The sequence below is a fragment of the Salmo salar genome, chromosome 12, assembly GCF_965601325.2.
Source record: "Salmo salar chromosome 12, fSalSal1, whole genome shotgun sequence".
Lineage (NCBI taxonomy): Eukaryota > Metazoa > Chordata > Actinopteri > Salmoniformes > Salmonidae > Salmo > Salmo salar.
Window position 1 is genome coordinate 94,438,718 of NC_138302.1, and position 135,054 is coordinate 94,573,771.

Sequence of the window (135,054 nt, forward strand, 5' to 3'; positions counted from 1 at the left end):
CCGTTCTTCTTTAACAAACCATCTCCCTTTTTTCTGCCATTTTTTTAACCGACTCAAGCTCACCTTCTTCCTCCCTCTCTCTCTTAGACCTCCTCTGCCTCTCTTTTTCCCTCCATTCCAAGTATACATCTCCTTATGATAATACTGTACTTCTCCTGACATACATCTTGTTATTGCCTTTTCAAGTGACGTCATTTAACCGGCTGTCACAATCTCCGTCCAATCAGCAGGAGCCCCTCGGGATGTCGGCCTTCTTTGCCTTCGGACAAAAAAACGGTTTTGATCCTCTCAAACACAGCCTTTGTATTCGTTCTCAGTCTTGCATATCCTCGCATCCTCTATCCTCGCCTCCTTCTCAAAACCCATTGGAGGAGAAGGTCAGAGTGGAGGGACCTCTGGCTTTCAAATCAAATCAAATTGTATTGGTCACATACACGTGTTTAGTAGATGTTATTGTGGGTGTAGCGAAATGCTTGTGTTTCTAGCTCCAACAGTGCAGTAGTATCTAACAAGTAATATCTAAGAATTTCACAACATATACCCAATACACACAAATCTAAGTAAAGGAATGTAATTAAGAATATATAAATATATGGACGAGCAATGTCAGAGCGGCATAGACTAAGATACAGTAGAATAGTATAGAATGCAGTATATATATATATATATATACGAGATGAGTAATGCGAGATATGTAAACATTATTAAAGTGACTAGTGTTCCGTTTATTAAAGTGGCCAGTGATTTCAAGTCTATGTATGTAGGCAGTCTGATGGCCTTGAGATAGAAGCTGTTTTTCAGTCTCTCTGTCCCAGCTTTGATGTACCTGTACTGACCTTGCCTTCTGGATGATAACGGGGTGAACAGGCAGCGGCTTGAGTGGTTGTTGTCCTTGATGATCTTGTTGGCCTTCCTGTGACATCGGGTGCTGTAGGTGTCCTGGGGGGTAGGTAGACCGCACCACCTTCTGGAGAGCCCTGCGGTTGAAGAGTCACAAGAAGGGTCTACCTGCATCCGCGTTTATTACAAGTTGTGCCCATTGGCTGCTAGCTATGAGGGGTGATCAATGCCAGTTATAAGGAGGAGCTAGCGATTCTTGTGGATAATTGAACTGACAGCCGTTTTGCACATTGTTTCGCTATGGTTTTAGTCATCAATCTAGGAAGAGGGCAATATTTTATTAATGTAGTAGTGTGTCCCCCCTTAGAAGGCTATGACCTTTGGCTTTCACCTGGAATTGTTTATTTATGTCTGAGAAGAAAAAAAACTTTTCAACCCATATGATCTATTTCATTTATTCAACCTTTATTTAACTGGGATAGTCAGTTAAGGCCAAATTCTTATTTACAATGATGGCCTATTACACAAAAGTATAATAAAAAATATACAAATATGATGATTTTGATGGGTTCTGACTCCTAAACTTGAAATATTGTTAATGATCAGGTATCCTATGGAAATTAGGAGTGCCATAGTCTGGTTACTACAACAGAAGTCAATGGTTATCTGTAGGAGGAATGTATATGGTGGAGGCAATTAAGCTTGGAATGTACTGAGTAAAGGAAAGGCAATCACATGGTTGCAGCCACTGATAAGATAAGGGTGGATAGATGTGGTTTAGTGAGGAATGGAGGTCAGGTCACATTAAGGGAGAAGGAACAGTTTATTGCCCGCATCACTTAACTTAGCTTAGCAATAAAGATGTAATGTTTTGAGGGAAGGAGAAAACTTCACCCAAATTGGGGTATATATATACTACCACTGGTGGAACCATGTCTTTGTATTATGCAGCTGGATGACCCAGTGGGTGGATGAACTTGGTTAAAGCTTTTATAATTGTCTATTTAGAACCTAACAATACAATCAAATAAATGTTAAGGTTCATAAAAATACAACTCCAAGCTAGAAGTATCAGGACACTTAGAAAGGTAGTTCTAACCTTAAATATGACTGGGAGAAGTGTCAAGAATAAGAAAGCAATATATTCCATAGTACACTAGAACACAGCAAACATGAATAACAGTCTAAACATAGCTGAGGGCAATTGAGCAAAATGTCCACTAGATGACAGCAAATGGACCTATCACGACCCTATAGGAAGGGTGAGAAATCCATATCTTCATTTAAACCCGGGTATTTAGTGGCCTGTAGTTTGTAAATCCAAAAACTTTCCCTTTGGTATAACTGTTTAAGACGGTCCCCTTTTCTAATAGAGGCCGGAACATGATCAATACCCATAGCTTGTAGGGAGGTAGGGTTGCCATGGTGTAAGGACTTGTAGTGCCTTGCCATGGGGTAGTCTTCATTGCCTACCCGTATGGCGTACTTGTGTTCCACTAAGCGGTCTTTAATATTTGGGCCATTTAAACAGCGTGCATCCCTCCTATAGACAAATGGAGAAAGGGCTATGTAAAGGGCTCCCTTTTATCGTTCTGAGCATATGCAATGTGTCTGCCTCCGACGTAAAACAAATGTTTGACTTCCACACAAAATTTCTTCTTTATTTATTTTAGGTTTAAGGAAGTGTATAGGTCGCATTGTTTATAATAGAGCTATGAAAGCTATTCAGCGATTGCTTTGCCATGTCTGTGCCATTAAGCAGTCGAGCTGGATAAAAAAAAAAATCTAAGTCCCGCCCCTTTGACCTAACGTTGCAGTGAAGTGATATAAGTGGATGTAATGATTCAGCCGACCACCAGAGGGAGACAAATACACATTTATTAGACAAAGGACGTTTCGATTGGTCCTAGGAAGGTCTGGATGGTTGTCTTCTGACTTATAATCAATAAAATAAGTCACGTAAACATATACAGTACCAGTCAAAAGTTTGGGCACACCTACTCATTCAAGGGTTTTTGTTTATTTTGACTATTTTCTATGTTGCAGAGTAGTGAAACATCAAAACTATGAAATAACACATGGAATCATGTAGTCACCAAAAAAGTGTTAAACAAATCAAAATATATTTTATATTTGAGATTCTTAAAAGTATACACACTTTGCCTTGATGACAGCTTTACACACTTGGCATTCTCTCAACCAGCTTCACCTGGACTGCTTTTCCAACAGTCTTGAAGGAGTTCCAACATATGCTGAGCACTTGTTGGCTGCTTTCCTTTCAATCAGAGGTCCAACTCATCCCAAACCATCTCAATTGGGTTGACTTCGGGTGATTGTGGAGGCCAAATAACCCTTACGCCGCCTGGAGGTGTGTTTTGGGTCATTGTTCTGTCAAAAAACAAATGATAGTCCCACTAAGCGCAAACCAGATTGGACGCCGTATCGTTGCAGAATACTGTGGAAGCCATGCTGGTTAAGTGTGTCTTGAATTCTAAATGAATCACTGACAGTGTCATCAGCATAGCACCCCCACACCATCACACCTCCCCCTCCATGCTTCACGGTGGGAACCACACATGCCGAGATCATCCGTTCACCTACTCTGCGTCTCACAAAGACACGGCGGTTGGAAACAAAAATCTCACATTTGGACTCATCAGACCAAAGGACAGATTTCCACCTGTCTAATGTCCATTGCTCGTGTTTCTTGGCCCAAGCAAGTCCCTTCTTATTATTGGTGTCCTTTAGTAGTGGTTTCTTTGCAGCAATTCAACCATGAAGGCCTGATTCATGCAGTCTCTTCTGAACAGTTCATGTTGAGATGTGTCTGTTACTTGAAGTCTGTGAAGCATTTATTTGTGCTGCAATTTCTGAGGCTGGTAACTCTAATGAACTTATTATCTGCAGCAGAGGTAATTCTGGGTCTTCCTTTCCTGTGTCGGTCCTCATGAGAGCCAGTTTCATCATAGTGCTTGTATCACGTTTTAAGGAGGACCCAGATGCAGACAGTGTTGAAGTAACAAAAGTTTATTACTAGAACAGGGGAAGGCAAAACGACAGGTCAAGGGCAGGCAGAGGTCAGTAATCCAGATCAGAGTCAAAAGGTACAGAACGGCAGGTAGTCTCAGGGTCAGGGCAGGCAGAGGTCAATAATCCAGGGCGGTGTTACTAGGTACAGAACGGCAAGCTAGAAAACAAGAACTATAGAAAAAGACAGGAGCAAGGGGGAAACCGCTGGTAGGCTTGACGGACAAAATGAACTGGCAACAGACAAACAGAGAACACAGGTATAAATACACTGGGGATAATGTGGAAGATGGGTGACACCTGGAGGGGGGTGGAGACAAGCACAAAGACAGGTGGAACAGATCAGGGTGTGACACCTTGATGGTTTTTGCGACTGCACTTGAAGAAACTTTCGAAGTTCTTGAAATATTCTGGATTGACTGACCTTCATGTCTTAAAGTAATGATAGACTGTCATTTCTCTTTGCTTATTTGAGCTGTTCTTGCCATAATAAGGACTTGGTCTTTTACCAAATAAGGCTATCTTCTGTATACCACCACTACTTTGTCACAACACAACTGATTGACTCAAACGTATTAAGTAGGAAAGAAATTTCACAAATTAACTTTTAACAAGGTACACCTGTTGATTGCATTCCAGGTGACTACCTCATGAAGTTGGTTGAGAGAATGCCAAGAGTGTGGAAAGCTGTCATCAACGCAAAGGGTGGCAACTTTGAAGAATCTCAAATATATTTTGATTTGTTTAACACTTTTTTGGTTACTGCATGATTCCATATGTTTTATTTCATAGTTTTGATGTCTTCACTATTATTCTACAATGTAGAAAATAGTCAAAATAAAGAAAAACCCTTGAATGAGTAGGTGTGTCCAAACTTTTGGCTGGTACTGTATATATATATATATATAAATAAATATATATATATATATATATATATATATATATATATATATATATATATATATATATATATATATATATATATATATATATATATATATATAAACTCAGCAAGAAAAGAAACATCCTCTCACTGTCAACTGCGTTTATTTTCAGAAAACTTAATATGTGTAAATATTTGTATGAACATAACAAGATTCAACAACTGAGACATGAACTGAACAAGTTCCACAGACATGTGACTAACAGAAATGGAATAATGTGTCCCTGAATAATGGGGGGGGGGGGGGTCAAAATCAAAAGTAACAGTCAGTATCTGGTGTGGCCACCAGCTGCATTAAGTACTGCAGTGCATCTCCTCCTCATGGACTGCACCAGATTTGCCAGTTCTTGCTGTGAGATGTTACCCCACTCTTCAGCCAAGGCACCTGCAAGTTCTGGGGGGAATGGCCCTAGCCCTCACCCTCAACAGGTCCCAGACGTGTTCAATGGGATTGAGATCCGGGCTCTTCACTGGCCATGGCAGAACACTGACATTCCTGTCTTGCAGGAAATCACGCACAGAACGAGCAGTATGGCTGGTGGCATTGTCATGCTGGAGGGTCATGTCAGGATGAGCCTGCAGGAAGGGTACTACATGAGGGAGGAGGATGTCTTCACTGTAACGCACAGCGTTGAGATTGCCTGCAATGACAACAAGCTCAGTCCGATGATGCTGTGACACACCGCCCCAGACCATGACGGACCATCCTCCTCCAAATCAAGCCCGCTCCAGAGTACAGGCCTCGGTGTAACGCTCATTCCTTCAAAGATAAACGCGAAACCGACCATCACCCCTGGTGAGACAAAACCGCCACTAGTCAGTGAAGAGCACTTTTTGCCAGTCCTGTCTGGTCCAGCAACGGTAGGTTTGTGCCCATCGGTGACGTTGTTGCCGGGGATGTCTGGTGAGGACCTGCATTACAACAGGCCTACAAGCCCTCAGTCCAGCCTTTCTCAGCCTATTGCGGACAGTCTAAGTACTGATGGAGGGATTGTGCATTCCTGGTGTAACTCGGGCAGTTGTTGTTGCCATCCTGTACCTGTCTCGCAGGTGTGATGTTCGGATGTACCGATCCTGTGCAGGTGTTGTTACACGTGGTCTGCCACTGCGAGGACAATCAGCTGTCCGTCCTCTCTCCCTGTAGCGCTGTCTTAGGCGTCTCACAGTACGGACATTGCAATTTATTGCCCTGGCCAGATCTGCAGTCCTCATGCCTCTTTGCAGCATGCCTAAGGCACATTCACGCAGATAAGCAGGGACCCTGGGCATCTTTCTTTTGGTGTTTTTCAGAGTCAGTAGAAAGGCCTCTTTAATGTCCTAAGTTTTCATAACTGTGACCTTAATTGCCTACCATCTGTAAGCTGTTAGTGTCTTAACGACCGTTCCACAGGTGCATGTTCAATAATTGTTTATGGTTCATTGAACGAGCATGGGAAACTGTGTTTAAACTCTTTACAATGAAGATCTGTGAAGTTATTTGGATTTTTACGAATTTTCTTTGAAAGACAGGGTCCTGAAAAAGGGACATTTATTTTTTTGCTGAGTTTATATATATATATATATATACTGCTCAAAAAAATAAAGGGAACACTTAAACAACACAATGTAACTCCAAGTCAATCACACTTCTGTGAAATCAAACTGTCCACTTAGGAAGCAACACTAATTGACAATACATTTCACATACTGTTGTGCAAATGGAATAGACAACAGGTGGAAATTATAGGCAATAAGCAAGACACCCCCAATAAAGGAGTGGTTCTGCAGGTGGAGACCACAGACCACTTCTCAGTTCCTATGCTTCCTGGCTGATGTTTTGGTCACTTTTGAATGCTGGCGGTGCTTTCACTCTAGTGGTAGCATGAGACGGAGTCTACAACCCACACAAGTGGCTCAGGTAGTGCAGCTCATCCAGGACAGCACATCAATGCGAGCTGTGGCAAGAAGGTTTGCTGTGTCTGTCAGCGTAGTGTCCAGAGCATGGAGGCGCTACCAGGAGACAGGCCAGTACATCAGGAGACGTGGAGGAGGCCATAGGAGGGCAACAACCCAGCAGCAGGACCGCTACCTCAGCCTTTGTGCAAGGAGGAGCAGGAGAAGCACTGCCAGAGCCCTGCAAAATGACCTCCAGCAGGCCACAAATGTGCATGTGTCTGCTCAAACGGTCAGAAACAGACTCCATGAGGGTGGTATGAGGGCCCGACGTCCACAGGTGGGGGTTGTGCTTACAGCCCAACACCGTGCAGGACGTTTGGCATTTGCCAGAGAACACCAAGATCGGTAAATTCGCCACTGGCGCCCTGTGCTCTTCACAGATGAAAGCAGGTTCACACTGAGCACATGTGACAGATGTGACAGTCTGGAGACACCGTGGAGAATGTTCTGCTGCCTGCAACATCCTCCAGCATGACCGGTTTGGCGGTGGGTCAGTCATGGTGTGGGGTGGCATTTCTTTGGGGGGCCGCACAGCCCTCCATGTGCTCGCCAGAGGTAGCCTGACTGCCATTAGGTACAGAGATGAGATCCTCAGACCCCTTGTGAGACCATATGCTGGTGCGGTTGGCCCTGGGTTCCTCCTAATGTAAGACAATGCTAGACCTCATGTGGCTGGAGTGTGTCAGCAGTTCCTGCAAGAGGAAGGCAGGAACTGGACTGGCCCGCCCGTTATGGACTGGCCAGTCCGGATGCTATGGACTGGCCCGCCCGTTCCCCAGACTTGAATCCAATTGAGCACATCTGGGACATCATGTCTCGCTCCATCCACCAACGCCACGTTGCACCACAGACTGTCCAGGAGTTGGCGGATGCTTTAGTCCAGGTCTGGGAGGAGATCCCTCAGGAGACCACCCGCCACCTCATCAGGAGCATGCCCAGGCGTTGTAGGGAGGTCATACAGGCACGTGGAGGCCACACCCACTACTGAGCCTCATTTTGACTTGTTTTAAGGACATTACATCAAAGTTGGATCAGCCTGTAGTGTGGTTTTCCACTTTAATTTTGAGTGTGACTCCAAATCCAGACCTCCATGGGTTGATAAATTGGATTTCCATTGATTATTTTTGTGTGATTTTGTTGTCAGCACATTCAACTATGTAAAGAAAAAAGTATTTAATAAGATTATTTATTTCATTCAGATTTACATTTACATTTAAGTCATTTAGGAGACGCTCTTATCCAGAGCGACTTACAAATTGGTGCATTCACCTTATGATATCCAGTGGAACAACCACTTTACAATAGTGCATCTAAATCTTTTAAGGGGGGGGGGGGTTAGAAGGATTACTTTATCCTATCCTCGGTATTCCTTGAAGAGGTGGGGTTTCAGGTGTCTCCGGAAGGTGGTGATTGACTCCGCTGTCCTGGCGTCGTGAGGGAGCTTGTTCCACCATTGGGGTGCCAGAGCAGCGAACAGTTTTGACTGGGCTGAGCGGGAACTGTGCTTCCTCAGAGGTAGGGAGGCGAGCAGGCCAGAGGTGGATGAACGCAGTGCCCTTGTTTGGGTGTAGGGCCTGATCAGAGCCTGAAGGTACGGAGGTGCCGTTCCCCTCACAGCTCCGTAGGCAAGCACCATGGTCTTGTAGCGGATGCGAGCTTCAACTGGAAGCCAGTGGAGAGAGCGGAGGAGCGGGGTGACGTGAGAGAACTTGGGAAGGTTGAACACCAGACGGGCTGCGGCGTTCTGGATGAGTTGTAGGGGTTTAATGGCACAGGCAGGGAGCCCAGCCAACAGCGAGTTGCATTAATCCAGACGGGAGATGACAAGTGCCTGGATTAGGACCTGCGCCGCTTCCTGTGTGAGGCAGGGTCGTACTCTGCGAATGTTGTAGAGCATGAACCTACAGGATCGGGTCACCGCCTTGATGTTAGTGGAGAACGACAGGGTGTTGTCCAGGGTCACGCCAAGGTTCTTAGCACTCTGGGAGGAGGACACAAGGGAGTTGTCAACCGTGATGGCGAGATCATGGAACGGGCAGTCCTTCCCCGGGAGGAAGAGCAGCTCCGTCTTGCCGAGGTTCAGCTTGAGGTGGTGATCCGTCATCCACACTGATATGTCTGCCAGACATGCAGAGATGCGATTCGCCACCTGGTTATCAGAAGGGGGAAAGGAGAAGATTAATTGTGTGTCGTCTGCATAGCAATGATAGGAGAGACCATGTGAGGATATAACAGAGCCAAGTGACTTGGTGTATAGCGAGAATAGGAGAGGGCCTAGAACAGAGCCCTGGGGGACACCAGTGGTGAGAGCACGTGGTGCGGAGACAGATTCTCGCCACGCCACCTGGTAGGAGCGACCTGTCAGGTAGGACGCAATCCAAGCGTGGGCCGCGCCGGAGATGCCCAACTCGGAGAGGGTGGAGAGGAGGATCTGATGGTTCACAGTATCAAAGGCAGCAGATAGGTCTAGGAGGATGAGAGCAGAGGAGAGAGAGTTAGCTTTAGCAGTGCGGAGAGCCTCCGTGACACAGAGAAGAGCAGTCTCAGTTGAATGACCAGTCTTGAAACCTGACTGATTTGGATCAAGAAGGTCATTCTGAGAGAGATAGCAGGAGAGCTGGCCAAGGACGGCACGTTCAAGAGTTTTGGAGAGAAAAGAAAGAAGGGATACTGGTCTGTAGTTGTTGACATCGGAGGGATCGAGTGTAGGTTTTTTCAGAAGGGGTGCAACTCTCGCTCTCTTGAAGACGGAAGGAACGTAGCCAGCGGTCAAGGATGAGTTGATGAGCGAGGTGAGGTAAGGGAGAAGGTCTCCGGAAATGGTCTGGAGAAGAGAGGAGGGGATAGGGTCAAGCGGGCAGGTTGTTGGGCGGCCGGCTGTCACAAGACGCGAGATTTCATCTGGAGAGAGAGGGGAGAAAGAGGTCAAAGCACAGGGTAGGGCAGTGTGAGCAGGACCAGCGGTATCGTTTGACTTAGCAAACGAGGATCGGATGTCGTCGACCTTCTTTTCAAAATGGTTGACGAAGTCATCCGCAGAGAGGGAGGAGGGGGGAGGGGGAGGAGGATTCAGGAGGGAGGAGAAGGTGGCAAAGAGCTTCCTAGGGTTAGAGGCAGATGCTTGGAATTTAGAGTGGTAGAAAGTGGCTTTAGCAGCAGAGACAGAAGAGGAAAATGTAGAGAGGAGGGAGTGAAAGGATGCCAGGTCCGCAGGGAGGCGAGTTTTCCTCCATTTCTGCTCGGCTGCCCGGAGCCCTGTTCTGTGAGCTCGCAATGAGTCGTCGAGCCACGGAGCAGGAGGGGAGGACCGAGCCGGCCTGGAGGACAGGGGACATAGAGAATCAAAGGATGCAGAAAGGGAGGAGAGGAGGGTTGAGGAGGCAGAATCAGGGGATAGGTTGGAGAAGGTTTGAGTAGAGGGAAGAGATGATAGGATGGAAGAGGAGAGAGTAGCGGGGAGAGAGAGAGCGAAGGTTGGGACGGCGCAATACCATCTGAGTAGGGGCAGAGTGAGAAGTGTTGGATGAGAGCGAGAGGGAAAAGGATACAAGGTAGTGGTCGGAGACTTGGAGGGGAGTTGCAATGAGATTAGTGGAAGAACAGCATCTTGTAAAGATGAGGTCAAGCGTATTGCCTGCCTTGTGAGTAGGGGGGGGGGGGGGGAAGGTGAGAGGGTGAGGTCAAAAGAGGAGAGGAGTGGAAAGAAGGAGGCAGAGAGGAATGAGTCAAAGGTAGACGTGGGGAGGTTAAAGTCACCCAGAACTGTGAGAGGTGAGCCATCCTCAGGAAAGGAACTTATCAAGACGTCAAGCTCATTGATGAACTCTCCAAGGGAACCTGGAGGGCGATAAATGATAAGGTTGTTAAAACCTCTTACATCTAGACGTTCCGCTAGCGGAACACCTGCTCCAATATCCAATGATAGGCGTGGCGCGAATTACAAATTCCTCAAAAATACTAAAACTTCAATTTTTCAAACATATGACTATTTCACAGCATTTCAAAGACAAGACTCTCCTTTATCTAACCACACTGTCCGATTTCAAAAAGGCTTTACAGCGAAAGCAAAACATTAGATTATGTCAGCAGAGTACCAAGCCAGAAATAATCAGACACCCATTTTTCAAGCTAGCATATAATGTCACAAAAACCCAGAAGACAGCCAAATGCAGCACTAACCTTTGATGATCTTCATCAGATGACACACCTAGGACATTATGTTATACAATACATGCATGTTTTGTTCAATCAAGTTCATATTTATATCAAAAAACAGCTTTTTACATTAGCATGTGACGTTCAGAACTAGCATACCCCCCGCAAACTTCCGGGGAATTTGCTAACAATTTACTAAATTACTCACGATAAACGTTCACAAAAAGCATAACAATTATTTTAAGAATTATAGATACAGAACACTTCTATGCACTCGATATGTCCGATTTTAAAATAGCTTTTTGGTGAAAGCACATTTTGCAATATTCTAAGTACATAGCCCAGCCATCATGGGCTCACTGGCAAGTTTAGCACTCACCAATATCAGATTTACTATTATAAAAGTTTGATTACCTTTGTTGTCTTCGTCAGAATGCACTCCCAGGACTGCTACTTCAATAACAAATGTTGGTTTGGTCCAAAATAATCCATCGTTATATTCGAATAGCGGCGTTTTGTTCGTGCGTCCCAGACACTATCCGAAATGGTAAATCAGGGTCGCGCGCATGGCGCAATTCGTGACAAAAAAAATCTAGATATTCCATTACCGTACTTCAAAGCATGTCAACCGCTGTTTAAAATCCATTTTTATGCCATTTTTCTCGTAAAAAAGCGATAATATTCCGACCGGGAATGTCCATTTAGCTAAACAGAGGAAAGAAAACAAAGCTTTCGGTCGACGCGGGCACGAGCCTGAGTCTCACAGTACTGTAACCAGCCACTACCCAAACGCGCTACTTTGTTTCAGCCAGAGCCTGCAAAGCCACGATTCAGTATTTTGCCGCCTTCTGAGAGCCTATAGGAAGTGTCACGGGACAGCTAAGATCCTCACTCTTCAATAAACAGAGACAAGAAGAACGACACCTTGTCAGACAGGCCACTTCCTGCATGAAATCTTCTCAGGTTTTTGCCTGCCAAATGAGTTCTGTTATACTCACAGACACCATTCAAACAGTTTTAGAAACTTTAGGGTGTTTTCTATCCAAAGCCAATAATTATATGCATATTGTAGTTACTGGGCAGGAGTAGTAACCAGATTAAATCGGGTATGTTTTTTATCCAGCCGTGAAAATACTGCCCCCTAGCCATAACAGGTTAAGCTTCAAAGGGCTGGTAACTCTGACAGCATGGAATTCAAATGAGGAGATAGACAGATGGGTCAGGGGAGAAAGAGAGAATGTCCACTTGGGAGAGATGAGGACTCCAGTGCCACCACCCCGCTGGCCAGATGCTCTCGGGGTATGCGAGAACACGTGGGCATACGAGGACAGAGCAGTAGGAGTAGCTGTGTTATCTGTGGTAATCCATGTTTCCGTCAGCGCCAAGAAGTCGAGGGACTGGAGGGCAGCATAGGCTGAGATGAACTCTGCCTTGTTGGCCGCAGACCGGCAGTTCCAGAGGCTGCCGGAGACCTGGAACTCCACATGGGTTGTGCGCGCTGGGACCACCAGGTTAGAGTGGCAGCGGCCACGCGGTGTGGAGCGTTTGTGTGGCCTGTGCAGAGGGGAGAGAACAGGGATAGACAGACACATAGTTGACAGGCTACAGAAGAGGCTACGCTAATGCAAAGGAAGTTGGAATGACAAGTGGACTACACGTCTCGAATGTTCAGAAAGTTAAGCTTACGTTGCAAAAATCTTATTGACTAAAATGACAAATGATACAGTACTGCTGGCTGGTGAAGTAGGCTAGCTAGCAGTGGCTGCGTTGTTGACTTTGTTTGAACGTGTAGCTGGCTAGGTAACCTCGATAGTTTCAGTACTACACCTTATCATGATACAAAAGCAACTATGTAGCTAGCTAACATAGCACTAATCAAGACGTTCCTTTGTAATGTATTTAGTTTCTACAATGCTGCTTGTCGGTAATAGTTGGCTAGGTTTGGAAAAATGGCGTCGCAGGGGACGAAAATAGCTGGCTAGCTAACCTCGATAATTACTCTAAACTACACAATTATCAAACTATGACAAAGACAACTATGTAGCTAGCTAACACTGTACTAGTCAAATCGTTCCGTTGTAATGTATTAGTTTCTACAGTGCTGCTAGTCAGTAAAGGTCGGCTAGCTAGCAGTGGGTTTGACGATGACTAGGTGTGTTGACTAAGTCTGGAGTCTGGACAACGGCGTCGCGTCGCGGCTGGCTAGCTAACCTCGATAATTACTCTAAACTACACAATTATCAAACTATGACAAAGACAACTATGTAGCTAGCTAACACTGCACTAGTCAAATCGTTCCGTGGTAATGTATTAGTTTCTACAGTGCTGCTAGTCAGTAAAGGTCGGCTAGCTAGCAGTGGGTTTGACGATGACTAGGTGTGTTGACTAAGCCTGGAGTCTGGACAACGGCGTCGCGTCGTGTCGCGGCTGGCTAGCTAACCTCGATAATTACTCTAAACTACACAATTATCTTAGATACAAAGACAGCAAAGACAACTATGTAGCTAGCTAACACTACACTAATCAAGTCGTTCCGTTGTAATGTAATAGTTTCTACAGTGCTGCTAGTCGGTAGAAGTTGGCTAGTTGGCTAGCTAGCAGTGTTGACTAAGTTAGGAGGACGAAAACAGCTGGCTAGCTAACCTCGATAATTACTCTAATTACTCTAAACTACACAATTATCTTTGATACAAAGACGGCTATGTAGCTAGCTAAGAAAAATTGCTCAGATCAAACAAATCAAACCGTTGTAATGTAAGGAAATGTAATATTACCTGCGGAGCGAAGCGAAGTGCGACTACTCGCTCCAAACCCATACAGATCTAGCATGTGTTGTTTAAGTGTTCCCTTTATTTCTTTGAGCAGTGTAGATAAATGGCTCTGATACGAATAATATTACTACACAGATCATACACGTAACGTTAGATAGCGAGGCAGCCAGCCAGCTAACGTTAGATAGTTAGCTAACAGTACGGTTTAACTTGCAATAAAAAATACTTTCTGACAAAATTAGAAACATATAATATCTGAAAATGTAGCTAAAATCTTACCCGTATACATGGATGAACGCTTTTCCCTCTCTGTCACGGATGCCATGGTTGCCCTTAGTTTGACGATGTAATCCGGAGACAGGTGTTTTATACAACTGATTCCATTTGCAATCAAACGCCTGAATTTTCTCCATCTCCTTAGCTATCATACTCTGCTTCCACCGGCCATTCCAATGATTTCAAAACTCAGTCCTCCAGAAAGGGTAGAGCCTTAACAACACTTTTGCAGTTCTTTGTGATATCTTTCAAAACAATCAGCTTTAGAAACGATGACCTACACATACTGAGCAGATCATGTTATAGACAATAGCGTACCACATGGCAGACCAATCCAAACTCATCTCTCGGCATGTCCAGCCCATCAATTATCTCAGCCAATCATGGCTAGCGGGAAGGTTCCTGTCTTTTTCCATCGCTAAACCAACTAGGTTCGTAATTTAACATTTGTATTCGTATTTACAGATGGCATACATGTTTGTTATTAAGCCACATGCAAGTTCACATGTTCCAAAAGTCATTTTACATTCAAATGTCTCTCCTGTGAAATAGTGACGCGGGACATACGCCTAGTTTCCTGACAGCCCATTTCAATGCCCCATTATTGACTCTGAGTGTAACAAAACACATACCAGTCTACTGGACCCTTTTGTGTTTACAGATGAACATAGTTTATTGTATGGTTACACAACAGATCCTCATGATCAGTCTTATTTTATTTCTCCAGGAGAATTGCAGTACAAACAAATCTTCTGCAAGAGGTTGTAGCAGTGGGTGCTGAAGAATGTATAGAGAAACTTGTCCACCTGGCTGTGGAGTGCAGAAACGACCAGACAGTTGTCTACAAGGAACCAGAGTCACAGCCCTCAAATCTAACATCCCTTCGAACATCGCCACAGCGCCAAAGCCTGCTAAACCAGCTGCCATCACCCAACAAAAGAAGAGGTTCACCATCTGAAGAGCATTCTGGAAACTGCCTCGAACGTTCAACCAACACAACATCCATATTCAGTTAGACTGATGTTGTAGTATAAAACAGAATGCCTAGTATGCTCACAACTGCATTGTGGTACTGATATTGCAAGCTGTTGTACATGTGTAAATAATGGTGTTTTATGTCGTATTTTTTACAAGTGTACTGTCAAGTAACTAAATGATTCCAGCTACATCAGAAACCAATTAAGTGTTGACTTCAACTTCTTGATCAATTCATTGTGATATTCATGAAATATATTTGGGTAAACTAGCTTCATTAAGACTTACTGCTAAAACAAATGATGCAGGGAGTTAGTGAATCATTTAAACTTTGCTGGCATGTTAACATGTTTCAATTTAAACAGTAGATTAGTCTGTCAATATAGCAAATAAGTAGACATGGCTTGTATTCAAAGACAATTTTTGAAGTCTGAGGTGATTTTACACAGCAGTAGACAGTGCATTCGCAAAGTTTCAGACCCCTTGTCTTTTTTCACATTTTGTTACGCTACAGCCTTATTCTAAAATGGATTAAATAAAACAATTTCCTCATCAATCTACACACAATACCCCATAATGACAAATCAAAAACAAGATTTTTCTGAAATGTTTGCAATAATGACAAAGCAAAAAAACATTTTTTAAATGTTTTCAAATTTAAAAAAAAATCTGAAACAATTCAGACCCTTTGCTATGAAAAGGGGGTGTCACGACTTCTACTGAAGTTGATGCCCCTCCTTGTTCGGGTGGTGTTCGGCGGTCGACGTCACCGGCCTTCTAGCCACCATTGATCAGTTTTTCATTTTCCATTGGTTTTGTCTGGTCTCTTTACACACCTGTTTCATATCCCAGTAATTATATGTTGTGTATTTAACCCTCTGCCTGGGTTTGAATACTTATGTAAATAAGGGTTTTCTGTTTTTTATTTTTAATACATTGGCAAACATTTCTTAAAACCTGTTTTTGCTTTGTCATTAAAGGGTATTGGGTGTTGATTGCTGAGATTTATTTATTTTTTAATCCATTTTAGAATAAGGCTGTAACGTAATAAAATGTAGAAATAGTCAAGGGGTCTGAATTCTTTCCGAAGCCACTGTAAGTATCAAAAGTCAAAGTTTAAATTCGAATTCCTTAAATTGAGCAAACCAGACGGCACATTTTTATGTTTTTTAAATTTTTATTTATGGATAACCAGGGGCACACTCCAACACTCAGACATCCATTTCAGCATGTTTTGGGAGTCGAGCAAGAGTCAACTCCTTTCCACTCCAACCACGTGAGTCGGAGTCGACTCCAAAAATCCTGGAGTCAAGCACCACTAATTTGAGTGTCCCAGATTTATGTTTAATATGTTATCTTGGTGCGGACAATGAGGCGATGGGTTGGTTGTTTAGCAACAACAACAAAAACATGCATGCAACTATGGGGCAAAACAGATTGTTGACAACATGCCAACTATATTTCATATCCAATGTTTATTGAAAACATAAGTAAAAGTGCATAATGAGCACTTGTCTCTCAAATAAATCGTTAGTTCTTGGTTAGCTAGTTAGCGACTTTTTGCCATATTAGCAGTGACATAAAATCAGTCAAAACACCTCAAAACAAGACATGGTATCAAGCAGGGGTGAAGTAGATTTAATTCCTTACCGGTACAGGACATCCAAGTGCGTGCACACATTTTTTTTATACTACAAAAATGACAGGGTAGCCTAGTCTGCTAACACTGACAAACAGATCAATAAAAACGATGTCTGATCCATATAATCGGCCTACGAAAAGGGGAGACACAAATACAATATGACGTCCATCTAACCTGGAGGAGGAAATTATTGTTCAAAAACAAACAAGATTTGCACTGACCCAATGACAAAGACAGTGAATATCATTGGTATTCTCCGCTGGTGCCAATAAGATAGGCCACTGTTCGCTCAATTAAGTTGAGAATTTTGATAACTAAAAGACAGATTGGAGTCTTTTCATTGTCATCTCTTTACAGCAATAGACATTTGCTTTCCAATCAGTTTTTCCGCAATTGTATTTTTAAATATTGCGATATGCCTGGCTAGGTCTCTGCTTTTCACTGACAGTCGCAACTCAACAATCATCTATACTGAACAAAAAAATTAAACCAACATGCACCAATTTCAAAGATTTTACTGAGTTACAGTTCATATAAGAAAATTAGTAAATTGAAATAAATGTATTAGGCCTTAATCTATGGATTTCATATAAATCAAAATTGTTTTACATCAGCCGATGTCAAAGTGCTGTACAGAAACCCAGCCTAAAACCCCAAACAGCAAGCAATGCAGATGTATAAGCACGGTGGCTAGGAAAAACTCCCAGAAAGGCAGGAACCGAGGAAGAAACCAGGCTCTGAGGGGTGGCCAGTCCTCTTCTGGCTGTGCCGGGTGGAGATTATAACAGTATAACAGCCAAGATGTTCAAATGTTCATAGATGACCAGCAGGGTCAAATAATAATAATCACAGTGGTTGTAGAGTGTTCAACAGGTCAGCACCTCAGGAGTAAATGTCAGTTGGCTTTTCATAGCCGAGCTTTCAGAGTTAGAGACAGCAGGTGCGGTAGAGAGAGAGAGTCGAAAACAGCAGGCCTGGAACCGGTGAACAGGTCAGGGTCAGGGTTCCATAGTCGCAGGCAGAACAGTTGAAACTGGAGCAGCAGCACCACCAGGTGGACTGGGGACAGCAAGGAGTCATCAGGCCAGGTAGTCCTGAGGCGTGGTCCCAGGGAGAGAGAGAGAATTAGAGGGAGCATACTTAAATTCACACAGGCCACCGGATAAGACATGAGAAATACTACTGCAGCATAGATACTAGAGGCTGAGACAGGAGGGGTCGGGAGACACTGTGGCCCTGTCCGACGATACCCCCGGAAAGGACCAGCCAGGCAGTATATAACCCCACCCACTTTTCCAAAGCACACACCACTAGAAGGATATCTTCAAAACACCAACTTACTACCTGGGAGCGCCAACCAGGACAGGAATATCACATCAGTGTCTCAACCCACTCAAGCCAGTTACTCAGCCCCCGTAATATGGTTAAAGGCAGAGAATCCCAGTGGAGAGAGGGAAACCAGCCAGGCAGAGACAGCAAGGGCTGTTCGTCGCTCCAGTGCCTTTCCGTTCACCTTCACACCCCTGGGCCAGACTACACTCAATCATAGGACCTACTGAAGAGACGAGTCTTCAATAAAGACTTAAAGGTCGAGCCGAGTCTGCGTCTCTCACATTAGTAGGCAGACCCCTCCATAAAAATGGAGCGCTGTAGGAGAAAACACTGCCTCCAGCTGTTTGCTTAGAAATTCTAGAGACAGTAAGGAGGCCTGCGTCTTGTGACCTTAGCGTACGTGTAGGTATGTATGGCAGGACCAAATCGGAAAGATAGGTAGGAGCAAGCCCATGTAATGCTTTGAAGGTTAGCAGTAAAACCTTGAAATCAACCATAGCCTTAACAGGAAGCCAATGTAGAGAGGTTAGCACTGGAGTAATATCATCAAAGTTTTTGGTTCAGGTCAAGATTCTAGCCGTGTTTAGCACTAACTGAAGTTTATTTAGTGCCTTATTCCGGTAAAGTAGAGCATTGCAGTAGTCTAATCTTGAAGTGACAAAAGCATGGATTAGCTTTTCTGCATCATTTTTGGACAAAAGGTTTCTGATTTTTGCAATGTTACGAAGATGGAAAAAAGCTGTCCTTGAATTATTCAAGATATGTTCCTCAAAAGAGAGATCCGGGTCCAGAGTAACGCCGAGGTCCTTCACAGTTTTATTTGAGATAACTGTACAACCATCTAGATGAATTGTCAGATCCAACAGAAGATCTCTTTGTTTCTTGGGACCTAGAACAAGCATCTATGTTTAGTCCGAGTTTAAAAGTAGAAACGTTTGCAGCCATCCACTTCCTTATGTCTGAAACACAGGCTTCTAGCGAGGGCAGTTTTGGGGCTTCACCATGTTTAGCAGTGAAAGTTAACATTATGTTTCCGAATGACATCACCAAGAGGTAAAATATATGGTGAACTTGTCCGTGTAGACCAATTACGGTTTCCAATCTCTCTAAAAAAATGTGCTCTAGGTCTAGGTCACGAGGACAGATGCAGAGCCTTGGTCTGACGCCATTAAAAGGTAATTTACCACCTTCACGAGTGCAGTCTCAATACTATGACAGGGTCTAAATTGTTTGTCTTCAGGAAGGCAATGAGCTGCTCCGCAACAGCTTGTTCACATTTTTTTGAGAGAAATGGGAGATTCAATACAGGCCGATAGTTTTTATATTTTCTGGATCAAGGTTGGGCTTTTCAAGAGAGGCTTTATTACTGCCATTTTTTGAGAGTTTGGTACACATTTGGTGGATAGTGAGCTGTTTATTTTGTTCAACGTAGGAGGGCCAAGCACAGGAAGCAGCTCTTTCAGTAGTTTAATTGGAACAGGGTCCAGTATGCAGCTTGAAGGTTTAGAGGCCATGACTATTTTCATGAATGTGTCAAGAGATACAGGATTAAAAACATGAGTGTCTCCCTTGATCCTAGGTCCTGTTTGTGTTGTGCAGACTCAGGACAACTGAGCTTTAGAGAAATACGCAGATTCAAAGAGGAGTCCGTAATTTGCTTTCTAATGATCTTTTAGTCAAAGAAGTTCATGAATTTATCACTGCTGAAGTGAAAGCCATCCTCTCTTAGGAATGTTGCTTTTTAGTTAGCTTTGCGACATTATCAAAAATACATTTTGGATTGTTCTTATTCTCCTCAATTAAGTTGGAAGAATAGGATGATCGAGCAGCAGTGAGGGCTCTTCGATATTGCACGGTACTGTCTTTCCAAGCTAGTCGGAAGACTTCCAGTTTGGTGGATCACCATTTTCGTTCAAATTTTCTGGATGCTTGCTTCAGGGCTCAGGTATTTTCTGTATACCAGGGAGTTAGTTTCTTATGCCTAATGTTTTTTTGTTTTTAGGGGTGCGACTGCATCTAGGGTATTACGCAAGGCTAAATTTAGTTCCTTGGTTAGGTGGTTAACCGATTGTTGTACTCTGACGTCTTTGGATAGGTGGAGAGAGTCTGGAAGGGCATCTAGGAATCTTTAGGTTGTCCGAGAATTTATAGCACGGCTTTTGATGATCCTTGGTTGGGGTCTAAATCAGATTATTTGAAGCAATTACAAATATAATAAGATGGTGGTCCGATAGTCCAGGATTATGAGGAAAAACATTAAGATCCACAATATTTATTCCACAGGACCAAACTAGGTCCAGAGTATGACTGTGGCAGTGAGTAGGTCCGGAGAGATGTTGGACAAAACCCACTGAGTCGATGATGGCTCCGAAAGCCTTTTGGAGTGGGTCTGTGTACTTTTCCATGTGAATATTCAAGTCACCAAAAATGTGAATATTATCTGCCATGACTACAAGGTCCGATAGAAATTCAGGGAACTCAGTGAGGAACGCTATATACGGCCCAGGAGGCCTGTAAATAGTAGCTATAAAAAGTGATTGAGTAGCCTGCAGAGATTTGATGACTAGAAGCTCAAAAGATGAAAATGCAGTCATTTTTTTTGTAAATTTAAATTTGCTATCGTAAATGGTACCAACACTTCCGCCTTTGCGGGATGCGCGGAAGATATGGTCACAAGTGTAACTAGGAGGAGAGGCCTCATTTAACACAGTAAATTCATCAGGCTTAAGCCATGTTTCAGTCAGGCCAATCACAAGATTATGATCAGTGATTAGTTCATTGGAGATGAGGGATCTAACATTAAGTAGCCCTAGTTTGAGATGTGAGATATCACAATCTCTTTCAATAATGACAGGAATGGAGGAGGTCTTTATTCCAGTGAGATCGCTAAAGCGAACACCGCCATATTTAATTTTGCCCAATCTAGATCGAGGCACAGACACGGGCTCAATGGGGATCGCTGAACTGACTACACTGACTGTGCTAGTGGCAGACTCCACTAAGCTGGGAGGCTGGCTGACAGCTTGCAGACTGGCATGCATCCTATCTCATTGTGGAGCTAAAGGAGTTAGAGCCCTGTCTATGTTTATAGATAAGATGAGAGCACCCCTCCAGCTAGGATGGAGTCCGTCACTCCTCAGCAGGCCAGGCTTGGTCCTGTTTGTGGATGAGTCCCAGAAAGTGAGAATACATATATGCATCTGTTGTTCACACATAACTTTTAAAAAAATGGGCCTCACAATGGGCCTCATGATCTCGTCATAAGCCCACTGCCACCATGGAGCCAGCTGTTCACTACGATGACATCAGCAAACTGCTCGCCCACACGACGACATTTACGTGGTCTGCCGGTGAGAGGCCGGTTGGTCGGACTGCCAAATTCTCTTAAATTATGTTGGAGGTGGCTTATGGTAGAGAAATGAACAATAAATTATCTGGCAACAGCTCTGGTGGACATTCCTGCAGTCAGCATGCCAATTGCACGCTCCCTCAAAACTTGAGACATCTGTGGCATTGTGTTGTGTGACAAAACTGCTCATTTTAGAGTGGCCTTTTATTGTCCCCAGCACAAGGTGCACCTGTGTAATGATCATGCTGTTTAATCAGCTTCTTGATATGCCATACCTGTCAGGTAGATGGATTCCTTAGTCAAAGGAGGAAATGCTCACTAACAGGGATGTAAACCAATTTATACACAAAATGTCTGGGATGTTTTATTTCAGCTCATGAAACATGGGACCAACACTTTACGTGTTGCATTTATATTTTAGTTCAGTGTATTTGCAGCAGGCACTGCCCAAATTGTGGGCCCTTCTGACTATAGGCTATGCAATTTTAAACAATCAACAGCTTTTTTTTTTAGGAAGCTTACTTTAGGGAAAGCTTCCCCTAGCCTTATGGACACGCCGCCCATGCCTTTTTAATGTGGCATAAACACAACCATTCATGACGTTTTCATCTGATTGTCGAACAATCACTTAACAAAGGCGCTCCTGTAGGCTACCGGCGCATGTCCACTCACAAAATAATTTCAGCATCCTAACCCCAACAGAGCACTTGTGCATCCGCAATTTGATGAATGGAAAGAGACATTGTAATGACATTATGCGATTGCCTACACTTGTAGCCTGAATTAATGCATCCACTGTCCACGTGCGCCTCGTTCTCGGCCGCTCATCTGAAACCACAACACAATTTGTAGCATATACCACCCGGTTTCCAGTCAATTCCAGTCATGCGGCTGACATAAATAATGGTATAATAGCCTAGAGTTTTTTGGTAATGTTGTATTGATTGTGGTTTTACCGGTACGGCGTACCCCCAGTATTTATTTTGACGGGATGCCTTACCTGACCGTACTAACTTACTTTCACCCCTGGTATCAAGATGAAACTAGCTGAAGCAAGTCACTTACGATTCCCCATATGGCAGTTAGTCATTGTTAGCGACAACGACATGTCCCCCCTCACCTGGCATATATAGTAGGAAAGTAACACTTTTACCTCAGATGAACCAGCTATTTAAGAATCTATACTTGTACTGATCGGTGTGTGTGCATACTGGTACCACTAGGTGAAGCTAATACACTGGTGTTGGACAGGTTGGCACTTGACAGTGTATCATCCAACCTGCATGCTATGAAGGCGTGTGGAAAATGTACAGAATAGATCAAATGCATGACAAACTTCCCGTTATAAATAAAGTAGACCTAGACTTGGCCTACAGTAGGCCACATTTGCTTGATTAACGATTATCGTTTTTTGGGGGGGGGCAAGTGAACCAGGAGTACGTTTTATTCAGGTAATAAGATTCGATATAATCATAAAGCAATAGGATCCATAAACATAACATTTATTTATTCCATAAATGATTCATTTTGTTTGATCGCTCTACCAAGGGACACAGACCATAAGTGGTCGTGGTCAGTAGTGAAAGTTAGTTGAAGTTTTTTCCTCGGGTAGGAGCGCATGCGCAGACCGCTACACTGAAACCCTACCGCTTAAGTTCAGCTCTAACTGCAGCCGCTGCCTCGCTTACAGCATGGAAAGGAAAGGTAACCTGTCCAAACAATAGGGATGTTAAAGGAATAGTATCAGTGTATGCGCACAGTAATACGCCAACGGACTGAAGCCGTTGATTTTGGACATATGACTGTTATTAAAGGTGTTGTCAAGGCAGAGCATTTTTCTTTTTGCTAAACTGAACAATAGCGAACCACGCGTTGTAGCTGGCTAGCCACCACATGCTAGCTAAAATGAGCTGTGAAGCTAGCAAGCGTTGCTAATTTGCACAGCGCCTGAGTGGAGGGGGAGAGACTAAGGACACCGCTGACGCTTAAACAGACTAGCAAAAAAATAACTAAAACTGACCACTGCTTTAACTAAACCCTTAACTCAGATTGTAAACATTCTGGAAAGAAATATCGTTTTGGGCGTCAGTCGTGTTTTCAGCAGGAGTACAGGCGCCCAAATAAACGTCGACAATCTCAGTTTTGCTTCATCCTGATTTCTGACGTTTTTATAAACAGATTATTAAACTCGTTTGTCTAAGTGAATAAACAAAACCCATCTGTGTTAACTATAACTAGCTATATGTTGTAGCTGGTTAAGTCTGTCCATTTTTGCAGCTGTCGTTATCGCTAACGGTAGTTACCAGTATCTGTGCTGCTATTTTAGTTTCTTCCACACTTGTAATTTATGCAAACACTTTGCATAGCGAAAACCAGGGATACAAAAAGTCTCACTGGTGTTTTAGCTATAGCCTGCTATCAATATTATATGTAACTAGCTAGCTTGATACACCTCCTGCTAACTAACTAATATTTTCATGAAAGTGAGGGTTCTCCTGAATTAAATGGTATTTTGTCGTCTATCCCTGTGACAGTTCTTGCACTGCAGGCGAGGAAGAAAAGGACAAAGACTAAGAAACCCGGCAAAAAGTGAGTACCTAGCTAGTAACTTTTGTTGGTTAGTTAGCCATATGAATTGTCGAGTGCTTTTCTCCCTTACGAAAAAAAATACTGCAGTCAAGAGTGCAGTATAACTGCAGTTATTCTCCAATTACTGCGTTCAAAATACCACAGTCTACTGCAGTTTCAAAGCAGCAATCTTTTTTTGTAAAGGCTGTGCATAACTGAATTGAAAGTGTAGGGTCAGCCGGGCAGCACACGAACAGTCATGAACTGCCATGAGTCCAGACATGGAACTGGTGAACATTACATAAAGCAATCATTTATGTACACTTTTTTTCTGTATAGCACTTTGACATCTGCTGATGTAACATGGGCATTATAAATACATTTGATTGATGACTATATATACTTTTTATATGTAAAAGTATGTGGACACCCCGTAAAATTAGATTAGGCTATTTCAGCCTCAACCGAAAGCTGTATATAATCAAACACACAGCCATGCAATTGTAACAGTGTAGGTTCCGTCCCTCTCTTCGCCCCAACCCGGGCTCGAACCAGGGACCCTTGCACACATCAACAACTGACACCCACAAAGCATCGTTACCCATCGCGCAACAAAAGCCGCGGCCCTTGCAACGCAAGGGGAAACCCTACTTCAAGTCTCAGAGCGAGTGACGTCACCGATTGAAACGCTATTAGCGCGCACCACCGCCAACTAACTGGCCATTTCACATCGGTTACACAATCTTCATAGACAAACATTGGTAGTAGAATGGCCTTACTGAAGAGCTCAGAGATTTTCAATGTCATAGGATGCCAGCTTTCCAACAAGTAAGTTTGTCAAATGTTTGAGCAGCTAGAGCTGCCCTGGTCAACTGTAAGTGCTGTTATTGTGAAGTGGACACGTCTAGGAGCAACAACGGCTCAGACGCAAAGTGGTAGGCCACACAAGCTCACAGAATAGGACCGCCAAGTGCTGAAGTGCGTAAAAATTGTCGGTCCTCTATTGCAACACTCACTATCGAGTTGCTTCCAGAGATGGTATGGAACGTCAGTACAATAACTGTTCGTTGGGAGCTTCATGAAATTGCCGAGCAGCCGCACACAAGCCTAAGATCATCATGCGCAATGCCAAGCGTCGGCTGGAGTGGTGGAAAGTTTGCCGCCATTGGACTCTGGAGCAGTGGAAACGCGTTCTTTGGAGTGATGAATCACTCTTCATCTGACAGCATATAAGGACATTCTAGATGATTCTGTGCTTCCAACTTTGTGGCAACAGTTCAGGGAAGGCCTTTTCCTGTTTCAGCATGACAATTCCCCCATGCACAAAGCAAGGGCTGTATAGAAATGGTTTGTCTATCAGTGTGGAAGAAATTGACTGGCTTGCACAGTGCCCTGACCTCAACCCTGTTGAACACCTTTGGGATGAATTGGGACGCCGACTGCGAGCCAGGCCTAATCGCCCAACATCAGTGCCCAACCTCACTAATGCTCATGTGGCTGAATGGAAGCAAGTCCCCCGCAGCAACGTTCCCACATCTAGTGGAAAGCCTTCCCAGAATAGTAGAGGCTGTTATAGCAGCAAAGGGGGGGAACAGCTCCATATTAATGGCCATGATTTGTGAATGAGATGTTCGACAAGCAGGTGTCCACATACTTTTGGTCATGTAGTGCAGTGGTTCCCAACCAGGGGTAATGGGACCCCTAGGGGTACTTGGCCTATCCAAATGGGGTAATTGAGAAGACTCATGAGACCATAGGCCTACTGGTAAAATGCACATGAGGGGGGGGTACATCAGGGGTACTCCGGGCAGAGCAAAATTGGCAGCTGCCTGGTGTTAGGTTTTTTTAATTCATTGCGTTCCTCATCCTGATTTGTGTGGTTGCGGTGCCTTTTCCGTCCCCAGGACATATTTCTTCTTATTTAGTGTAAAATGTGGTTTCCAAAAGGCTTTAAATATGTCAGGTGTCCTTTACCCGAACACAAAAATGTGGATCTTGAAAGGGAATTTTATGCCCTTTGAACACTTTCTTTCAGTGGATGTCTGGCGAATTTTGCCATTTCCCCGGGTAGTATTCATCAGCTTTCATGAGAAATTTAAGCTTAAAATATTTATTTTCTTTATTCATTTTATGTCCCTGGTCTTGTCAAAACGCATTTTCATGGTTTTTATATTTATTTTTATTAAGATTTTCTGTGTCCCTAATATCCCTTTCCACCCTGTTAGTTTGTATCTCTCCTGTAAGAAAACAACCCCTTCCTACAATGACGACACATTCAGGAAGTGTCATTTCTTTGGTGGGAATAATTTCAAAGGTGAATAAATAAACACTCAGTTTTATGTTTCATGTTAGTTTGTATGTCTCACTCATCAATTTCCACCCTGTTAGGCAAAATCAGGTGTTAGGTATAATTATAGACATAATTCAAATGTGAAAGTATGCTTTATAGAGGTTAAAATCTTGTTAGTGTTCACCGTTTGGCTAGCTCAATCTTTCAGAGCTCTGGCAAATTTAGGCTCCAAATTTCCACCCTGTTAGGATTGTGCACCAACAGGTTTGGAAATGCACCAACAAAATGAAGTGCCTGAGCTTGACCAATATGTTTTTCTGAAATTCAAATGTCTTTTTTTCTCATAAATATACAGTACCAGTCAAAAGTTTGGACACCTACTCATTCAAGGGTTTTTCTTCATTTGTACTATTTTCTACATTGTAGAATAATAGTGAAGACATCAACACTATGAAATAACACATGGAATCATCGAGTAACCAAAAGTGTTAAACACATCAAAATATTTTATATTTGAGATTCTTCAAAGTGACCACCCTTTGCCTTGATGACAGCTTTGCGCGCTCTTGGTATTCTCTCAACCAGCTTCATGAGGAATGCATTTCCAACAGTCTTGAACAGTTGTTCTGACAGTTGTGGCTGCTTTGTATGATGAATTGTTGTCAATACCTTCTTGACCTTTGTGCTGTTGACTTTGCCCAGTAATGTTTGTACCATGTTTTTGAGTTGCTACTAGAGGTCGACCGATTATGATTTTTCAACAACGATACTGGTTACTGGAGGATCAAAAAAAGACGATACGATTAATCGGCAGATTTTTATGTGTATGTTTGTAATAATGACGATTACAGCAATACTGAATGAACACTTTTATTTTAACTTAATACATGAATAAAAATCAATTTAGTCTCAAATAAATAATGAAACATGTTCAATTGGGTTTAAATAATGCAAAAACACAGTGTTGGAGAAGAAAATAAAAGTGTAGTATGTGCCATGTAAAAAGGCTAACGTTTAAGTTCCTTGCTCAGAACATGAGAACATATGAAAGCTGGTGGTTCCTTTTAACACGAGTCTTCAATATTCCCAGTTAAGATGTTTTAGGTTGTAGTTATTATAGAACTATTTTTCTATACATTTGTATTTCATATACCTTTTGACTATTGGATATTTCATATAGCTTTGACTATTGGATGTTCTAATAGGTACTTTAGTATTGCCAGCCTAATCTCGGGAGTTGATAGGCTTGAAGAGCTGCTGGCAAACACAGTAAAGTGCTGTTTGAATGAATGCTTACGAGCCTGCTGCTGCCTACCACCACTCAGTCAGACTGCTCTATCAAATCATAGACTTAATTATAATAACACACAGAAATACGAGCCTTAGGTCATTAATATGGTCAAATCTGGGAACTATCATTTCGAAAACAAAACGTTTATACGGAACCGTTCCGTATTTTATCTAACGGGTGGCATCCCTAAGTCTAAATATTGCTGTTACATTGCACAACCTTCAATGTTATGTCATAATTATGTACAATTCTGGCAAATTAATTACGGTCTTTGTTAGGAAGAAATAGTCTTCACACAGTTCGCAACGAGCCAGGCGGCCCAAACTGCTGCATATACCCTGACTCTGTTGCACAGAACGCAAGAGAAGTGACACAAATTCCCTAGTTAATATTACCTGCTAACATGAATTTCTTTTAACTAAATATGCAGGTTAAGAAAATATATATTTGTGTATTGATTGTAAGAAAGGCATTGATGTTTATGGTTAGGTACATTGGTGCAACAATGGTGCTTTTTTAGCGAATGTGCTTGTTAAATCATCCCCTGTTGGCGAAGTAGGCTGTGATTTGATGAGAAATTAACAGGCACCGCATTTATTATTTGCAACGCAGGACAAGCTAGTTAAACTAGTAATATTATCAACCATGTGTAGTTAACTAGTGATTATGTTAAGGTCGATAGTTTTTTATAAGTTTAATGCTAGCTAGCAACTTACCGTGGCTCCTTGCTGTGCTCGCGTAACAGGTGGTCAGCCTGCCACGTAGTGTCCTCGTGGAGTGCAATGTAATCGGCGTCCAAAAATACCGGTGGTTATGAAAACTTGAATTCGACCCTAATTAATCGGCCATGCCGATTAATTGGTCGACCTCTAGTTGCTACCATGTTGTTGTGTTGCTACCATGCTGTTTTGTCATGTTTTGCTGCCTTGTTGTCTTATAGGTCTCTCTTCATGTAGTGTTGTCTCTCGCTTGTTGTGATGTGTGTTTTGTCCTATATTTATATTGTATTAAAAAAATATATATATATTTAATCCCAGGGCCCCGTCCCCGCAGGAGGCCTTTTGCCTTTTGGTAGGCCGTCATTGTAAATAAGAATTTGTTCTTACTAGACTTGACTAGTTAAATAAAGGTTAAGTACAAAATAAAAAAAGGATTTTGCACATATGCTGAGCACTTGTTGGCTGTTTTTCCTTCATTCTGCAGTCCAACTCATCCCAAACCATCTCAATTGGGTTGAGGTCAGGTGATTGTGGAGGCCAGGTCATCTGATGCAGCACTCCATCACTCTCCTTGGTCAAATATCCTGGAGGTGTGTTGGTCCTGTAGAAAAACAACTTATAGTCCCACTAAGCCCAAACCAGATGAAATGGTGCATTACTGCAGAATACTGTGGTAGCCATGCTGGTTAAGTGTGCCTTGAATTCTAAGTAACTCACAGACAGTGCCACCAGAATAGCAGCCCCACACCATCACACCACCTCCTCCATGCTTCACAGTGGGAACCACACATGCGGAGAACATCCGTTCACCCACACGGCGTCACAAAGACACGGATAATGGGGAAGATGGGAGGGGGGTGGAGACAAACACAAAGACAGGTGAAACGGATCAGGGTGTGACGTTGATGGTTTTTGCGACTGCACTTGAAGAAACTTTCAAAGTTATTGACATTTTCCCTATTGACTGATCTTCATGTCAGAATGTAATGATGGACTGTTTCTCTTTGCTCATTTTAGCTGTCATTGCCATAATATGGACTTGCTCTTTTACCAAATAGGGCTACCTTCTGTGTATACCCCCCCCCCCCCCCCCCCCCACCACATCTTGTCACAACACAACTGATTGGCTCAAATGCATTAAGAAGGAAAGAAATTTCACAAATTCACTTTTAAGGCACACCTGTTAATTGAAATGCATTCCAGGTGATTACCTCATGAAGCTGGATGAGAGAATGCCAAGCGTGTGCAAAGCTGTCATCAAGGCAAAGAGTGGCTATTTGAAGAATCTGAAAAATTATATATATTTAGATATTTCTTGATTATTTTTTTGGGTTACTACATGATTCCATATGTGTTATTTCATAGTTTTGACGTCTTCACTATTATTCTACAATGTAAAAAATAAAGAAACCCTTGAATGAGTAGGTGTGTCCAAACTTTTGACCAGTTGTGTATGTGAAATATATATATTTATTAATTAATAAATAAATAAACTGGGTGATTCGAGCCCCGAATGCTGATTGGCTGACAGCCGTGGTATACCTCGGGTATGACATTTATTTTTACTGGTCTAATTACCTTGGGAACCAGTTTATAATAATAAGTCACCTCTGGGGTTTGTGATATATGGCTAATATACCACGGCTAAGGGCTGTATCCAGGCACTCTGCATTGTGTCGTGCTTAAGAACAGGCCTTAGCCGTGGTATATTCACCATATACCACACCTCCTCGGGCCTTATTGCTTAAATCACATTTTTTATTTACTTTTCTCCCCCAATAAATGTAGGCCCAAAGGGCACTGGACATTAAGAATGACCCTGTTGACTCAATCACTTCCACTGACATGTGAAGTGAAAGCTGTCCTGGTGCAGGCATTCCTGCATCCAGGGCTGCATCTCAATAGTGTGTGAAGAGGCTTCCACCCCTCCTTCACTACCCTGGGGGTAGTAGAGAAGGCACCAGTCCTGAGTGCTGCTGTTACTGATCATTAATGAATATATTTAAACGACCGTTGACATTATTCCTGATGACAGTGGTCATGACGATAGTCATTCTTATGCTTTCACTGAATACCTCCTGTGTTTGGAGGGGACTTCTGGCTGCAATCACTACAGGGTTAACGGCAAAGAGCCTTTTCATTAGAGACACATCTGTCTTCGGCCTGTCCCCATACACACACCAGTGTTTTTCATTAGCGTCGGCTAATCAGCTGCTTACAGACTCATTTTTTTTTTAGCCAGCTACGTTTTTCACTTCGTATTTAGAGAGTGAGAATAAATTGGTCAAACGGACACCTGGAAAAACAAAACCATCAATTTATTTTTAGAATATGAGCTATTTACTTCATTTTTCTGTTTTAATTAAATACATAATTTGAAGAACAATCATTGTGGCATTTAATATCTTGCAGCAAAAGTGTAAAATAAGACTTTAAAACCCTCGAGTCTAAACCAGGGGAGGGGGTTTCTACTAAGATAACATATGGAATTGTTTTAAAACCTCTTGGGGCTATGTGGGACGCTAGCGTACCACCCGTGGTGCACCCTATCAACAGCAGGTGCATTTCAAGAGCGGCAAATTTGAAACCAAATAAATGTCAAAATTCAAATTTTTCAAACATACAACTAACTATCTTACACCCTTTGAAAGATAAACATCTCCTTAATCTAACCAATCCATTACCTTTGATTCTCTTCATCAGATGTCACTTCCAGGAATCCCAGGTCCATAACAAATGTAGTTTTGTTCAAAAAAGCTCATTTATGTCCAAAAAGCTCCGTGTTGTTAGCACATGATCTAAGCCCTCCGGACTTCACGTTCGTTCAAACATGTCGAACATTGTATAGCATAAATCATTAGTGCCTTTTTTTAACCAGAACATGAATAATATTCAAGGTGGACGAATGCATTCTCTTTTAAAACGTATTGGAACGAGGGTACCCAACATGACCTCGCGCGCCAGAGTCTAATCGGCCATCACCGTTCCAAGGCTCTTGTTCGGTCAGATCTCACAGTAGAAGACTCAAAACACTTTAAAGGCTGGTGACATCTAGTGGAAGCAATAGGAAGTGCCAAAACATTAATAAGCCCCTGTGTGTTTCAATGGCATAGGCTTAAAGGTAATTCAACACATCAGGTATCCACTTCCTGTCAGAATCTGTCTCAGGGTTTTGCCTGCCAAATGAGTTCTGTTATACTCACAGACACCATTCAAACAGTTTTAGAAACTTTAGGGTGTTTTCTATCCATATATAATAAGTATATGCATATTCTAGTTACTGGGTAGGATTAGTAACCAGATTAAATCGGGTACGTTTTTTATCCAGCCGTGAAAATACTGCCCCCTAGCCCCAACAGGTTAAGATGGTCATACCAAGGATCATTTAGCTATTTGATTTGGAGTTTTATGGCCCCTTAAGGTATAAAATAATTATTTGATGAAACATTGAATTTGACCTTAATGCTTCTAGCCCATAAACGCATTGAAAAACAGCATCATACATGGATAAACGGACATTCCCCCCCCAAAAATCTAAATGAAGTTTGTTCTGAAGTGTCTGTCCTATATCTGAGATGTATAAGAAAGATCAGGAAACCATTTTCCCAAATGTATTTAGCCTCATATTTTAAGTACTATATTATCTCCCATTTGTACTTCCATGAATGTTTTTAACTGGTACCCAGCTACCTTCAGACTAGTCTTGTGAGGCTTGTGGGTGTCCTAGAACAAAACAACCCGACATCTACACGTTCGTGTGAGACTCACCTTTCCATATTAGTGTGTAGCCCAAACTGTTTGGATGGTACTGACAGCAGATCGGATGTACCCGACTTCAGACTAGTCCCGCGACGCTAATGGCGGTCGTAGAGCAAAACACTCATCTTTCCACAGGTCATAATAGTTTCTAGGCCAAACCGTTTGGACGCTACAGATGTTTTTTTTTCTTCATTTTTGTGATCTCTCATGGTCTGTCAAACTTCGCTTTAGCTCTGTCACCTTTCACCTCCGATGTGGAAGGGGGACATTGGCGGATGTAGCTTAAACTGGCAGATTTGGATGGGGATTTTAGTATTATTATTATGCTAATTAGATTTCTGAGGGGCTACAGAAATAGACTCTAGGGGTTAATCTCAAGAGAAGACAAGTTAAATGTTTTAATGTTATCTTACTTAGGAAATAGTCCTTGGCTGGGTTTCCCTAAAGCATGGTAGGATCTTTGGTCCATGTTAATTCCACTGAAACTAAAGGATCTTAATGGTACAATGCTTTTGGGAAACACAACCATGATCATCTAGACGTAGACAATAATCAAAATAACCAACACACTGAATTCATACATATTCAGTCATTTAAAAAAAATCTAAAGTCATGTCTTTCTACACAATACCACAACAAATTTTTCCAATCTGGGAGGTGAAATCAAAGTGTTTTACGTTTCAGATGGAGTCAAGGCATTAGAATGTACCAGAGGCCACAAAAATAGAGCTTATAGGGCATAAACACATGACGAACCAGCGGGGCCTGGCTGGCTACTTTATGTTCTCACCAAGCCTCTGAGATTCAGGGAGATGGCTCTCTAGCCTTTTGAGATTCAGGGAGACGGCGCTCTAGCCAGAGCACTGCCTTTTGAGATTCAGGGAGGGCTCGATTAGCCTTCTCTCCTCTGAGCTCACACATACTCATCTGCTGTGGTGTTTTGGGCTCTGAGGGAGAGAGCAGTGCTCATAGGGCCTGAAGGCCTGTGGAGCTGTAGGGTTGTGTTGTATGTAGAGGACCGACCGAGATAGATGGTGCGTTGTCTTCAGGAATCATTAGATATCATGGAGCGTCGCCCCTTGGAATAGAGTTTTGTGGTCCCAGAGTTTTGTGGTCCCACGCTTGTGAAGTTGATTGGGGACGGGGTTTGCTCTCTACAAGCGTGTGTGTGTGCTTCCAATTGGCTCATTCATCCCCTGTAACTATACCCCAGGTCGTTGATGTACATGAGAATGTGTTCTCAGTCAACTTACCTGGTAAAATGAGGGTTAAATAAAAAAGTGTCTAGGTTGGCGGTTGCTCTCCAAACGGCTGAGCCCCGGCCCTCAGAGGACTCTGTTACGTAAGGCTGCTGAAGTGAGGACACTACGGCACACACACATCCCAATCTTTGTAACTAGTGCCTAGGGTCTTGGTAGCTTCAGTATGAAGAGGGACTGCGCCTCTGCCTCGTCTGTGTTTTTGGGATACTGCAGATCTCACTGTCTCGCGCGCACACACACCTACACACCTACTTTGCTTCCAGGGATCAGGGGGAAACACACGCTGCCTCCTGTCCTCAGGCTTTGTCTGGTTGCCCTACGATGGTCTACACAACTTCAACTGTCTTTACATTCCCATCTTCTACCCATCTCTTCACATCTTACCTCGCCCTCTCTCCCTTCGCATCTTACCTCGCCCTCTCTCCCTTCGCATCTTACCTCGCCCTCTCTCCCTTCGCATCTTACCTCGCCCTCTCTCCCTTCGCATCTTACCTCGCCCTCTCTCCCTTCGCATCTTACCTCGCCCTCTCTCTCATTCATTCTTCTCTCATTTCTCACAACTTGCCTCTCCTTCCCCCCTCCCATTCGTCCGAGTCCTGCTCGCTTCCCTCCCCCCCCCCCCCCCAGCTCAGTAATATTAGCTGAGCAGGCAGCGCAGTGTGTTCAGTTCTGGTGTGGTACAGAGAAGAGGAGAGCCGGAGAGGGGAGCGGCGTGGTGAGCGAGCCCCAGATTAGAGCACCGTTCCTTGGTCAGTCTGGCCGAGAGTCCCCTGGGCCATGTGGCTCCTTGACTGGATCGTCTCTCTCAATACCACCGTGGTCAAGCTGGCCACCGGCCTGAGGTGCAAGTGAGTTGCAGATTTGACTGTTTTCATTAAGTAGGACTTAATTATCCCATCTCACTCGTTCTCGATTGCTCCCCGCCCTCCCTCTCACTCTCTCCCCCCTCCCTCCTTCCCTCTCTCTCTCTTTCTCCCCTCATCCCTCTCCTCTCTTGTCTCTCTCCTCTCTTTCCCCTCAAATCTAGGGCCGGCTCTGACTCCATCCCTGTTAGGCCTAATTTTGTCTCTCTTTTTTTAGACTAAAATATAATTAGGTCTTAGTCACATTTAAATAACGCTTTAGTCTAGTTATTGTCAAAATGACAGTGGGCCGTTTTAGTCAAATAAATGTTATTTTGTTTTAGTCACATTTTAGTCATCACATTTTAATTGCCTCACTAACCTTAAATGAAATTCTCACCCATCTACACAAAATACCCCATAATGACAAATTGAAAACCATGTTTTTAGAAATGTTTGCAAATGTATTTTAGTTTAAATACAGAAATCTCATTTACACTGGACAAAAATATAAACGCAACATGTAAAGTGTTGGTCCCATGTTTCATGAGCTGAAATAATAAACAATCCCAGAAATGTTTCATGAGCACAAAAAGTGTTTCTCTCCAATTTTGTGCACAAATGTGTTTACATCCCTGTGAGTATTTCTCCTTTGCCAAGATATTCCATCCACCTGACAGGTGTAGTATATCAAGAAAAATATACTACAGGTGTAGTATATTTGCAAAAAAAGCACCGTCGTTGCACCAATGTGTACTTAACCATAAACATCAACGCCTTTCTTAAAATCAATACACAAGTATACATTTTTAGCCTGCATATTTAGTTAATATTGCCTGCTAACATTAATTTCTTTTAACTAGGGAAATTGTGTCACTTCTCTTGCGTTCATTGTACGCAGAGTCAGGGTATATGCAGCAGTTTGGGCTGCCTGGCTCGTTGCGAACTAATTTGCCAGAATTTTATGTAGTTATGACATAACATTGAAGGTTGTGCAATGTAACAGCAATATTTATACTTATGGATGCCACCCGTTAGATAAAATACAGAACGGTTCCATATTTCACTGAAAGAATAAAAGTTTTGTTTTCGAAATGATCGTTTCCAGATTCGACCATATTAATGACCTAAGGCTCGTATTTCTGTGTGTTATTATAATTAAGTCTATGATTTGATAGAGCAGTCTGACTGAGCGGTGGTAGGCAGCAGCAGGCTCGTAAGCATTCATTCAAACAGCACTTTACTGTGTTTGCCAGCAGCTCTTCAAGCCTATCAACTCCCGAGATTAGGCTGGCAATACTAAAGTACCTATTAGAACATCCAATAGTCAAAGCTATATGAAATATCCAATAGTCAAAAGGTATATGAAATACAAATGTATAGAAAAATAGTTCTATAATAACTACAACCTAAAACATCTTAACTGGGAATATTGAAGACTCGTGTTAAAAGGAACCACCAGCTTTCATATGTTCTCATGTTCTGAGCAAGGAACTTAAACGTTAGCCTTTTTACATGGCACATACTACACTTTTACTTTCTTCTCCAACACTGTGTTTTTTCATTATTTAAACCCAATTGAACATGTTTCATTAGTTATTTGAGACTAAATTGATTTTTATTTATGTATTATATTAAGTTAAAATAAAAGTGTTCATTCAGTATTGTTGTAATTGTCATTATTACATATATATAAATATATAAAATATAAATATATAAATAAATATATAAAATATAAATATATAAATAAATATATTAAATATATATATAAATATATAAATAAATATATAAATTGGCAGATTCGTATCACTAGCGTTTTTTTTGGTCCTCCAATAATCGGTATTGGCGTTTAAAAAATCATAATTGGTCGACCTCTACCTCCAACTTAATTTTAGAGAATTTGGCAGTACGTCCAACTGGCCTCATAACTGCAGACCACGTGTATGGTGTTGGGTGGGCGAGCAGTTTGCTGATGTCAACGTGCCCAATGATGGCAGTGGGGTTATGGAATGGGCAGGTATAAGCTACAGACAATGAACACAGTTGCATTTTATCGATGGCAATTTGAATGCACAGAGATACCGTGACGAGATCCTGAGGCCCATCGTCGTGCCATTCACCCGCCACTATCACCTCATATTTCAGCAGGATAATGCGCAGCCTCAAGTCGCATTGATCTGTCCACAATTCCTGGAAGCTGACCGGTCCCAGTTCTTCCATGGGATGCATACTCACCAGACATGTTGCCCAATGAGTATGTGTATTTCAGCATGTTCCAGTTCCTGCCAATATCCAGAAACTTCGCACAGCCATTGAAGAGGAGTGGGACACCATTCCACAGGCCACAATAAACAGCCTGATCAACTCTATCGCGCTGCATGAGGCAAATGGTCACACCAGATACGGACTAGTTTTCTGATCCACACCCCTACCTTTTTTTTAAGGTATCTGTGACCAACAGATGTATTTCTGTATCTAGTCATGTGAAATGCATATATTACGGCCTAATGAATTTATTTAAATTGACTGATTTCCTCATATGAACTGTAACTCAGTAAAGTCGTTGAAATTGTTGCATGTTTTATTTTTGTTTTATTTTTGTTCAGTATATAAGTATTAACAATGTAAAAAAATTAAATACAAAAAAGGGACACGCGCAATTGTGTCCCCAATGTTTGTCTTCGTTGAGGCGGCAGTTAGCCTAGTGGTTAGAGCGTTGGGCCAGTAACCAAAAGGTTGCTAGATCGAATCCCTGAGCTGACAAGATAAAAATCTGCCGTTCTGCCCCTGAACAAGGCAGTTAACCCACTGTTCCTAGGCCGTCATTGTAAATAAGAATTTGTTCTTAACTGACTTGCCTAGTTAAATTAAAAATAAGTAGCTGAGATGCCGGTGAGAAGGGCCCGGTCATGTGACAGGCATTTGATAATAAGTATTGAGATATCTGAGAGAGCCATGTGAGTGAGAGGTGCTTCAGAGCGCGGCGATTGGCAGCCAGACAAGGGGGATGCCGCCGGGAAATTCGAGGCCTGGTGAGAATATTATCAAGTGCTTGTCAAATTGTGAATGAGAGACTGATGAAGTGTGTACCGCCTGCGCAAGAAACAATGCAGAGCTCATGTCTTTCATGCAACTTTTTTCAAATCCTCATTAGTCACATCATGCAGCCTCAGAATGTATTAGACATCTAAACATATAGCCCAACGTTTGTATCACAACTTAAGTTGCATAAATAACTCTAAATTAAGCATATAGGAGGACCTGTTTCTTCGTTAACCGATCAACACAGAATAGTTTCATGTGCACACTCCCTCGGAAATCGTTTGGAGAAAATATCCAACACGTTGAAAAATCTCATTCTGCCCTTCAGCAAGGCAGTTAACCCCAACAACAACAGCTCCCCGACGCCCATTGTGGGAAGAGCAGTGGTGGCAGCCACCCACACTTCTCCGATTCAGTGGGGTTTGTCCAAAAGCTTAAGTCAAGTTTCTGTTGGACCTTGTGTGCAACTGAGGATAAAAAGAAATGTGCCTTATTTGCCTCAGTTATTTTTTTGCTGGCAGATTGGAGAACGGTTGCTGGGCAGAGGTGACTCATGAATTACCTGGGCATGGTATTTATTTTTTACTGATAATTGCATTGTGAAAGCCATACAATTCTGCTAAAGTCATGTATGCTTTGGATTGGACCAAACAAATTACACTGAAAAGCTGTCAATATCTCCAAGCACTATTGTCCAGTCCACTTATTAGTCAGATTTTAGTCACACATATAATTTAGTCTCGTTTTCGTCACCCGAAATGAAAAATAATTTTCGTTTAGTTATAGTTATTTCTTGGTCTATTTAGTCAGTTACCGTCATGAATTGCAGCTGAAAAATATTTTTGTCGTCTAGATGAACTAGAGGTCGACCGATAAATCGGCCATTCCGATTAAATTAGGGCCGATTTCAAGTTTTCATAACAATCGGTATTTTTGGACACCGATTTGCCAAATTTTTTATTTAACTAGGCAAGTCAGTTAAGAACACATTATTATTTTCAATGACGGCCTAGGAACGGTGGGTTAACTGCCTTGTTCAGGGGCAGAACAACAGATTTTTACCTTGTCAGCTCGGGGATTCGTTTTTGCAACCTTCCTGTTACTAGTCCAACGCTCTAACCACCTGCCTTACATTGCACTCCACGAGGAGCCTGCGTGGCAGGCTGACTACCTGTTACGCGAGGTGCAGCAAGAAGCCAAGTTAAGTTGCTAGCTAGCATTAAACTTATCTTATAAAAAAACTATCAATCTTAACATAATCACTAGTTAACTACACATGGTTGATGTTATTACTTGTTTATCTAGCGTGTTCTGCGTTGCATATAATCGATGCGGTGCCTGTTAATTTCTCATTTAATCACAGCCTACTTCGACAAACAGGTGATGATTTAACAAGCGCATTTGCGAAAAAAGCACTGTCGTTGCACCAATGTACCTAACCATAAACATCAATGCCTTTCTTTAAAATCAGTACACAAATATATATTTTTAAACCTGCATATTTAGTTAATATTGCCTGCTAACATGAATTTCTTATAACTAGGAAAAATTGTCACTTCTCTTACGTTCCGTGCAAGCAGTCAGGGTATATTCAGCAGTTTGGGCCGCCTGGCTCATTGCGAACTGTGTGAAGTCCATTTATTCCTAACAAAGGACATAATTAATTTGCCAGAATTGTAATTAATTATGACATAACATTGAAGGTTATGCAATATTTAGACTTAGGGATGCCATCCGTTAGATAAAATACGGAACGGTTCCGTATTTCACTGAAAGAATAAACGTTTTGTTTTTGAAATGATAGTTTCCGGATTCGACCATTTTAATGACCAAAGGCTCGTATTTTTGGGTGTTATTATGTTATAATTAAGTCTATGATTTGATAGAGCAGTCTGACTGAGCGATGGTAGGCACCAGCAGGCTCGTAAGCATTCATTCAAACAGCACTTTCGTGCGTTTGCCAGCAGCTTTTCGCAATGCATTGCGCTGTTTATGACTTCAAGCCTATCAACTCCCAAGATTAGGCTGGTGTAACCGATGTGAAATGGCTAGCTAGTTAGCGGGGTGCGCGCTAATAGCGTTTCAAACGTCACTCGCTCTTAGACTTGGAGTAGTTGTTCCCCTTGCTCTGCATGGGTAACGCTGCTTCGAGGGTGGCTGTTGTCGATGTGTTCCTGGTTCGAGCCCAGGTAGGAGCGAGGAGAGGGACGGAAGCTATACTGTTACACTGGCAATACTAAAGTGCCTATAAGAACATCCAATAGTCAAAGGTATATGAAATACAAATGGTATAGAGAGAAGTAGTCCTATAATTCCTATAATAACTACAACCTAAAACTTCTTACCTGGGAATATTGAAGACTCATGTTAAAAGGAACCACCAGCTTTCATATGTTCTGAGCAAGGAACTTAAATGTTAGCCTTTTTATATGGCACATATTGCACTTTAACGTTCTTCTCCAACACCTTTGTTTTTACATTATTTAAACCAAATTGAACATGTTCCATAATTGAGGCTAAATTGATTTTGTTGATATATTATATTAAGTTAAAATAAGTGTTCATTCAGTATTGTTGTAATTGTCATTATTACAAATAAATAAAAATCGGCTGAATAATCTGTATCGGCTTGTTTTGGTCCTCCAATAATCGGTATCGTCGTTGAAAAATCATAATTGGTCGACCTGAATGAACACTTAAAAAAATGTTTTGGGTAAAAACTTAACCAACAATGCAGGTAAAGAAAAATAAGTGTTAAGGGCTTGTAAGTAAGCATTTCACTAAGTATTAGGCGCATGTGATAAATACATTTTGGTTTGATGTGTGGGCATGGATGTGGGTACGCAGCCACAGTGGCCCCCACCCCCATCTAAGTTGCCCATCCTTGCTCTAGTCTTTTCCCTGCCTCCCAATGCTGACCATTGTCCCACAGATTTAGAATGGGAAGACCAGTCAGTTCCAGTTTTGTTATCCAGGGCATTGGACTGTGTGTTTTTACAGTGTTTCTCTTACACACTGGAATTCTCTGCTCCATTTTCCTCCTCTCGCTTGTCTCTCAATCCCCCCACTTCATCTCTCTTCTCTTTCCTTCTTGGCCTCTTTTCTCATATGATCTCTTTCCCCCCCTAACTTTCTCTCTTCCCCTTTCTTTCTCTCTTTCTGCATAGCTGCTGCTCCTGCTCATTATATAACCCATTTCTTTCTGCAGTGTGTGTGTGTGTTGGACTGCAGAGAGCGAGCTAGTGTAACCAAGCCCCAAGCAGTGACAGTGAGTTTGTTAGGACATGAGGAGAAAGGGTGGTAGGGGGTGGGGTGAGGAAGGAGCACTGCAGAATTTGTGCGCAGATAGGCTACAGAACTACTGTTGGCTGACTTGCAGGCTGTCTCGCTGGTTGGCTGACTGGCTGTCTCGCTGGTTGGCTGACTGGCGTCTCGCTGGTTGGCTGACTGGCTGTCTCGCTGACTGGCTGGCTCGCTGACTGGCTGGCTCGCTGGCTGACTGGCTTGCTCGCTGGCTGACTGGCTGGCTCGCTGGCTGACTGGCTGTCTCGCTGGTTGGCTAACTGGCTGGCCGTCTCGCTGGCTGGCTGGCCGTCTCGCTGGCTGGCTGGCCGTCTCGCTGGCTGGCTGGCCGTCTCGCTGGCTGGCTGGCCGTCTAGCTGGCTGGCTGTCTCGCCGGCTGGCCGTCTCGCCGACTGGCTGGCTGTCTCGCCGGCTGACTGGCTGGTTGGCTCGCCGGTTGGCCGTCTCGCCGGTTGGCCGTCTCGCCGGTTGGCCGTCTCGCCGACTGGCCGGCTCGCTAACTGGCTGGCTCACTGGCCGTCTGGCTGGCTGTCTCCAGGCTAGCTGGGTGGCTGGTTGGCTGGCTCGCTGGTTGGCTGGCTCGCTGACTGGCTGTCTCGCTGGTTGGCTGTCTCGCTGGTTGGCTGTCTCGCTGACTGGCTGTCTCGCTGACTGGCTGTCTCGCTGACTGGCTGTCTCGCTGACTGGCTGTCTCGCTGGCTGGCTGACCGTCTCGCTGGCTGGCTGACCGTCTCGCTGGCTGGCTGGCGGTCTCGCCGACTGGCTGGCTGTCTCGCTGGCTGGCTCGCTGGCTGGCTCACTGGTTGGCTGTCTCGCTGGTTGGCTGACTCGCTGGTTGGCTGACTCGCTGGTTGGCTGACTCGCTGACTGACTGGCTGTCTCGCTGACTGGCTGGCTGTCTCGCTGACTGGCTGGCTGTCTCGCTGGCTGGCTGTCTCGCTGGCTGGCTGGTTGTCTCGTCGGCTGGCCGTCTCGCTGGCTGGCTCGCTGACTGGCTGTCTCGCTGGTTGGCTGTCTCGCTGGTTGGCTGGCTCGCTGACTGGCTGGCTGGCTGTCTCGCTGGCTGGCCGTCTCGCCGGTTGGCCGGCTCGCTGACTGACTGACTGGCTGGCTCGCTGACTGACTGGCTGTCTCGCTGGCTGACTGGCTGTCTCGCTGGTTGGCTAACTGGCCGTCTCGCTGACTGGCTGTCCGTCTCGCCGGCTGAAAGGCTGGCCGTCTCACCGGCTGGCCGTCTCACCGGCTGGCCGTCTCACCGGCTGGCCGTCTCACCGGCTGACCGTCTGGCCTTCTCGCCGTCTGACCTTCTCGCCGTCTGGCATTCTCGCAGGCTGTCTGGCCGGCTGTCTCCGGGCTAGCTGTCTGGCCGGCTGTCTCCGGGCTAGCTGTCTGGCCGGCTGTCTCCGGGCTAGCTGTCTGGCCGGCTGTCTCCGGGCTAGCTGTCTGGCCGGCTGTCTCCGGGCTAGCTGTCTGGCCGGCTGTCTCCGGGCTAGCTGTCTGGCCGGCTGTCTCCGGGCTAGCTGTCTGGCCGGCTGTCTCCGGGCTAGCTGTCTGGCCGGCTGTCTCCGGGCTAGCTGTCTGGCCGGCTGTCTCCGGGCTAGCTGTCTGGCCGGCTGTCGCCGGGCTAGCTGTCTCGCCGGTTGGCCGTCTCGCCGGTTGGCCGTCTCGCCGGTTGGCCGTCTCGCCGGTTGGCCGACTGGCCGTCTCGCCGGTTGGCCGTCTCGCCGGTTGGCCGACTGGCCGTCTCGCCGGCTCACTGGCCGTCTGTCTCCAGGCTAGCTGACTGGCTGGGTGGCTGACTGGCTGTCTCGCTGGTTGGCTGTCTCGCTGACTGGCTGTCTCGCTGGTTGGCTGGCTCGCTGACTGACTGGCTGTCTCGCTGTCCCGCTGACTGGCTGTCCCGCTGACTGGCTGTCTTGCTGACTGGCTGTCTTGCTGACTGGCTGTCTTGCTGACTGGCTGTCTTGCTGACTGGCTGTCTCGCTGACTGGCTGTCTCGCTGGCTGTCTTGCTGACTGGCCGTCTCGCCGGCTGACAGGCTGACCGTCTCACCGTCTGGCCCTCTCGCCGTCTGGCCCTCTCGCCGGCTGGCCTTCTCGCCGTCTGGCCTTCTCGCCGGCTGACCGTCTGGCCTTCTCGCCGTCTGGCCTTCTCGCCGGCTGACCGTCTGGCCTTCTCGCCGGCTGACCGTCTGGCCGGCTGACCGTCTGGCCTTCTCGCCGGCTGGCCTTCTCGCCGGCTGGCCGTCTGGCATTCTCGCCGGCTGACTGGCCGGCTGTCTGGCCGGCTGTCTCCGGGCCAGCTGTCTGGCCGTCTGTCTCCGGGCTAGCTGTCTGGCCGGCTGTCTCCGGGCTAGCTGTCTGGCCGGCTGTCTCCGGGCTAGCTGTCTGGCCGGCTGTCTCCGGGCTAGCTGTCTGGCCGGCTGTCTCCGGGCTAGCTGTCTGGCCGGCTGTCTCCGGGCTAGCTGTCTGGCCGGCTGTCTCCGGGCTAGCTGTCTGGCTGGCGGGCTGGCTTGCTGTCTTACTGACTGACTGATAGGCCTCCTCTTGGTCTAGCTGGTGAGTCACATTCTCGTGTTTGTTTTCTCTGCCAGAAGTGAAGCTCATTCAGTCAGAATCCTCAGAACATTGCATTTAGAATTTCTGCTGAGGTGTAGGTCTTCTCAGGGCTCACTCCGCACAGGGAGATCTAGATGTCATGTTTGTTGACCTGACAAATTGTTTTATGTGAAATGTTAGCATATCTCAGGTGGTTTAACTTGGAATGGCAGCCAGGTAGCAGATCCAACACATCCAGCTCCAGCTATTGCCCTACTCTGCTTTTTCCCACGTTGCTGTTTCTCTGTGCTGCATTGGCATAGCAAGACTTTGGTAGAATACCAGCTTTTAATGTTGTTAGCATATATCCAGTGGTTTGAATAGCTGGTAGCTAGCCTAGCTCTAACACCTCCAGCTATTACCCTGTGTTTGTCTCTGTGCTGTTTGTCTCTGTGCTGTTTGTCTCTGTGCTGTTTGTCTCTGTGCTGTTTGTCTAAGCATTGAGCTCAGCTGTTGAGGCGTTGATTTATCTGGCGGGGAGGTGGTGGGGGTGTACACTTGACGTTTCACAATCCCTTTTTACCACAGTCTGGAGGGAATAATAGAGCCACAACATTCTGTATGTATGAGTGCATCCCAAATGACCCTCTATATAGTGCACTACTACTATATACTATATAGTGCACTACTAAAAGTAGTGCACTATATTGGGTGCCATTTTGGACATAGACTACATGATATCTATTTAGCCACTAATGGAAGAATTGAATACCTGATTAATGGCTGATTGGGCCTAGTTGTTGATAAAGCCCTGATGGAGTGGCCTAAAGTGGGACTGCTCTTAATGAGTGTTAATTGGATGTTTTAGTCTATGACTGAAGAGTGAATCTGTCAAGTAGGGCTGGGCGCTATGCCGCTATAGACAAAATATATCATGATATTTTTCTGTTTTTACGTGTATGGCGGTATTTTACATAATTTTATGTTTCTGAATAATCCATTTTCTAAATATGTTTTGAGTCAGGGGTCGCGATTATGCAGAATTCTGCTTTCTTTAACCCAGAAAAAAAGCAATATTTTGCTGCGTTTTGTAAACGCAGATCTAAAATGCTTTTTGTCATTTCTGCTTGGTTTCAGTTGCACTTCTCCACTTGGATGAGAATTCCCAAACAGCCATTCTATCAGCAGACAGTACTGTGATTGATGTGGAGCTACTTTTCTTGGTGTAGCCTATATTTCTCTAGTAAAATGCAAGATTAAGTTCAAGCAAAACGTTAGGAAATGTAGCTGGCTGCATTCTTTCTATGATAAACATTAGAAATATGATGGCCATGCATCATTTCAGATGTGGAAAAGGTCAAGGGGTCTGGTTACTTTTCAAATGCACTGTATTAGCAACCCATGCTAGTTGTTGCATATTAGATCTCCCCGCTTTCTGCATTTCTAATGGGTATCTTCATATGTCACATGAAACCGTGACATACTGGAATTTGTGGTTTGCCTTCAAAATAAAAGTATGTCATTGACAGTAATGCAAATGAATACAATAGTAGAATTATGCCACACTTTTTTATTTTGAAGGCAAACCGCAACTTCCATTACTGTGCCTAATTCTTATTGTGGCTAGCTTCACAACACAACCCGGAGCTCTCTGGGTGCTTATAACGTTAGCTTTGGGCAACAGGGTTAAGTTGCTCACTAGCTATTTGTTTTCATGAAGTGAAGTTCAATTTCAATAGGCAAACAACAAGTGGCAACCTAGCTAATACTTACTCACAAGGATTCCTAAATAATTGCTAAGAATAATGAAAATGACTGCAGGTTCTACTGGTCATTGTTTTCAGGCTGGTTGTATTGGTGCTAGCTAGGTACCAAGCTAAAGCTACGTACCCCTGAAGTTGCGGTCGAACAAATGTTTTAATACCAACGCGGTATTGTAAACACATCGTTCGTGGCCGGTGTTTGCTTGTATGCAGACTTTTTTTTTTGTACAGCTTTGACAGTGCTACTGTATCTTTTTTTGACACGAAAAGACCCAAACGGCGTTCCATAGTATGAATGTTGTGAAGCTGATAGCAGTGACGGTATTACTGTGTAACTCTGGTAGGGCAACATCTGAAAAATAGCGCACTTGGTAGTGTGTACCGGTGCTCGACCAGTCGGCGAAAGCCAACATCACCCACACCCATGAAATGTTGTTACTCTTTGAAATGACTGCTCGATCCACACAGCAGACATTGTGGGCTAGTTTAGGAATGTTGTTGCATGTTTAGCGCAATATTTTATGTGGCGTCATGACATCATGTTATATACATCAGCTTTGACAGCTTTAACATCGGTTTTGCACATCGAGGCGTTAACCTCTCTGGGCTTGGCGGGACGAAATCGTCCCACCTACGCAACAGCCAGTGTAATCCCGTGGCGCGATTTTCAAATACCTTAGAAATGCTATTACTTCAATTTCTCAAACATATGACTATTTTACACCATTTTAAAGACAAGACTCTCGTTAATCTAACCACACTGTGCGATTTCAAAAAGGCTTTACAACGAAAGCAAAACATTAGATTATGTCAGCAGAGTACCCAGCCAGAAATAATCAGACACCCATTTTTCAAGCTAGCATATAATGTCACAAAAACCCAGAAGACAGCTAAATGCAGCACTAACCTTTGATGATCTTCATCAGATGACACACCTAGGACATTATGTTATACAATACATGCATGTTTTGTTCAATCAAGTTCATATTTATATCAAAAACCAGCTTTTTACATTAGCATGTGACGTTCAGAACTAGCATACCCCCCGCAAACCTCCGGTGAATTTACTAAATTACTCACGATAAACGTTCACAAAAAACATAACAATTATTTTAAGAATTATAGATACAGAACTCCTTTGTGCAATCGAGGTGTCCGATTTTCAAATAGCTTTTCGGTGAAAGCACATTTTGCAATATTCTGAGTACATAGCCCAGCCATCACGGCTAGCTATTTAGACACCCAACAAGTTTAGCCCTGACCAAACTCCGATTTACTATTACAAAAGTTTGATTACCTTTGATGTTCTTCGTCAGAATGCACTCCCAGGACTGCTACTTCAATAACAAATGTTGGTTTGGTCCAAAATAATCCATCGTTATATCCAAACAGCGGCGTTTTGTTCATGCGTTCAAGACACTATCCGAAGTGTAAATAAGGGTCACGAGCAAGGCGCAATTCGTGACAAAAAAATTCTAAATATTCCATTACCGTACTTCGAAGCATGTCAACCGCTGTTTAAATTCAATTTTTATGCAATTTTTCTCGTAAAAAAGCGATAATATTCCGACCGGGAATCTGCGTTTAGGTAAACAGACAAAAGAAAACAAAGCATGAGGTCGACTCGGGCACGCGCCTGAGTCTCACAGTACTGTAACCAGCCACTACCCAAACGCGCTACTTTTTTTCAACCAGAGCCTGCAAAGCCACGATTCTGCTTTTTGCCGCCTTCTGAGAGCCCATGGGAGCCGTAGGAAGTGTCACGTAACAGCAGAGATCCTCTGTAATGGATAGAGATAATCAAGAAGGGCAAGAAATTGCCAGACAGGCCACTTCCTGCATGGAATCTTCTCAGGTTTTGGCCTGCCATATGAGTTCTGTTATACTCACAGACACCATTCAAACAGTTTTAGAAACTTTAGGGTGTTTTCTATCCAAAGCCAATAATTATATGCATATTCTAGTTACTGGGCAGGAGTAGTAACCAGATTAAATCGGGTACGTTTTTTATCCAGCCGTGTCAATACTGCCCCCTAGCCCTAACAGGTTAAACTAGACATTGGCCGATACCGATGTTGGCATTTTTAGCTAATATCGTCCGATTCCGATATGTTCACCGATATATTGTGCATCCCTACTTATAATGTTAAGAAATAATAGTTTAGCCGTCTGATCTGTGGCATCAGACTCATTGCTTTTTTTTAATGTAGTCCAGCTTGGCCTACTGGTGGAATGAATTTGTGATTTATCGTCCGACAACTGTACCAGGGTCTGTTTGGAATAGGCCATTTCTTTATTGACAAGCAGACCAATAGAATAGGGAAACTTTTCTACTATGGTGGATAGTAGATTGACAGGATAGTGATTTTGCTGTAAGTTAATCATCTTGTTGACTGAGGAAAAGTAAATGTGGACAGTCATTCTAACATCTTCAAAGTGGCTATCAGAATTGGATAAGAAGTAGCGCACATCATTGCATCCTCGACTTGCAGGTTCTGTTAATGAATTACTATAATATAAATATGGTTTCTGTCATTCTGAGCACTGTGGGTGGACACCCTAATCAGGTTAAGCACCCAATGCATATGGGTCTGATACATTTCTCAAATGCCGGTAAATTTAAAATGCTGCAGGTCAAATATCCGGCGCCTCATTTTCCTAACAGAACCGAACTACTGTGCTCTCATCGTCCCTTAAAAGACATTCGATTAAAATATAAAAACATCGGCAATACTACGGTTTGTCAATATACCGTGGCCAGTATACACTACCTCAGAATGGTCAGAATTAATCCAAGATAACTCAAGAAATCTCGTATTCAATATTTTGGCCAAAGAGTTCTTAGTTGTGCAATTTTACTGTTTGGTGCGATATTTTTCTATGAAAAGATGTCAACAAAGATGTCAACAAAAACAAAATGAAGAAAAACGTCACAATGTCATAATAAATGCACAAACTCTACCAAACTGTTTCAGCTGGGAAGCATGCGGACGCCTTTAGGGACAAAGTGTTGTGTTTTAGATTCAGCCTTTGACTACTGTAGATAGAACTTCATTGCCCCCGAGTGGACATTACGCAATATGACCATATTCTGCATTGTGAATTCACGTGGAATACTAATAAATTGTTCTTATCGGGAAACACATTTTTAAGCATTAAGAAAATGTTTCCATTCATCACATCCCTATTGAGTAATATATGAATTCACTCACAGTACGACAAGAGAAGATAGAAGCAGTCAGATAAAGCCAAACAGAGAGGAGTGTACACAGCGCAAAAGAGAGAATGGGAGAGCGATTTGAATAGAGAGAGATGGTACAGATGGTGAGAATGTGTTGAAAGAAGCAGAGAGGGAAAATAGAAGAGGGACTGGGTGGAATGAGAGCGGTGGATGTTTTGGTCTGAGGAGGAGGAAGCGAGAGCGTTCTTCACCTGCAATGCAGTGCGAGGTTGATTCAACCAATCAGAGCTAAGCAGAGAGGAGAGGGGGTGGGGCCAGGCACTGACTACAGCCAAGGAGATTTCTTCTCAGAGGGCGTGAATGAGCGGGAGGGAGAGAGAGAAGCAGCGTCAAGCTCTACTTTGCCTGAGCCTGTGGTGACACTGATGCTCACAGATTTCTCCTCTCTCATCCTTCTCTCTGCATTGCTCCCTTCTCTTCCTTTCCCGTTGCTGTGCTCTTCTCTTTCTTTCCATGTACTTCTCCCCTCTTTTTTTTCTGAACAAATACCGTCTGCTCTCTTCTACCTCTCCACACTCACCCCACTCTTTCTCTCCTCCTCATTCCCCTCTCCTGTCCTCTTTTGGTGCATGGAGAGAGGGTCTCTGGCCCACACCTGCATCCCTCCTCTCTACCTCCCTCCATGGGCGTCCGAGCATCCTGCAGGTAAGTGGAGAGGGAGAGTCTGTCGGGGGTCTCTGCACTTGCATGTCCTTGAAGTACACCTGCGCTGAGTGTGTGTGAGCTGTAACAGCTGGACTCTGTCCTCTCCGGTGGTCCTCAGGTTTGAGGACGCAGGAGAGACAGTTCAGGGATTTAGGGAGAGGAGAGTCTGTCTGCAAACACGGTCTGTTTTCCACTTCCAGTCCTCAAGTACCCACGGTCAAGCACAACTGATTCATCTTGTCAATTAATCATCACAGCCATGATCAGTTGAATGAGGTTTGTTTTTCCGGGGCTACAATAAAGATGTGTACCGTTGGGGGTACTGGAGGACTGGAGTGGGGAATCACTGCTCTTGCCTAACTGGGTATGTAATGGTGCTCAGGGGAGGTCTGTTGCTCTTGCTCTGATGTTTGAATCTGGTCAAGGTTAGACAGATACGAGACAGTAAAGGAAGGAGGTGTGTGTGTGTGTGTGTGTGTGTGTGTGTGTGTGTGTGTGTGTGTGTGTGTGTGTGTGTGTGTGTTGGGTAAAAATGCAAAAACGTGTGATGGTTGCTCATCAATGGAGATGGGAAATGACAATGACATTTGTATGATTGTCTGGCTCGCTCTCTCCTTTCTGATTAGCGTAGTGTCAGGTTTGGTAAGCATCAACAGAGGTGTTCAGGTCTGTGTGGTTGGAAGGAACCAGTCTGTTTTACCCTGCATCACTCCGACAGGTGTGAGGATTGGAGTGCGGCTGTGGCAATTGACATTTTGTCTCCCGGTTATTGTCATGCGAATATTCAATATAACATGTTTTCACAACAAAACATATTTCGTTAAACTGTTGACGGGTCCTCTCTCTGCACACTCGAAAGGAATGAAGAAGAGATAGAAACGCACGGCGGTGAGATTCTGTAGCTAAAGATAATGCGTCAGCCTATTTAATTATGAAAAAATTTATATATATATATATATTACTTACTAGGCTATTGAAATTCACTATAATTGTAGGCTAACGGTAAGCTGCCCTGCACAATCAATGATCCAACGGCATCACCTAGGCCTATACGTTCTCTCTCCCAGACTCACGGATAGAACGCTTGGAGTCCATCCAGAATGCATAATACAGCAAAAGGTGATTTACTAGAATTTTTAAGTATAGGCTAGACCAGTGGTTCCCAAACTTTTTATAGTCCCATACCCCTTCAAACATTCAACCTCCAGCTGTCTACCCCTTCAAACATTCAACCTCCAGCTGTCTACCCCTTCAAACATTCAACCTCCAGCTGTCTACCCCTTCAAACATTCAACCTCCAGCTGTCTACCCCTTCAAACATTCAACCTCCAGCTGTCTACCCCTTCAAACATTCAACCTCCAGCTGCCTACCCCTTCAAACATTCAACCTCCAGCTGCCTACCCCTTCAAACATTCAACCTCCAGCTGCCTACCCCTTCAAACATTCAACCTCCAGCTGCCTACCCCTTCAAACATTCAACCTCCAGCTGCCTACCCCTTCAAACATTCAACCTCCAGCTGCCTACCCCTTCAAACATTCAACCTCCAGCTGCCTACCCCTTCAAACATTCAACCTCCAGCTGCCTACCCCTTCAAACATTCAACCTCCAGCTGCCTACCCCTTCAACATTCAACCTCCAGCTGCCTACCCCTTCAAACATTCAACCTCCAGCGGTCTACCCCTTCAAACATTCAACCTCCAGCTGCCTACCCCTTCAATATTCAACCTCCAGCTGTGTACACCATCTAGCACCAGGTTCAGCGCACTCTCAAATGTTTTTTATTTTATTAATTTTTTTGCCATCATGGTATTGGCTAGACCATTGATGCACTAAAGACATCTTAAATCATTTTGTTTTTCCTATGTGTTGTATAACGGCACAATCATTATTTTAATTCAGGATTTTTTGGGGGGCCCATCCACAACGACCGTGTTGGAGGGAGAGAGTGTAGAGGAGGTGGGACGGAATATAGCAGACTACAACTTTGGGTTAGGGGGAGAGACGGTAGACAGGATACTGAGACGTGTCATTGACAGGACCTGTTTGCTGTGTGTGTGACTACGTCAGAATGTTCTGGATTTTATTTCTGGTTTGTGTTAGACTGATAAACAGAATGTTCTGGATTTTATTTCTGGTTTGTGTTAGACTGATAAACAGAATGTTCTGGATTTTATTTCTGGTTTGTGTTAGACTGATAAACAGAATGTTCTGGATTTTATTTCTGGTTTGTGTTAGACTGATAAACAGAATGTTCTGGATTTTATTTCTGGTTTGTGTTAGACTGATAAACAGAATGCTGGCAGTGTTCCTCCTGCTGCTGTACAACTTAAGGTGTGTGGGCTGGACCATTTCTGAAAGCCAAGGCTCACATTGATTTAACCCTCGTCAATACCAGGCGCCCAGACAGGCCCGCGCAGGCGACACACATGCACTCACACGCACGCACCCACACGCACGCACCCTCTCCTCCTTATTGTTCAAACATTTACTCGACTCCAGAGTTATCTTTTCTCAATCATAAAGAGAAGTGATGGAGATGTGTAGACAAATGGAGCAGTGTTCCTCTATGTGAAATCTGTTGGTGTGAAGATGAAGAATAGCAATAGAATTATCTGTAAGTTGTTGCCAAGGAAGTGTGTGATAAAAATACCATCTCCCCCAACAGTGTTAGACCTGGAGCCAGTAGAGGAGGAAATATTACCACCAGCTAGTGTTGTGTATGATGATGGATCCCTTTGGCAGCACCATAGACTGCTGGTTTTATGGACAAAGACCATGGCTCTTTCTCTCTTTTTATTTCCTTCATGCCTCGCACCCTCTCATTTCGCCTCCTTTTTCAAAACATAGGCTATTGGAGAAGGTCCGAGGGAAGGGACCTTGGACTTATCCTCCAATACGGTTAAGAAGGACGCAAGGAGATGGCATGCAAGGAATCGAGTGGAGATGAGAAACATCCCTTGTAATTGTCCCTGAAGCTCAACATAGTGCTGCTGTACTTGACCCCTGGCCCCTCTCAGCTAGCTAATCATAGCTGACATTGAGCTGACAGGAGAACATGAGTGGTCTCACACAGATCAGATGTTGGGTTCTTCTGAGGATGGAGAGGCTAGTTGCTGATTGGTTGGTGGGCAGTGGAACAGCTTCTGATGGGAGAAGGGAAAAAGATGGTAAACATTCTATAGGCATGTCTTTGTCTATAGAATCAGAATGTTCAGAATATTCTAGAAGCATGATGCCTGTGTGTGGTGTTTTGAATGTCTGTGGGTTGGGTTCTGAATAGAACTTGAGGCTGTGGCATAGGAATAGAATTCTAGTTCTTTGGGCTGTGGTCCCATGTGTCTAATTGGAATGTCTATATGACATTCTTGGGAGTGTCTTGCCTAGCCACAGGCAGCAGCACATAATGTCTTTAAATTATTTATTGTTGAAGTTGAATCTGTCTACCCTGACAGTTATGTGACAGAGGAGGATCTGAAATCCCTGGTTTAGATTCTGGCTGGGATTCAGTGCTATCGGGGATTTGGACAATGTGCCATTTAAAGGTCATTTCCGATTGGGCCGACATATGCAGCATTTATGGTGAATGTCACCTCTGTGAGCCCGGGAACATTTTCTTTTAAAACGTGCAATGCAGACAAATCCCGGCCTCAGTGTATTGTCTGGTGGTCGACGGGAGCCTGTCTGACCACGAGACTCGTGCCTTCTCTCTTGTTTTAGTCTCTGTGGTAAGAACTGGTGTCTTTACATTTCTTCAAGTCTTTTCCCCTTGTCAGTCTTGTTCAGGATTTTATATAATTCATTACCCCACCCTGACACACACACACACACACACACACTAGGCTTTACACGATACCAACATTTTGATCTGCGTGTCAGTAGGGGGAAAATACTGCATGAAACCTTCTTTACTCTTCAGTTAAGACACACTGTCTCCCTAAAACGTTAGGCACCAAACAGAATTTAAGGAGCACCAGAAAGAAATAGATTTTTGATATACACTGAACAAAAAATATAAACGCAACATGTTGGTCCCGCGTCTCATTAGCCGAAATCAACGATCCCAGAAATGTTCCATATGCACAATAAGCTTATTTCGTTAAAATGTTGTGCACAAATTTGTTTACATTCCTGTTAGTGAGCATTTGTCCTTTGCCAAGATAATCCATCCACCTGACAGGTATGGCATGTCAAGAAGCTGATTTAACAGCATGATCATTACTAGAGGTCAACCGATTAATCGGTATGGCCGATTTCAAGTTTTCATAACAATCGGTAATCTGCACTTTTGGACGCTGATTACATTGCACTCCACGAGGAGACTGCGTGGCAGGCTGACTACCTGATACGTGAGTGCAGCAAGGAGCCAAGGTAAGTTGCTAGCTAGCATTAAACTTATCTTATAAAAAACTATCAATCTTAACATAATCACTAGTTAACTACACATGGTTGATGATATTACTAGTTTATCTAACGTGTCCTGCGTTGCATATAATTGATGCGGTGCCTGTTAATTTATCATTGAATCACAGTCTACTTAGACAAACGGGTGATTTCACAAATGCATTCGCGAAAAAAGCACTGTCGTTGCACCAATGTACCTAACCATAAACATCAATGCCTTTCTTTAAAATCAATACACAAGTATATATTTTTAAACCTGCATATTTAGTTAATATTGCCTGCTAACATTAATTTCTTTTAACTAGGGAAATTGTGTCACTTCTCTTGCGTTCTGTGCAAGCAGAGTCAGGGTATATGCAGCAGTTTGGGCCGCCTGGCTCGTTGCGAACTGTGTGAAGACTTTCTGCCTAACAAAGACCGCAATTAATTTGCCAATATTTTACTTTATATTGAAGGTTGTGCAATGTAACAGCAATATCTAGACTTAAGGATGCCACCCGTTAGATAAAATATGGAACGGTTCCATATTTCACTGAAAGAATAAACGTTTTGTTTTCTAAATGATAGTTTCCGGATTTGACCATATTAATGACCTAAGGCTCGTATTTCTGTGTGATATTATAATTAACTCTATGATTTGATAGAGCAGCCTGACTGAGCAGTGGTAGGCAGCAGCAGGCTCGTAAGCATTCATTCAAACAGCACTTTCCTGCATTTGACGGCAGCTCTTTGCTGTGCTTCAAGCATTGCGCTGTTCAATCACCAACTTCCGGAGACACCTGAAATCCCACCTCTAAGGAATACCTGGGATAGGATAAAGTAATCCTTCTAACCCCCCACCCCCCCAAAAAAGATATAGATGTACTATTGTAAAGTGGTTGTTCCACTGGATATCATAAGGTGAATGCACCAATTTGTAAGTCGCTCTGGATAAGAGCGTCTGCTAAATGACGTGTAATGTAAGCGCCTGGTAGAGCGCTGCGCGGGGGTGGCTCGGATAAGAGCGTCTGCTAAATGACGTTAATGTAATGTAATGTAAGTGGCTCTGGATAAGAGCGTCTGCTAAATGACGTTAATGTAATGTAATGTAAGTGGCTCTGGATAAGAGCGTCTGCTAAATGACGTAAATGTAATGTAATGTAATGTAAGTGGCTCTGGATAAGAGCGTCTGCTAAATGACTTAAATGTAATGTAATGTAATGTAAGTGGCTCTGGATAAGAGCGTCTGCTAAATGACTTAGAATGTAATGTAATGTAAGTGGCTCTGGATAAGAGCGTCTGCTAAATGTAAATGTTTATGACTTCAAGCTTATTAACTCCCGAGATTAGGCTGGCAATACTATAGCACCTATTAGAACATCCAATAGTCAAAGGTATATGAAATACAAATGTATAGAGAAATAGTCCTATAATGACTACAACCTAAAACATCTTAACTGGGAATATTGAAGACTCGTGTTAAAAGGAACCACCAGCTTTCATATGTTCTCATGTTCTGAGCAAGGAACTTAAACGTTAGCTTTTTTTACATGGCACATACTACACTTTTACTTTCTTCTCCAACACTAATACAATTGCTTTTTATTTAAACCAAATTGAACATGTTTCATTATTTATTTGAGACTAAATAAGTTAAAACAAGTGTTCATTCAGTGTTGTAATTGTCATTATTATAAATGTGTTGGCAGATTCTTATCACTATCGGCTTTTCTTGGTCCTCCAGTAATCGGTATCGGCGATGAAAAATCATAATCGGTCGACCTCGAATCATTACATAGGTGAACGTTGTGCTGGGGACAATAAAAGGCCACTGTATAATGTGTAGTTTTGTCACACAACACAATGCCACAGTTGTCTCAAGTTTTGTGGAGAGTGCACTTGGCATTCTGACTGCAGGAATGTCCACCAGATAATTGTTAATAAGCCACCTCCAACGTCGTTTTAGAGAATTTGGCAGTACGTCCAACCAGCGTCACAACCTCAGACCACGTATATAGCGTCATGTGGGCGAGCGGTTTGTTGATGTCAACGTTGTGAACAGTGCCTTATTATGGCGGTGGGGTTATGGCATGAGCTGGCTAAGCTACGGAATACTAATACAATTGCATTTTATCGATGGCAATTTGAATAAACAGCGGTACCGTCACGAGGTCCTGAGGCCCATTGTTGTGCCATTCATCCCCCGCCATCACCTCACGTTTCTCAATGATAATGCATGGCCCCATGTCGCAAGGATTTTCCTGGAAGCTGAAAATGTCCCAGTTCTTCATGGCCTGCATACTCACCAGACATGTCACCCATTGAGCATGTTTGGGTTGCTCTGGATCAACGCGTACGACAGCGTGTTCCAGTTCCCGCCAATATCCAGCAACTTCACACACCAATTGAAGAGTGGGACACCATTCCACAGGTCACAATAAACAGCCTGATCAACTCTATCGCACTGCATGAGGCAAATGGTCACACCAGATATGGACTAGTTTTCTGATCCACACTCGTCCTTTTTTTTTTTTTACGGTATTTGTGACCAACAGATGCATATCAGTATTCCCAGTCATGTGAAATCCATAGATTAGGGCTTAAATAATTAATTTCAATTGACTGATTTCCTTTTATGAACTAACTCAGTAAAATCTTTTAAATTGTTGCATGTTGCGTTTATATTTAGTTCTGTGTAGTTTTCCATTAGGCCTATATGAATCCTACCTTTTTTTGAAGCACATATCCTGAGTAGCAGACCCTTTTTTCTTTCTGTGCCAATCAAATTTGCCTAGACCTACTGTCAAGTTCAGGTTATTAGCTAGCTAGGTAACATGACTGAACTACCTTGTTTGTTATCAAACCAATAATTAGCGACCCGAGATTAGTTTAAAGCAGCACGCGACATGATTTGTAAAATTATATAAAAGGCAAATCCCGCTTGAAAGAAAAAGGCGTGTCTGGTAACATGGGTCATATTTCTAACTGTTTAGACTAGAAACAAGACCTCTGGTAACATGGGTCATATTTCTATAACTGTTTAGACTAGAAACAAGACCTCTGGTAATATGGGTCATATTTCTATAACTGTTTAGACTAGAAACAAGACCTCTGGTAACATGGGTCATATTTCTATAACTGTTTAGACTAGAAACAAGACCTCTGGTAACATGGGTCATATTTCTATAACTGTTTAGACTAGAAACAAGACCTCTGGTAATATGGGTCATATTTCTATAACTGTTTAGACTAGAAACAAGACCTCTGGTAATATGGGTCATATTTCTAACTGTTTAGACTAGAAACAAGACCTCTGGTAACATGGGTCATATTTCTATAACTGTTTAGACTAGAAACAAGACCTCTGGTAATATGGGTCATATTTCTAACTGTTTAGACAAGAAACAAGACCTCTGGTAACATGGGTCATATTTCTATAACTGTTTAGACTAGAAACAAGACCTCTGGTAATATGGGTCATATTTCTAACTGTTTAGACTAGAAACAAGACCTCTGGTAATATGGGTCATATTTCTATAACTGTTTAGACTAGAAACAAGACCTCTGGTAACATGGGTCATATTTCTATAACTGTTTAGACTAGAAACAAGACCTCTGGTAATATGGGTCATATTTCTATAACTGTTTAGACTAGAAACAAGACCTCTGGTAACATGGGTCATATTTCTATAACTGTTTAGACTAGAAACAAGACCTCTGGTAATATGGGTCATATTTCTAACTGTTTAGACTAGAAACAAGACCTCTGGTAACATGGGTCATATTTCTATAACTGTTTAGACTAGAAACAAGACCTCTGGTAATATGGGTCATATTTCTAACTGTTTAGACTAGAAACAAGACCTCTGGTAACATGGGTCATATTTCTATAACTGTTTAGACTAGAAACAAGACCTCTGGTAATATGGGTCATATTTCTAACTGTTTAGACTAGAAACAAGACCTCTGGTAACATGGGTCATATTTCTAACTGTTTAGACTAGAAACAAGACCTCTGGTAACATGGGTCATATTTCTAACTGTTTAGACTAGAAACAAGACCTCTGGTAATATGGGTCATATTTCTAACTGTTTAGACTAGAAACAAGACCTCTGGTAACATGGGTCATATTTCTATAACTGTTTAGACTAGAAACAAGACCTCTGGTAACATGGGTCATATTTCTAACTGTTTAGACTAGAAACAAGACCTCTGGTAACATGGGTCATATTTCTAACTGTTTAGACTAGAAACAAGACCTCTGGTAACATGGGTCATATTTCTATAACTGTTTAGACTAGAAACAAGACCTCTGGTAACATGGGTCATATTTCTATAACTGTTTAGACTAGAAACAAGACCTCTGGTAATATGGGTCATATTTCTAACTGTTTAGACTAGAAACAAGACCTCTGGTAACATGGGTCATATTTCTATAACTGTTTAGACTAGAAACAAGAGCTCTGGTAATATGGGTCATATTTCTAACTGTTTAGACTAGAAACAAGACCTCTGGTAATATGGGTCATATTTCTATAACTGTTTAGACTAGAAACAAGACCTCTGGTAATATGGGTCATATTTCTAACTGTTTAGACTAGAAACAAGACCTCTGGTAATATGGGTCATATTTCTAACTGTTTAGACTAGAAACAAGACCTCTGGTAACATGGGTCATATTTCTAACTGTTTAGACTAGAAACAAGACCTCTGGTAATATGGGTCATATTTCTATAACTGTTTAGACTAGAAACAAGACCTCTGGTAATATGGGTCATATTTCTATAACTGTTTAGACTAGAAACAAGACCTCTGGTAACATGGGTCATATTTCTATAACTGTTTAGACTAGAAACAAGACCTCTGGTAATATGGGTCATATTTCTATAACTGTTTAGACTAGAAACAAGACCTCTGGTAACATGGGTCATATTTCTATAACTGTTTAGACTAGAAACAAGACCTCTGGTAACATGGGTCATATTTCTATAACTGTTTAGACTAGAAACAAGACCTCTGGTAATATGGGTCATATTTCTAACTGTTTAGACTAGAAACAAGACCTCTGGTAATATGGGTCATATTTCTAACTGTTTAGACTAGAAACAAGACCTCTGGTAACATGGGTCATATTTCTATAACTGTTTAGACTAGAAACAAGACCTCTGGTAACATGGGTCATATTTCTATAACTGTTTAGACTAGAAACAAGCCGTTTTCTTTGTTGTAAAGCTGCAGGCATGCCTGTGCTCCATGTTCACTCTTGACACTGAGGCAGCATGACAGTGAACTTGCACAGTCTACTCCGTCTGATCTGTGCACTTAATTATAACAGGCGATGAAATTATACAATGTATCAACATTGCTCGCTTTTCGCTCTGCTCTCATGTAACAAACTTATCTGGGTCTGGGTCCCTGCTCGCCATCACTGCTAAATGATATATCCCAAAATAAAATGAAGGCGAAATAGACGCGTGTGAAGAGTGGACGGAGAGAAGCAGGCGTGAGGGCTGGTAGGGATGAGGATGGCTGATTACAGCTGTCATGTGATATCCACTTCACTTTCATGTGCATATGATTGGACCTGAACATACAAGAGACCTTGAGGCTGTTGCTTCAATTCAACTGAATTTATAAACAAAACTGACTTTATAAACAGGTGCCAGCAGGTTCTTTGGGTCGATAGGGCTGAAAAAGTTGGTAGTATCATATGAAACTGTACTACGGTATTCTAAAATGTTTATCGTGAGTATCATGATGTTTTGGTACTGCGATATTACCACACAACTTCTGAGGGACAATCCCATCTCTCCCACCTCTAGCTTGGTTTGGACTGGTCCCATCTCTCCCACCCCTAGCTTGGTTTGGACTGGTCCCATCTCTTGCCCCTCTAGCTTGGTTTGGACTGGTCCCATCTCTCCCACCTCTAGCTTGGTTTGGACTGGTCCCATCTCTCCCCCCTCTAGCCTGGTTTGGACTGGTCCCATCTCTTGCCCCTCTAGCTTGGTTTGGACTGGTCCCATCTCTCCCACCTCTAGCTTGGTTTGGACTGGTCCCATCTCTCCCACCTCTAGCTTGGTTTGGACTGGTCCCATCTCTCCCACCTCTAGCTTGGTTTGGACTGGTCCCATCTCTCGCCCCTCTAGCTTGGTTTGGACTGGTCCCATCTCTCCCCCCTCTAGCTTGGTCTGGACTGGTCCCATCTCTTGCCCCTCTAGCTTGGTTTGGACTGGTCCCATCTCTCCCACCTCTAGCTTGGTTTGGACTGGTCCCATCTCTCTCCCACCTCTAGCTTGGTTTGGACTGGTCCCATCTCTCCCCTCTAGCTTGGTTTGGACTGGTCCCATCTCTCCCTCCCTCCCTCCGGCTTGGTTTGGACTGGTCCCATCTCAGGCTTGGTTTGGACTTGTTTCCCATCTCCCTCTCCCCCCCTCTGGCTTGGTTTGGACTGGTCCCATCTCTCCCGCACTCCCTCCCTCCGGCTTGGTTTGGACTGGTCCCATCTCTCCCTCTGGCTTGGTTTGGACTTGTTTCCCATCTCTCTCTCTCCCCCCCTCTGGCTTGGTTTGGACTTGTTTCCCATCTCTCTCTCCCCCCCTCTGGCTTGGTTTGGACTTGTATCCCATCTCTCTCTCCCCCCCTCTGGCTTGGTTTGGACTTGTTTCCCATCTCTCTCTCCCCCCCTCTGGCTTGGTTTGGACTTGTTTCCCATCTCTCTCTTCCCCCCTCTGGCTTGGTTTGGACTTGTTTCCCATCTCTCTCTCCCCCCCTCTGGCTTGGTTTTTACTTGTTTCCCATCTCTCTCTCCCTCCCTCTAGCTTGGTTTGGACTGGTTTCCCATCTCTCCCTCCCTCCCTCCCTCTAGCTTGGTTTGGACTGGTTTCCCATCTCTCCCTCCCTCCCTCCCTCCCTCCCTCCCTCTAGCTTGGTTTGGACTGGTTTCCCATCTCTCTCTCCCTCCCTCCCTCTAGCTTGGTTTGGACTGGTTTCCCATCTCTCCCTCCCTCCCTCCCTCTAGCTTGGTTTGGACTGGTTTCCCATCTCTCTCTCCCTCCATCTAGCTTGGTTTGGACTGGTTTCCCATCTCTCCCTCCCTCCCTCTAGCTTGGTTTGGACTGGTTTCCCATCTCTCCCTCCCTCCCTCTAGCTTGGTTTGGACTGGTTTCCCATCTCTCCCTCCCTCCCTCCCTCTAGCTTGGTTTGGACTGGTTTCCCATCTCTCCCTCCCTCCCTCCCTCTAGCTTGGTTTGGACTGGTTTCCCATCTCTCTCTCCCTCCCTCTAGCTTGGTTTGGACTGGTTTCCCATCTCTCCCTCCCTCCCTCTAGCTTGGTTTGGACTGGTTTCCCATCTCTCTCTCCCTCCCTCTAGCTTGGTTTGGACTGGTTTCCCATCTCTCCCTCCCTCCCTCTAGCTTGGTTTGGACTGGTTTCCCCTCCCTCCCTCCCTCCCTCCCTCTAGCTTGGTTTGGACTGGTTTCCCCTCCCTCCCTCCCTCCCTCCCTCTAGCTTGGTTTGGACTGGTTTCCCCTCTCTCTCTCCCTCCCTCCCTCTAGCTTGGTTTGGACTGGTTTCCCATCCCTCCCTCCCTCCCTCTAGCTTGGTTTGGACTGGTTTCCCATCTCTCCCTCCCTCCCTCTAGCTTGGTTTGGACTGGTTTCCCCTCTCTCTCTCCCTCCCTCCCTCTAGCTTGGTTTGGACTGGTTTCCCATCTCTCTCTCCCTCCATCTAGCTTGGTTTGGACTGGTTTCCCATCTCTCTCTCCCTCCCTCCCTCTAGCTTGGTTTGGACTGGTTTCCCATCTCTCTCTCCCTCCCTCTAGCTTGGTTTGGACTGGTTTCCCATCTCTCTCTCCCTCCCTCTAGCTTGGTTTGGACTGGTTTCCCATCTCTCTCTCCCTCCATCTAGCTTGGTTTGGACTGGTTTCCCATCTCTCTCTCCCTCCATCTAGCTTGGTTTGGACTGGTTTCCCATCTCTCCCTCCCTCCCTCCCTCTAGCTTGGTTTGGACTGGTTTCCCATCTCTCTCTCCCTCCCTCTAGCTTGGTTTGGACTGGTTTCCCATCTCTCCCTCCCTCCCTCCCTCTAGCTTGGTTTGGACTGGTTTCCCATCTCTCCCTCCCTCCCTCCCTCTAGCTTGGTTTGGACTGGTTTCCCATCTCTCCCTCCCTCCCTCTAGCTTGGTTTGGACTGGTTTCCCATCTCTCTCTCCCTCCCTCTAGCTTGGTTTGGACTGGTTTCCCATCTCTCCCTCCCTCCCTCTAGCTTGGTTTGGACTGGTTTCCCATCTCTCCCTCCCTCCCTCTAGCTTGGTTTGGACTGGTTTCCCATCTCTCTCTCCTCCCTCCCTCCCTCTAGCTTGGTTTGGACTTGTTTCCCATCTCTCTCTCCCTCCCTCTAGCTTGGTTTGGACTGGTTTCCCATCTCTCTCTCCCTCCCTCTAGCTTGGTTTGGACTGGTTTCCCATCTCTCTCTCCATCCCATCTAGCTTGGTTTGGACTGGTTTCCCATCTCTCTCTCCCTCCCTCTAGCTTGGTTTGGACTGGTTTCCCATCTCTCTCTCCCTCCCTCTAGCTTGGTTTGGACTGGTTTCCCATCTCTCCCTCCCTCCCTCCCTCTAGCTTGGTTTGGACTGGTTTCCCATCTCTCCCTCCCTCCCTCCCTCTAGCTTGGTTTGGACTGGTTTCCCATCTCTCCCTCCCTCCCTCCCTCTAGCTTGGTTTGGACTGGTTTCCCATCTCTCCCTCCCTCCCTCCCTCTAGCTTGGTTTGGACTGGTTTCCCATCTCTCCCTCCCTCCCTCTAGCTTGGTTTGGACTGGTTTCCCATCTCTCTCTCCCTCCCTCTAGCTTGGTTTGGACTGGTTTCCCATCTCTCCCTCCCTCCCTCTAGCTTGGTTTGGACTGGTTTCCCATCTCTCCCTCCCTCCCTCCCTCTAGCTTGGTTTGGACTGGTTTCCCATCTCTCCCTCCCTCCCTCCCTCTAGCTTGGTTTGGACTGGTTTCCCATCTCTCCCTCCCTCCCTCCCTCTAGCTTGGTTTGGACTGGTTTCCATCTCTCCCTCCCTCCCTCTAGCTTGGTTTGGACTGGTTTCCCATCTCTCCCTCCCTCCCTCCCTCTAGCTTGGTTTGGACTGGTTTCCCATCTCTCCCTCCCTCCCTCTAGCTTGGTTTGGACTGGTTTCCCATCTCTCTCTCCCTCCCTCTAGCTTGGTTTGGACTGGTTTCCCATCTCTCTCTCCCTCCCTCTAGCTTGGTTTGGACTGGTTTCCCATCTCTCCCTCCCTCCCTCCCTCTAGCTTGGTTTGGACTGGTTTCCCATCTCTCCCTCCCTCTAGCTTGGTTTGGACTGGTTTCCCATCTCTCCCTCCCTCCCTCCCTCTAGCTTGGTTTGGACTGGTTTCCCATCTCTCCCTCCCTCCCTCCCTCTAGCTTGGTTTGGACTGGTTTCCCATCTCTCTCTCCCTCCCTCTAGCTTGGTTTGGACTGGTTTCCCATCTCTCTCTCCCTCCCTCCCTCTAGCTTGGTTTGGACTGGTTTCCCATCTCTCCCTCCCTCCCTCCCTCTAGCTTGGTTTGGACTGGTTTCCCATCTCTCCCTCCCTCCCTCTAGCTTGGTTTGGACTGGTTTCCCATCTCTCCCTCCCTCCCTCTAGCTTGGTTTGGACTGGTTTCCCATCTCTCTCTCCCTCCATCTAGCTTGGTTTGGACTGGTTTCCCATCTCTCCCTCCCTCTAGCTTGGTTTGGACTGGTTTCCCATCTCTCCCTCCCTCCCTCTAGCTTGGTTTGGACTGGTTTCCCATCTCTCCCTCCCTCCCTCCCTCTAGCTTGGTTTGGACTGGTTTCCCATCTCTCTCTCCCTCCCTCTAGCTTGGTTTGGACTGGTTTCCCATCTCTCCCTCCCTCCCTCCCTCTAGCTTGGTTTGGACTGGTTTCCCATCTCTCTCTCCCTCCCTCCCTCTAGCTTGGTTTGGACTGGTTTCCCATCTCTCCCTCCCTCCCTCCCTCTAGCTTGGTTTGGACTGGTTTCCCATCTCTCTCTCCCTCCCTCTAGCTTGGTTTGGACTGGTTTCCCATCTCTCTCTCCCTCCCTCCCTCTAGCTTGGTTTGGACTGGTTTCCCATCTCTCCCTCCCTCCCTCCCTCTAGCTTGGTTTGGACTGGTTTCCCATCTCTCCCTCCCTCCCTCTAGCTTGGTTTGGACTGGTTTCCCATCTCTCCCTCCCTCCCTCTAGCTTGGTTTGGACTGGTTTCCCATCTCTCTCTCCCTCCATCTAGCTTGGTTTGGACTGGTTTCCCATCTCTCCCTCCCTCTAGCTTGGTTTGGACTGGTTTCCCATCTCTCCCTCCCTCCCTCTAGCTTGGTTTGGACTGGTTTCCCATCTCTCCCTCCCTCCCTCCCTCTAGCTTGGTTTGGACTGGTTTCCCATCTCTCCCTCCCTCCCTCCCTCTAGCTTGGTTTGGACTGGTTTCCCATCTCTCTCTCCCTCCCTCTAGCTTGGTTTGGACTGGTTTCCCATCTCTCCCTCCCTCCCTCCCTCTAGCTTGGTTTGGACTGGTTTCCCATCTCTCTCTCCCCCCCTCTGGCTTGGTTTGGACTTGTTTCCCATCTCTCTCTCCCCCCCTCTGGCTTGGTTTGGACTGGTTTCCCATCTCTCCCTCCCTCCCTCCCTCTAGCTTGGTTTGGACTGGTTTCCCATCTCTCCCTCCCTCCCTCCCTCTAGCTTGGTTTGGACTGGTTTCCCATCTCTCCCTCCCTCCCTCCCTCTAGCTTGGTTTGGACTGGTTTCCCATCTCTCCCTCCCTCCCTCTAGCTTGGTTTGGACTGGTTTCCCATCTCTCCCTCCCTCCCTCCCTCCCTCCCTCTAGCTTGGTTTGGACTGGTTTCCCATCTCTCCCTCCCTCCCTCCCTCTAGCTTGGTTTGGACTGGTTTCCCATCTCTCCCTCCCTCCCTCCCTCTAGCTTGGTTTGGACTGGTTTCCCATCTCTCCCTCCCTCCCTCCCTCTAGCTTGGTTTGGACTGGTTTCCCATCTCTCCCTCCCTCCCTCCCTCTAGCTTGGTTTGGACTGGTTTCCCATCTCTCTCTCCCTCCATCTAGCTTGGTTTGGACTGGTTTCCCATCTCTCTCTCTCTCCCTCCATCTAGCTTGGTTTGGACTGGTTTCCCATCTCTCCCTCCCTCCCTCCCTCTAGCTTGGTTTGGACTGGTTTCCCATCTCTCCCTCCCTCCCTCCCTCTAGCTTGGTTTGGACTGGTTTCCCATCTCTCCCTCCCTCCCTCCCTCTAGCTTGGTTTGGACTGGTTTCCCATCTCTCCCTCCCTCCCTCCCTCTAGCTTGGTTTGGACTGGTTTCCCATCTCTCCCTCCCTCCCTCCCTCTAGCTTGGTTTGGACTGGTTTCCCATCTCTCTCTCCCTCCCTCCCTCTAGCTTGGTTTGGACTGGTTTCCCATCTCTCCCTCCCTCCCTCTAGCTTGGTTTGGACTGGTTTCCCATCTCTCTCTCCCTCCATCTAGCTTGGTTTGGACTGGTTTCCCATCTCTCCCTCCCTCTAGCTTGGTTTGGACTGGTTTCCCATCTCTCCCTCCCTCCCTCTAGCTTGGTTTGGACTGGTTTCCCATCTCTCCCTCCCTCCCTCCCTCTAGCTTGGTTTGGACTGGTTTCCCATCTCTCTCTCCCTCCCTCTAGCTTGGTTTGGACTGGTTTCCCATCTCTCCCTCCCTCCCTCCCTCCCTCTAGCTTGGTTTGGACTGGTTTCCCATCTCTCCCTCCCTCCCTCCCTCTAGCTTGGTTTGGACTGGTTTCCCATCTCTCCCTCCCTCCCTCTAGCTTGGTTTGGACTGGTTTCCCATCTCTCTCTCCCTCCCTCTAGCTTGGTTTGGACTGGTTTCCCATCTCTCCCTCCCTCCCTCCCTCCCTCCCTCTAGCTTGGTTTGGACTGGTTTCCCATCTCTCCCTCCCTCTAGCTTGGTTTGGACTGGTTTCCCATCTCTCCCTCCCTCCCTCTAGCTTGGTTTGGACTGGTTTCCCATCTCTCTCTCCCTCCCTCCCTCTAGCTTGGTTTGGACTGGTTTCCCATCTCTCTCTCCCTCCCTCCCTCTAGCTTGGTTTGGACTGGTTTCCCATCTCTCTCTCCCTCCCTCCCTCTAGCTTGGTTTGGACTGGTTTCCCATCTCTCTCTCCCTCCCTCTAGCTTGGTTTGGACTGGTTTCCCATCTCTCCCTCCCTCCCTCCCTCTAGCTTGGTTTGGACTGGTTTCCCATCTCTCTCTCCCTCCCTCTAGCTTGGTTTGGACTGGTTTCCCATCTCTCCCTCCCTCCCTCTAGCTTGGTTTGGACTGGTTTCCCATCTCTCTCTCCCTCCCTCCCTCTAGCTTGGTTTGGACTGGTTTCCCATCTCTCCCTCCCTCCCTCTAGCTTGGTTTGGACTGGTTTCCCATCTCTCTCTCCCTCCCTCCCTCTAGCTTGGTTTGGACTGGTTTCCCATCTCTCTCTCCCTCCCTCTAGCTTGGTTTGGACTGGTTTCCCATCTCTCTCTCCCTCCCTCCCTCTAGCTTGGTTTGGACTGGTTTCCCATCTCTCCCTCCCTCCCTCTAGCTTGGTTTGGACTGGTTTCCCATCTCTCTCTCCCTCCCTCCCTCTAGCTTGGTTTGGACTGGTTTCCCATCTCTCTCTCCCTCCCTCTAGCTTGGTTTGGACTGGTTTCCCATCTCTCTCTCCCTCCCTCCCTCTAGCTTGGTTTGGACTGGTTTCCCATCTCTCTCTCCCTCCCTCTAGCTTGGTTTGGACTGGTTTCCCATCTCTCCCTCCCTCCCTCCCTCTAGCTTGGTTTGGACTGGTTTCCCATCTCTCTCTCCCTCCCTCTAGCTTGGTTTGGACTTGTTTCCCATCTCTCCCTCCCTCCCTCCCTCTAGCTTGGTTTGGACTGGTTTCCCATCTCTCCCTCCCTCCCTCCCTCTAGCTTGGTTTGGACTGGTTTCCCATCTCTCTCTCCCTCCATCTAGCTTGGTTTGGACTGGTTTCCCATCTCTCTCTCCCTCCCTCCCTCTAGCTTGGTTTGGACTGGTTTCCCATCTCTCTCTCCCTCCCTCTAGCTTGGTTTGGACTTGTTTCCCATCTCTCTCTCCCCCCTCTGGCTTGGTTTTTACTTGTTTCCCATCTCTCTCTCCCTCCCTCTAGCTTGGTTTGGACTGGTTTCCCATCTCTCCCTCCCTCCCTCTAGCTTGGTTTGGACTGGTTTCCCCTCCCTCCCTCCCTCCCTCTAGCTTGGTTTGGACTGGTTTCCCCTCCCTCCCTCCCTCTAGCTTGGTTTGGACTGGTTTCCCATCTCTCTCTCCCTCCCTCTAGCTTGGTTTGGACTGGTTTCCCATCTCTCTCTCCCTCCATCTAGCTTGGTTTGGACTGGTTTCCCATCTCTCCCTCCCTCCCTCCCTCCCTCTAGCTTGGTTTGGACTGGTTTCCCATCTCTCCCTCCCTCCCTCCCTCTAGCTTGGTTTGGACTGGTTTCCCATCTCTCCCTCCCTCCCTCTAGCTTCGTTTGGACTGGTTTCCCATCTCTCTCTCCCTCCATCTAGCTTGGTTTGGACTGGTTTCCCATCTCTCCCTCCCTCCCTCTAGCTTGGTTTGGACTGGTTTCCCATCTCTCCCTCCCTCCCTCTAGCTTGGTTTGGACTGGTTTCCCATCTCTCCCTCCCTCTAGCTTGGTTTGGACTGGTTTCCCATCTCTCCCATCTCTCCCTCCCTCTAGCTTGGTTTGGACTGGTTTCCCATCTCTCCCTCCCTCCCTCTAGCTTGGTTTGGACTGGTTTCCCATCTCTCTCTCCCTCCCTCCCTCTAGCTTGGTTTGGACTGGTTTCCCATCTCTCTCTCCCTCCCTCTAGCTTGGTTTGGACTGGTTTCCCATCTCTCTCTCCCTCCCTCTAGCTTGGTTTGGACTGGTTTCCCATCTCTCCCTCCCTCTAGCTTGGTTTGGACTGGTTTCCCATCTCTCCCTCCCTCTAGCTTGGTTTGGACTGGTTTCCCATCTCTCTCTCCCTCCCTCTAGCTTGGTTTGGACTGGTTTCCCATCTCTCCCTCCCTCCCTCTAGCTTGGTTTGGACTGGTTTCCCATCTCTCTCTCCCTCCATCTAGCTTGGTTTGGACTGGTTTCCCATCTCTCCTCCTCCCTCCCTCTAGCTTGGTTTGGACTGGTTTCCCATCTCTCTCTCCCTCCCTCCCTCTAGCTTGGTTTGGACTGGTTTCCCATCTCTCCCTCCCTCCCTCCCTCTAGCTTGGTTTGGACTGGTTTCCCATCTCTCCCTCCCTCCTCCCTCTAGCTTGGTTTGGACTGGTTTCCCATCTCTCTCTCCCTCCCTCTAGCTTGGTTTGGACTGGTTTCCCATCTCTCTCTCCCTCCCTCTAGCTTGGTTTGGACTGGTTTCCCATCTCTCTCTCCCTCCCTCTAGCTTGGTTTGGACTGGTTTCCCATCTCTCCCTCCCTCCCTCTAGCTTGGTTTGGACTGGTTTCCCATCTCTCCCTCCCTCCCTCCCTCTAGCTTGGTTTGGACTGGTTTCCCATCTCTCCCTCCCTCCCTCCCTCTAGCTTGGTTTGGACTGGTTTCCCATCTCTCCCTCCCTCCCTCCCTCTAGCTTGGTTTGGACTGGTTTCCCATCTCTCCCTCCCTCCCTCCCTCTAGCTTGGTTTGGACTGGTTTCCCATCTCTCCCTCCCTCCCTCTAGCTTGGTTTGGACTGGTTTCCCATCTCTCCCTCCCTCCCTCTAGCTTGGTTTGGACTGGTTTCCCATCTCTCCCTCCCTCCCTCTAGCTTGGTTTGGACTGGTTTCCCATCTCTCCCTCCCTCCCTCCTCTAGCTTGGTTTGGACTGGTTTCCCATCTCTCCCTCCCTCCCTCCCTCTAGCTTGGTTTGGACTGGTTTCCCATCTCTCCCTCCCTCCCTCCCTCTAGCTTGGTTTGGACTGGTTTCCCATCTCTCTCTCCCTCCCTCCCTCTAGCTTGGTTTGGACTGGTTTCCCATCTCTCCTCCCTCCCTCCCTCTAGCTTGGTTTGGACTGGTTTCCCATCTCTCCCTCCCTCCCTCCCTCTAGCTTGGTTTGGACTGGTTTCCCATCTCTCTCTCCCTCCCTCTAGCTTGGTTTGGACTGGTTTCCCATCTCTCCCTCCCTCCCTCTAGCTTGGTTTGGACTGGTTTCCCATCTCTCTCTCCTCCCTCCCTCTAGCTTGGTTTGGACTGGTTTCCCATCTCTCTCTCCCTCCCTCCCTCTAGCTTGGTTTGGACTGGTTTCCCATCTCTCTCTCCCTCCATCTAGCTTGGTTTGGACTGGTTTCCCATCTCTCTCTCCCTCCATCTAGCTTGGTTTGGACTGGTTTCCCATCTCTCTCTCCATCCCATCTAGCTTGGTTTGGACTGGTTACATGCCATTTCCACCTTCAATATTTCAACAGCCTCTTTAATGAACCCCAATGTAGCCTAACGTATATAAAATGGATTCCATGTTTTCTACTTAATGAACTGGGGCTATGCTGTTACCACCAGGGGGGTTCATGTTTTAATCATTCACTGGTGTGTATTTAAGCCTCTTAAATGAAGTGGTGTGAATGGTTGGTTACTTATTGGTTACTTATTCAGGGATAATATGGTAGATGTAATATTTCATAGTAATGATGAGGCTGGAGGACAAGCATCAGCATCAACAAGCCGCCCGCCTCTGTGTGAGATGAGTGGTGTGAGATGAGTGTGTGTGAGGCCAGTGTGTGTGTGAGACCAGTGTGTGTGTGAGATGAGTGTGTGTGAGACCAGTGTGTGTGTGAGACCAGTGTGTGTGTGAGACCAGTGTGTGTGTGAGACCAGTGTGTGTGTGAGACCAGTGTGTCTGTGTGAGACCAGTGTGTCTGTGTGAGACCAGTGTGTCTGTGTGAGACCAGTGTGTGTGTGAGACCAGTGTGTGTGTGTGAGACCAGTGTGTGTGTGAGACCAGTGTGTGTGTGAGACCAGTGTGGATGAGTGTGTGTGTGAGGCCAGTGTGGATGAGTGTGTGGATGAGTGTGTGTGTGAGGCCAGTGTGGATGAGTGTGTGTGTGTGTGAGGCCAGTGTGGATGAGTGTGTGTGTGTGAGACCAGTGTGGATGAGTGTGTTGTGTGTGAGACCAGTGTGGATGAGTGTGTGTGTGTGAGACCAGTGTGGATGAGTGTGTGTGTGTGAGGCCAGTGTGGATGAGTGTGTGTGTGTGTGTAGTGTGTGTGTGTGTGAGGCCAGTGTGGCTGAGTGTGTGTGTGAGGCCAGTGTGGATGAGTGTGTGTGTGTGTGAGGCCAGTGTGGATGAGTGTGTGTGTGTGTGAGGCCAGTGTGGATGAGTGTGTGTGTGTGTGAGGCCAGTGTGGATGAGTGTGTGTGTGTGTGAGGCCAGTGTGGATGAGTGTGTGTGTGAGGCCAGTGTGGATGAGTGTGTGTGACCAGTGCGAGACCAGTGTGTGTGGGTGTGACCAGTGCGAGACCAGTGTGTGTGGGTGAGACCAGTGAGTAAGCAGTGTGTTTGGGTGAGACCAGTATGTGTGAATGTGAGCGAGCAGTATGTCTGTGTTTGGGTAACAACAGTGTGTGTGAGATGCTGGGTATGTGTTTGGATAACAACAGTGTGTATGAGATGCTGGGTCTGTGTTTGGGTAACAACAGTGTGTGTGAGATGCTGGGTCTGTGATGGTAACTGTCTAACTGAGACCAGTGGGTCTGTGTTTGGGTAACAACAGTGTGTATGAGATGCTGGGTCTGTGATGGTAACTGAGTAACTGACGGTTATGGATGAGTGCTGCCATGAAAATAAAAACCTGTCAAAACAGTTTCAATAGGCATACATACATTTTTATCAACTTTATTTTCCATCTAGATAAACGTGACCTAATATCGCAATTGCTTACTAAGGATTATAACCAATTGTTTTGCGAATTTTGAGGTCTGTCTATTAAGCATTCTACATCTCCCCATTCCAGCTGTGGTTTGATACTCCAGCAGCTAATTGGCCAGATGCATGTGGGTGTGGAAGTGCTACAGGCTGTGGCACTTCAGTCTTTGATGTGTGGACGTTCTTTTATGCAATGCACGTGTTCATTGCTTGCAAGTAAATAAATAAAGCGGTCTTTTAAAACAGGTTGGGTGTGTCTGATTTATTCATTTAATTATTCAACAGCAGTCGACAAGGTTCTGGCTCTGAGCCCTATAATACGCTAATGTTGTGTCAAATAGACAATGGTATCCCTCCAGGCATGGTATGGAATCTGGTAATAATCTATAGACTAGTCTATGCTGATAAATAGGCTATGGACATGTTGCCTTTATTTGTTTCTATTTGAATGATCGTCAGTTTCATCTTCATACTATATCATAGCTGTCTCCCTGCGTACTGTCCTTGTCAATTCATTATCTTGTAGCCTACTTTCGGGAAAGCCTAAGGTAGGCCGAGGTTTTTTAATAGGTTTTAAGGAAAGAGTATTTGCTCTTGTGTCTTGACATACACTGGTGGCTTTGATTGACTGGTGTTTTTTACAGGGGCTGGTGCTGTGTGAACACTGGTTTTCTCTATAGGTCTATATGTCCATTCTGATTCTCTCTCTAGTTTCCTAAAGCAGCCAGTCTTTTAATAAGAATCAAACGCTCCTGTCATGATTTCATCTTGTAAAAGGCCTATTTTCACTAAAGGCCCTTTCTCACCAAGATGTTTTCGACCGAATAATCAGGAAGAAATAAATAAACAGAAGCCACGTCTTTGTTTATGAAGTCCTTCACACCAATAGTGAATTATCGTCCTGCCAAAATCCATCAATTATTTATTCGGAACAGGTTTGATATTTAAATTTTGTTTAGCAAAATAAGCTGTTGACCAATATAAATTGTTATCTGGGACGCTGCCACTGACAGGCTGCGAATGACAGGTCTGTGTGTTCGTTGTGTGAATGAATGAATTAATACATGTCTCTCTGCCTCTCTGTAATACAAGTGTCTCTGCCTCTGTAATACATGTCTCTCTGCCTCTCTGTAATACATGTCTCTCTGCCTCTCTGAAATACATGTCTCTCTGCCTCTGTAATACATGTCTCTCTGCCTCTCTGTAATACATGTCTCTCTGCCTCTCTGAAATACATGTCTCTCTGCCTCTCTGTAATACATGTCTCTCTGCCTCTCTGTAATACATGTCTCTCTGCCTCTCTGAAATACATGTCTCTCTGTAATACATGTCTCTCTGCCTCTCTGTAATACATGTCTCTCTGCCTCTCTGAAATACATGTCTCTCTGCCTCTCTGTAATACATGTCTCTCTGCCTCTCTGTAATACATGTCTCTCTGTCTGTTTTTACATTTTGTAAGTTATCAGTTTAGCCAATGTGATCACGCCACAGCAGAGCTGGGTTACACGTCACCTGGGTTACACGTCACCTGGGTTACACGTCACAGCAGAGCTGGGTTACACATCACCTGGGTTACACGTCACAGCAGAGCTGGGTTACACATCACCTGGGTTACACGTCACAGCAGAGCTGGGTTACACGTCACCTGGGTTACACGTCACCTGGGTTACATGTCGCAGCAGAGCTGGGTTACACATCACCTGGGTTACACATCACAGCAGAGCTGGGTTACACATCACAGCAGAGCTGGGTTACACATCACAGCAGAGCTGGGTTACACATCACCTGGGTTACACATCACCTGGGTTACACATCACCTGGGTTACACATCACCTGGGTTACACATCACCTGGGTTACACGCCACAGCAGAGCTGGGTTACACGCCACAGCAGAGCTGGGTTACACGCCACAGCAGAGCTGGGTTACACGCCACAGCAGAGCTGGGTTACACATCACCTGGGTTACACGTCACAGCAGAGCTGGGTTACACGTCACAGCAGAGCTGGGTTACACGTCACCTGGGTTACACGCCACTCAAACCGCCCGATCTGTTCGTTGCTAACGCTGTAGCCTATTTTTTTTTTTAGGATGGATCGATGCTTCTCTCCTCAAATAGGCCTTAGTTGGAAAAAAATGCTTGAAATAAGTTTCAAACTATATTGCTGTTGATTGTCTATATATAGGCTACTCGTTCAAGTGCTAGAGTTAGTGGGAAGAGATGGGCCAGCCAAGATGCCTGAATTACGCAAGAAGGGAATGGTGAAGACGGAAATATTAATGCCTTCGTTCGTATAGCCTTTTAATTAGGCTATATATTATAGGCCTGTAAAGTGAATCTAGGTGAGCACCTATGCTATAGTCAACCCTAAAGGACAGAGAAAAATAATACCCGCCTGCATTTACCCTTATCAATAAGTGGTTACACAGATTTAGATAAAACACTGTCAACATAACCACCCATTGCTTCACTAAAATGGATCAACAGCTGATCATTAGGCTATGGACAGGTTGAGTGCAAGTCTTTCTGTTTTCTAATGGTTATCAATTTAATCTTCATATAGCCTGTCACAGATGTTTATACAGTACCAGTCAAAAGTTAGGACACACCTACTCATTCCAGGGTTTTTCTTTATTTTTACTATTTTCTACATAATAATAGTGAAGACATCAGAACTATGAAGTAACACACACAGAATCATGTCGTAACGAAAAAAGTGTTATGCAAATTGTTCAGGAAAATGGAGGGACAAACGAATTTGAATTGGTGAGAATGGTTTAGTGTCAGAATCGGAATCTGTATTTTTTGGGGGAATTCCTCTCCAATCTGACTTTTATTAATTTGTATACTAGACTAATATTTAGAGGTAAAGAGCAGCAGTAAATAACAATAGTGGGGCTATCTACAGGGGGTACCGGTGTCAATGTAATATGTACATGTAGGTAGAGTTACTAAAGTGACTGCATAGATAATAAACAGAGTAGCAGCAGTGAAGGGGGGGGGGGGGGGTTGTAATGCAAATAGTCTGGATAGCCATTTGGTTAGCTGTTCAGGAGTCTTATGGCTTGGGGGTAGAAGCTGTTTAGAAGCCTCTTGGACCTAGACTTTGCGCTCCGGTACCGCTTGCCGTGCGGTAGCAGAGAGAACAGTCTATGACTAGGGTGACTGGAGTCTCTGACAATTTTTAGGGCCTTCCTCTGACACCGCCTGGTGTAGAGGTCCTGGATGGCAGGAAGCTTGGCCCCAGTGATGTACTGGGCAGTACTCACTACCCTCTGTAGTGCCTTGCGGTTGGAGGCCGAGCAAATGCCATACCAGGCAGTGATACAACCCATCTGGATGCTCTCGATGGTGCAGTTGTAGAACCTTTTGAGGATCTGAGGACCATGCTAAATCTTTTCAGTCTCCTGAGGGGAATAGGTTTTGTTGTGCCCTCTTCATGACTGTCCTGGTGTGCTTGGACAATGTTAGTTTGTTGGTGATGTGGACACCGAGGAACTTGAAGCTCTCAACCTGCTCCACTACAGCCCCGTCAATGAGAATGGGGGCGTGCTCGGTCTTTGCAGAGGGAGGTGTTTAGTCCCAGGGTCCTTAGCTTAGTGATAAGCGTTGAGGGCACGATGGTGTTGAACGCTGAGCTGTAGTCAATGAATAGCATTCTCACATAAGTGTTCCTTTTGTCCAGGTGGGAAAGGGCAGTGTGGAGTGCAATAGAGATTGCATCATCTGTGGATCTGTTGGTGCGGTATGCAAATTGGAGTGGGTCTAGGATTTCTGGGATAATGGTGTTGATGTGAGTCATGACCGGCCTTTCAAAGCGTTTCATGGCTATAGACGTGACTGCTACGGGTCGGTAGTCATTTAGGCAGGTTGGTATTAGACTCACATGGAGAGGTTGAAAATGTCACTGAAGAAACTTGCCAGTTGGTCAGCGCATGCTCTGAGTACACGTCCTGGTAATCCGTCTGGCCCTGCGGCCTTGTGAATGTTGACCTGTTTAAAGGTCTTGCTCTCTGCAGCCGATAAGCGTGTGATCACACAGTCATCCGGAACATCTGATGCTCTCATGTGTGTTTCAGTGTTACTTGACTCGAAGCGAGCATGGAAGTTATTTAGCTCGTCTGGTATGCTTGTGTCACTGGGCAGCTCTCGGCTGTGCTTCCCTTTGTAGTTTGTAATAGTTTGCAAGCCCTGCCACATCCGACGAGCGTCAGAGCCGGTGTAGTACGATTTTATCTTAATCCTGTATTGACGCTTTGCCTGTTTGATGGTTCGTCGGGAGGCAGAGCGGGATTTCTTATAAGCTTCTGGGTTAGAGTCCCGCTTCTTGAAAGCGACATCCCTAGCCTTTAGCTGAGTGCGGATGTTGCCTGTAATCCATGGCTTCTGGTTGGGGTATGTATGTACAGTCGCTGTGGGGACGACGTCATCTATGTACTTATTGATAAAGCCAGTGACTGATGTGGTGTGGTCCTCAATGCCATCGGAAGAATCCCGGAACATGTTCCAGTCTGTGATAGCAAAACAGTCCTGTAGTTTAGCATCTGCTTCATCTCACCACTTTTTTTATAGAGCGAGTCACTGGTCCTTCCTGTTTTAATTTTTGCTTGTTAGCAGGAATCAGGAGGTTATAATTATGGTCAGATTTGCCAACTGGAGGGTGAGGGAGAGCTTTGTACGAGTCTCTGTGTGTAGAGTAAAGGTGGTCTAGAATTTTCTTCCCTCTGGTTGCACATTTTAACATGCTGATTAGAAATGAGGTAAAACTGATTTAAAGTTTTCTGCATTAAAGTCCCTGGCCAGTAGGAGTGCCGCATCTGGATGAGCGTTTTCCTGTTTGCTTATGGCGGTATACAGCTCATTGAGTGAGGTTTTAGTGCCAGCATCGGTCTGTGGTGGTATGTAAACAGCTACGAAAAATACAAACTCTCTAGGTAAGTAGTGTGGTCTACAGCTTGTCTTGAGATACTCTACCTCAGGGCAGCAAAACCTTGCGACTTCCTTAGATATTGTGCACCAGCTGTTGTTTACATATATGTATAGGCCCCAGCCCCGTGTCTTACCAGAGGCTGCTGTTCAGTCCTGCCTATAGAGTGTATAACCCACCAGCTGTATGTTCATAATGTCGTCGTTCAGCCATGACTCGGTGAAAAATAAGATATTACAGTTTTTAATGTCCCGTTGGTAGGATATACGTGCTTTCAGTTCGTCCCATTTATTTTCCATCTATTGAGCGTTAGCTAGCAGGACGGAAGGCAAAGGCAGATTAGCCACTCGTCGCCTTATCCTCACAAGGCACCCTGATATTTTTCAGCGTAATCTCAGTTTCCTTCTCCATTGAATGACGGGGATCTGGGTCTGGTCGGGTGTCTGTAGTATCTCCCTCTCGTCCGACTCATTGAAGATAAACTCTTCGTCTAATCTGAGGTGAGTAATCACTGTTCTGATGTCCAGAAGTTATTTTTGGTCATAAGAGACGGCAGCAGCAACATTATGTACAAAACAAGTTACGAACAACGTGAACAAACTAACAAAATAGCATGATTGGTTAAGAGCCGATAAGACGGCAGCCATTTCCCCCATCACGCATAATAACGAAGTGTAGCGGTGAAGTTGCAGAGTAAAGCCACGTTTCTTTTGATATTTGCCAAGCCCCCCCCCCCATCCATTACAGACCGATGATTAGAAAGTAGAGCACAGAGAAACAGACATTTCCATTTAATAAGCTACTTTAGTCTCACTACTGACGGACTCTCCACTCCACTGGGCTCAGTGGGCTGCCTGTGTATATAGTAAACTAGGACTGACCCCATTTAGTTGACTGGTCCATTATTTGGTCGACAGATTACTTTAGTCAAGCAGTCGCAAATATATGTTTTCATGGTGCACAAGACACCTGTCTCAGTGGACTGATCCATTGCGGAGGCCACTGATGGCACAGCCAATCACTCTTAAGACGTGATACTGAAATTGTATATGGTTATATTATGTAAAAAAATAATGGTGCAAAACTAAATATATATTTTAAAACAAATGCACTTTCACCCACGTTGCTGGTCGCGGTTCTGAAACAATCTTCAGTGCGCCGTTGAATTGGTGCCTTTCCCTATGTTGCTATGTGCATAGTACCAAAGTTAACTAGCATATTGGTGTTGAGAACAATGTGGCGGAGGCAGCAGCATAGTGAAGAGGGGAGGAAACAGCCCTTGCCTTCAATTTTCAACTAAATTGAGGAGAGGAAACCCCAACTTTAGTTAGGTCTATAATCAATAGCCTAAGTGTTAAATGTGCCTGTCTTTATAAAGCCTCAAGTCCTCTGGGAAGGCTTTCCACCAGATGTTAGAATGTTGCTGCAGGGACTTGCTTCCATTCAGCCACGAGCATTAGTGAGGTCGGGCACTGATGTTGGGCATTCCAAAGGTGTTTGATGGGGTTGAGGTCAGGGCTCTGTGCAGGCCACTCAAGTTCTTCCACACCGATCTCGACAAACCATTTCTGTATGGACTTCGCTTTGTGCACAGGGGGGCATTGTCATACTGAAACAGGAAAGGGCCTTCTGCAAATTGTTGCTACAAAGTTGGAAGCACAGAATCATCTAGAATGTCAATGTATGTTGTAGCGTTAAAATTTCTCTTCACTGGAAGGGAAAAGCCCGACCATGAAAAACAGCCCCAGACCATTATTCCTCCTCCAACAAACTTTACAATTGGCACTATGCATTTGGGCAGGTAGCTTTCTCCTGGCATCCGCCAAACCCAGATTCGTTCATCGGACTACCAGATGGGGAAGTGTGATTCATCACTCCAGAGAGTGTTTCCACTGCTCCAGAGTCCAATGGCGGTGAGCTTTACACCACTCCAGCCGACACTTGGCTTTGTGCATGGTGATCTTAGGCATGTTTGCGGCTGCTCTGCCATGGAAACCCATTTCATGAAGCTCCTGACGAACAGTTATTGTGCTGATGTTGCTTCCAGAGGCAGTTTGGAACTTGGTATTGAGTGTTGCAACCGATGGCAGACAATTTTTATGCGCTTCAGCATTCAGTGTTTCTGTTCTGTGAGCTTGTGTGCCCTACCACTTCGCCGCTGAGCCGTTTCCACTTCACAGTAACAGCATTTACAGTTGACCAGGGCAGACATTTGACAAACGGACTTGTTCGGAAGGTGGCATCCTATGACATTGCCACGTGGAAAGTCACTGAGCTCTTCAGTGAGGCCATTCTACTGACAATGTTTGTCTATGGAGATTGCATGGCGGTGTGCTCAATTTTATACACTTGTCAGCAACGGATGTGGCTGAAATAGCCGAATCCACTAATTTGAAGGGGTGTCTGCATACTTTTGTGTATATATAGTGTATCTATGGATTGAGATGAGACTGGGCTTTGTTCGGGGGGGGGGTGTGTGTGTGTGTGTGTGTGTGTGTGTGTGTACTGAATGAAAATATAAACGCAACATGCAGCAATTTCAAAGAATTTACTGAGTTACAGTTCATGTAAGGAAATCAGTTCTTTGAAATTAGGTCATCATGTCCTAAAATATGGATTTCACATGACTGGGTAGGGGCGGAGCCATGGGTGGGCCTGGGAGGGCATAGGCACATGAACTTTGCAGCCAGGCACACCCACTGGTGCATTATTAGAGACCATGCCAATAGCACGCTCCCTCATCTTGGAGACATTTTGATCATCTTGAAGTGGCTGTTTATTCTCCCAGCACAAGGTGCACCTGTGTAAGGATCATGCTGTTTAATCAGCTTCTTGATATGCCACACCTGTAAGGGGGATGGATTATTTTGGGAAAGGAGAAATGCTCACCAATAGGGATGTAAATAAATGTGTGCACAAAATTAGAGACATTTCTGCGATTTGAATGAAAAAGATGAGCTTTGTCTAATCTTTCTCCCTCCTGTCCCATTCACTCCTCTCTCTCTCTCTCCAGACCAGACCCTGCATCCCAGCAGAATGACTCTCCTCTCCCAGACCAGGATGAGGAGATACTGGGCTCTGACGATGAGGAGCAGGAAGACCCCAATGACTACTGTAGAGGTATGATACACACAGACACACACACCGACTACTGTAGAGGTACCACACACACACACACACATCCAACTATTGTGTTACTATTGCAGGAGGTTACCACCATGTGAAGATAGGAGACCTGTTCAATGGAAGATACCATGTTATCAGGAAGTTGGGCTGGGGACATTTCTCCACCGTGTGGTTGGCCTGGGACATACAGTAAGTTCTGTCTTTGTAGATGGTGCTGAGTAAAGGCCTGTTAATGTGGTAGAGGCTTATTGGTGTTTCACTGTGTGTGTTTCAGTGTGTAACATATGTTGTCCTGTTATTTCAAGGGGGAAGTGTTTTGTGGCCATGAAGGTGGTGAAGAGTGCAGAACATTACACTGAGACAGCCCTGGATGAGATCAAGCTGCTGAGATCAGTGAGGAACACACTCACACTCTCTCTCTCACTCACTCACTCACTCACTCACTCACTCACTCACTCACTCACTCACTCACTCACTCACTCACTCACTCACTCACTCACTCACTCCTACTCAATATGATTAGTATTAATGTGTGTGTTCCAGGTCAGGAACACAGACCAGAAGGACCCCAGCAGGGAGAGGGTGGTTCAGTTACTGGATGACTTCAAGATCTCTGGCATGAACGGAACTCGTATCCTCAGTTTAACGTCCACAACAACACTGCTGTTCAACATAGTATGAAAACTGACAACAAGAGAGAACCGGCATATTCCATGTACTCAGTACTTGGGTCAGTGTGTCACTATTGGTCAGTATTATGAGCCTCAAAAGATTCATTGCCCAAGTCCTGCCACTAACTATTGGTGGTTCACAGATGTGTCCCTGCGTGGCTGACGTTTGGCCAGCGTTGTCTGGACGTTTGACAACACATTCCAGCTAGAGGACACAAACAGATGCACAAATGTACTGACCGTTTCTCTATCCGCCCTAGCTAGGGACCGTTACATCCTGATCACAGCTGGGTGTCCAGGCAACACGCCCAGACTCCGTCCCAGCATGCCTAGTTTTTTTGAGGAGTTGGTAATGAGTTCTGGGTTGGTGTGCCCACTTCCATCTTGGTTCTTTGCAGAACCTTTTAGGTATTCAAATTTTATATTGCGTAGGTGTAAGCCGAATGCATAAGGGTGAATGACAAGGGGGTGTGTGTTTTGAGTTAGGCTTCCCACCTCTCCCTTGCTGTCCTGTATTTGTCCTGTACTAGTCCTTGACCTCTCCTGTCAGATGTCTGTATGGTGTTTGAGGTTCTGGGTCATCACCTGCTGAAGTGGATCATCAAGTCTAACTACCAGGGCCTTCCTCTGCCCTGCGTCAAGAGCATCATTCGACAGGTAAAACAAAACAACTTATTTCTCACACAACATTGGGGTTGTTCCTGGTTGGATGCGTTCCAGGTTATGTTGATTGCAAAAACAAATATTCAACTCTACAGAATTTGAACACTGAAACTGTTAGTAATTGTTATTGAAAGCGGGTTTAAAATTCCAGAAACTTTACCAAAAGTTTCCATGGTTCCAGGAGTTTCCTCAATGTTGAAACCCTTCGATACAGCCGTGGTCTTACTGATCCTCTGCCCTCCTGTAGGTTCTCCAGGGCCTGGACTACCTTCACTCCAAGTGTAAGATCATCCATACAGACATCAAGCCAGAGAACATCCTGCTGACGGTCAACGAGCCCTACATCAAGAAGATGGCTGCCGAGGCAACAGAGTGGCAGAGGACTGGAGCTCCACCCCCCTCTGGATCTGCAGGTACACACACACACACTATGTCAGGAAGATGGCTGCTGGGAACTGAACCCTCACATCCACCATTTTGAATGAACACGGTGCAGTGTTGGAAAGCTGTATCAACATGGACATAATACCATTACCGTCAGGGCTTGGCATGCTGGTGAATAATGAGATTGTATTAATTAGTGCTTTTCACTCGAAGCTCTTAATTCTAAGCTCTTCAAAGGATCATATATTTTTTTGTATGGTGCTTTGTCCCAATGTTCTGAACAAAAAGAGCGAGCCCTGCCAAGTCAAGCCAGACATTCAGCGTTTCAGTCTGGGATCACCAGCCAGTCTAGGAGAATGATCAGAACAAAGAGGGAAAAACATTGAGGTTATTCATTCATTGTCTGGATTCCTGTTTTGCTGGTACATCAAGAGTTTTGTAGGGAAATTCAGACACAAGCATCAGAGGCAAATCATCTGACGATTTACTGAGAGACTTGATATCTAAAGACTGAGCCTAACGTTTAGATTGGTGATAAAAGTAGTTGATGGTATATATGGATTGAGATGAGACTGGGCGTTGTTCTGGTGTGGTGTTGAAGTGATGAAACAACCCTTTTATCTAGCTGTCTGATGCTGATCCATCTGTAATGATAGGGGTGACATTGAGAGGGAGAGCTGAAGTAGCGCTAACTCTAACAGCCTCAGACCGAGGAGAAGACACGAGAGAACAGGCCATTATTCAACAGACAGGCCATTATTCAACAGACAGGCCATTATTCAACAGACATAGGAGAAGACACGAGAGAACAGGCTATTATTCAACAGACATAGGAGAAGACACGAGAGAACAGGCCATTATTCAACAGACATAGGAGAAGACACGAGAGAACAGGCCCTTATTCAACAGACATAGGAGACACGAGAGAACAGGCCATTATTCAACAGACATAGAAGACACGAGAGAACAGGCCATTATTCAACAGACATAGAAGACACGAGAGAACAGGCCCTTATTCAACAGACATAGGAGAAGACATGAGAGAACAGGCTATTATTCAACAGACAGGCCATTATTCAACAGAAATAGGAGAAGACACGAGAGAACAGGCCATTATTCAACAGACAGGCCATTATTCAACAGACAGGCCATTATTCAACAGACAGGCCATTATTCAACAGACAGGCCATTATTCAACAGACAGGCCATTATTCAACAGACAGGCCATTATTCAACAGACAGGCCATTATTCAACAGACATAGAAGACACTCGAGAATAGGCCATTATTCAACAGACATAGGAGAAGACACGAGAGAACAGGCCATTATTCAACAGACATAGGAGAAGACACGAGAGAACAGGCCCTTATTCAACAGACATAGGAGAAGACACGAGAGAACAGGCTATTATTCAACAGACATAGGAGAAGACACGAGAGAACAGGCTATTATTCAACAGAGAGGAGAAGACACGAGAGAACAGGCCATTATGCAACAGAGAGAAGACACGAGAGAACAGGCCATTATGCAACAGAGAGAGAAGACACGAGAGAACAGGCCATTATGCAACAGAGAGGAGAAGACATGAGAGAACAGGCCCTTATTCAACAGACATAGGAGAAGACACGAGAGAACAGGCCATTATGCAACAGAGAGAGAAGACACGAGAGAACAGGCCATTATGCAACAGAGAGAGAAGACATGAGAGAACAGGCCATTATGCAACAGAGAGGAGAAGACATGAGAGAACAGGCCATTATGCAACAGAGAGGAGAAGACACTCGAGAACAGGCCATTATGCAACAGAGAGGAGAAGACATGAGAGAACAGGCCATTATGCAACAGAGAGGAGAAGACACGAGAGAACAGGCCATTATGCAACAGAGAGGAGAAGACACGAGAGAACAGGCCATTATGCAACAGAGAGGAGAAGACACTCGAGAACAGGCCATTATGCAACAGAGAGGAGAAGACATGAGAGAACAGGCCATTATGCAACAGAGAGGAGAAGACACGAGAGAACAGGCCATTATGCAAAGCCACGAAGGCTATAAAAAAAAATAGGTGTTCAGTGAGTCACTGGGTTTTGGTGCAGAAATAATCATCCGTCTCAGACGGGGTTGGGGATGGTGTGCGAGTCCCGCTGGTCCACGACACTGGAGAGGGTATCAGAACAGCTGTGTGTGAATCAGAGCACGTGTGCGCCCACACACACACACAAAGTACATACACACTGTACTGCTGAAACTGCATGCTAATTACTGAGGCAGATTTGACATATCACCTTTGCTGCTGGTTTAGTCGGTATTTTGCTGAGAATATAACACTGACTAAAATGTTCTCTCTTCACAGTGAGCACAGCTCCAGCGCCCAAACCAGTGAGTCTATCAGTCTTATTGTGTTATTTCTAAAAGCATACAGCTGCTACCAGCTGTATCTACCAGATAATGTGTTGGAGTGGGTGGTTCTGATCACACTTAGCAATGGTTTTACAAATGGTACAGTAGTCCAAACCTTAAACCTTCTTCTCTCTTCCTATTTTTTATTTTAATCTCCCTCTCCTTACCCCCTCCTCATCTCATCCCTCTCCCCCTTATCCATTCTCTCCTTACCATATCCTCTCCTTACCCATATCCTCTCCTTACCCTCTCCCCCTTATCCATTCTCTCCTTATCCATTCTCTCCTTATCCATATCCTCTCCTTACCATATCCTCTCCTTACCCATATCCTCTCCTTACCCTCTCCCCCTTATCCATTCTCTCCTTATCCATATCCTCTCCTTTACCCATATCCTCTCCTTACCATATCCTCTCCTTACCATATCCTCTCCTTACCCATATCCTCTCCTTATCCATATCCTCTCCTTACCCATATCCTCTCCTTACCCATATCCTCTCCTTACCATATCCTCTCCTTACCATATCCTCTCCTTACCATATCCTCTCCTTACCCATATCCTCTCCTTACCCTCTCCCCCTTATCCATTCTCTCCTTATCCATATCCTCTCCTTACCATATCCTCTCCTTACCCATATCCTCTCCTTACCCATATCCTCTCCTTACCCATATCCTCTCCTTACCATATCCTCTCCTTACCCATATCCTCTCCTTACCCATATCCTCTCCTTACCCATATCCTCTCCTTACCATATCCTCTCCTTACCCATATCCTCTCCTTACCCATATCCTCTCCTTACCCATATCCTCTCCTTACCCATATCCTCTCCTTACCCATATCCTCTCTTCACCATATCCTCTCCTTACCCATATCCTCTCCTTACCCATATCCTCTCCTTACCCATATCCTCTCCTCACCATATCCTCTCCTCACCATATCCTCTCCTTACCCATATCCTCTCCTTACCCATATCCTCTCCTTACCCATATCCTCTCCTTACCCATATCCTCTCCTTACCCATATCCTCTCCTCACCATATCCTCTCCTTACCCATATCCTCTCCTTACCCATATCCTCTCCTTACCCATATCCTCTCCTTACCCATATCCTCTCCTTACCCATATCCTCTCCTTACCATATCCTCTCCTTACCCATATCCTCTCCTTACCCATATCCTCTCCTTACCCATATCCTCTCCTCACCATATCCTCTCCTTACCCATATCCTCTCCTTACCCATATCCTCTCCTTACCCATATCCTCTCCTTACCCCCTCCCCCTTATCCATTCTCTCCTTATCCATATCCTCTCCTTATCCATATCCTCTCCTTACCCATATCCTCTCCTTACCCATATCCTCTCCTTACCCATATCCTCTCCTTACCCCCTCCCCCTTATCCATTCTCTCCTTATCCACTCCTCTCCTTATCCATCCTCTCCCTACCCCCTACTCTCCTCATCCCCTCCCCCTTATCTGTCTCCTCTCCTTATCTGTCTCCTCTCCTTATCCGTATCCTCTCCCCCCTCTCTTCTCGTCGCCCCTCTCCTCAACTCTCCTCGCCCCTCTTCTCCTCGCCCTTCTCCTCTGGTCCTTGCCCTTCTCCTCTGGTCCTCGCCCTTCTCCTCTTCTCCTCGCCCTTCTCCTCTGGTCCTTGCCCTTCTCCTCTGGTCCTCGCCCTTCTCCTCTGGTCCTCGCCCTTCTCCTCTGGTCCTCGCCCTTCTCCTCTGGTCCTCGCCCTTCTCCTCTGGTCCTTGCCCTTCTCCTCTGGTCCTTGCCCTTCTCCTCTGGTCCTTGCCCTTCTCCTCTGGTCCTTGCCCTTCTCCTCTGGTCCTTGCCCTTCTCCTCTGGTCCTTGCCCTTCTCCTCTGGTCCTTGCCCTTCTCCTCTGGTCCTTGCCCTTCTCCTCTGGTCCTCGCCCTTCTCCTCTGGTCCTCGCCCTTCTCCTCTGGTCCTCGCCCTTCTCCTCTGGTCCTCGCCCTTCTCCTCTGGTCCTTGCCCTTCTCCTCTGGTCCTTGCCCTTCTCCTCTGGTCCTTGCCCTTCTCCTCTGGTCCTTGCCCTTCTCCTCTGGTCCTTGCCCTTCTCCTCTGGTCCTTGCCCTTCTCCTCTGGTCCTCGCCCTTCTCCTCTGGTCCTCGCCCTTCTCCTCGCCCCTCAGACGGTGAAGATGTCTAAGAACAAGAAGAAGAAGATGAAGAAGAAACAGAAGAAGCAGGCAGAGATGTTAGAGAAGAGGATTCAGGAGATGGAGGGAGCGCCGGAAGGAGGAGAAGAGGAGGAGGAAGAGACCACTGCAGACGCCCCTCCCTGTGCCCCTCCACCCTCGTCTGACACGCTACAGGACATGGCTAATGATGTCACAGCAGGTAAACACACCCGGGGACTGTGCTTCACCTTTAATCTAGATCAGAAGGATGCTGCGTACCTCTATTAGATTCTGTTTCCTTTTTGTTTTTTAAGGAACTGAAAGGCATATCTTTTTTTTAACCATAGATCATGGGACCAGAGTTGGTGACTTGGATTGTGTACATTAGGGCACGCTACAGCAAAACATTTCTGCCAGTTCTTATTGCATAAGTTGACGTAGTACCTTCCCTGTTTCAGGCCGTTTTCTTCTGTTTGGCGCTCACGGCAGTGTATTGATTACTATTCGTGTGACTGACTGATCTGTTGCATTGACCCAGGTCCAGATAAACTGGAAGAGAAGAAGAAGGAGCGGGAGGAGGAGAGCAGGATGGAGGTGACCTGCAACGGTCATGCAGTGGAGGACACGGCGAGCCAGGAGGTACAGAGGACCGAGGAAGAAGAGGAGAAAGACGAAGAGGACCAACAGAAAGCCAACATACTTAACGCCAGCACGGAGGGTCGGGACCTGCCAGTCAATGCAACTTACCCAGAGTACAACGGCAAAGGTCCCAGTGACCCACACAATCCCGGTACAGACGGTAAACAAGGGAGAGAGCTGGGGAAGGAGAGAGAGATGGAGGAGTGTAAACGACCAGAGAAGGAGATGGAGACTGAGGTGATGCCTGGAATAGAGGAGGAGGAGAGGAACGGTTAGTGGTGGTGAAGTGATACTTTGCTGGGTACTTCATTAGGAAGCTGCAGCGTGACAGAACATTCAGATGGAACAGAGATGTCATGTAGATCACACGTCTCTCTAACATGTGGATTAAATGATCATCAGATCTACTCCTTTCATGTTTATCTGCAACATTCTGAATGTTTCACCCCACTGAATACACTCCAGCTGATGGTGTGGTGTTATCTGTGGGCGCGGCGGTATCTGTGGTGTTATCTGTAGGGTTATCTGTAGGCGCGGGGTTATCTGTAGGCGCGGCGGTATCTGTAGTGTTAACTGTGGGGTTATCTGTAGTAGAGGTCGACCGATTAATCGGAATGGCCGATTGATTAGGGCCGATGTTCATGAAAACTTGACAATCGGTAATCGGTATTTTTGGCCACCGATTTGCCATTTTTTTGTATTTTTCTTTTATTTCTTTTTTTATATTTTTTTTATGTTGAATTTTTATTTTATTTTATTGAACCTTTATTTAACTAGGCAAGTCAGTTAAAGAACACATTCTTATTTTCAATGACGGCCTAGGAACGGTGGGTTAACTGCCTTGTTCAGGGGCAGAACGACAGATTTTTACCTTGTCAGCTTGGGGCTGCAACCTTACGTTAACTGGCCCAACGCTCTAACCACCTGCTTTACGTTGCCAAGGTAAGTTGCTAGCTAGCATTAAACTTATCTTATAAAAAACAATCAATCAATCATAATCACTAGTTAACTACACATGGTTGATGATATTACTAATTTATCTAGCCTGTCCTGCTTTGCATATAATCGATGTGGTGCGCATTCGCGAAAAAGGACTGTCTTTGCTCCGACGTGTACCTAACCATAAACATCAATGTCTTTCTTAAAATCAATACACAAATATATATTTTTAAACCTGCATATTTAGTTAATATTGCCTGCTATCATGAATTTATTTTAACTAGGGAAAATGTGTCACTTCTCTTGCAAACAGAGTCAGGGTATATGCAGCCGTTTGGGCCGCCTGGCTTGTTGCGAACTGTGAAGACTATTTCTTCCTAACAAAGACAGCAGACTTCGCCAAACGAGGGATGATTTAACAAAAGCGCATTTGCGGAAAAAAATCCCAATCGTTGTACGACTGTACCTAACCATAAACATCAATGCCTTTCTTAAAATCAATACACAGAAGTATATATTTTTAAACCTGAATATTTAGCTAAAAGAAATCCAGGTTAGCAGGCAATATTAACCAGGTGAAATTGTGTCAGTTCTCTTGCGTTCGTTGCACGCGAGTCAGGGTATACAGAATCTGTCTCGTTGCGAACTAATTTGCCAGAATTTTACGGAACTATGAAATAACATTGTTGGTTGTGCGATGTAACAGGAATATTTAGACTTATGGATGCCACCCGTTAGATAAAATATGGAACGGTTCTGTATGTCACTGAAAGAATAATGTTTTCGAGATGATAGTTTCCGGATTTGACCATATTAATGACCTAAGGTTTATTATATTATAGTTAAGTCTATGATTTGATATTTGATAGAGCAGTCTGACTGAGCGGTGGTAGGCAGCAGCAGGCTCGTAATAGTCAAAGGTATATGGTTTAGAGAGAAATAGTCGACGCGTCATAATTCCTGTAATAACTTGCGGCTGAACTTGAAAGGGGTTCCTTCGTTATTTTACCGTTCATGTCTTCCATAGAGAATGTCTTGATCTACTTCAAATAAGGTCTGTGTTTTGTGCTTAAACCGCCTCAGCGTTTTGATACCCGTGTAAATCTCACTAGGTAACGTTTGTCAACATATTTTCATAAATCCACTCTACAAAAAAAAAATGATCTTCGCTTATATTGATCAGAGTTATATCCTATGGATATCTACACAGTTATAAAATTGGCAAGGTGGTGTAAGCCTAAACCAAACACAGACCTTATTTTAAGTTAATCTAAAAATATCCTTTGGAATAAATGAAGGAACCGCTTTTCAGATTTTGCTAGAAGGTGTCATGGGAATTATGACTCGCACTTTGGTAGTCAATTCTTACCGTGCCCATTATTAAAATAGGATTTCCTGCATATAGAAATGTCAGTTTTTGTTTTCAGCATTCATCACAGTAACTTAAACTCTATTTTTATTATTCAAACAGTTGAGAGTATTTGTCTCCTAAGCAGCCTCTTCGTATTGTTGTCACTTCAGCTGTGTGTGTGTGTATATATAGACACATATAAAAAAAAAAAAATCATAATAACCGGCCGATTAATCGGTATCGGCCTTTTGGTCCCCCAATAATCGGCATCGGCGAAAAAAATAAATAAATCATAATTGGTCGACCTCTAATCTGTGGGCGTGGCGGTATCTGTGGTGTTATCTGTAGGCGCGGCGGTATTTGTAGTGTTATCTGTGTGCGCGGCGGTATCTGGTGTTATCTGTGGGTGTGGCGGTATCTGTAGGGTTATGTGTGGGCTCGGTGTTATCTGTGGGCACGGCGGTATCTGTAGGGTTATCTGTAGGCGCGGCGGTATCTGTAGGGTTATCTGTAGGCGCAGCGGTATCTGTAGTGTTATCTGTGGGCGCGGCGGTATCTGTAGGGTTATCTGTGGGCTCTGTTATCTGTGGGCGCGGCGGTATCTGTAGGGTTATCTGTAGTGTTATCTGTAGGCTCGGCGGTATCTGTGGTGTTATCTGTAGGCACGGCGGTATCTGTGGTGTTATCTGTAGGCGCGGCGCGGCGGTATCTGTGGTGTTATCTGTAGGCGCGGCGGTATCTGTGGCGTGCTTATCTGTAGTGTTATCTGTGGTGTTATCTGTAGGCACGGCGGTGTCTGTGGTGTTATCTGTAGTGTTATCTGTGGTGTTATCTGTGGGCGCGGCGGTATCTGTGGTGTTATCTGTAGTGTTATCTGTAGGCGCGGCGGTATCTGTAGTGTTATCTGTAGGCGCGGCGTTATCTGTGGTGTTATCTGTAGTGTTATCTGTGGTCGCGGCGGTATGTTAGTCTCCCCACTAACCTCCTAAGTGCTTCTAATATCACCTCTTTCAATCTCCTCTTCGTTTTTCTCCTCCTCTCTTCACAGGGGCTTTTTGTGGACAGCACAACGTCACAATAAACTATATATATAACAGAGGAGGCTGCTGAGGGGAGGACGGCTCATAACAGTGGCCGGAACAGGGCAAATGGAATGTCATCAAAACACCAAGAGACCATGTATTTGATGTGTTTGATACCATTCCACTGATTCCTCTCCAGTCATTACCACAAGCCCATCCTCCCCAATTAAGGTGCCACCAACCTCCTGTGATACAAATGTTTGTGGACAACCCTTCAAATTTGTGGATTCTGCTATTTCAGCCACACCCGTTGCTGACAGGTGTATAAAGTCAAGCATACAGCCATGAAATCTCCATAGACAAACATTGGCAGTAGAATGGCCTTATTGAAGAGCTCAGTGACTTTCAACGTGGCGCCGTCATAGGATGCCACCTTTCCAACAAGTCAGTTCTGTCAAATTTCTGCTTTGCTAGAGCTGCCCTGGTCAACTGTAAGTGCTGTTATTGTGAAGTGAAAACGTCTAGGAGCAACAACGACTCAGCCGCGAAGTGGTAGGCAACACAAGCTCACAGAACGGGACCGCCGAGTGCTGAAGTGCGTAACGCGTAAAAATCATCTGTCCTCGGTTGCAACACTCACTAATGAGTTCCAAACTGCCTCTGGAAGCAACATCAGCACAATAACTGTTCGTCAGGAGCTTCATGAAAACGCGTTCTCAGGAGTGATGAATCACGCTTCACCATCTGTAAGTCCGACAGATTAATCTGGGTTTGGCGGATGCCAGAACAATGCTACCTGCCCCAATGCAAAGTGCCAATTGTAAAGTTTGGTGGAGGAATAATGGTCTGTGGCTGGTTTTCATGGTTCAGGCTAGGCCGGCTTAGTTCCAGTGAAGGGAAATCTTGACATTCTAGACGATTCAGTGATTCCAACTTTGTGGCAACAGTTTGGGGAAGGCCCTTTCCTGTTTCAGCATGACAATTTTTATTTATTTTACCTTTAACTAGGCAAGTCAGTTAACCTCTATGGGCTAGGTGGGACGCTAGCGTGCCACCCGTGGTGCACTCCATCAACAGCAGGTGCATTTCAAGAGCGGCAAATTTGAATCCAAATAAATGTCAAAATTCAAATTTTTCAAACATACAACTATTTTACACCCTTTGAAAGATAAACATCTCCTTAATCTAACCACGTTTTACGATTTCAAAAAGGTTTTACGGCGAAAGCATAAATTTAGAGTATGTTAGGACAGTACATTTACAAGAGTTGTGTGTAATGTTTTGTCAAGTCAAAGACAGGGTCACCAAAACCATAAAACCAGCTAAAATGATGCACTAACCTTTTACAATCTCCATCAGATGACACTCCTAGGACATTATGTTAGACAATGCATGCATTTTTAGTTCTATCAAGTTCATATTTATATCCAAAAACAGCGTTTTACTATGGCATTGATGTTGAGGAAATCGTTTCCCTCCAATAACCGGCAGTCAAGTCAGCGTCACAAATTAAATAATTAAAATTAGAAAACATTGGTAAAATATTATATTGTCATTTAAAGAATTATAGATTTACATCTCTTGAACGCAATCAACTTGCCAGATTTAAAAATAACCTTACTGGGAAATCACACTTTGCAATAATCTGAGCACTGCGCCCAGAAAAATACGCGTTGCGATACAGACTAGACGTCATGTTGGGGAGATCTAAAATCGAAAATACTATGTAAATAATCCATTACCTTTGATTCTCTTCATCAGATGTCACTTCCAGGTATCACAGGTCCATAACGAATGTAGTTTTGTTCAAAAAAGCTCATTTATGTCCAAAAATCTCCGTCTTGTTAGCACATGATCTAAGCCAGCCGGACTTCTCGTCATGAACGAGGGGAAAAAATATATTTACGTTCGTTCAAACATGTCAAACGTTGTATAGCATAAATCATTAGGGCCTTTTTTAACCAGAACATGAATAATATTCAAGGTGGACGAATGCATACTCTTTTATAACGTATTGGAACGAGGGTACCCAACATGAACTCGCGCGCCAGGTGTCTAATGGGACATCATCGTTCCATGGCTCTTGTTCGGTCAGATCTCCCTCCAGAAGACTCAAAACACTTTGTAAAGGCTGGTGACATCTAGTGGAAGCAATAGGAAGTGCCAAAATATTCCTCAGCCCCTGTGTTTTTCAATGGGATAGGTTTAAAGGCAATACAACACATCAGGTATCCACTTCCTGTCAGAAAATGTCTCAGGGTTTTGCCTGCCAAATGAGTTCTGTTATACTCACAGACACCATTCAAACAGTTTTAGAAAATTTAGGGTGTTTTCTATCCATATGTAATAACTATATGCATATTCTAGTTACTGGGTAGGAGTGGTAACCAGATTAAATCGGGTATGTTTTTTTATCCAGCCGTGTCAATACTGCCCCCTAGCCCTAACAGGTTAAGAACATTTTTTTTTTTCAATGACGCCTAGGATCAGTGGGTTAACTGCCTTTTTCAGTGGCAGAACGACAGATTTTTACTTTGTCAGCTCGGGGGTTCGATCTTGCAACCTTTCGGTTACTTGTCCAACGCTCTAACCACTAGGCTACCTGCTGCCCCATGCACAAAGCGAGGTCCGTAGAGAAATGTTTTGTCAAGATTGGTGTGGAAGAACTTGACTGGCCTGCACAGAGCCCTGACCTCAACCCCATCGAACAGCTTTGTGAGGAATTGGATCGCCGACTGCGAGCCAGGCCTAATCGGCCAACATCAGTGCTCGACCTCTAATGCTCTTGTGGCTGAATGGAAGCAAGTCCCCTCAGCAATGTTCCAACATCTAGTGGAAAGCCTTTCCAGAATAGTAGAGGCTGTTATAGCAGCAAAGGGGGGGAACAGCTCCATATTAATGCCAATGATTTTGGAATGAGATGTTCGACGAGCAGGTGTCCACATACTTTTGGTCATGTAGGTATGTTCACTTGGCTAATGCATTGTGTTCCTCTCTCCTTGTCCATCTCTCGTTCTCTCTCTCTCTCGTCTCTAGATAAAGTAGCAGCAGGTAGTCTGTTGGTCAACCCTCTGGAACCTCTCAATGCAGACAAAATCCAGATCAAAATCGCTGACCTGGGGAACGCCTGCTGGGTGGTGAGTACATCAGACATTCTGAAAGATGGTGTTGAAATAGTAGTGGGTCTCCTTGGCACCCATTCTGCAGTGGTGCATGTTCTCTCTCCTAGACCAGACTGTTTAGAAACGTTTAAATGCATCCTTCTATACTTCCTACCTACATTAGTTTCACATTTCCACAAACTTCAAAGTGTTTCCTTTCAAGTGGTATCATGAATCAGCATATCCTTGCTTCAGGTCCTGAGCTACAGGCACCTACATTTGGGTATGTTGTTTTTAGGCCAAAATTGAAAAGAAAAAAAAAGAGTTTGATCCTTAAGAGGTTAATTATTCATCAGGAAGTTCCACTTCTCATCGACTCCAGACGATCAGATGATGAAACTAATGACTGAATTAGCAACAGTTTTACTAATACCAGTCATTTCAGATTAGTGAACCCTTCTTTATCTCTCTCTCTCTCTCTCTCTCTCTCTCTCTCCTCTCCCACAGCACAAACACTTTACAGATGACATACAAACTCGTCAGTACCGTTCTCTGGAGGTGTTGATGGGAGCGGGCTACGGGACGCCTGCTGATATCTGGAGCACTGCCGCAATGGTGGGTGGACACACCCACACACACACCACACACACTCTCTCTCTCCTGCATGTAATATCAACCCAAAACCTGCCTGTCTGCCGGTCTGTGTTCCTGTCAGTTAAAATGAACGTGGAATGTTTCTGTGTTCCTGTCAGTTAAAATGAACGTGGAATGTTTCTGTGTTCCTGTCAGTTAAAATGAACGTGGAATGTTTCTGTGTTCCTGTCAGTTGAAATGAACGTGGAATGTTTCTGTGTTCCTGTCAGTTAAAATGAACGTGGAATGTTTCTGTGTTCCTGTCAGTTAAAATGAACGTGGAATGTTTCTGTGTTCCTGTAGTTAAAATGAATGTGGAATGTTTCTGTGTTTCTGTCAGTTGAAATGAACGTGGAATGTTTCTGTGTTCCTGTCAGTTGAAATGAACGGGGAATGTTTCTGTGTTCCTGTCAGTTGAAATGAACGTGGAATGTTTCTGTGTTCCTGTCAGTTGAAATGAACGTGGAATGTTTCTGTGTTCCTGTCAGTTGAAATGAACGTGGAATGTTTCTGTGTTCCTGTCAGTTAAAATGAACGTGGAATGTTTCTGTGTTCCTGTCAGTTGAAATGAACGTGGAATGTTTCTGTGTTCCTGTCAGTTGAAATGAACGTGGAATGTTTCTGTGTTCCTGTCAGTTAAAATGAACGTGGAATGTTTCTGTGTTCCTGTCAGTTGAAATGAACGGGGAATGTTTCTGTGTTCCTGTCAGTTGAAATGAACGGGGAATGTTTCTGTGTTCCTGTCAGTTAAAATGAACGGGGAATGTTTCTGTGTTCCTGTCAGTTGAAATGAACGGGGAATGTTTCTGTGTTCCTGTCAGTTGAAATGAACGTGGAATGTTTCTGTGTTCCTGTCAGTTGAAATGAACGTGGAATGTTTCTGTGTTCCTGTCAGTTAAAATGAACGTGGAATGTTTCTGTGTTCCTGTCAGTTAAAATGAACGTGGAATGTTTCTGTGTTCCTGTCAGTTGAAATGAACGTGGAATGTTTCTGTGTTTTTCATCTGTTAGAAATACCGCAGGTCAGGTGGGCTGTATGATGTTGACTAAGTCATTTCACTGCACCACAAACATGAATGCGTGTTACAACTTACAAATACAAGCATGTTTAATAAATGGTTTAGTTTCCTAAGGAGGTCCCCCAGGAACGTGAAACGCCTCAGTAAGTCTAACTAGCCTAGCAGACTGTATTGAGCTGCCTGGCTGGCTAGTCATCAGTCTACCCTGTCTGGTTTGACTGAGCGTTTCAAAACAACGATAAGGGCTGGCTATGGTCTATTCATTAGTCCCTGAAGGATACACACAGGAGATCAGCCTTCCTTGAAGGGCAGGAGCAGTGTGCTGACATTCAGAAGGCAGTTAAACCACAAAGGAATGTGAGAGATGTTATGGAGGGAAAACACAGAGCACAAGACAGTAATGGTACAAGGCCATGTTATTTTACTGTGTTTATACAGTGGTTTGTGGTAGTGTGTTTTATATTAACTGTTGTGACTGTGTTTTAACCAGGCCTTTGAGCTGGCTACGGGAGACTACCTGTTTGAGCCTCACTCTGGACAGGACTACACCAGAGACGAAGGCATGTTCCACCCCTCCACCCTCTTATTTAAATCTTAGAGATTGTGCCTTTTAAAAGTCTGTCATATTTTGTACCTCAAAGTTAAGGACCTGTGTTTTGAGCGATAATGTGACATAGCAATATTTTATCCTGTATTTTAAGCTTAACCAAGAAGCGAAAATTACCCCAAAATGAAAAGCAATTGTCTGAGGGTGGTGCAGGACAGTCTGACATAAAAAGAAAGGGGTCAGTTTGATACATTTTTATGTTTAAATAAAAGTTCAAATCCAAGCACAGGGCCCTACTTTAGACACTGGCATCCCATGTCATCCTGCTGCTGTCTCCCTGAGGAGGATTCTAGACGTCTGTATTGTCTTATTCACGTCTCCTCTTCCGTTCTTCATCCTGTGTGTAGACCACATAGCGCTGATCATTGAGCTGCTGGGTAAAGTTCCTAGGAAGCTGATCCTAGCAGGAAAATACTCCAAGGAATTTTTCACCAAGAAAGGTAAACAAACTTTGCTGTTTCTTACTGTGTTTGTGTGTGTGATGTTTTTCTGTCGTTTTGCTCTTTCCTATACCAGGTCTTTGCATAGGTAACTTTCTCGCTCAGTCCCATATTTTACTCCCTGTTCACACATGACTGCACGCCCAGGCACGACTCCAACACCGTTAAATTTGCCGACGACACAGCAGTGTTAGGTGGGCCTGATCACCGACAACGATGAGACAGCCTAAAGGGAGGAGGTCAGAGACCTGGCCGTTTGGTGCCAGGACAACAACCTCTCCCTCAACGTAACCAAGACTAAGGAGATGATTGTGGACTACAGGAAAAGGAGGACCGAACACGTCCCCATTCTCATTGACGGGGCTGTAGTGGAACAGGTTGAGAGCTTCAAGTTCCTTGGTGTCCACATCAACAACAAATTAGAATGGTCCAAATATACCAAGACAGTCGTGAAGAGGGCATGACAAAACCTATTACCCCTCAGGAAACTAAAAAGATTTGACACGGGTCCTCAGATCCTCTAAAAGTTCTACAACTGCACCATCGAGAGCATCCTGACATGTTGCATCACTGCCTGGTATGGCAACTGCTTGGCCTCCGACAGCAAGGTGCTACAGAGGGTAGTGCGTATGGCCCAGTACATCACTGGGGCTAAGCTGCCTGCCATCCAGGACCTCTACACCAGGCGGTGTCAGAGGAAGGCCCTAAAAATTGTCAAAGACTCCAGCCACCCAGTCATAGACTGTTCTCTCTGCTACCACACGGCGAGCGGTACCGGAGCGCCAACTCTAGGTCCAAAAGGCTTTTTAACAACTTCTACCCCCAAGCCATAAGACTGCCGAACAGCTAATCCCCCCCTCTCCCATTTTTACGCTGCTGCTACTCTGCTTATTATCTATGCATAGTCACTTTAATAACTCTACCAACCTGTACATATTACCTCAACTAACCGGTGCCCCCACACATTGACTCTGTACTGGTACCACCTGTATATAGCCTCCACATTGACTCTGTACATGTACCCCCCTGTATATAGCCTCTACATTGACTCTGTACCGTAACACCCTGTATATAGCCTCCACATTGACTCTGTACCAGTACCCCCCTGTATATAGCCTCCACATTGACTCTGTACCGGTACCCCCTGTATATAGCCTCCACATTGACTCTGTACCTGTACCCCCCTGTATATAGCCTCCACATTGACTCTGTACCGGTACCCCCTGTATATAGCCTCCACATTGACCCTGTACCGGTACCCCCTGTATATAGCCTCCACATTGACTCTGTACCGGTACCCCCTGTATATAGCCTCCACATTGACTCTGTACCGGTACCCCCTGTATATAGCCTCCACATTGACTCTGTACCTGTACCCCCCTGTATATAGCCTCCACATTGACTCTGTACCGGTACCCCCTGTATATAGCCTCCACATTGACCCTGTACCGGTACCCCCTGTATATAGCCTCCACATTGACTCTGTACCGGTACCCCCTGTATATAACCTCCACATTGACTCTGTACCGGTACCCCCTGTATATAACCTCCACATTGACTCTGTACCGGTACCCCCCTGTATATAGCCTCCACATTGACTCTGTACCGGTACCCCCTGTATATAGCCTCCACATTGACTCTGTACCGGTACCCCCTGTATATAGCCTCCACATTGACTCTGTACCGGTACCCCCTGTATATAGCCTCCACATTGACTCTGTACCGGTACCCCCTGTATATAGCCTCCACATTGACTCTGTACCGGTACCCCCTGTATATAGCCTCCACATTGACTCTGTACCGGTACCCCCTGTATATAGCCTCCACATTGACTCTGTACCGGTACCCCCTGTATATAGCCTCCACATTGACCCTGTACCGGTACCCCCTGTATATAGCCTCCACATTGACTCTGTACCTGTACCCCCCTGTATATAGCCTCCACATTGACTCTGTACCTGTACCCCCCTGTATATAGCCTCCACATTGACTCTGTACCGGTACCCCCCTGTATATAGCCTCCACATTGACTCTGTACCGGTACCCCCCTGTATATAGCCTCCACATTGACTCTGTACCAGTACCCCCTGTATATAGCCTCCACATTGACTCTATACCGGTACCCCCTGTATATAGCCTCCACATTATAGCCTCCACAATGTTGCGCTTTAAAGTATTTGTTAGTTTTCAATTTTCTAAATTCTTTACTTTATTATATATTTTCTTAACTGCGTTGTATTCGGCGCATGTTACAAATCCAGTTTGATTTGATTTAAAGTTGAGCCTTGTCTAAGTGTGAGCCTTGTCTAAGTGTGAGCCTTGTCTAAGTGTGAGCCTTGTCTAAGTGTGAGCCTTGTCTAAGTGTGAGCCTTGTCTAAGTGTGAGCCTTGTCTAAGTGTGAGCCTTGTCTAAGTGTGAGCCTTGTCTAAGTGTGAGCCTTGTCTAAGTGTGAGCCTTGTCTAAGTGTGAGCCTTGTCTAAGTGTGAGCCTTGTCTAAGTGTGAGCCTTGTCTAAGTGTGAGCCTTGTCTAAGTGTGAGCCTTGTCTAAGTGTGAGCCTTGTCTAAGTGTGAGCCTTGTCTAAGTGTGAGCCTTGTCTAAGTGTGAGCCTTGTCTAAGTGTGAGCCTTGTCTAAGTGTGAGCCTTGTCTAAGTGTGAGCCTTGTCTAAGTGTGAGGGTGTATGTCTTTCTGTTTCCGCGGTATGTGTGTAGTGAACTCCCTCTCTCTGTGTAGGGGACCTCCGCCACATCACCAAGCTGAAGCCTTGGGGTCTGTTGGAGGTGTTGGTAGAGAAGTATGAGTGGTCTAAAGAGGAGGCAGCTACCTTCTCCAGCTTCCTGCTCCCAATGTTAGACCTGGTACCAGAGAAGAGAGCCACGGCTGCGGAGTGCCTCCGACACGCATGGATCGCCCCCTAGAGGATCCCCGGGCGCTACCACAGCCACAAGCAGCACATATGCAGTACATACAGACAGACATGCACACACGTACATAAACACACAAACGCATACACTCTTCAACACACATATAAGTAAACACACACCTCAACGGCGAGCCAGAGCTTTCACTATGACTGAATCTCCACCTAGTGGTTCAACACCCACTGGAGACTGGCTGCTCAACACCCACTGGAGACTGGCTGCTCAACACCCACTGGAGACTGGCTGCTCAACACCCACTGGAGACTGGCTGCTCAACACCCACTAGAGACTGGCTGCTCAACACCCACTAGAGACTGGCTGCTCAACACCCACTGGAGACTGGCTGCTCAACACCCACTAGAGACTGGCTGCTCAACACCCACTAGAGACTGGCTGCTCAACACCCACTGGAGACTGGCTGCTCAACACCCACTGGAGACTGGCTGCTCAACACCCACTGGAGACTGGCTGCTCAACACCCACTGGAGACTGGCTGCTCAACACCCACTAGAGACTGGCTGCTTCAACACCCACTAGAGACTGGCTGCTTCAACACCCACTAGAGACTGGCTGCTTCAACACCCACTAGAGACTGGCTGCTTCAACACCCACTAGAGACTGGCTGCTCAACACCCACTAGAGACTGGCTGCTCAACACCCACTAGAGACTGGCTGCTCAACACCCACTAGAGACTGGCTGCTCAACACCCACTGGAGACTGGCTGCTCAACACCCACTGGAGACTGGCTGCTCAACACCCACTGGAGACTGGCTGCTCAACACCCACTGGAGACTGGCTGCTCAACACCCACTGGAGACTGGCTGCTCAACACCCACTGGAGACTGGCTGCTCAACACCCACTGGAGACTGGCTGCTCAACACCCACTGGAGACTGGCTGCTCAACACCCACTGGAGACTGGCTGCTCAACACCCACTAGAGACTGGCTGCTCAACACCCACTGGAGACTGGCTGCTCAACACCCACTGGAGACTGGCTGCTCAACACCCACTGGAGACTGGCTGCTCAACACCCACTGGAGACTGGCTGCTCAACACCCACTGGAGACTGGCTGCTCAACACCCACTAGAGACTGGCTGCTCAACACCCACTAGAGACTGGCTGCTCAACACCCACTAGAGACTGGCTGCTCAACACCCTCGTGTCCTAGGTATAATCCAGTAGATCGTGTCCTAGGTATAATCCAGTAGATCGTGTCCTAGGTATAATCCAGTAGAACTCTTGAGTTTCTCTTATTCGATTCCTTGTTTCTACTGACTGGATATCACTTGAGTATCAATGTCTTTTCTCTCTCTTCTCCCTCTCTTTTCTCTCTGTACCAACGATGACACCTAGTAACACGTTCTGAGAGTATCCTGTCTTTTAGTTTGTGTCTTGTTTGATTGAATATGCTGTCAGAGTTTAGATCAAACCTTACACACCTCCAATGGATCGTATCTCCAGAACACCAACTGTCTCTACCACTAGACTAGCACATCAGAGTTGTTTTGTTTTATGTACAGTATTGACTTTCCTTCAATAACAAAACGTATTTATTGTGTGTTTGTGTGGAAGAGTAGCTGCCTAGAATACGATAAAGAAGGTTTGGACTGTCATAGATTCTAAGGATTCTCCATGAAATCTTCCTGAACTGGGAACCGCTGTGAATGAACTGAAACTTACTGAACGGAATGGAACCGTCTGGTTCTGTAAGTGGTTCTGTGACATCATCCCTGTCCTTCGCTGTCTCGCTCCAGGTAGCAGCTTTGTAATAGCACTTCGCACAATGTGGGGACAGTACCATGAACTAAATTTAATTGACTACTTTCTGTTACCTGCATGGGTCTACAGACCATGACTAATGCTACTGAATAACCATGTTTCATATGTTCAATCCTGTGGTGTTTAACGTTCCACACAAGGTTTGCCTCAAAATATTATTTGGGTTTTAGCTAGATGGTGTGATACAATATCATGAGAATTTTCCACTCTCACAAAATGATCAGAATGGGAGTACTACTGTATCTGATTCCAGAACATCTGATTTTTATGTTCTATTCAGAAGGTCGTGGTTGCCTTGTGAAAATGGCCACCCTGTTCCCTATGAAGTTAGGAAGAGGGTGGCATTTTGAACGCATACCATATCTGGACCACCTGTGTTGTACATATCTGTACTAAAAACGTTGACTTTGGCTCTCTGCTTTCCCTCTACAGAACAGCTGCTGTTTCGACGGTGTACCTTTATAAAGGAGAGGAGGTTGTCTACGTCCCAAATGGCACCCTATTCCCTACATAGTGCACTACTTTTGACCAGATTCTTAAGGGACCAGTTCAAAAGTAGTGCACTATATAGGGAATAGGGTGCCACTTGGGACGGAACATGTCTGCAGTGTTGAAAATGTTTGACTCGTTTAAGGTGTCAACTGATGCCTTGAGACACATTTGCTATTTTTTTGCTGCATTTTAAAGCATATTTTCATACTGATGTTGCCCCGCTTGTAGTGGTCTGCTGTTTTAACTGCATCAAAGAGAAACCAAATCGTGGATTGTAATACTAATGAGGCTGGAATAAGGCTTTGAAGGCCCGGCCCCCCCTTCGCTCTTTTTCTACAAGCCTCTCTCCCTTCTCGATCTTCTCTTTCCCTGACCGCTCCTTGCCTCTTCCTCCTCTGCCTTTGATTGTTTACTGCTAAATTGAGCCTCTTTTCTGTACTTAATAAAAATGAACATTTTGAAAATGGCTGACTTGTAATTGTTAGGATGCTATATAGTATTTTCTATATTCCAGTAAAACAAGTGTTGCTGATGTGACAAATGCTTCCATTTAGGGATGCAAGGTAACGATGCTTGGTGGGTGAAAGTTGTCTATGTTCAGAGGGTCCATGGTTCGAGCCCAGGCTGGGGAAAGGACTGAAGAAACATGATTACACAAGATCGACAAATATTAATATGGAAACATTTTTATTTTGACTTATCACCGTTCTACATGAATTATTGTAAAGTGGTCCTTTTATTGGAGTTTATATTGGCTATCAACTACCTGGGCTTTACTCCATCAACACCACTTCTGAGCCTTCAGTCATGTTAATGTTGTATGTAGTAGGTCCACCTCAGGCTGCCTCTGAAACAGAGAGGAAGAGAGAACTGTTACACAATGGGAGCATTCTCGTCCAGACATTTACATTTACGTCATTTAGCAGACGCTCTTATCCAGAGTGACTTACAAATTGGTGCATTCACCTTCTGATATCCAGTGGAACAACCACTTTACAATAGTACATCTATATCTTTTTTTTTTGGGGGGGGGGGGGTTAGAAGGATTACTTTATCCTATCCTAGGTATTCCTTAAAGAGGTGGGGTTTCAGGTGTCTCCGGAAGGTGGTGATTGACTCCGCTGTCCTGGCGTCGTGAGGGAGGTGGCCTCACTCGTTCCTCAACCAACAGTGAGGGCAGGCTGAGTTGTCATGCGATCTGATGCAAGACAATACTATTGGAGTGGTATTTGTGGTTATTACACACTAGTTAGTGGTATTCACAGGGAGGGTTTTGCCAGGGGGGGGGACATTACTTGGCATACCGCGCTCTAGCGACTCCTTGTGTCGTCCTGGTTAGGGGAGGGTTTTGCCAGGGGGGGGGGGGACATGGCACACAGCGCTCTAGCGGCTCCTTGTGTCGTCCTGGTTAGGGGAGGGTTTTGCCAGGGGGGGGGACATGGCACACAGCGCTCTAGCGGCTCCTTGTGGCGGGTCGTCAGTTGGACGTTCTTTCCTCCATTGGTGCGGCTGGCTTCCAGGTTAAGCAGGCAGGTGTTATGAAGCGCGGCTTGGCGGGTCATGTTTCGGAGGACGCATGACTCGACCTTCTCTCCAGAGCCCGTTGGGGAGTTGCAGCGATGAGACAAGATCGTAATTGGATATCAAGAAATTGGGGAGAAAAAGGTAAAAATATAACAAAAAAGTAAACGGTTGTATTTTTTGGGAACTTACTGTTGAGTTAGAATAATAGAATATTTCACAAATTAGAAATGTTAGTTGTGCACAGTCACTCAATTAGCCCATGTCAGCTAACATGTTTTAGATTGGTAAGTTAGTCTAGCAGCCAGCTATCATAACCTGTAGTAAAGCATGGTCCATTTACCGACCAGGATGTGGCCCATTGTGTAAAATTGCAGCAAACTTTAAAAAGGTTAAAAAAAAAATCTAAACCCTAGGACAAAATGTGTAGGGGGTAATGGATGTGGGTACACAGACCCAGGAGCCACTGCGGCCCCTCATGATGTATTTTGTGGCCCCCACCATCAGTTGCCCATACCTGGTGTAAATAAAGGGGAGGAGACTGGTTAAAGAATGATTTTTAAGCCTTGAGACAATTGAGACATGGATTGTGTATGTGTGTCATTCAGAGGGGGAATATGGACAAGATAAAAGATTGAAGTGCCTTTGAACAGGGTATGGTAGTAGGTGCCAGGCGCACCGGTTTGTGTCAAGAACTGCAACACTGCTGCTGGTTTTTCACACTCAACAGTTTCCGGTGTGTATCAAGAATGACCTACTACCCAAAGGACATCCAGCCAACTTGACAACTGTGGGAAGCATAGGAGTCAACATGAGCCAGCATCCCTGTGAAATGCTTTCAACACCTTGTAAAGTCAGTGCCCTGACAAACTGAGGCTGTTCTGAGGGCAAAGGGGGTGCAACTCAGTTTTAGGAAGCTGTTCCTAATATGTCACATTTCTATAAGGCCTATACTATGTTATATTCTCCCAATTAATACAGAGCCTTCAGAAAGTATTCACACCCCTTGACTTTTTCCACATTTTGTTGTTACAGCCTGAATGTAAAATTGATGGAGATTTTGTGTCATCGGCCTACAAACAATACCCCATAACGGCAAAGTGGAATTATATTTTTACAATGTTTAACAAATTAATTAAAAATGAAAAGCTGAATTGTCAATAAGTATTCAACCCCTTTGTCATGGCAGGTCTAATTAAGTTCAGGAGGAAAAATGTGCTTCACAAGTGGTTGGTTAATAACTTGGTTTTTGAATGACTACCTTGTCTCTGTACCCCACACATTCAATAATATGTAAGAGTCCCTCAGTCGAGCAGTACATTTCAAACACCTTTTCCACCACAAAGACCAGGGAGGTCAGACATTGAATATTGCTTTGAGTATGGTGTATCAATTCACCCAGTCACTACAAAGATAGAGGTGTCCTTCCTAACTCAGTTGCCGGAGAGGAAGGAAACGGCTCAGGGATTTCACCATGAGGCCAATGGTGACTTTAAAACTGTTACAGAGTTTAATGGCTGTGATAGGAGAAAACTGAGGATGGATCAACAACATTGTAGTTACTCCACAATACTAACCTAAACGACAGTGAAAAGAAGGAAGCCTGTACATAATAAAAAATATTCCAAAACATGCATCCTGCTTTCCACCAAACTGGGAGATGAATTCACCTTTCAGCAGGACAATAACCAAAAACACTAACCTTGACTAACCTCTACCCCTGCACGTTGACTCGGCACCGGCACCCCCTGTTTATAGCCTCCACATTGACTCGGTACTGGTACCCCCTGTTTATAGCCTCCACATTGACTCTGACCGTAACACCCTGTTTATAGCCTCCAGATTGACTCTGTACCGTAACACCCTGTTTATAGCCTCCACATTGACTCTGTACCGTAACACCCTGTTTATAGCCTCCACATTGACTCTGTACCGTAACACCCTGTTTATCGCCTCCACATTGACTCTGTACCGTAACACCCTGTTTATCGCCTCCACATTGACTCTGTACCGTAACACCCTGTTTATAGCCTCCACATTGACTCTGTACCGTAACACCCTGTTTATAGCCTCCACATTGACTCTGTACCGTAACACCCTGTTTATAGCCTCCACATTGACTCTGTACCGTAACACCCTGTTTATAGCCTCCACATTGACTCTGTACCGTAACACCCTGTTTATAGCCTCCACATTGACTCTGTACCGTAACACCCTGTTTATAGCCTCCACATTGACTCTGTACCGTAACACCCTGTTTATAGCCTCCACATTGACTCTGTACCGTAACACCCTGTATATAGCCTCGCTACTGTTATTTTATTGTTGCTCCTTAATTATGATTTTTTAAATATTTTCTTTAATTAAAACTGCATTGTTGGTTCAGGGCTTGTATTCAGCATTTCACTGTAAGGTCTACACCTGTTGTATTCGGCGCATGTGACAAAATGTGATTTGATTTGAACACAATGCCAAATATACACTGGAGTTGCTTACCAAGACGACATTGAATGTTTCTGAGTGGCCTAGTTACAGTTTTGACTTAAATCGGCTTAAATCTATGGCAACACTTAAATGGCTGTCTTGCAATGATCAGCAACCAACTTGACAGAAGTTGAAGAATTTAAAAAAGATTGTGTAAAGAGACTTACCCAGAAAGACTCACAGCTGTAATCGCTGCCAAAGGTGATTTTAACATGTATTGACTCAGGGGTGTGAATACTTATGGAAATTCAATTATTTATTTTTTTTAATCAATTTGCTAAAATGTCTAAAAACATGTTTTCACTTTGTCGTTATGGGGTATTGTGTGTTACTCCACAATACTATTGTGTGTTACTCCACAATACTAACCTAAATGACAGTGAAAAGAAGGAAGCCCTACATCATCAGTAGGGTAAAACTACCCTGTCTCACTTATCTTATTATAACAATCTTCTGATATTTGTAGTTCGACTGCAAAAAGACAACCTGGAATGCCATCAAAATCACAGTTGTGTCCAGTCCTCGCTAGACAAGCACTAAAAAAAGTCGGGCTGTAACACAATGTGCAATAATTCAAGGGGTATGAATACTTTCTGAAGGCACTGTGCCTCTCAACAACTCATGGTGTTTTGGAAAGTTGCTTTGCCTAAATGTATTTTTAATGGCGTGTTTGAAGTGGTCCCAGTTTCTCATTAGGCACTCAGTGATAGACCCTCTAGTGATCTGATTCCAGTACTAATGATGTAGACAACAGCTAGAGACTAATGTAGAACGCCTTGTTTTTGAGGAACATTCTGCTCACACACCATCAACATCACTTCTGGAAATGAGGATATAATAGACTTCATCTTTACACTCTCTCTCTCTCTCTATTCTCTCTCTCTCTCTCTCTCTATTCTCTCTCTCTCTATTCTCTCTCTCTCTTCTCTCTCTATTCTCTCTCTATTCTCTCTCTCTCTCTCTCTCTCTATTCTCTCTCTCTCTCTCTCTCTCTCTATTCTCTCTCTCTCTATTCTCTCTCTCTTCTCTCTCTATCTCTCTCTCTATTCTCTCTCTCTCTATTCTCTCTCTCTCGCTCTTCTCTCTATTCTCTCTCACTCTCTCTCTATTCTCTCTCTCTCCGCCACTGTTCTGCTTTCCAGTTTTTTTTAAAGTCTGAAGATCGAAGAGGGTTGAGGTACCCTTTTATAATTCAACTTTTCCACGTGTCTCCATCTCACCCTCTCTCACACCTTCCCAGTTCTTCCATACCTGTTTATTTCCCTTCCAACCTAAAAAGTTTCAGGCAGTAGTTGGCCATGCCTTCTCTTTGGGAGACAGGACAATCTCTTCCCTCCATACATTTCCTCCTCATCTCTCCATACCTTTTGTATTTTTCTTTCCCCTCCACCTGAAAGTTGTCAGGCAGTATTTGGTCCTGTTTGTTCCCCAGGGAGAACGCTAGGAAGGAGAGGATGAGAGAGTCCATGATGCTGATGATAGCCAGGATGTAGGCCCAGCACACCGTGCAGTTACCCAGGGTGTACTTATCTGTTCTCTGTCCACACATCCTCTTCACCTCCTCGCTGTCCCAGCCACCTGGGTAGATCATAGAGCCAATCACCATGCAGGTAGCTGGTGAGGGGGCAGGGCAGAGAGATTGACATGTTATACAACTTATCACCTTGCAGGTGGCGGAGGACGGGGAGGGACAAACAGACAGTTGAACAAGACCGACAGACACCCACACACAGAAGTGAGTGGTTGCTTGACAACTTGAGTCTGATGAGAAAAATAAACTTAATCCACTATTCACCCCTGAGCTCAGCCATCTCCCCAGCCCTCAGCCATCTCCCCAGCCATCTCCCCAGCCCACAGCAATCTCCCAAGCCCTCAGCCATCTCCCCAGCCATCTCCCCAGCCCTCAGCCATCTCCCCAGCCATCTCCCCAGCCCTCAGCCATCTCCCCAGCCCTCAGCCATCTCTCCAGCCCTCAGCCATCTCTCCAGCCCTCAGCCATCTCCCCAGCCCTCAGCCATCTCCCCAGCCCTCAGCCATCTCCCCAGCCCTCAGCCATCTCCCCAGCCCTCAGCCATCTCCCCAGCCCTCAGCCATCTCCCCAGCCCTCAGCCATCTCACCAGACCTCAGCCATCTCACCAGGCCTTAGCCATCTCACCAGCCCTCAGCCATCTCACCAGACAGCCTTTCTCACCAGCCCTCAGCCATCTCACCAGCCCTCAGCCATCTCACCAGCCCTTAACACGTGCTGCCATGTGTGATAGGATTAGATTACACCTTGAAACATTACATACACTCTCACTTTCTAACATGACACAGGGCCCAAGGCCACTCTCTTTCAAACCTGGAACACACACTAATGTTCTACCCTGGAACTGGAAACACACCCTCCCTCTCCCCTCGCACTGGAAACACACTCTCCCTCTCCCCTCTCACTGGAAACACACTCTCTCTCCCCTCACACTGGAAACACACTCTCCCTCTCCCCTCTCACTGGAAACACACTCTCTCTACCCTCGCACTGGAAACACACTCTCTCTCTACCCTGGCACTGGAAACACACTCTCCCTCTACCCTGGCACTGGAAACACACTCTCCCTCTCCCCTTTCACTGGAAACACACTCTCCCTCTCCCCTGGCACTGGAAACACACTCTCCCTCTACCCTGGCACTGGAAACACACTCTCCCTCTCCCCCGGCACTGGAAACACACTCTCCCTCTACCCTGGCACTGGAAACACACTCTCCCTCTCCCCTGGCACTGGCACTGGAAACACACTCTCCCTCTCCCCTCTCACTGGAAACACACTCTCCCTTTACCCTCTCACTGGAAACACACTCTCCCTCTACCCTGGCACTGGAAACACACTCTCCCTCTACCCTGGCACTGGAAACACACTCTCCCTCTACCCTGGCACTGGAAACACACTCTCCCTCTCCCCTCTCACTGGAAACACACACTCACTCTACCCTGGCACTGGAAACACACTCTCCCTCTACCCTGGCACTGGAAACACACTCTCCCTCTCCCCTCGCACTGGAAACACACTCTCCCTCTCCCCTCTCACTGGAAACAACACTCTCCCTCTCCCCTCTCACTGGAAACACACTCTCCCTCTACCCTGGCACTGGAAACACTCTCCTCTCTACCCTCGCACTGGAAACACTCTCTCTCTACCCTCACACTGGAAACACACTCTCCCTCTACCCTCGCACTGGAAACACACACTCTCCCTCTACCCTGGCACTGGAAACACACACTCTCTCTCTCTCTCAACCCTGGCACTGGAAACACACTCTCCCTCTACCCTGGCACGGGAAACACACTCTCTCTACCCTCTCACTGGAAACACTATCGCACTCTACCCTGGCACTGGAAACACACTCTCATTCTACCCTGGCACTGGAAACACACTCTCCCTCTACCCTGGCACTGGAAACACACTCTCTCAACCCTCACACTGGAAACACACTCTCCTTCTACCCTGGCACTGGAAACACACTCTCCCTCTACCCTGGCACGGGAAACACACTCTCTCTACCCTCTCACTGGAAACACTATCTCACTCTACCCTGGCACTGGAAACACACTCTCTCTACCTTCACACTGGAAACACACTCTCCCTCTACCCTCGCACTGGAAACACACTCTCTCTCTACCCTGGCACTGGAAACACACTCTCCCTCTACCCTGGCACTGGAAACACACTCTCCCTCTCCCGTGGCACTGGAAACACACTCTCCCTCTCCCGTGGCACTGGAAACACACTCTCCCTCTACCCTGGCACTGGAAACACACTCTCCCTCTCCCCCGGCACTGGAAACACACTCTCCCTCTACCCTGGCACTGGAAACACACTCTCCCTCTCCCCTGGCACTGGAAACACACTCTCCCTTTACCCTCTCACTAGAAACACACTCTCCCTCTACCCTGGCACTGGAAACACACTCTCCCTCTACCCTGGCACTGGAAACACACTCTCCCTCTACCCTGGCACTGGAAACACACTCTCCCTCTCCCCTCTCACTGGAAACACACACTCACTCTACCCTGGCACTGGAAACACACTCTCCCTCTACCCTGGCACTGGAAACACACTCTCCCTCTCCCCTCGCACTGGAAACACACTCTCCCTCTCCCCTCTCACTGGAAACACACTCTCCCTCTCCCCTCTCACTGGAAACACACTCTCCCTCTACCCTGGCACTGGAAACACTCTCTCTCTACCCTCGCACTGGAAACACTCTCTCTCTACCCTCGCACTGGAAACACACTCTCCCTCTACCCTGGCACTGGAAACACACTCTCCCTCTACCCTCGCACTGGAAACACACACTCTCCCTCTACCCTGGCACTGGAAACACACACTCACTCTCTCTCTCAACCCTGGCACTGGAAACACACTCTCCCTCTACCCTGGCACGGGAAACACACTCTCTCTACCCTCTCACTGGAAACACTATCGCACTCTACCCTGGCACTGGAAACACACTCTCATTCTACCCTGGCACTGGAAACACACTCTCCCTCTACCCTGGCACTGGAAACACACTCTCCCTCTACCCTGGCACTGGAAACACACTCTCTCAACCCTCACACTGGAAACACACTCTTCTTCTACCCTGGCACTGGAAACACACTCCCTCTACCCTGGCACGGGAAACACACTCTCTCTACCCTCTCACTGGAAACACTATCTCACTCTACCCTGGCACTGGAAACACACTCTCATTCTACCCTGGCACTGGAAACACACTCTCCCTCTACCCTGGCACTGGAAACACACTCTCCCTCTACCCTGGCACTGGAAACACACTCTCTCAACCCTCACACTGGAAACACACTCTCCTTCTACCCTGGCACTGGAAACACACTCTCTCTACCCTCACACTGGAAACACACTCTCCCTCTACCCTGGCACTGGAAACACACTCTCGCTCTACCCTCACACTGGAAACACACTCTCACTCTACCCTGGCACTGGAAACACACTCTCCCTCTACCCTGGCACTGGAAACACACTCTCTCAACCCTCACACTGGAAACACACTCTCCTTCTACCCTGGCACTGGAAACGCACTCTCTCTACCCTGGCACTGGAAACGCACTCTCTCTACCCTCACACTGGAAACACACTCTCTCTCTACCCTCACACTGGAAACACACTCTCACTCTACCCTGGCACTGGAAACACACTCTCACTCTACCCTGGCACTGGAAACACACTCTCACTCTACCCTGGCACTGGAAACACACTCTCACTCTACCCTGGCACTGGAAACACACTCTACCCTGGCACTGGAAACACACTCTCACTCTACCCTGGCACTGGAAAACACACACCCTGGCACTGGAACACACTCTCACTCTACCCTGGCACTGGACATGCTTGGCGTTTCCACTCGCTACCAAATATGGTAGTGAGAGGAAGCCCAGTGGCCGGCAGTGGGGAAGATGAAACGAGATGGATTTTGGCCGACATTCTGCACCTTTTCTCATCAATTAAACGTTTGATCTAAATACAGTTTTCTTTCTTAAAACTAGAATATGTTATGAACAGTGTGGACTAAGTTTTGTAGACTTTACCCTTTGCCAAAGTTTTAAAAAATAGTGTTGTTTAGAAGGAATGCAAAGGCGAATGTAGGTATTGCACATGCACACTGCACTGAGTAGGCGTTCCTAAACTAAAACATGCAAATATTTACTAGAATGTGCCAATAGGATCTTGCTAGCTTGTGTTTGGCTCTGCCCACCTTCTTGTTTGTTCTGCCCACTATTGACCAATTTGTTCCCATTGGAAACGACAGGCTGTGGTCTATCTTGGGTTAGTTATAAAACATCTTTGACATAGCTGTCCAGACCAAGAGTTTGTGACAAAACTAGCTACCCTCTTCATCTATGTAGCTGTCCTTGGTGCTGAAATGCTCAACTGAACAGCTCGTTCTGTTCATTTCTTCAACAACCCTGGAAAAGCTGTGCACTCAGTGACGTCAAAGGCATCTTTTCAGAAGTAGATAAAAGACTGAGAGTGAAGTTATGTTCACCACGTGCACAAATGGACCATGTTGCCATGGGGAAAAGCCTTTGCGCAGCATTCGGGACACGTTTATGCACACTGAAATACCACTGCCTGAATGTCAAAATCCCGAATGGCTACTGACCTGTATGAATGTCTAGGCTACTGACCTGTAGGAGCATAACGGATTAGGGTAAAGTTCCCCCTACAAGCATATCTTTGGTCAGCTGTGCATTTACCGCACTAACGGTTAGAGTTGTAATTAGGGAGGGGAATCTGATCCTAGATCTGTCTACTGACCTGTATGAACACCACCATCACCAAGATGGCGAAGCAGATAGTAAAAATGGTCCACAGGACGCCCACTGCACGCGCGTTACGTACGTAGTTGGTGTGGTAGATTTTGGCTGCTTCCTGTGCGGGTAGCATGGCAACGATTGGAGGAATTATTGTTAGATATCTATGATGGCTGTCTTGATATCGTCTATGCTGAAGAAGAAAATTGCGCACTATAAGTTCACACACGGACGTAGAGTGAGAGAGAGGATTGCGTTTCTGTGAACAGGTTTGATTCTTTCAACCTACACTTCCTCGCACCATCACTTATAGATCTAGCCTATTCCTCCGTTTAGAATATTGGAGAGACGCACAGGTAACTAGAGAGAGTTGTATCTGCGTTGTCTCTTCTGTCCGTTGCCAGCCCTGAGGTGCGCTGGCAGCTCCCATGGACAGCTCCCAGTGCTGAAGGCGTTTCTTGACCTAGCCCCCCCCCCCCCCCCCCCCCCCCGCTCTCTCAATTCAATTAAATTCAGTTCAATTCAAGGGGCTTTATCGGCATGGGAAACGTATGTTAACATTGCCAAAGCAAGTGAAGTAGATAATAAACAAAAGAGAAATAAACAATAAAAATTAACAGTAAACATTACACTCACAGAAGTTCCAAAATAATAAGGGCATTTAAAATGTTATATTATGTGTATATACAGTGTCGTAATGATGTGCAAATGGTAAAAATACAAAAGGGAAAATAAATATAAATATGGGTTGTATTTACAATGGTGTTTGTTCTTCACTGGTTGACCTTTACTTGTGGCAACAGGTCACAAATCTTGCTGCTGTGATGGCACACTGTGGTATTTCACCCAGTAGATATGGGAGTTTATCAAAATCGGGTTTGTTTTTGAATTCTTTGTGTATCTGTGTAATCTGAGGGAAATATGTGTCTCTAATATGGTCATACATTGGGCAGGAGGTTAGGAAGTGCAGCTCAGTTTCCACCTCATTTTGTGGGCAGTGTGCACATAGCCTGTCTTCTCTTGAGAGCCAGGTCTGCCTACGGCGGCCTTTCTCAATAGCAAGGCTATGCTCACTGAGTCTGTACATAGTCAAAGATTTCCTTAATTTTGGGTCAGTCACAGTGGTCAGGTATTCTGCCACTGTGTACTCTCTGTTTAGGGCCAAATAGCATTCTAGTTTGCTCCGTTTTTTGGGGTCTGTTTGTGTTTGTGAACAGAGCCCCAGGACCAGCTTGCCTAGGGGACTCTTCTCCAGGTTTATTTTTTTGTAGGTGATGGCTTTGTTATGGAAGGTTTGGGAATCGCTTCCTTTTAGGTGGTTGTAGAATTTAACAGCTCTTTTCTGGATTTTGATAATTAGCGGTTATCGGCCTAATTCTGCTCTGCATGCATTATTTGGTGTTTTACGTTGTACACAGAGGATATTTTTGCAGAATTCTGCATGCAGAGTGTCAATTTGGTGTTTGTCCCATTTTGTGAATTCTTGGTTGGTGAGCGGACCCCAGACCTCACAACCATAAAGGGCAATGGGTTTTTATAACTGATTCAAGTATTTTTAGCCAGAGAATAATTAGTATATCAAATTGTATGTTCCTTTTGATGACATAGAAGGCCGTTCACAGCTTTGTGGAAGTTACCTGTGGTGCTGATGTTTAGGCCGAGCGGTGTGTATAGTTTTTTGTGTGCTCTATGGCAACGGTGTCTAGATGGAATTTGTATTTGTGGTCCTGGCGACTGGACCTTTTTTGGAACACTATTACTTTGGTCTTACTGAGATTTACTGTCAGGGCCCAGGTCTGACAGAATCTGTGCAGAAGATCTAGGTGCTGCTGTCGGCCCTCCTTGGTTGGTGACAGAAGCACCAGATCATCAGCAAACAGTAGACATTTGACTTCAGATTCTAGCAGTGTGAGGCCGGGTGCTGCAGACTGTCTTACCCCACGGCCCTGAGGAAAGAAATGTGTGTTTTCTGCCAATTTTAACCGTAGACTTGTTGTTTGTGTACATGGATTTTAAAATGTCATATGTTTTTCCCCCAACACCCCTTTCCATTCATGCCAAATTGAGTCAAAGGCTTTTTGAAATCAACAAAGCATGAGAAGACTTTGCCTTTGTTTTGGTTTGTTTGTTTGTCAATTAAGGTTTGCAGGGTGAATATGTGGTCTGTCGTACGATAATTTGGTAAAAAGCCAATTTGACATTTGCTCAGTACATTGTTCTCACTGAGGAAATGTACGAGTCTGCTGTTAATGATAATGCAGAGAATCTTCCCAAGGTTGCTGTTGACGCATATCCCACAATAGTTATTGGTGTCAAATTTGTCTCCACTTTTGTGGATTGGGGTGATCAGTCCTTGGTTCCAAATATTGGGGAAGATGCCAGAGCTAAGGAGGATGTTAAAGAGTTTAAGTATAGCCAATTGGAATTTGTGGTCTGTATATTTTATCATTTCATTGAGGATACCATCAACACCACAGGCCTTTTTGGGATGGAGGGTTTTTATTTTGTCATGTAGTTCATTCAAGGTAATTGGATAATCCAGTGGGTTCTGGTAGTCTTTGATAGTTGATTCTAAGATTTGTATTTGATCATGTATATGTTTTTGCTGTTTGTTCTTTGTTATAGAGCCAAAAAGATTGGAGAAGGGGTTTACCCATACATCTCCATTTTGGAAAGACAATTCTTCGAGTTGTTGTTTGTTTAATGTTTTCCAATTTTCCCAGAATTGGTTAGAGTCTATGGATTCTTCAGTTACTGTCACGTCCTGACCAGTAAAGGGGTTATTTGTTCTTATAGTTTGGTCAGGACGTGGCAGGGGGTATTTGTTTTATGTGGTTCAGGGTGTGTTTGTGTTGTGTTCATGTAGAGGGGGTATTTGGTTTATATGGTTCGGGGTGGTTGTATTTAGGTAGAGGGGTATTTGATTTATTAGTCCAGGGTTTTGGTTATTGTTCTATGTTAGTTTTTCTATGTTCTGTCTAGGTGTTTGTATTTCTATGTTTTGGTAATGGGGATTGGGGCCTTCAATTGGAGGCAGCTGTCTATCGTTGCCTCTGATTGAAGGTCCTATATATAGGTATGTGTTTTGTCATGGGATTTTGTGGGACATTGTTGCTGTGTATAGCTTTGTGCCTTACCGGCCTGTTCTTTGTCGTCGTGTTTTTTTTGTATACGTGTTTATTTGGTTTTCCTTCTTTGTCCGTTAATAAAAGAAGATGAGTATACATTTTCCCGCTGCGTCTTGGTCTAAACCCTACGACACCCATGACAGTTACATGGAGCTGATTTCTGACGTGCTGTTCCTTCTGTTTCCGTAGTGTATTTCTGTATTGTTTTAGTGATTCACCATAGTGAAGGCGTAAACTCAGGTTTTCTGGGTCTCTACGTTTTTGGTTGGACAGGTTTCTCAATTTCTTTCTTAGGTTTTTGCATTCTTCATCAAGCCATTTGTCATTGTTCATTTTCTTTGGTTTTCTGTTGGACATTTTTAGATTCACTACCCACCATTGCGACCTGTACGCTCTCGTTGGTTGGCCGTCGCTTCATACTCGTCGCCAAACCCACTGGCTCCAGGTTATCTACAAGTCTCTGCTAGGTAAAGCCCCGCCTTATCTCAGCTCACTGGTCTCACTACGGATATGTAATGAGGGCCAACCAACGAGAGCATACAGGTTGCAGTGGTGGGTAGTATATGGGGCTTTGGTAACAAAACGGATGGCACTGTGATAGACTGCATCCAGTTTGCTGAGTAGAGTATTGGAGGCTATTTTGTAGATGACATCACCGAAGTCAAGGCTCGGTAGGATGGTCAGTTTTATGAGGGTTTGGCAGTATGAGTGAAGGATGCTTTGTTGTGAAATAGGAAGCCAATTCTAGATTTAATTTTGGATTGGAGATCCTTAATGTGAGTCTGGAAGGACAGCTTACAGTCTAACCAGACACCTTGGTATTTGTAGTTGTCCACATATTCTAAGTAAGAACCGTCCAGAGTAGTGATGCTGGACGGGCGAGCAGGTACGGGCAGAGATTGGTTGAAGAGCATGCATTTAGTTTTACTTGTATTTAAGAGCAGTTGGAGGCCACGGAAGGAGAGTTGTATGGCATTGAAGCTCGTCTGCAGGTTTGTTAAGTGTCCAAAGAAGGGCCAGACGTATGCAGAATGGTGTCGTCTGCGTGAGTGTCTTATAGCCTATATGAAGGCCTATCCTGCATGACTATGTCATGAATGTTACAATAATGGTATAGGATGTGAAAAGGTAGACGGCCATGTCGGACTATTTTATAGTTGAATTCAAATTGGAGGTTCAGTTCAGGGCCATGTTCACCAGTAGGTGTCGCTATAGCGTTATAATTGAAATAGCTGCAGTTCTCTTTAATGGGTCATCACACACATGAACAGTCCGACTAAAATCAGAACATGTTGGCCTATTCCTACACTTGGTAAGAGGCTATGGGTCCATCTAAAATGTTAACCATCATACAAACAGAAACAAATGGATGGTGCTTTTCTTTTGACTATTTTTAAATTGAGCGATCCATCTGTCCACCCCAACATTTATTAGGCCCAGTGCCCATGAAATTACCCTAATTGCATATTACATTATTTTTGAATTATCACTGTCAACTCTCACAATGACATGTCCAGATGATCATGACATTAAAGGAGAATTATAGGCAAAGCATAGTAACCGGCATCTGCCATGTCGCATCATTTCTCAATATCTCAGGACTATTGAAACAAATGACCAGTCGGTGAGAAAATGGAACAATGCTGCGGTCTCGTGGGAGCACCGGTAAATCAATAAAAACCCGTAACCGCTCATCTGCTCCTGCGTCCATCTCCGCCGCCGCGCGCCACTTCTCATGGATAGAACACCCGATGGAAGACACGCGTCTCGTGACGAACGGAAACACAGATGATCCATTATATTGTTCTGACAATGAAAATTAACGTCATTAAAAAACGGCTGGTGTTCAGGAGGAGGCCAGGTCAGGTGGGACTATGCTAGCCAATGAGAGCACAGATACACGTATGAACAACAGGCTCAACGGTTTACACTAGTTATCACAGCCACAAAGTCAGAATTGTCTGTCCTAAAAATGTATGAAAACAAAAATGTGCTTTTTGGTTTTCATTTAAGGTTAGGAGTAGGCATAGCATACGGTTAGAAGTGTAGTTAATGTTATGGTTAAATTTTAAATGACATTTTAAAAGAATATAAATGATAGAATGTATGTCCCGTGTGGCTCAGTTGGTAGAGCATGGTGTTTGCAACGCCAGGGTTGTGGGTTCGATTCCCACGGGGGACCAGTACAGGGAAAAAATGTATGAAATGTATGCATTCACTACTGTAAGTCGCTCTGGATAAGAGCGTCTGCTAAATGACTAAAATGTAATAAAAACAGGTGGGGTTTATGACTTTGTAGCTGTGGAAACTAAAGACGACCAGTCATAACTCTTATATTGTGTTTTTTGTTAAAGTTGCCCGGGATGTCACGTGTCCTATATTTATCATAACAACCTAATCATTGCAAAACTTCTATTCGATCAATCAAAAAAAGCCACACGTAGCAAATAAGCCATTACATGTTTTGTCAAATTCAACACAATCTCGTTGATCGCCTTGCAAAAACTCCTCGCTTGATGAGCGATGAAAAAAGCCTACTGCTGGAGAAGACAGATTTTGGGCCCAGTTATCCCTCTCGCTTCTCCTCTTCCTCTCTGAGGGAAATGACCATCTGCTTCCTCTGATAATGAAGGCCTTTTTTTAGAATAGGGGGTAGCCAAACGTTAAATGTCATACAAATGTAATTTTAATGTTTAGGAAATGGGCCGACTAATATGCGATGAAATGATTAAATGTGATGATAACTCTATGAACACTGGGATAATTCTACAACAACAACTTATCCATTATATCTATACACATAGTCTACCAGAAGACTACAGCACTATAACAACAACTTTTATAGTAATATTTCTCACTGTTTAGGCAGAGAGAGAGAGACATGCATAGAGAGATGGAGAGAGAGAGAGAGACATGCATAGAGATGGGGAGAGAGAGAGAGAGAGAGATGGAGAGAGAGAGACATGCATAGAGAGATGGAGAGAGAGAGAGAGATGCATAGAGAGATGGAGAGAGAGAGAGAGAGATGCATAGAGAGATGGGGTGAGAGAGAGAGACATGCATAGAGAGATGGCGGGAGAGAGAGAGAGACATGCATAGAGAGATGGCGGGAGAGAGAGAGAGAGAGAGAGACATGCATAGAGAGATGGAGAGAGAGAGAGAGAGACATGCATAGAGAGATGGAGAGAGAGAGAGAGACATGCATAGAGAGATGGAGAGAGAGAGAGACATGCATAGAGAGATGGAGAGAGAGAGAGACATGCATAGAGAGATGGAGAGAGAGAGAGAGACATGCATAGAGAGATGGGGAGAGAGAGAGAGAGAGAGAGAGAGAGAGACATGCATAGAGAGATGGGGGGAGAGAGAGAGAGAGACATGCATAGAGAGATGGCGGGAGAGAGAGAGAGACATGCATAGAGAGATGGCGGGAGAGAGAGAGAGAGAGAGAGAGACATGCATAGAGAGATGGCGGGAGAGAGAGTCATGCATAGAGATGGTGGGAGAGCGAGAGAGTCATGCATAGAGAGATAGAGAGAGAGAGTCATGCATAGAGAGATGGAGAGAGAGAGAGAGAGTCATGCATAGAGAGATGGAGAGAGAAAGACATGCATAGAGAGATGGAGAGAGAGAGAGACATGCATAGAGATGGCGGGAGAGAGAGAGACATGCATAGAGAGATGGAGAGAGAGAGAGACATGCATAGAGAGATGGCGGGAGGGAGAGAGAGAGACATGCATAGAGAGATGGAGAGAGAGAGAGAGAGAGATGCATAGAGAGATGAAGAGAGAGAGAGAGAGACATTGTTACGTGTGACGCGTTTTTCTTGCTCCCCATTTTCCTTTGTAGTGTGTTGGTGTCCTGGGCATTACAGGTGTACTGAGTTGCGGCTGACGATGGTGGGTGTGGCTTCGGTCCGGAGTCCTGGCAGCTGTAGCTGATTGAGGAGAGGATATCTGTTTGCCGTGTGAACCCAGAAGAGGAAAGAGAGAGAGAGGGGACACTTGTTTTTTTTGGCTAGTTGAGGATTTGATGATTTGTTGTTTTAATTTATCTTTGTTTGTGTTTCAGCCTGTCCTCCTGAGGTACTCCACCCTACCTAGGTCCTGGAGAAGGGAAAAGGTAGATCTGGGTGTACATTCCCACGTAGATAACCCATTGTTTTATACACTAGGTTAGCGGGCGGGTGTCACCCTTGTATTTTCTTGGAACCAGGTAGGACAGTGGGTTAGCGTTTAGAGTGTGTTAGGAAGGATTAGGAACCAGGTAGGACAGTGGGTTTGGGTTTAGAGTGTGTTAGGAAGGATTAGGAACCAGGTAGGACAGTGGGTTAGGGCTTAGAGTGTGTTAGGAAGGATTAGGAACCAGGTAGGACAGTGGGTTAGGGTTTAGAGTGTGTTAGGAAGGATTAGGAACCAGGTAGGACAGTGGGTTAGGGTTTAGAGTGTGTTAGGAAGGATTAGGAACCAGGTAGGACAGTGGGTTTAGGTTTAGAGTGTGTTAGGAAGGATTAGGAACCAGGTAGGACAGTGGGTTAGTGCTTAGAGTGTGTTAGGAAGGATTAGGAACCAGGTAGGACAGTGGGTTAGGGCTTAGAGTGTGTTAGGAAGGATTAGGAACCAGGTAGGACAGTGGGTTAGGGCTTAGAGTGTGTTAGGAAGGATTAGGAACCAGGTAGGACAGTGGGTTAGGGTTTAGAGTGTGTTAGGAAGGATTAGGAACCAGGTAGGACAGTGGGTTAGGGTTTAGAGTGTGTTAGGAAGGATTAGGAACCAGGTAGGACAGTGGGTTAGGGCTTAGAGTGTGTTAGGAAGGATTAGGAACCAGGTAGGACAGTGGGTTAGGGCTTAGAGTGTGTTAGGAAGGATTAGGAACCAGGTAGGACAGTGGGTTAGGGCTTAGAGTGTGTTAGGAAGGATTAGGTAGAAGAGGAGGGACCTTTTGTTTATTTTCATGGTTGTTTTTTTATTTTATTTATTATTACTGGTTCTTTATGGGTGTTTTATATTGTTTGCATAATTACTTTACTAAACATCCCCTGAGGGCTAACATTGAGTTCTGGTTATTTCTGCTCATTACACCCCACATTTCTTCCCCATCCATCTAGTTTACCTTGTGTGCGTAGGCATAGGCATTTACGTCTCCTCCTCAGACGAACTACACCTGAGGGGACAACGTAACAGACATGCATAGAGAGATGGGGGGAGAGAGAGACACGCATAGAGAGATGGGGAGAGAGAGAGAGACACGCATGGAGAGAGAGAGATGGAGGGGAGAGAGAGAGACACGCATAGAGAGAGGGAGAGAGAGAGACATGCATAGAGAGATGGCGGGAGAGAGAGAGACACGCATAGAGAGATGGAGAGAGAGAGAGAGACATGCATAGAGAGATGAGAGAGACATGCATAGAGAGACATGCATAGAGAGAGGGAGAGAGAGAAAGACATGCATAGAGAGATGGGGAGAGAGAGAGAGAGTCATGCATAGAGAAATGGCGAGAGAGAGAGACATGCATAGAGAGAGAGAGACATGCATAGAGAGATGGAGAGAGAGAGACATGCATAGAGAGATGGAGAGAGAGAGAGACATGCATAGAGAGATGAGAGAGAGAGACATGCATAGAGAGATGGAGAGAGAGAGAAAGACATGCATAGAGAGATGGAGAGAGAGAGAAAGACATGCATAGAGAGATGGAGAGAGAGAGAAAGACATGCATAGAGAGATGGAGAGAGAGACATGCATAGAGAGATGGAGAGAGAGAGACATGCATAGAGAAATGGCGAGAGAGAGAGACATGCATAGAGAGATGGAGAGAGAGAGACATGCATAGAGAGATGGAGAGAGAGAGACATGCATAGAGAGATGGCTGGAGAGAGAGAGACATGCATAGAGAAATGGCGAGAGAGAGAGACATGCATAGAGAGATGGAGAGAGAGAGACATGCATAGAGAGATGGAGAGAGAGAGACATGCATAGAGAGATGGCGGGAGAGGGAGAGAGAGAGACATGCATAGAGAGATGGCGGGAGAGGGAGAGAGAGAGACATGCATAGAGAGATGGCGGGAGAGAGAGAGAGAGAGACATGCATAGAGAAATGGCGAGAGAGAGAGAGACATGCATAGAGAAATGGCGAGAGAGAGAGAGACATGCATAGAGAGATGGCGGGAGAGGGAGAGAGAGAGACATGCATAGAGAGATGGCGGGAGAGGGAGAGAGAGAGAGACGCATAGAGAGATGGAGAGAGAGAGAGACATGCATAGAGAGATGGCGGGAGAGGGAGAGAGAGAGAGAGACGCATAGAGAGATGGAGAGAGAGAGAGAGATATGGAGAGAGAGAGACATGCATAGAGAGATGGAGAGAGAGACATGCATAGAGAGATGGAGAGAGAGACATGCATAGAGAGATGGAGAGAGAGACATGCATAGAGAGATGGTGGGAGAGAGAGAGACATGCATAGAGAGATGGCGGGAGAGAGAGAGAGAGAGAGAAGCATAGAGAGATGGAGAGAGAGAGACATGCATATGGAGATGGAGAGAGACATGCATAGAGAGATGGAGAGAGAGACATGCATAGAAAGATGGAGAGAGAGAGAGACATGCATAGAGGGAGAGAGACATGCATAGAGAGATGAGAGAGACATGCATAGAGAGATGGAGGGAAAGAGAGACATGCAGAGAGAGAGAGACATGCATAGAGAGATGGAGAGAGAGAGACATGCATAGAGAGATGGAGAGAGAGAGACATGCATAGAGAGATGGCGAGAGAGAGAGACATGCATAGAGAGATGGCGAGAGAGAGACATGCATAGAGAGATGGCGAGAGACAGAGGGAGACATGCATAGAGAGATGGAGAGAGAGACATGCATAGAGAGATGGAGAGAGAGACATGCATAGAGGGAGAGAGACATGCATAGAGAGATGGCGGGAGAGAGAGAGAGACATGCATAGAGAGAGAGAGACATGCATAGAGAGATGGAGAGAGAGACATGCATAGAGAGAGAGAGACATGCATAGAGAGATGGAGAGAGAGAGACATGCATAGAGAGATGGCGGGAGAGAGAGAGAGACATGCATAGAGAGATGGCGGGAGAGAGAGAGAGACATGCATAGAGAGATGGCGGGAGAGAGAGAGAGACATGCATAGAGAGATGGAGAGAGAGAGACATGCATAGAGAGATGGCGAGAGAGAGAGAGAGAGAGAGAAGCATAGAGAGATGGAGAGAGAGAGACATGGAGATGGAGAGAGACATGCATAGAGAGATGGAGAGCGAGAGAGAGACATGCATAGAAAGATGGAGAGAGAGAGAGACATGCATAGAGGGAGAGAGAGACATGCATAGAGAGATGAGAGAGAGAGACATGCATAGAGAGATGGAGAGAGAGAGAGACATGCAGAGAGAGATGGAGAGAGAGAGAGACATGCATAGAGAGATGGAGAGAGAGAGACATGCATAGAGAGATGGAGAGAGAGAGACATGCATAGAGAGATGGCGAGAGAGAGACATGCATAGAGAGACGGCGAGAGATGGAGAGAGAGAGACATGCATAGAGAGATGGAGAGATAGAGAGAGACATGCATAGAGAGATGGCGAGAGAGAGAGGGAGACATGCATAGAGAGATGGAGAGAGAGACATGCATAGAGAGATGGAGAGAGAGACATGCATAGAGAGATGGCGGGAGAGAGAGAGAGACCTGCATAGAGAGATGGCAGGAGAGAGAGAGAGACATGCATAGAGAGATGGCGGGAGAGAGAGACATGCATAGAGAGATGGTGGGAGAGAGAGAGAGACATGCATAGAGAGATGGTGGGAGAGAAAGAGAGACATGCATAGAGAGATGGCGGGAGAGAGAGAGAGAGACATGCATAGAGAGATGGCGGGAGAGAGAGAGAGAGACATGCATAGAGAGATGGAGAGAGAGAGAGACAAGCATAGAGAGATGGTGGGAGAGAGAGAGAGACATGCATAGAGAGATGGCGGGAGAGAGAGAGACATGCATAGAGAGATGGAGAGAGAGAGACATGCATAGAGAGATAGAGAGAGAGACATGCAGAGAGAGATGGAGAGAGAGAGAGACATGCAGAGAGAGATGGAGAGAGAGAGAGACATGCAGAGAGAGATGGAGAGAGAGAGAGACATGCAGAGAGAGATGGAGAGAGAGAGAGACATGCAGAGAGAGATGGAGAGAGAGAGAGACATGCATAGAGAGATGAGAGAGACATGCATAGAGAGATGGAGAGAGAGAGAGACATGCAGAGAGAGATGGAGAGAGAGAGAGACATGCAGAGAGAGATGGAGAGAGAGAGACATGCATAGAGAGATGGAGAGAGAGAGACATGCATAGAGAGATGGAGAGAGAGAGACATGCATAGAGAGATGGAGAGAGAGAGACATGCATAGAGAGATGGAGAGAGAGAGACATGCATAGAGAGATGGAGAGAGAGAGACATGCATAGAGAGAGAGAGAGAGAGAGAGACATGCATAGAGAGATGGAGAGGGAGAGAGAGAGACATGCATAGAGAGATGGCGAGAGATGGAGAGAGAGAGAGACATGCATAGAGAGATGGAGAGATAGAGAGACATGCATAGAGAGATGGAGAGGGAGAGAGAGACATGCATAGAGAGATGGAGAGGGAGAGAGAGACATGCATAGAGAGATGGGGGGAGAGACATGCATAGAGAGATGGAGAGAGAGACATGCATAGAGAGATGGAGAGAGAGAGACATGCATAGAGAGATGGCGGGAGAGAGAGAGACATGCATAGAGAGATGGCGGGAGAGAGAGAGAGAGAGACATGCATAGAGAGATGGTGGGAGAGAGAGAGAGACATGCATAGAGAGATGGCGGGAGAGAGAGAGACATGCATAGAGAGATGGCGGGAGAGAGAGACATGCATAGAGAGATGGCGGGAGAGAGAGAGAGACATGCATAGAGAGATGGAGAGAGAGAGAGACATGCATAGAGAGATGAGAGAGAGAGACATGCATAGAGAGATGGAGAGAGAGAGAAAGACATGCATAGAGAGATGGAGAGAGAGAGAAAGACATGCATAGAGAGATGGAGAGAGAGAGAAAGACATGCATAGAGAGATGGAGAGAGAGACATGCATAGAGAGATGGAGAGAGAGAGACATGCATAGAGAAATGGCGAGAGAGAGAGACATGCATAGAGAGATGGAGAGAGAGAGACATGCATAGAGAGATGGAGAGAGAGAGACATGCATAGAGAGATGGCTGGAGAGAGAGAGACATGCATAGAGAAATGGCGAGAGAGAGAGACATGCATAGAGAGATGGAGAGAGAGAGACATGCATAGAGAGATGGAGAGAGAGAGACATGCATAGAGAGATGGCGGGAGAGGGAGAGAGAGAGACATGCATAGAGAGATGGCGGGAGAGGGAGAGAGAGAGACATGCATAGAGAGATGGCGGGGGAGAGAGAGAGAGAGAGACATGCATAGAGAAATGGCGAGAGAGAGAGAGACATGCATAGAGAAATGGCGAGAGAGAGAGAGACATGCATAGAGAGATGGCGGGAGAGGGAGAGAGAGAGACATGCATAGAGAGATGGCAGGAGAGGGAGAGAGAGAGAGACGCATAGAGAGATGGAGAGAGAGAGAGACATGCATAGAGAGATGGCGGGAGAGGGAGAGAGAGAGAGAGACGCATAGAGAGATGGAGAGAGAGAGAGAGATATGGAGAGAGAGAGACATGCATAGAGAGATGGAGAGAGAGACATGCATAGAGAGATGGAGAGAGAGACATGCATAGAGAGATGGAGAGAGAGACATGCATAGAGAGATGGTGGGAGAGAGAGAGACATGCATAGAGAGATGGCGGGAGAGAGAGAGAGAGAGAGAAGCATAGAGAGATGGAGAGAGAGAGACATGCATATGGAGATGGAGAGAGACATGCATAGAGAGATGGAGAGAGAGACATGCATAGAAAGATGGAGAGAGAGAGAGACATGCATAGAGGGAGAGAGACATGCATAGAGAGATGAGAGAGACATGCATAGAGAGATGGAGGGAAAGAGAGACATGCAGAGAGAGAGAGACATGCATAGAGAGATGGAGAGAGAGAGACATGCATAGAGAGATGGAGAGAGAGAGACATGCATAGAGAGATGGCGAGAGAGAGAGACATGCATAGAGAGATGGCGAGAGAGAGACATGCATAGAGAGATGGCGAGAGACAGAGGGAGACATGCATAGAGAGATGGAGAGAGAGACATGCATAGAGAGATGGAGAGAGAGACATGCATAGAGGGAGAGAGACATGCATAGAGAGATGGCGGGAGAGAGAGAGAGACATGCATAGAGAGAGAGAGACATGCATAGAGAGATGGAGAGAGAGACATGCATAGAGAGAGAGAGACATGCATAGAGAGATGGAGAGAGAGAGACATGCATAGAGAGATGGCGGGAGAGAGAGAGAGACATGCATAGAGAGATGGCGGGAGAGAGAGAGAGACATGCATAGAGAGATGGCGGGAGAGAGAGAGAGACATGCATAGAGAGATGGAGAGAGAGAGACATGCATAGAGAGATGGCGAGAGAGAGAGAGAGAGAGAGAAGCATAGAGAGATGGAGAGAGAGAGACATGGAGATGGAGAGAGACATGCATAGAGAGATGGAGAGCGAGAGAGAGACATGCATAGAAAGATGGAGAGAGAGAGAGACATGCATAGAGGGAGAGAGAGACATGCATAGAGAGATGAGAGAGAGAGACATGCATAGAGAGATGGAGAGAGAGAGAGACATGCAGAGAGAGATGGAGAGAGAGAGAGACATGCATAGAGAGATGGAGAGAGAGAGACATGCATAGAGAGATGGAGAGAGAGAGACATGCATAGAGAGATGGCGAGAGAGAGACATGCATAGAGAGACGGCGAGAGATGGAGAGAGAGAGACATGCATAGAGAGATGGAGAGATAGAGAGAGACATGCATAGAGAGATGGCGAGAGAGAGAGGGAGACATGCATAGAGAGATGGAGAGAGAGACATGCATAGAGAGATGGAGAGAGAGACATGCATAGAGAGATGGCGGGAGAGAGAGAGAGACCTGCATAGAGAGATGGCAGGAGAGAGAGAGAGACATGCATAGAGAGATGGCGGGAGAGAGAGACATGCATAGAGAGATGGTGGGAGAGAGAGAGAGACATGCATAGAGAGATGGTGGGAGAGAGAGAGAGACATGCATAGAGAGATGGCGGGAGAGAGAGAGAGAGACATGCATAGAGAGATGGCGGGAGAGAGAGAGAGAGACATGCATAGAGAGATGGAGAGAGAGAGAGACAAGCATAGAGAGATGGTGGGAGAGAGAGAGAGACATGCATAGAGAGATGGCGGGAGAGAGAGAGACATGCATAGAGAGATGGAGAGAGAGAGACATGCATAGAGAGATAGAGAGAGAGACATGCAGAGAGAGATGGAGAGAGAGAGAGACATGCAGAGAGAGATGGAGAGAGAGAGAGACATGCAGAGAGAGATGGAGAGAGAGAGAGACATGCAGAGAGAGATGGAGAGAGAGAGAGACATGCAGAGAGAGATGGAGAGAGAGAGAGACATGCATAGAGAGATGAGAGAGACATGCATAGAGAGATGGAGAGAGAGAGAGACATGCAGAGAGAGATGGAGAGAGAGAGAGACATGCAGAGAGAGATGGAGAGAGAGAGACATGCATAGAGAGATGGAGAGAGAGAGACATGCATAGAGAGATGGAGAGAGAGAGACATGCATAGAGAGATGGAGAGAGAGAGACATGCATAGAGAGATGGAGAGAGAGAGACATGCATAGAGAGATGGAGAGAGAGAGACATGCATAGAGAGATGGAGAGAGAGAGAGAGAGAGACATGCATAGAGAGATGGAGAGGGAGAGAGAGAGACATGCATAGAGAGATGGCGAGAGATGGAGAGAGAGAGAGACATGCATAGAGAGATGGAGAGATAGAGAGACATGCATAGAGAGATGGAGAGGGAGAGAGAGACATGCATAGAGAGATGGAGAGGGAGAGAGAGACATGCATAGAGAGATGGGGGGAGAGACATGCATAGAGAGATGGAGAGAGAGACATGCATAGAGAGATGGAGAGAGAGAGACATGCATAGAGAGATGGCGGGAGAGAGAGAGACATGCATAGAGAGATGGCGGGAGAGAGAGAGAGAGAGACATGCATAGAGAGATGGTGGGAGAGAGAGAGAGACATGCATAGAGAGATGGCGGGAGAGAGAGAGACATGCATAGAGAGATGGCGGGAGAGAGAGACATGCATAGAGAGATGGCGGGAGAGAGAGAGAGACATGCATAGAGAGATGGAGAGAGAGAGAGACATGCATAGAGAGATGGGGAGAGTTTTTTTTGTTGAGTTTTAAATAATCTTTATTGGGTCTGGGAGCCCACCATACAATAAATACTCATACAAAAACACAGTTACACATCAATTAAAAACACAACTCCAATTCCTCCTCCACAGTTACTAAACACAACAGCCTCTGAATACCCCATATACTCATAAACAGATCAATATTGTTGACCAGTTTATAATAGGCAAACTCAACCCTCAGTCTCGCTGCCAACATTCCCTCCAGCATTCCCACCACATCAACAGACCCTGTCCCCGAATACTGTTCTTTCGGGTCTTCCATATCGCTAATTTTGCTGCCCCTAACACAAAATTAAGCAACACAACTACACCCTTTCGACTGAACCTGTACTTTGGCCCAAATATATACAGTTGGGAAGAAAAAACCTCTCCCAACGTTGAGAACCAATTTGTGATCAGGTCAATCATCCCGACCAACCTGGGAGACTGTAAAAACAGATGTGCCAGAGTTTCAGACTCAGCACAAAATGGACACCCCTCCTCAACAGTAGGGTCCAGGTGTACCAGATGCATGTTAGTGGCTATAGCTCCGTGTACTATCCTCCATTGGAGGTCAGCTGTCCTCTTATCAATAGGCAGTTTGTACAGTGATCGCCAACATCCTTTTGGGGAGGCACCTGGACCAAGCACACCCGCACACCTCGTCGATTTGACCCCTTCCAGGGAAGATGCATGGGACACCTTTACACATACTCTGTACATGGCCTTCTTTCCCACCTCCTTGAACTCCCCCAGCTCCGGGGTATCGAATGAAAGCAGCATCCCCACGTCCTCCACGAATGCCCCCGCTGCAGCACTAACAATCAGTGCAGGGAACACATAATCCAGACCCTCCTTCCACCGATCACAATTGGAAATGTCAGTCACATACTGCAGATGAAGCACTGGCAGGGAATCACAGACCTCATCGACGACCTTCCTCAGTAGGCGAGATGATCGGATCCCCGCTCTTTCTCCCAGCTCCTTCAACGATCTATTCCTGTTCCGCATCAGATGACCCAGTTTAGTACACCCCACGCCTAACAGGCATGAACGTAGGCTGGCTGAACCCAGAACACGGGACTGGATGGCAGTGTTGTGAAAAAGAGGCTCTTCAAAAAGCCACATCCCTGGTGGCGTGCAGGCCTTACGAGACTTCACAAAAACTCTCCAAGCCTGCATAACAGACTCATAAAATGGAGTCAGGCCAGGCAAATCACCCCCCTCCAGCTTTAAGAGGAAAAGGTGCTTATCTAAGCCCAAACAGCCTGCTCTCCTCATCAATATATAGGCTGTGTCGACCCAGCTAGAACCGTCTCTGTACAACAGCCTCTGGGCTGCATGAAGCCGGAAAGCCATGATCCTAGAGGAAATATCCACCAAGCCTTGCCCACCCTCGTGTAGTGGCAGGTACAGGGCTGCAGCTTTTATCCAGTGTTGTCCAGACCAGAAGAAATTGACAAGGGTCCTCTGAAGCTCTTGAATCAGACCCTTTGGTGGCTGTAAAATCATTAGTCTGTGCCACAGGGTAGAGGCAGCAAGATTATTAGCTACCAGTACCCTTCCCCTATAAGACAGCTGGGGCAGCACCCATTTCCATCTTGACAGTCTGGCACACACTTTCTCCACTACACCCTCCCAGTTATTTTTCTGAAAGACATCAGAGCCTAGAAAACCCCCAAAGTCTTCATCCCATCTCTGCCCCACTGAAGCCCCCCTGGTAACCGTGGAGTGGACCCTATCTGAAGCTGACCTGCCCACAGCGCTTCACTCTTTCCCCAATTGACTCTAGCTGAGGAGGCCCCCTCATACACCTTTAGAGCGTTTGAGAGAACCTTAACATCCTCAGCCCCTGTAATAATAACTGTCACGTCATCTGCATACGCAGACAGTGCTATCGTGGGACCCTTCATTACACCTGGCACAGAGAAACCAGTAAGCCTCGCTCTTAAAAAACAAAGCATTGGTTCAATCGCCAGACTGTATAACTGCCCTGAAATTGGGCATCCCTGCCTGATGCCCCTTTGGACAGGGATTGGGCAGCTCAAACCACCCCCCACCTTCACCATACATGAGGCCCCAGCATACAGTAAATTCATCCACGACAAAAAAACATCCCCAAACCCAAAGGCTTTCATTGTTTTAAACAAGTACTGGTGGTCCACACGGTCAAAAGCCTTCTCCTGATCCAACGAAAGTAAACCCACATTTACATCAGACAGTTTACAAATGTCTAAAACATCTCTTATCAGAAACAAGTTGTCAACAATAGAGCGATCAGGTACACAGTAAGACTGGTCCTTGTGGACCAACAATCCCAAATACTCTTTCAACCTGTTTGAGAGACATTTAGAAACAATTTTATATTCTGCGCACAGCAACGCAACAGGTCTCCAATTTTTTATGAGAGCCAAATCCCCCTTTTTTGGCAATAATGAAAGCACCGCACGTTGACAGGATACAGGAAGAGAACCCTCATTAAAAGATTCACACATCACCTCATAATAATCCTCTCCAATAGACCCCCAAAAGTGTTTATAAAACTCAGATGGTAAACCATCAATGCCAGGGGCTCGGCCTGTTGAGAGCTGCATAACTGCTGTGGACAGCTCTTGCAGTGTAATGTCAGAGTCCAATGCGACTCTCTGCTCAGGTCCCAATTGAGGAAGACCGTGTAGCAACTGTTCAGTACACAGAGAGTCACAATCCTCCGCCTTATAGAGGGCAGAGTAGAAATCCACTGCATGTTGACGCATTTCACTGTCATCCGTGGTCACCTTCCCATCAGGGAGACGAAGGCAGACCATCTGTTTACGTTGCAGTGTCGACTGTCCTAGGTTAAAAAAGAAAGCGCTGAGAGCATCCATATCCTTGAGGGAAGCGAAACGAGACCTAATCAAGGCACCCTTCACTCTTTCATGCAGAAACAATCTCAGTTCATGTCTCTTGTCCTGTAAATTCATGACTAATCCAGGGTCGTTCTGAGTGAGCAGCTTCAATTCAATAAATTTGATGTCCTGTTCAAGGGCCTTGATAGTCTCTTTGACTTCAATTCGAGACAGAGCAGTGTACTGTTGACAAAATAATCGTATTTGGGCCGTCCCAACCTCCCACCATTGTCTCAAGGACTCAAAATTTCCTTTTGTAACCCTCAATTTTTCCCAAAACAACAAAAACCTTTCACAAAACATGACATCATGTAACAATTTAACATTAAAATACCAGTAAGATGATGACCTTCGTGGACAGGACAAATGAATATCAACAGTAACAAAATGGTGATCAGAGAAACCCACAGGAGTAATGTCACATCTTCCAACCCTACTACAGTAGTGATCAGATATATACAACCTGTCTAACCTTGCTGCACTGACACGACCTTCATTGACTTTTAGCCATGTGTACTGCCTAACTTTTGCATTCCTGACTCTCCACACATCAGAAAGCTCAAACTCAGTTAGTAGACCAGACAGGCAAGTGGCTGACCGCAGGTGAGGTTCTTCAGCGGTGCGGTCAACAGTAAAATCCACTGTACAGTTCCAGTCCCCCCCTAAAACCATACAACCCTCTTGGTCACACTGTCTTAAGGTTTCCTTTATTTTATCAAATAAAGCAATACGCTCTGTACCCTCATTAGGAGCATAAACATTCAAAAAAACAAACAAAACCCCCATAACATCCGCCTTGACCAATAAAACCCGACCCTTGACAATCTCTGTTGTAGATACCACAGTCACCCCTAAGCCTGAAGAAAACAAGATGGCCACCCCAGCAATGAAATTAGTACCATGACTGAGTATATGCTGCCCCTCCCACCACATACCCCAGTCAACCTTATTTTCCTCATCACTATGTGTCTCCTGTAGAAAAACTACATTAAGCCTTTTCTGTTTTATTACTTCTAATACCCAAGCCCTCTTATTCCTGTCCCTTCCACCATTAATATTGAGAGAACCTACCCTTAGTACCTCCATATAGAAAAGAGAAAGGAAAAGCAGAAGAAACCACAGAGAAACCAAAGAGAAAAAAGAACACACCCTATGAAGCATGATCAACATCATTGTTTACATTTTCTCTTACCCTGACCACGTTTCCCACCACCTTTTGCTGCTGTAACAGCAGTAACACATTTCCTCAAGCGAAACCGCTTCTTCTCACTTAACTGGTCTAACCCCACCGTCTTCTGTAACATCACAGCTGACCTCACAAACTTATCAACATCAAAATATTCTGCCAATTTGACAGATTTCCCAAAAGTCTGATCCAAAAACCTATTTACCTCCTCTAGATCATAAATTGAGTCGTCACCAGCTGCTATCATACCAATAGAGATATCCATATCCTGCTCCTCCTCAACTGAGGCCACAGACCCCTGACTCGCTTCTAACACATCCCTTTCATCACTCCCCACTTGCAGCCCATCACTCGTACCAGGCATCTCCTCCACTACCTGGGAGACTAGCTCTACCTGAACCCTATTACTAGTGGTGGGCATCTCCTCCACTACCTGGGAGTCTAGCTCCACATGAACCCCCTCCTGTACCCCGTTACTCATAGTGGACATCTCCTCCACTACCTGGGAGACTAGCTCCATATGAACCCCCTCCTGTACCCTAGCACTCGTACTGGGCACCTCCTCACCAGTCTGAGGAACTGGCTCTTCAGATCTATCCTTGCTTTCTACAACAAAATGTTTCTGCTGCATAACATTTCCCTCTAACACAAGTTGCAACTCCATGTCCTCAACATGGATAACTTGTTCCTCAGCAGCAGGTGCTTGTGGCTGCTCAACCGCTGTCGGCCCCCCTCTCCCTACATCAGTGGGCCCAGGCGTTACGAGGACCACCTGCGCCCCTCCCTCTGCCTTCTCCCTTTTCGGCAAGCATGTCGCTTATGACCAACATCCCCACACTCAAAACACTGTTGACTACCCGTACTAGCATAAGCCATATACAATCTATTGTCATACTTGACTTTAAACGCTAACTCCAAAGTCTGCTCCGGTGAGTCCAAAAACATAAACACCTGTCGCCGAAAAGACATAACCTGTTTCAACGCCGGGTGTTTGCAACCCAATGGGACAACCTTAATTGAACTTGCAAACTTCCCAAAGCGCAATAACTCGCGCTCCAATAGCTCATTTGGAATAAACGGCGGTACATTTGAAATCGATACCCTTGTTGACGGAGAAAAAAGCGGCGTAACTTGAATAAACATTCCTTTAAGAAGTACGCCTTGCTCAACCATACGATTAACAAGACACTCTTCTTTAAGAAAAACCACCACCGCTTTATTCATCCGTGATGCATAAGCAACATTCTCATATCCTACCTTCTCTCCAACGGCGACCAGAAACTCCTCCACCGTGACAGTAGCTTCAATAACACACCTAAAGCCGTGCCGAAGTGACAGGGACGGCATCCCCATTCGGGCTGCCATCCCCGCCAAAAACAGGGTAATTTCGATACGAAAACAAAATACTTAATTCTACCACAACAAACAAATAAAAATAATAACCTTAATCATGCACAGAAGAAAACAAAGAATGCCACCAAGAAAGACAAAACCTAAAGAAAGTTCTGAATATCTAACTCTACACCACACACGCACTCCCTTGCTCAAACAATTCCCAGCATGCACCAAACACTCCCAGCATGCAGAGAGAGAGAGAGAGACATGCATAGAGAGATGGAGAGAGAGAGAGAGACATGCATAGAGAGATGGAGAGAGAGACATGCATAGAGAGATGGAGAGAGAGAGAGAGAGAAAGACATGCATAGAGAGATGGAGAGAGAGAGAGACATGCATAGAGAAATGGAGAGAGAGAGACATGCATAGAGAGATGGAGAGAGAGAGACATGTATAGAGAGATGGAGAGAGAGAGACATGCATAGAGAGATGGTGAGAGAGAGACATGCATAGAGAGATGGAGAGAGAGACATGCATAGAGAGATGGAGAGAGAGAGACAAGCATAGAGAGATGGAGAGAGAGAGAGACATGCATAGAGAGATGGCGAGAGAGAGAGAGATGCATAGAGAGATGGCGAGAGAGAGAGAGAGAGAGAGACATGCATAGAGAGATGGAGAGAGAGAGAGACAAGCATAGAGAGATGGCGGGAGAGAGAGAGAGAGACATGCATAGAGAGATGGAGAGGGAGAGAGAGAGAGACATGCATAGAGAGATGGCGGGAGAGAGAGAGAGACATGCATAGAGAGATGGTGGGAGAGAGTGAGACATGCATAGAGAGATGGCGGGAGAGAGACATGCATAGAGAGATGGTGGGAGAGAGAGAGAGACATGCGTAGAGAGATGGCGGGAGAGAGAGAGAGACATGCATAGAGAGATGGCGGGAGAGAGAGAGAGAGACATGCATAGAGAGATGGAGAGAGAGAGACATGCATAGAGAGATGGAGAGAGAGAGACATGCATAGAGAGATGGCGGGAGAGAGAGAGAGAGAGACATGCATAGAGAAATGGAGAGAGAGAGAGAGAGAGAGAGAGAGAGAGAGAGACATGCATAGAGAGATGGCGAGACAGAGAGAGAGACATGCATAGAGAGATGGAGAGAGAGAGAGAGACATGCATAGAGAGATGGAGAGAGACATGCATAGAGAGATGGAGAGAGAGACATGCATAGAGAGATGGAGAGAGAGAGAGAGAGACATGCATAGAGAGATGGTGAGAGAGAGACATGCATAGAGAGATGGTGAGAGAGAGAGAGAGAGAGAGAGACATGCATAGAGAGATGGTGAGAGAGAGACATGCATAGAGAGATGGAGAGAGAGACATGCATAGAGAGATGGAGAGAGAGAGAAAGACATGCATAGAGAGTTGGAGAGAGAGAGAGAGAGAGACAAGCATAGAGAGATGGAGAGAGAGAGAGACATGCATAGAGAGATGGCGAGAGAGAGAGAGACATGCATAGAGAGATGGCGAGAGAGAGAGAGAGAGACATGCATAGAGAGATGGAGAGGGAGAGAGAGAGAGACAAGCATAGAGAGATGGTGAGAGAGAGACATGCATAGAGAGATGGTGAGAGAGAGAGAGACATGCATAGAGAGATGGTGAGAGAGAGACATGCATAGAGAGATGGAGAGAGAGACATGCATAGAGAGATGGAGAGAGAGAGAAAGACATGCATAGAGAGTTGGAGAGAGAGAGAGAGACAAGCATAGAGAGATGGAGAGAGAGAGAGACAAGCATAGAGAGATGGCGGGAGAGAGAGAGAGACATGCATAGAGAGATGGAGAGGGAGAGAGAGACATGTATAGAGAGATGGCGAGAGAGAGAGAGACATGCATAGAGAGATGGAGAGGGAGAGAGAGAGACATGCATAGAGAGATGGAGAGAGAGACATGTATAGAGAGATGGAGAGAGAGAGAGACATGTATAGAGAGATGGTGAGAGAGAGACATGCATAGAGAGATGGTGAGAAAGAGAGTGCAAGGGAAAGACCTATCCACATAAATCAATAATAGCCATCAGCAGCTGTCATCTGTAACTGTCCTTCTCTCCTCCAGGGAAAAGTTTGTTTCATCAACTAAGGACAAGAGGGTGTCCTGTGATTGGAGATGAGTTGCCTGTTTACTCAGTGTGATCCAGTGTATCAGAGAGAGAGACATCCGTAGAGAGTGATCCAGTGTATCAGATAACCCCTCAGTTATCATGAGGTCACAAACAAAGCTGACTTGTAGTTAATCCACAGGCTCAGTGGAACTGTTTGATACAGGATACAGGGATTCATTTGATTCTATAGACCTGGGACACCCGCTGTGTTCATTCTCTACCCAACCGGTATCGAGCAGGAAGGAGAAACACCACCCAGTAGAATGTTGTGCATCTCTGCATTATATAGCTGTAGTGTGTGCTTCTGTGTGTGTACTCTGTGTACTCTATGTGTGTACTGTGTGTACTGTGTGTACTGTGTGTGTGTACTCTGTGTGTGTACTGTATGTGTGTACTCTGTTTACTCTGTGTGTGTACTCTGTGTACTCTATGTGTGTACTGTGTGTACTGTGTGTGTACTGTATGTGTGTACAGTGTCTTCTGATCCCTCCTGTCTCAGCCTCCAGTATTTATGCTGCAGTAGTTTATGTGTCGGGGGGGCTAGGGTCAGTCTGTTACATCTGGAGTATTTCTGTCTTATCCGGTGTCCTGTGTGAATTTAAATATGCTCTCTCTAATTCTCTCTTTCTCTCTTTCTGTCTTTCTCTCGGAGGACCTGAGCCCTAGGACCATGCCTCAGGACTACCTGGTATGATGACTCCTTGCTGTCCCCAGTCCACCTGGCCGTGCTGCTGCTCCAGTCTCAACTGTTCTGCCTGCGGCTATGGAACCCTGACCTGTTCACCGGACGTGCTTGTTGCACCCTCGACAACTACTATGATTATTATTATTTGACCATGCTGGTCATTTATGAACATTTTAACATCTTGACCATGTTCTGTTATAATATCCACCCTGCACAGCCAGAAGAGGACTGGCCACCCCTCATAGCCTGGTTCCTCTCTAGGTTTCTTCCTAGGTTTTTGGCCTTTCTAGGGAGTTTTTCCTAGGGAGTTTTTCCTAGCCACCGTGTTTCTTTCACATGCATTGCTTGCTGTTTGGGGTTTTAGGCTGGGTTTCTGCACAGCACTTTGAGATATCAGCTGATGTACGAAGGGCTATATAAATAAATTTGATTTGATTTGATTTGATTTACTCTGTGTGTGTACTCTGTGTACTCTGTGTGTGTACTATGTGTGTACGTGTACTCTGTGTGTGTGTGTGTACTCTGTGTGTGTGTGTGTGTGTGTGTGTGTGTGTGTGTGTGTGTGTGTGTGTGTGTGTGTGTGTGTGTGTGTGTGTATACTGTGTGTGCTCCCTAGTGTCAATGCGCTCAGCTTTATTAAGTGATATTGCTCAGCACTACAGGTAGGCCGTTTATAATCAAGTTATTCCATAGCAATCTAATTTTCATCCTCAGAATGGAGAGCGGCAGAGAGTCTGTGTGTGTGTGTGTGTGTGTGTGTGTGTGTGTGTGTGTGTGTGTGTGTGTGTGTGTGTGTGTGTGTGTTTGATGTGGATGTGTTGTGAGTGTATTCATGAGTGTGTGCTGTGCAGGCCAATGCTCTCTGCCACCACAGTCTCAGATAGAGCTGTCATTGAGTGTAATGCGCTTGCAGCATTGCCAGCATCGAGGGCAGATCATGATATAGCAATGGGTTCCCAACCAACCAACCCCAGCCAGTTCTAATGGTCTGACCCTGAGTGACCCCTGATCCCAGTCTCCACCGTCTCATGGGCCTGAAATCTGTCCTGTGATGAGTTAGAGTTATTCTGGTCTGTCAGGTCGTATGGCTTATTGATGAGGATCAGCCTCCTGCGCTGTACAGACAGAGATCTGTCTATATACATGGGTTTAGGTCTGTACAGACAGAGATATGTATATATACATGGGTTTAGGTCTGTACAGACAGAGATCTGTCTATATACATGGGTTTAGGTCTGTACAGACAGAGATCTGTCTATATACATGGGTTTAGGTCTGTACAGACAGAGATCTATCTGTATATATACATGGGTTTAGGTCTGTCGACAGGACACGCAGGGAGGCGTCGCGGATCTATCTGTATATATACATGGGTTTAGGTCTGTACAGACAGAGATATCTATCTGTATATATACATGGGTTTAGGTCTGTACAGAGATATCTATCTGTATATATACATGGGTTTAGGTCTGTACAGAGATATCTATCTGTATATATACATGGGTTTAGGTCTGTACAGAGATATCTATCTGTATATATACATGGGTTTAGGTCTGTACAGAGATATCTATCTGTATATATACATGGGTTTAGGTCTGTATATACAGAGATATCTATCTGTCTATATACATGGGTTTAGGTCTGTACAGAGATATCTATCTGTATATATACATGGGTTTAGGTCTGTACAGACAGAGATCTGTCTATATACATGGGTTTAGGTCTGTACAGACAGAGATCTGTCTATATACATGGGTTTAGGTCTGTACAGACAGAGATATCTATCTGTATATATACATGGGTTTAGGTCTGTACAGAGATATCTATCTGTATATATACATGGGTTTAGGTCTGTACAGACAGAGATATCTATCTGCATATATAAATGGGTTTAGGTCTGCTAGTGTCCTGGGCTCTGTAGTGTAGAGACAGACAGACAGACAGACAGACAGACCAGAG

The 135,054-nt window shown here is 45.5% G+C and overlaps 2 protein-coding genes across 5 annotated transcripts; one reads left to right on the forward strand and one right to left on the reverse strand.

The window, feature by feature from the left end:
- Positions 1–22,842: 22,842 nt before the first annotated feature.
- srpk1b (SRSF protein kinase 1b) lies at positions 22,843–99,499 on the forward strand. 4 transcript variants are annotated; one of them, XM_014133906.3, is made up of 16 exons: positions 22,843–22,949; positions 23,780–23,834; positions 77,719–77,825; positions 77,912–78,020; positions 78,137–78,224; positions 78,375–78,462; positions 79,053–79,159; positions 79,413–79,578; positions 81,902–81,927; positions 84,103–84,310; positions 84,629–85,000; positions 91,078–91,178; positions 91,650–91,757; positions 93,285–93,354; positions 93,749–93,841; positions 96,574–99,499. In XM_014133906.3, exons 1-16 carry the CDS (start codon positions 22,937–22,939, stop codon positions 96,756–96,758), a joined length of 1,896 nt encoding a protein of 631 aa, XP_013989381.2. In that variant the 5' UTR covers positions 22,843–22,936; the 3' UTR covers positions 96,759–99,499. The 4 variants fall into 4 exon arrangements, with proteins under 4 accessions (XP_013989381.2, XP_013989382.2, XP_013989380.2 ...); XM_014133907.3 differs by lacking the exons at positions 22,843–22,949; positions 23,780–23,834 and adding an exon at positions 33,785–33,982 and having other exon boundaries at positions 84,629–84,889; XM_014133905.3 differs by lacking the exons at positions 22,843–22,949; positions 23,780–23,834 and adding an exon at positions 33,788–33,982.
- A 346-nt stretch (positions 99,500–99,845) lies between these two features.
- LOC145859588 (LHFPL tetraspan subfamily member 5 protein-like) lies at positions 99,846–109,484 on the reverse strand. The gene is made up of 4 exons (XM_082959572.1): positions 109,356–109,484; positions 109,201–109,225; positions 104,405–104,654; positions 99,846–99,882 (listed from the first exon to the last, which is right to left on the reverse strand). The coding sequence occupies exons 1-4, from the start codon at positions 109,482–109,484 to the stop codon at positions 99,846–99,848; spliced, it is 441 nt and encodes a 146-aa protein (XP_082815698.1).
- Positions 109,485–135,054: the final 25,570 nt, after the last annotated feature.

Bases quoted from the DNA above. Each gene is read 5' to 3' on its own strand.
- LOC145859588 (XM_082959572.1), bottom strand. From the start codon at position 109,484: ATGCTACCCGCACAGGAAGCAGCCAAAATCTACCACACCAACTACGTA. The intron at 109,226-109,355 runs GTCAGTAGACAG...ATGCTCCTACAG, and splicing joins TGATGGTGGTGTTCATACAG to GTCAGTAGCCTAGACATTCA. The intron at 99,883-104,404 runs GTATGGAGAGAT...TCTCTGTTTCAG, and splicing joins GGGAAAGAAAAATACAAAAG to AGGCAGCCTGAGGTGGACCT.
- srpk1b (XM_014133905.3), top strand. From the start codon at position 33,912: ATGTGGCTCCTTGACTGGATCGTCTCTCTCAATACCACCGTGGTCAAG. The intron at 79,160-79,412 runs GTAAAACAAAAC...GCCCTCCTGTAG, and splicing joins TCAAGAGCATCATTCGACAG to GTTCTCCAGGGCCTGGACTA. The intron at 85,001-91,077 runs GTTAGTGGTGGT...TCTCGTCTCTAG, and splicing joins AGAGGAGGAGGAGAGGAACG to ATAAAGTAGCAGCAGGTAGT.